This window comes from Rosa rugosa, chromosome 3 (assembly GCF_958449725.1).
Source record: "Rosa rugosa chromosome 3, drRosRugo1.1, whole genome shotgun sequence".
Lineage (NCBI taxonomy): Eukaryota > Viridiplantae > Streptophyta > Magnoliopsida > Rosales > Rosaceae > Rosa > Rosa rugosa.
In genome coordinates this window covers 5,264,019-5,386,338 of record NC_084822.1, presented here as the reverse complement: position 1 = coordinate 5,386,338, position 122,320 = coordinate 5,264,019, and the positions used below count along the sequence as shown (strand labels likewise).

Sequence of the window (122,320 nt, the reverse complement as noted above, 5' to 3'; positions counted from 1 at the left end):
TAAAGATGATCTATATATTAGGACCTAAAAACTGAATGGTTAAGATGTGAATATATGATCGAAAAGTGGCCAAAAACTGAAAATCCGTACCTATAAGGATGTCCTTAGCCAAGAAGGACTGTGTGTGTGTGTGTGTGTATATATCACTTTTTTTGTTTCTATATTAAACTTGCGTTTTTTCTTGGGTTGAAATAATTGTGTTAGTTTAGAGATTTTTGAGGTCTTGTGCGTGTCAGGTTGAGCCTTCTAGATTGACTTCAATACCTTCATTTTTGAAAAAAAATAATAATAAGTAATTTGCCATAACTATTGTAAGCTTCCTTGCATCCACTATCGAATGAACTAATAGATACATCAACAACATACTTCACAATCCAATGCCTAATGGGGGAGAGCTTCTAATGAGGACTTTCTTGTGAGACCCAGTATTTGATCACATTTCCGCAATTCAACTGTTAGATATTTAGATATTCATGTGTAGATCATTTATGCAATTTTTCAACCAAATTGAAAATCGTTAAAGCATTCATAATCTTGATTTATCATTTATGAACATGAACGATTCATGTTTGACAGATTTAGTTCGTCCATTGATTTGATCTTCTTCGGTACCTTAACAATTAACAATTTGGAAGAAAATTTCAGAAGTGATATACTCATGCATACATAAATATCTAATGGTTGATTTGTTGTAATGTAATGGAAAATGGTCTCCTAAACTTTTGTTTAGAAAGTTCTCATGAAGCTCTTATTTTAGTGGTCCTCATTACAAGACTACAAGATCAATAAAGTGGCCAGATAACCAGATAACTTGAAGTTTACATATTTTTATCAAATATTGCATAGAAACTATTATTTTTAAATTACAAATTGACATGAAGAAAAATTTAGAGAGGATAATAATGGATCCACCTATGGAACATGTCAAAAACTTCCTTGCGTTTGTACTCGTGCGGTGAGTGACCAGCTCCCTGCATAGGATTAACCAAATTATTGCAGGAGTCCAAATAGGTTTAGGATTACTTAGCCTAGTTGTAATAGGGTTAGCATATTCCTACTTGTACTCAAAGATATCGTACTTGTAATTCTCTATAAATAGAGGTCCCAATTATCAATGAAATATCTCAATTTTCTCCTGAATTCTCTCTCTCTAAAACCTGTTATCAGAAAGAGCCCTAACCTTGATTCAAAAGCCAAAAGCCAAAAACCCAAAACTTTATACTCTCTATACACTGCCTTTCCTCCTACACCGAGTCAAACTTGTCTTAGGCCTCTCATGCATCACTGCCGCAGCCGTGAACCACCACAGCGCTACCAGCAAGATATTCTTACCAACCAGGATGGCGAGTCTGCAGCAATCATGCACGAAGATCAAAAGCACCGTCGTAACCCAAGCAAACAACCTTCGAGAAATTTTCCAAGTAAGCTTTATTAAATGTTCCTACTTTCTTTAAATTTTTGCTTACTACTCTTCAGGGATTCTTATATCCCTTCTTCTACCTCCCACCTTTTTTATAACATGAGATTTTAAGTTGAACTGTGGGGGTTCGTGCTACTCCGAACATAGATTTGTTGAGAATTTAAACAATCGACCATTAAACATCATTGTTTCAGTCTAATCAAAAATCTTTGGAAATTAAATTCTTGGTAGCGGTTTGCGCTCAGAAATTTACATTAGTTTTGTGGAAGTATTAAATGCTCTGAAATATTAGCTCGAATCTGCCCCATTGGACACTACTTGAGTATATTGTTGAAAATAATCCTAGAAATCTATGAGTTTCGCTTAAAGAGCGTTTTGGGAATGTCCAAGACTCCCACCTCCTTGAATGGTGCGAGAAGTGGAATAATCTTCGGCAACTTTAAGTCCATGCTTGATTACAATTTGGAAGCTCTCCGCATCAAATCAATGATGCAATTATGTAATCAAATTATAACAAAAATGAACAACTTGAGAAAAATCTCTGTACCTTCCCTGTCTTTGCTATAATAATAACCAAGCAATATCAGATTAAAATCCAAAATGGACGGATGGCTAGATTTCATCATCAACTGATTTTAGTGATGTCCATTGCTGAAAAGCACAACAATTTTCTCGTGAAGAATCATAATTCTCGATCCGTTGAATCTAAGGCTATTATGGAGTCAAATTATAATGGCGCCCCTAAGAGAACTGTCGCGAGCGAAACCCTAATCCTAAAGGGGAATCGATCCAGACGATCTGGTCCATACGGTCGTTTAGGACAGGAAGGAAGCCGCCAGAATAACCAGCGGAACCACAGTCGAGGAAGCCACCATGGACAGAGAGGAGCTGCCAACAATGGTGTCGCCGCAGGCCCTAGAAGTCATGGCACGTGCGTGAATCCCACACCTCAATCAAAGAGGGAACACCAAATATTGAGTAATAATGAGATGTGTTTCCGATGTGAAACATTCAATCATTGGGCAAATGTATGTAGAGCACCAAATGCGGTAGCTAACGCATACAAGATCATGAAAAATGAAAGAGAATCCCATCATGTCGAACGTAGTGAATATATCAAGCTCAAGGTTGTAGACTTCAACTCTGCCAAAGTCGATGACATGAATGTTGTTGAATATGATGACTAGAACCTTGTTTACTTTCTAAGAAATTTTGTAATGGAATTTGCGTTACTATTAGTAACATTGGTCTAACTCTTTTCTAACTAGGCTTATCCAATTAAATGCGATGTCTAGGCAAGGTTTGAACGAGAGAAAGTGTTTTTAAGTGAGCCTAGCTCCACCAAAATCTCTTTGTACCTTACCTGGTCGCGACTGATTGGAGTTACCGAAAATATTGAGTGACGACCATTGTTTTCTAGTTTATTTGGATTAGATTATTTTTTAGACTTTCAATGTAATCGTTGGCATATATTAAGCTTTAAAGATGTTCGAGCCAACGGATATCATGCGGAAACGCATTGTGAAAATATGAATGAATTCCTTTGCATTACCTCTAATGATTGTGGACGTAATACAGTACAGCGTGTTCGCCACCACATTGGATGGCTGGTGCATTGGCCTTACCGTAATAGGGCCGAGACGAGAAGTATGACCCTTCAATTAGAACGCCCCATATCTTGTGACACGCGGAGCGTGGCATTTCCTTTTATAAAGTCCGTATAACTTTTAACCAAAAATTCATTCTTTATAAATCAACAAATACCATTCAAAGAGTGCATTGCCTCTTTGAGTGAAGAAGAGAAGGGCTTTGTATAGAAACCCCGGAGCCCTACTAGGCTCACCATTATTTCATTTCATTCCTTTTACGTACGGCCAAAGAACATATACATGGAGCTATGTCAACTTACGTACGTCTTGTTGACCAAATGATCAGGTATACCACGCCATTTATCATCCTCTATATAAAGAGAGGAGAGAGAAATAAAAATAAATTAAAGAAACTCATGTGCCTCTCTAGTGGAGTCTATGTTACCACTATTTGAGCTATTGAATCTAACAATGTCTTAAGAGATGACTTGTGAGATCAAGACACATATAAGCTTTGGCGCAATAGGTTAGGTTATCCTGGTCGTGATAATGATGATCCATATTCTTAAGGCTTCACACAGACATCCTTTCTTTTGAGCTACACAAAACAAGAATTAAAAGTTGATTCATGGAGACCCTCGAAACAGCCATTGCGCCTCAGGTTGTCGCCGCTGCCATGCTCTTGCGCCATCATCCATTTTTTATGCTAAAGGTAGCACCATAGTCTCCCACTATGCTTCTAATTAACACCAATAGTGGCGCCATGGCCTAACCGAAATCCTCATCAGTTGCCTCTAAGGCCGAACACTCTTTTTGCAAAGCATATTCTTAGGGAAATCATAATCGAGACCGTCTTACAGAAAAGATACAAAAGAGCTTATCCTCTTTTTACACATAATCCAATGGGATATCTATGGACCTCTTTAGATACTTTATGGTGTTAGTTGACACGCCAACATGCTGGTCACATGTCACACTCTTGTCCACACGTAATGTTGCTTATACTAAACTCCTAGCATCCGAATCATCCTATTAGGTCAATTTGTCTGGATAATGCTAAAGAGTTTATATCAAATACTTTCGGTGATTATTGCATGTCCATTAGGATTGATGTTGAACATCTGGTCTCCTATGTTCACACCCGGAATAGTCTTGCGGAAGCCACCACTAAAAGATTGCAAATGGTCGCTCGAATGTTGGTAATTCGCACCAACCTTCTAATTTTCGCTTGGGGCAATGCAATTTTGCCCGTAGTTGTACTTATTCCTCTATGACCCACAGGCACTCAACCCTTCTCTGCGTTACAGTTGGTCACTTGGTACTAGCTTGATGTCTCGCACTTACACATATTTGAGTGCGCGATACATGTGCCAAATGCACCGCCGCAACGTACCAAAATGGGTCATCAGTGACGAATGGGTATATATGTTGGATATGATTCTCCATCCATTATCTGCTATTTAGAATCCCTTGACAGGTAATCTCTTTATCCCTAGATTTGTGGATTGTCACTTTGATGAGACAGTCTTCCTGTCGTTAAGGGGAGATAAGAACGTCAACGTTCAACAGGAACGGTAGGAATTGTCTTGGTCTGTCCTCACATATTCTCATCTAATTAATCCCCAAACAGCACAGTTTGACATTGAAGTGCGGAGAATTATGGATCTTCAGAATGTAGCAGATGCATTGCCTGATGTATTTTCTGACATCCCTAGTGTGACGAGATCACAAATACCGACTGCAAATATGCCTACAAGGATAGACAACCCTACAATGACACTTAATGCCACCCAAGAAGAATTGGGCACGGCGTCGTCGCCATAGATGGTACCACGACAGCAATACAGGTTAAGGCCCCCGCCAGGAATCGTGGGTAGCTCGTGGGTTTGATGGATACTCGTTCTAGGAAAGAAGAAAACTTGGCACAATCTAATCCACTGATCATCGATGCTCAAAATCTGTCCCATGAGGATATTCTAGATTATGATTATGTCCAAGAGACATCGTTGGGGGAAGCTTCAGCATTAGAACTAATTCCTCAGAATAGAGAGATCTTTGTTAATTACACTAGTGTACATGAGTCGTGGGATCGACATGCCATCATTATTGATGATCTATTCGCATACTCTGTTGCGCGTGAAATTATTGATTCAGATGATATTGAACTCCGCTCTGTTGATTAATGTAAACGTAGAACAAATTGGCCTAAATAGAAAGATGCCATCCAGGCTGAATTAGATTCACTATCACTCTGTTGATGAATGTCAATGTAGAGAAAATTGGCCTAAATGGAAATCTGCAATCCAAGCTGAATTAGATTCACAAGCGAAAAGAGATTTTTGGGCCGGTGATACCGACACCCCCTAATGTAAAACCTATTGGACATAAACGGGTCTTCGTTGGTAAGAGTAATGAAAAAAACGAGATTGTGAGGTACAAAGCTCACCTCATGGCGCAAGTCTTCAATCAACGCCCTAGAATCGACTACGATATACTCTCCCCTAATGGACGTTATAACGTTCCGCACCTTTTTATCAGTTTGGTAATTTCTGAAAAATTGAACATGCAGATTATGGATGAAATCACAGCATATCTCTATAGGGATCTAGAAACATAGATAAATTTGAAGGTCCTTAATGGACTTCAATTGGCTGAATCAAGTATATCTCGACCACTGATTCACACGCAATGTACGTGTGTTTCTAGCCCTAATTACCTTGAAATTAGCGAATACTCAAGCATTATTTCGTAGTATTACTTTGTTTTCTTCATTTGTAGGAAATTATGGTCAAGAGAGGAAAAAGACGAAAGAAGTAGCGAATTTGAGCAAAATGTCAACTTCCGACTAAAGGACAAAAAGTCAAATGGTTGACCATCGGGTCAACCAAGTCAACTTGGCCCGATAGCATGAAGTCCAAGACCCAAGACCAAAGAAGCACACAAGTGAAGACCCAAGCCCATTTGTATTACTTCTTTGTATTTAAATTTCAAAGTCAAAATTGAAAGGAGTGAATTGGAAGCAAAAGAAGTGAAATTACCGAAAAGCTCCGATGGAATTGTGTGGAAACTCCAGCGAGAGCCCGATCAATCCATGGCTTTACGAGTGGTGGACCACACACCTCACACACATCACACATGTGGATGGAGATATTTATTTGTGTTCACACTAGACACACACTCACTTACACTTTTACCCTCCGGTTTTCTTTTTATTTTCCAAAATGTTTTCTAATCTTCTAATTCTATACATTTTTATTAGGTTGTTTTAGTCTTTTTATTTTACCATTTTTCTACTTGTTTTTGAGCCCTTGGATCTAGGGTACAAGTCTAATATTGACCCTTGAACCCTAGGGGGTATTTAAGAACCTTTGCACACACATTTCACAAGGTTAAGACCCATTTTTCTTCACCCTAGGCCTTTTGGCCGAATTTGGGACTTCTCTCCCTTCTCACCTCTTCCTCTCTTCTTCATCCCCCATTCTTCACATGTAAGCTTGCACAAGGAGGAGGCACACACATTTCCGGTATCTAGGCCACCATCTCTACACCATGGCTTCATAAGGGTAGCAAGAGAAGCCATGAAGTTATGGCAATAGCTAGTGACAAGCTTTGCCTTAAATTTCATGGATTTCTCCTCTCTTTCCCTCTTCTTTCTCTCTCTTATTTCTTGCTTATGGTATTGTTTGATGTGTATTGATATATACTTGTGTGTGACCTCTCATGGTTTTAGGGTTTTGAAACCCAAGTTTAGTTTTGTATGGTTTTGTTGAGGAATTAATAAAATTGATGTTTATTCATATGATTTGTGTACTCTTGCTTTAATTTCTTCACTCTAGATGTATGATTTAGGTTTTCCCCTCCTTAATCTATGTTTGGTGTGTTGGAATTGGAATATTAAATTGGGGAATTTATATTTCAATTTAGATTATGGCATGAGTGTGGTGTTTGCCCATTGCATATCTCTATTTTCCATTTGGATTTCTTAGATTGTGGTTCTCAAGTCACCCAATTTTGAGTATTATTACCCTTGATTGTCGGAATAGTATTCGGAATTGTTAGGTAGGGTAATTGTTATCACAAGTACTCTTTTCGACCTTATTATTTGTGGTGATAGTTGCTAGAGTGTGTTACAATCGATTGTCGAAACATAAAGCATTTAGTTTTGAGCACTTGTGGCCCTAACAAGGCATAAGGTTTGAGACTAGAATAGGGTAGCCAAAAACTAAGTATTCTTTCTTCTTCTTGTTTTTGCTTAGGGTTTGACTACTACTATTTTATGACAATCAATTTAGCTTTCTTTTCGACCTCTTAATGCTAAATGGAAATCCGACAAAACATTTGAAGCATCATTTGAATTAATCATCATCATTCCATGTGATTTTAGATTTGTGTGGAGAACCTTGAATTCCATGGTGACCCTTGATGCGATGCATCCCATCCTTCTATCTGTCTTATTTTTATGTCGTAGTTAGTTAGTTTATTTATCATTTATGAAAATCCAAAAACATTGTGACTTTCCCACTACCATTCATTTGTAAATCCATGTGGGCGTGAGCATTACAAGCACTTTTGTGTGTTTCACGGCCCTATCTAGGCCTTGCTTGGTGCAAGGCCGTCTATGTGACTTTGTGTGATGCAAAGTCATGCTTGAATGAGGCTCGGTGCCTTGTTTAGCATTTTTTCTATTTTTATTTGTGATTTTCAGTGACCTAGAACCAAAGGATTCTTAGCTAGCTCGTAATCCCCGAGGTAAAATAAACCGGGACGTAAATATTTCCCATCTTTGATGACCGTGTTAATTGTTACGCGATAGGCGAATGAAAAATGCATAAATCAACCACGGAGCACGTATTAAGTAAGGCTAAGATGCTCACTTTACGCACTAAAGCAATCCAGATGAATGTGGTATAACCGTCTAAGTGATTACTTGATTGAGAAGGGATATGTCAATAATGAATTAAGCCCATGTGTTTTCATTAAGAAAATAAGTTCCGGGTTTGCTATTGTTGCAGTATATATTGATGACAATAACCTAATTGGGATTCTAGATGAGTTAAAGGAAACCGCAGAGCACGTGAAATCTGAATTCGAGATTGAAGATCTGGCAAAAACACGGTTTTGTCTAGGTTTAGAACTTGCACTGTACTAATAGAATTCTGATTCATCAATTGGCTTACACACAAAGGATGTTTAGGTGCTTTAACGAAGATAAAGTCAAGCCTGTTAGCACTCTCATAGTCGTCCGAACCCCTAACCCTAAAAAGTATCCATTTCGTCCTAAGGATGATCATGAGGAAGACGGATTAGAGGCTAAAGTTCCCTATCTAAGTGCAATAGGCACATTAGTTTACTTAACACAATCCACAAAACCAGATATCTCATTTGTTGTAAACTTGTTAGCTATATAGCAACGCGCCAACGCTACGTCATTGGACTGGTGTAAAAAAGATCTTTTGATACCTAAAGAGTAATATAGATATGGGCTTATTCTATTCCTGCAAAGAGAAAACCAAGTCTGATATGATGGAATCAGATTCCACATATCTTAAAGCTGCCGGCTGGCATGCATTATCCCTCCATCAAAATTCTAATGATGTTTTGATGGGTTTTGCTGATGCCAGGTATCTCTCTGACCCATATTAAGGTCGTTCTCAAGCTGGTTATGGGTTTATCATGGGAAACACCGCAATACCTTGGAGGTCTACTAAACAGACCCTTGTCACTACTTCTTCGAATCATGCAAAGATTATAGCTCTTCATGAAGACATTCATGAATGTATATGGCTTAAGTCGATAATTATGCATGTTCGAGATACATGTGGCCTGAAATCTACCACAGATAAACCTGCTACGTGCATTTATGAGGAAAATGCCACTTGCATTGAACAAAAAGTAAGGTTTTATCAAGTGCCTAAGTTCTTCTACAACTAGCAACAACAAACGACACTCCTCAAGATAGAAGTGAATCAAGTCCGATCTGAGGATGATAAGGTAGACTTTAGTAAGTCATTGCCTAAATCCACATTCGAGAAACATGTAGGCAACATTGGCTACAAAAATTATCCGAACTCCCATGATTGTAGTAATCAGGGGAAGATGTTATGGCAGGCAGGGGGGGTTGGGGTGGTGGGGGGTGGGGAGATTTGATATTGACACTATGTTCTCAAAATATGAAGAGTGTGTTGTACTCTTTTTCCCCTTTGACCGAGGTTGTTTTTGTCTTAGTGGGATTTTGTTACTTGGTAAGATTTTTAATGAGGCAACATGAGGAGCACTATCGACGTCTACAATGTCATATTTGGACGGCACAAGAGGGGGCATTGCAAGAAATCAAGATATTGTGAGCCTAGTCCAAATAGCCTGGTTGTAATAGGATTAGACTATTCCTACTTGTACTCAAAAATATTGTACTTGTAATCCTCTATAAATAGAGACTCTTATTATCAATAAAAAGATCTCAATTTTCTCCCGAATTCTCTTTCTTTAAAACACAAATCAATATAAATAAGAAATCTGGAAGAAACGGAGAAATCAGAAGAAGCTAAAGATAACTGTTTTCTTGCCTTAATAGTTGCATATGTCAGGCGATATCCATCGTTTGTATACCTCCTTGTGTACCTAAAACAATATATATTGCAGCATTAGTACGAAGAATGCAATTACTTCAGGATAAGACACCGTTATAAGCTCTTGCTCTTACAATACAATTACATTGTACACCCGTCCATTTTACTGAAGACTCTCTCTGTATGATATACAAAAATTTTTGGTTGGAAATTTTGAATTTTAAATGCGACATATGAACTTAATGATGTGATTAAACTCACCCTGCGACTTGACCATCAACGAACCAAGGACGCCAATCCGTGTCGAGTGTGAGGTCTAGTGTGCTTATCCAGTACTCAATACCATTATGTGGAATATTCATGTCATGGTCACCACTGTGAGAACACAAAACTTTGTATCAGAAAACTTAACAATGATCTGCACCTAACATTCAAATTATTAACTATACGTGATTTCTTACCTGAAAACCAGTAATTGCAGGCCTGTTTCGGTAAGATTCTTGTGATAAGCGACAGCATCATAGGTGTCGTAAGTGTATGAGAGACTAAGGTTGCACCTAAAAAATATTTTAACAGTTCCCTGTTGAAATGAAGATATAACAACATTAAAAGCAAAATCTTAATCAAGGGCTTGACCTATCAGATAATTTTTGTTCAGTTTTGACGTATGAAAGTTTTTTATGAATGAGAATCAAGAGTAAATACAGCATATTAAGCCAGAGTTCTGAGATTAGAAAACAATTACCGGTCGAATATGAAGAGCCTCTTGGACTCCTTCATAATTTCCCCATACATCCGAAAGCAAATAAGGGAAATTCTGCCAAATAAATTGAGGAAATAATATCCAGATATAACCATTAATGTTGTATTCCTTTTTTGTGTCCAAACACATAAAACCTTGGAAAATTTTCATTTCTCAAGGTGGGGTTATTCCACATCCTAATTATAGAACAAATCTTCTGTAATATAGATGCGATTTACACCTCAATTCGACTAATGTGGTCTTCCTTCGGGTTAGGCCGTGACAAAGAGGTAAATTAACACACAGCGTGAGAGAAACTTACATGGCAATAAAAATCTTGTTTGTTTGTAATTGATGATGGTAGGCTTAATGAACTCCTGATGGGGTTTTGTCTGAGAGATCTTCTGGCCGCTTTTTCTTCCTTTTCTTTCGGGGACAAGAGAGTGCAATCGGGATCCAAAGGACTGCTTCCACTTATTTCAGCAATGCACTGCACATTATGTAAAAGGATCACACTACTAGTAGTAAACGAACCCCATTAAACAAATAAAATGTAAAAAGAGACAATGAGGATGACGAGGATGACGAAGGCAAGGATTTTGCAAACCTCGGTTATAGCACTGAGACTTTCTATGCATGCTGCAGTGGTTGTATCCGCATAATCCCCATTGCAACTGTTTTTGGCGGACTGAAAACACCAATGGTAATTATGTAAACATATAATGAACATGTTGTTCCTACCCTGCCTAGGAAACTTTTACTAGAAAGGAAAAATGTAATTAATTATTTGAGAAAAATTCAGCTACCCTCCCCAAACTATGTTGCCAAGGCCAATTTGATACCCGAACTCTCAAAAGTATCAATGTGATACCCAAACACATATTTTGACATCAACGTGATACTTCCGTCCAAAATTCGTGACGGTTCCGTTAAAAAAGTGACGTGTCAAGCACATAAAGACCAAAAACAAAGAAAAAGACCAATTTACCATTTTCTTTTGTTAATTCATTTTTTTTTTCTTTTTCTTTTTCCTTCTTCTTCATCTTCTCTCTTCCGCATCGACCCGACCTGACCTCTCTCTTCCGCTCTCCTTCTCTCTGCCATCACCGGGAAACCCAACTTCCGGTTACCACCTCACGTCACCACCACCATCCTTCGAACCAGCTCCCAATTTCGATCAAAACCCAAAGGCAGCTACCCCAACCGACGGTGGAAAATCGCCGTACACACCACCGCCGATGGCATCGAATCTGCATGCCTTCGTTCTCCAACCTCCAGTCCAAATCGAGCTAAACCACCTCCATAAATGGAATCAGCGCCTTACTACCCACCAATAGCCCATAACCTGGACCTCCGATTTCGACCGGAGCCACCCAGCACCGCCGTGAGAGCCACCGACTTACCTTTTTCTTTCGGTAAGCTATATTTCGTCCTCTCCCTTTGGATAATGCCATGAGTCATTGTGAATCGAAAAGCCTAATTCACTGCTCTCTGATTTGGAATATGAGGTTTGTGGAATCTGGAAAATTGAAGCTTTGGAGAAGAAATGAGCTACTGGGTCAGTTTCGACTGAAATCGAAATAAGGAATTCAGATGGTTAATGGATGTGGATTTCTGCGTTTTTGGAGTGTTGGAGGAGAGGAAGCTGCTGGGTTAATTTCAGTTGAAACTGGAAAAGGTGTTTACATGATTGTTGATGGTGAATTGCAGTAATTGGAATTAACTTCCAAATCTGGTAAAGAAGAATCCTTCCTCACCCAAAACCTCTCTCTCTAATCCTTCACCATGAGCAGGTCAGGTCAGCCCCCGGATCTGAAGAAGTACATGGACAAGAAGCTTCAAATCAAGCTAAATGCAAACCGAATGATTGTTGGAACCTTGCGTGGATTTGACCAGTTCATGAATCTGGTGGTTGATAACACTGTAGAAGTGAATGGTGATGAAAAGACTGGCATAGGCATGGTGGTGATCAGAGGAAACAGTGTGGTTACTGTTGAAGCACTTGAACCTGTGGCCAAAATGCAGTAGTTTTTGTTTTAAAAAAAATTTATCTGGATGTAGGATGCAAAGGGAAACTCTGTAACTTTGTTATGATGGTGAGGTGAATTCTATATCACCCTTGCCACCAAGCAGATTGTGATGAATGTAATTCTGTCGTTCTATATGGAATAGCAGTTAATTGAGTGTAAGATACAAAATGTGGTAATGCTACTGCTTTGACTTTGAAAAAAAAAAAAAAAAGTTTGGATACTTGGTAACTTGGATCTGTTACTTGGTGAAGTTGTTAAAAATCAGTAGAATGTTGTTTGTAGTCTCGTGAATGGGAAAGTGTTAAAATGGTGATAAAAAAAAAAAAAAAAAGTTGAAGATGAAAAGCATATCTTTTTTTTTAAAATATATATATATAACAAAATTGGTGTAAAAGTACGACTTTGCCCTTAAAATCTAGTCACATGTACGACACGTGATCATTTTTAACGGAACCATCACAAGTTTTGGACGGAAGTATCACGTTGATGTCAAAATATGTGTTTGGGTATCACATTGATACTATTGAGAGTTCGGGTATCAAATTGGCCTTGGCAACATAGTTTGGGGAGGGTAGCTGAATTTTTCTCTAATTATTTTGATCACTTCCTACCTCGTACATTGAATCTGATATTAGAGCCATCCTATGGGCAAAAGGTACTTTGGAATTTGCTTCAATACCAGTACTTGTATGCGGACAGCTAAGTACCATTCCCTAGGATCATATAAAAGATTGAACTATTAATTACTCGATATATTATCAAAATTCTGTAAATATCAAACAATCAGATATGTGATGTTATCCAATTTTCAATATAAAAAGCGTTAACCAAGCGGACGGGCAATTGAAATGCGATCATTCTCATACTTTGAGGTATATGGTTGGCTCGACTCCGGCTTCATTGCCTGCAAATCAATCAATAACAAGAAAAACGAGTCCACAGGTGCTACTTCGAGGCGTTATCATAATTGGAAAAAAGATTAACAAAGGAGTAGGTTGTGATTACTGTTGATTATATCTTGAGCAAGGATGGGAAGATTTATTCCAGCATATGAATCACTACCAATGTAGACTGGGTTTGTATCAAAATCCGGGTGTTCATCTATCCACTGCATCACAGTTTAACCAAAATAAAACAACAGTTAATGTAAAAACACGGTCAATCTGTAATCATTATATCAAAGTTAGACAAGTACACCTACACTTCTCAAAAAGTCATTGTACTGGCTTGCTGCTTGTGTATCTGTTGTGGTCCAAGCTCCGCTGTCGTTGGCGTATGAGAAACCAGTACCAACAGGTGCATCCAAAAATATTATACTGGCAGTCTGCATCAATAGGAAAATAAAAGTACAGATGATGTTAAATCTATTTTGATGTGTCAGTTTCATGTAAGAATGATCGATCGAGAGCTTAAATTGGTGAAATCTTGTTTAAATCGATGGTGCGGGCAAAAACTACCGATATCAAATTGTTGCATACCTTTGTCCATGTTTCTGGTTCATACATTAATGTTGGTAAGCCCCCGGTGTAATCTGAAATGTTGAACTTCAACGGGCCTAGAAATGAAAAAGCACAAGATGGTAAGAATCATAGGCGTAAACTTAAGACATAAGCACAATGACAAAACAAGAAACATTAATTAGTAGAAGAAATGAATACCTACCAATTTGGTAGAAGAATCCGTTTAAACCCGAACATCCAGGGCCTCCATTGAGGTAAAGCAAAACAGGGTCAGCTCCAGGGTTCCCTTCAGACTCGACAAAGTAGTAGTAGAACTCGATTCCATCCACACTAATGTACCTGAATACAACATTGTTTGTCGATCATCTACATGTACATGTCTCAGTAATGATAAAAATGTGAATTAATGTTACTTCGAAATACTGATGTAGCAATATACACTTACCCGGTTTCAAGGTTGAAGGGCAAATCACCGGAGTAGCCAGGCAGAGATTTTACAGGCCAATGAACTGAGAGTACAGTGCCGGAGAGAAGCAGTATAAGCAAGAAATGCAAGCATAGTGAGCTTGCTTTGGAACCCATTTCTTAGAAATTGTGTTAATGGGAGTCATTGGAAGCAAAGCTTCAAATATATTTTAGGGGGGATGGCAACAATAAAGAATTGAAAGGGCAGTAGCTAGCTACTGAATTATTGTTTCAGTAGCACATGTGGGAGTTGGTGCCGGTGTAGAAAGTTGGGAGTAGGTTAACCATTTTTTTTTTTTTTTTTGAAATGGGGGCTGGTGCGGCTGCCCTCAAGCCATGATTAATGAAACTGCAGAATACAAGGGGGGACATAAGGCCTGAACCCCAAATTACAATCAACATCAAGAGAACATCCTGAAATAATACCAAGAGTCTCTACAAAATCTATGTATTCTAACATACACCAATTAACAAAGAGTGCACGATTGGCTACTCTAAATATAACCATTTTTAGTAATGGTGAAAGTTGTTTTTTTTTTTTTTTTTTTGAGGGGGAGGACGTCAATAGGAACCACACACACACCCATGCAGTGTATCCCAGCTTTGCCAGACTAATCACTACACCGCAGACGCACGAACCCTCGTGTTAACGAGCAAAGGTCACTCAAATCTGCTGGCCACGAGATGGAGCTGGGAATCAAACGCTAGACCTGAGGGTTCCAGACTAGGCCGCTCGACCAGCACACCACACCATGTGGTTATGATGAAAGTTAGATGAACTAGATAATGTGAGAGAGACAGTTGAAGAGATTTGCCTATCAAAACAAAGCCATAAAAAATGAAGGTAAGAAAAACGTGATTGATTTGCCTAGTCAGGCTAAAATCTGATAATTTCCCTTTGTTGAAAAGTTTTTTGTTTTATATTTTAGTTTTCTTTCTAATGAATTATATTTTAGTTAATTAGAAAAGTGAAAAATCAAATTGGATTCACAAAAATGAAAAAAAAATATTGAAATCGTAATTTGAGCCCATAAAATCTGATAAGTAGAGTAATATTAGATCCTTTAATAAATAATGGGAGAATATGGTAAGTAAGAGTTAACAATGGATCTAATAATTAATTATTCACTTCTTCTTCTTCTTTTTTTTCTTTTTTTTTTTTACAAAAGTTCTATGGGAGCCTCTATTCATACCTCCAAAATTGGTATGTGGGGAGGTCCAATTAATAGACCTCCAACTTACTTTTATAAATAATCAATATGCTATCTACACCTCCCTAATCTTCCCAAAATGCCCATTGTCCAATAAAATTAAATTTTTTTTAGGAGGTTATATTCATACCTCCAAAATCGGTAGTTGAACTTCCAGTGGTGGAAATTTGAGCAAAAGCCACATCACTTGTGCGTGCCTTTGACCCCAATAGCAACTAATTACCCACGAATAAACGTGCCTATCTGCAAAAGCAACGCTGCAGCCACTTATGTTTGAGTCAGTGCACTGTAGGCCGGTTGCTATGGCAGAAAAAAGTCACGTATGTTTAGTTTGTGACTTGGTGGGCCCATGTAATTGAAATTGCTACCAACATATTCAATTAATATATTATAATATATGTACAAGCCACCTTTGTTTCATTGTGCGTGTCTTCATCCATAAAAATTATATAAAAAAATTATTTGTTGAAACAACCACTGAAAATACTAAAAATATCAAATTGATAAATAAAAATACTATAGTAGTCTCTTAATACTAAAACATGGGTACATGCCTTGTACTAATAAGAATTTATCCTTCTATACTAATTGGAATACATTGGTACATCTTTACTTGTCTAAATTAAGCCCCAGTTGAACTAAATGGCTTATGACTACAACTTCACGTTAAGGCTCCAACAACTCCAACTGCTACAAAATCTGTCTATAAACATAAAGTATGAAGATGATACACGAACAAAGCTGTTAGTCAAATATTAAATGACACTTACAATAAGAGATGTGAGCTTACCCAAATTCCAATTGCAAACATATAGGGGCTGGCACAAATTCAATACAAATCTTTCTACTTCTTGGTTAATTCTCTATATGGATCATTGACATGTTTTAGCATGAGAATATACAACAGTTCTATAACTTAATTGCAATCAATAAAGTTGTCTCAGAATGCTAGGTCATTCATGCTTCATGACCAAAGGTAACATCCAATAAACTTACTAAAACATGTAGGCAATATCATACAGTTGCAAGTTTACTCAGTCATCTGTTATCTTTTACATTGACATATATTATTATATTAGTAAGTTTCTGGGAAGCTTTTTGTACACTAATGTAGTTCATATTGTCCTACAGTATTACCCAGTGGAACTAATGAAAAAAGAAGCTCTTATTACTAAAACCAATCATGTGAAGTTCATAGCAAGAACAAGCATAGTACAAAACATCACACATGATAAGATAGAAAGTAATTTACTTGCTGCTGCAGTTCTTCAGAGCACTGTGGTACAGTAAGTACAATATCAATGTTGAGTACGCTTAAGAACTTGAAAATAATATGTCATATTTGATGCTTACAATAGCTTGGCTAGAATTTGGTTCATCAGGTTTTTCAGAGTCGTGAACATGGGTAAGCTCAAACATTGTGCAACGGTCTGGGTTTACACCTCCATTTTCTTTTTTCTACATACATATGAACCAAGAATCTAATTACCACAGATTAAGACATGCTAGTTACATTCTCTCACAGTAGATACTTATAATTTAATACGTTCTCTGTTGCTGCTAGAGTGACTGAGTTCATATATAGAGAAAACATAGACTCTTATATGTAACACTTTGCAGATTAATTCAATATGTATGGCTATTCAATAACATAACGACCTGCATATTTGTTCCTGACCTCTGCAAATGTCTTTGTGTCAGTTGTGTGCATCATCCTACGCTTTGCCCAACTCTGCTTGTTCACAATAGAACACCACTGCATCAAGGTTCAATATGTTACAGTAAGGTAAATTATAAACTACCCCATACTTTTGCAGATTTCATTAAACATAGATATATTCAGTCCTTGCTTCTAGTGCACAGTTATAGCAGTAAAGTTCATGTTTCAGGACGAATATCTCACAACCATATCAAAACATTATGCATCCCATAGACATACATGTTCCTTTTTATCTTCCCAATGGTTAACTAGTGCAACTCATTGCTTTTTGCTTACCCTCCCATCTTTGCATTTAAAACTCTCTTCAGTGCCAACATTTGGGGTATACCATACTTTCTGGAGTTTCGCCTTAAATGTCTTCCAACGATCATTCAACTTCCTCTCGACCATAAACCTTATCCTCCCACTCTTCTTTTGAGTTTCGGGGTCCGACCAATCAAGAGTTCTCTAATATTACACATATACAAAAAATGTTATTAAATTATGGAGCTACAAATGATTAAACTTTAAACTGATAAGAATGTCATGGTTAAAATTATAAACTAACACTTAAGTAGGTAAGTATGATTACCCTGATTGCATCCTATGCCTCATCTAGTTTCTTTACTTTACAAAAGTCACGCCAATCAAAGACATTGAGCTGAAACAACCTATGATCTGTGGCCTTCATGCCAAGGTATCGTTGCCATCTTACAACAATTGCTTCTAGCTCAGCACTGCCACTGCACAGCCGCCGCCTGCCTTGACATCAAGAGAAACAGATCCCAATAACTAAGAATAGCCCCCCCCCCCCCCCCCCCGAGGCAACGCACAAATCCAAGCCGATGTTCCCAGAGACAGAAGCCAAGGTGCACTCGATCGAATCTGAACCCAGATAGACTTGAGCAGCCCTGCCATCATCGAGTCCTCATCCGACATCGCCCAAAGCAAAAGGCCTCACTTCGCTTAACACCTATGAGATTGAAGGCGAGAAGTCTCGCACCTTCGCAGCCAAGCTGACCGCCATCAGAGGCTTCGATCCACCAAAAGGACGAACCCGATCCAAACCTAACATCATGGGACACCGTCGAAGCCAATCGCCGTCGTCGCCAAGTAGGGGAGAAGAAAGAGAAGCGTCGCCACCCTTCCAAATCCAAATTACCGAGCCACTACGCAGCCGGGAAACCTCTCTATCGAGAGTCAAGAAATTTGTAGCGCCGCCGATCAAGGCCAGTTGCGGCCTTAGGGTTCCTCTCTCGAGAGAAAGAGAGAGCATTTTTTATTTGATGCTAGTTGGATAACTATGCTACTTTTTTTTCTTATAATCCTATCCTCTCTAGTTCTGAGTCCTTAATTGTGTGGTCCAATCAAAATGAAGGTCAGTATAAGACCAAGACTCCATGAGGGGTAAATATACATTTTTTTTTTTTTTTTTGGAGTTTGAGGCAAATATACTTAAAGTAAGGAAAACATGGAGTTGGGTCTCTTCAATTTTAATGTAAAACAAATAAAAACAATACCTACTCATGAAGTTTAATATAAAAAGAAAACACCCACTCAATAAGAAAATAATAGAAAATGTAAAAAAATTATATTAAAATTGGGCCCAGTCACTGTTTTTAGTAGAGAAGACTTTCACAAATATAAAATAATACATAGCAACCCTCAATGGTTTGTACGTGGGAGATATAGACACCAACCAGTTCAAGAACAATGGATATGACCCCATTATCCACCATTCAATCATTTCATGGCAATAGTTGTGTGGCTGTTGCCACAATTGTTGTGGTGTTCCTTCAATTTTTGAACATTTCACAATCTTATTTTACCTTTGATAATATCTACCCTTTTAACCTCTGACTAACAGCACTCGAAGAGCTCCCTACATCATTGTATATCTGGGCAGTACATATACATATATGGATTCAGTCATGTGCATGTGGGAAGCAAAGGAAAAGTGATGATAACAAGATCATCTCTAATTTTTCAAACAGGAACAAAATACAATATAAACAACCTGTGTTTAAAATTTTAATCTACCCAATTTTCTAAGTTTTTAAGAAGTTCATAAACAAACTTCACCAGTTTCCAGTACCAGACCAAATTGTAGCTTTCTTTAACACGTAGCTAACCCCTTAACCATCATGCATTAGATTTCTATAACAGATCAGGAGAACTTAGAGTATTGCTTCTCACACAGATCCGGCTCCTCTAAAGTGAGGAGAGTGTGAATTTACTTCAATTTTATAAAATCTTGACGCTCCATATAATCTAAGGGTTCTAACAACTGACACATCACTCTACCACCAATTTTTGGAGTTTTAATCTAACTTGCAATAATTTGTCGTTAACTCTGGGTTAAAAAAAAAAAATCATGTCTTTCTCTAGTGCGTGCTGCATTTGCTCTTTCTTCCATGGAAGATTGTCTATAGTTGATACTCATGTAGTTTGTGTCTCGCCAATTCACCATGCCATTAATAACTTGAAACAAACAGAAGTGTTTCAACCAATAACTAATCAGAGTGGTGTAATACATGGGGATATTGTAAATTTGTTTGTGGATTTGGGTTTAGTCCTGTGAGTAATGTGTGTAAATTGGTTATGGTTTCGATTCCGAAAGTGTGGTGGAGGTGATCGTTTTGACTGTTGGCTCTGGGATTTGGAGAAGCATTGGCAGATCCGTATACCCTTGTTAATTGGATTCAATCATCTGGGATTTATCTTAATGAATTTAAATCGCAAATCGAAAAAATCACCAAAGGCTGCAAAGCAATCGAAGGGACTTATGAATTCAACTTTGTGGTGCAATTTGATTCAATCAAACATTAATAAAGAGTTAGTATTCTTCTTGATTAAGGAGAGAACTCAAAGTTATCAACACCTCAATCTTGTTTATCATTAGAATTCTATAATTGTGTATATTACTAAGATCGTGTTTATAAAGACCTCAATGATTTTCAGAGATTTATTCTTCAACTACGGATGAGTTTCTATGGAAGCACAAAGCCAAACGCAGCAGTGAACCAGTGATGCACAGGAGAAATATCACGTCAAATCCCTAGTTCTTTTTTTTTTTTTTTTTTTTTTTTTGGAGTTAACGGCGAGTTACTATTATTAATCTAAGATCTCAAAAATTTGTGATTGAGTGATGTGTCAAATGTTATGACTCTTAGATTATATGGAGCATCTAGATTTTATGAAATTGAAGTAAATTCACACCCTCCTCACTTTAGAGGAGCCGGATCCTCTCACACCTCCATTCCATTCCCATTTTCAAAATTTTGATCACACCCCTAGATTTCACCAAATGCTATAATTCCTTATTTATGTTGCCTTTAAGGTGTTAATCAATAAACATAAGGATGTTGTCACAAATAACATTCCATCTGGGAAGATGAACATGGTTCATACTTAAAAGAAAACAAGAATTATATAGAAATAGTGCAAGACGCTTTACTAATTTCAATAGTATAAATTGCATGGCCAACTGCCTTACTGACATTTCTTTTTCTTGGAATCAAGTATGAGAAATGGTACAACCTTCTAGACCCAATGCAAGTTTCATAAGCAGAGGTTAATGTGGCTATGATTTTCCCAAGATGACGAAAACTAAACCCAAAGGAAAAATGTGAACTTTCTGAATCCATTATTTGTCTTAGGGTATCCTAGTTCTTCCAATTCCAATGGCAATATTAACTCCCAATGATTTCAAAAAAAAAATTTCCACTTTTGTGTCTTTATTGGTAATCTTATATGACTTGACAAAATCAACTATCATTAAAAAAAAAAAAAAAAAAAGTCCAAATGCCCATTTTGGAGGTATAAATAGAAGCTCCCAAGTTCTATATGTAAGTTCTAAAATTTGAAGGCCCTAGGCATAGGCCCAGTGCCGATACTGTTGGCAGGAAGAAGGAAGAGGGCTAATTGCTTCCTTTTTTTCTCTCTTGAGTCTCGAAGAAGAGGCTATCAGCATGGGGAAGACACAAGTATAATGCAAAGGAAAAAATTTGTTACTGACAAGGCATGTCACTTCTCAAAACTCACGGTTTGTGATTTGGAAACCGGAAGGATAACAAAATCTTCCTTTTCACACTTGGCTGTTTGTTCGGTACGGGTGCCAAGACATTTTTACTAGAGTTTCTAAGCAGCAGTAACTCAATTTTGACGGGTTCTTTAAGAGTAAGTTATTGTGCATTGTACTATTGTGTGCCTCTCTTTATTTATTGAATAGATTGACACTCCCCTAGTTCAAAAAAAAAAAAAATCAATGTTATTTTAGACTTTTGTGATACCATCAAAAGTATCATTGCCGGATTAAAAAATTGTTATTTAAGACATTCTCAAAGTCAAAAGTTCTTTCTCTTCATGTTTTTTTTTGTCATATTCTTTGAGAAACAAACTTTACAGAGGATACATTGTCAAATTATAGCTGCTTGCCTGAAGAAAATCAAAGTTGGCAACATGACTTTCCTCTTTTTTTTTTTTTTTTTTTTTTGAATAAGGACCAGTGCGGCTACTCTCAAGCCTTGATTAATGAAACCGCAGAATACATGGGGGGGGGGGGGGGACATGGTGTCTGAACCCCAGATTACAATCAACATCGAGAGAACTTCCTGAGATAATAACAAGAGTCTCAACTAAAATGATATATTCTAACAAGCACCAACTAGCGAAGAGTGCTCTACTTGCTACTCCATTCGCTTTACAATTGTGGTGACATACCAGAAAGATAACTCTATTACGAAGAAACATCAATTCTACTAGCACAGCTTTCTCACTATGTTGCCACCGGAATGTAGATCCGGTAACACTTAGTTTCACCTTGCACTAAGAGGCAACGACCATTTGACCAAGCAAGGAACTCGCCGCCTACCTAGAGCAAACACGTTACTGCCACTAAGAGGTTGCGATCATTTGCCAATGCAAGAAACTCGCCACCTACTTAGAGCAGACAAGGCACACAGAGTGCACAGACCGGGACCAAGCCCGCTATATTCTACCAAAAAATGGTAGCTACTTATTAAAGGTAAAAACCATGAAAAACTAACCAACAAATAGAAACAAACATAGAACAAGGCAACAAGCAAGGCCCAAAAGGGTCCAGGCCCAAAGTCAAGTCCAAGGAGGGTTTCAGAAACCCACCAGCCTACTGCACCTTCTCAGGTCCAGCTTCACTATCCCCATCGCAGCAGCCCTGCCGGCTTGCCCAGTCCCGTCGCAGCAAAGAAGGACTACCTCCGTCGCTCCACTCCCTTCGCGCCGCGGGACCAGATCGCCCTCCCACCGTATGCCAGCCGCGATCGGGCCACTCCCTCGTCTCTGCAATTCGACCACTCCAAAGCAGCCAGCAGAGAGACTCAGCAGGAACTCGGTCTCGCACCCCTGCCTCCCATACCTCTGATCTGATCTGGTCGATCACGTCTGTCTCCGTAACCGACAACCACCAGAGCGATCTGCCGCCACAAGCTGCCTTCAAATCCCCACCCCTCTCCTTCAACCAACCTCGTCTTGAAACTTTGAACCAATATGGTCCCTAAGAGCATCTCCAACAGACTAGTTAAATTCAAATTTTAGCTATATATAACTATTTTTAAAGCAAAATTCAACTCCAACAGACTAGCTATTATTAAGTTAAATTTAGCTTTAGCTAAATTGGCTAGCTATATTTAGCTAGAGAATCATGCATAGCTAAAGCAAAAGTTATATTCCTCTCTCCTCTTTTGTCCACATGTCAGTTTATGATTGGATAAAATATAGTATATTATTTATAAATAGCTACTACTGCTGGAGCAACATTCTTAAATCAATAGCTATATTTCACAATTTTAGCTATATTTAACTGCAAAATAATTCCTACTGTTGGAGATGCTCTAAGAACCCCATCAGCTTCGCTCCACAAGTCTTAAGCCAACGATTCCCGTCCGACGACAGCGTCACCGGACGCGCCGCCGGACGGAGAGAATGAACTTTTCTAAAACCCTAGCTCTCACGCCTCTTGTCTTGGTAGTTTAATATGACTTTCCTCTATGTTCTCTCAGCTTTTAATTTTGATTTATTTGATATAAGATACCTTAGAGGGGATTGTATCTAATTTCTTGTTGTAGAAATTACATATAAAATAAATGAAAAAAAAAACTATATGATTTTATAGAATTGGTAGCTATTTTGACAATAACGTGTGGAACAAACTTAATGTTTTGTAACCAAAAATAGATTGGAACGCGCCTCACGCGCTAGGGTTGGTTTTCACAAAAATTGGATTTTGCTTGTCCGGCGGCCTCCCCGCATCAGCGACGGCGTTATGCCTTGCCGGTGTGTGGCAGGAGCAGCCGGACGGGCATCTGGATCGTCTGTTGTCTGGCTCTCTTGGGGTCATAGGTGCTATGGGCAGGTACCCTTTACCGGCATGCTTCGTCTCTCTCCTCTGAAGGAGGTGTGGGCTGTTCTGATGGCTGGATCGAGCGGGGCTTCTCTGAACTGGGGACCCAGGTTTGCAGTTTGGAGATGGGGTTGCGATTGGGTTGGGTTTGACATTCGATGTAGCGGTATTACATGGTGGAACCTCCGGGATCAGCAAGAAGATGGGGCAATACATCAGGGCAGATGGTGGTTGACGGTTTTGAGCCTATGGAGGCTATGTAGCGATGTTTTTGGAAGATGGCGATGGCTGGAGACCTTGTGGGTTCGAGATCTGAAACTGGGTGATGGGGTTGAATTGATGTATGGGGTCTTTGGATGGGTGATCATCGGTGGCTGGGTTGGCATCAAGTTGCTATGTCGAAGAGGGCGGTGGTCGTGTTTCGTTAACCCCCAATGCTCTTGCAGCGGGATGACGGTGGCCATCGGGCAGATGGAGGTGGCGGTCTTGGAGAGGATAGTTGGTCGTGGTAGGTATTATTGGTTTTCTTTTAGGGTCTTATTTTTTGGTTTAGTTCTTTGGCTTAGTCTAATAAGTCCCTACTCTATCGAGCTAGGGTTTTGGAGTCTTAGTATGGTGGTTGTATCGTGTCATTCCCAGGATTTCAATTTACCTTTTTTGTGGTCAAAGTAATGGGGAGAAGCTCTTGCACGTGGTCTGGCGGTTTTTGGTCATGGTGTTGAAGGGAGTATCTATCCTCTTGAGGTTGGCTGTGAGAATGTATTTTGTCTCCTGGGCTAGTATGGATGAAGTGCTGTTGATATGGCGTTATGTCCGGGGACTACATGTTTTATTCTCGGTGTTTTCTTGTTGTCAATGTGGTAGTGACTTGCTCTTGCACGTGGTCTGGTTGGATTGGGACACGGTGTTGATGAAGGGGAAGTGGCTGTGTGTAATGTTGGCTGCAGGGATTTATCGTGACTCTCGGAAGTTGTCTTATGTTGTAGCCCGAGTTGAGGGGCGATTGGTTTGGTTAGGGGTTGAGCCCTTTTGGTTCATGGATGTCATCGTGGATGACGGACCCGTAACTGAGGGTGTTCTTAGGGAGGAGAGTGGGGAACTTATGTCCACCACCGGTCATTCCCGTTTTATGTAATCGTATTATTCTGGAATAAAATGTTTCTTTCATTCTCAAAAAAAAAAAAAACTTAATGTTTTGTATTTCGAACATATTAATTGGTATTATGGAATTGTTTGGTCTGACACTAGCAGTAACGGGTCAAAAAAGACGAGTGTTTTGCTTCCGATATAAGACTACAATGTGCACAAATGAGGTGAACATGGCAAAATGCAGAAAGAATTTATTTCGTCACGACAGAAAATGTGTCATTGACCAGGCCCGGTCTTCGTCTTCTTCAGTTTTAATTTTACTATATGCTTTCATCGCATTGCTTTGGATTTTGGTCTTCGCTCTGTTGTACTATATAGTAGTATAAGCTTTCACCTTTCACATGTGCTATTTGAACTTGATATAGTCCACGCATGACGACTTTTCTTCTCTTGGCTTGCCATCCCAGTTTGACTGCAACTAGAAGAACCCAAATCCCCCACACCTTTATATACGATTTGACATCTGCTCTACTTCAACTCAAATTTCCCAAATCCATATTCAGTAGCATCTGCAAGAAAGAAACTTAAGCAGTAGCAAAACCATGAGGCAGAGCAATGCAACTAAGCAAAGCAAGTTGATGCGCTTTATATCTTCACCCATTAGGTCTCTAACCAAGGCCAAGAACTTCTACATGAAGAGTTTAGAAGATTGTGCTGCGAAGGTGGGTTATGGTGGCGGTGGCGCTGGTGTGGGTGGTTACACTGCTTCACAAGTACCACAGTTGCCCAGGAGCTTCAGCGGCAACTCCTCCAGTTCGAACGATGATGAGGATTTGAGGCAGCTTCTAAGGACGGCGTCGTCAAAGAAGAACAACGATGCAGAGAAACGGGACAACAAGGTAGCAGGTTCAGAGATGCACAGAAGAGGAAGACCAAATGTTAGTATTAGACAACCGACAATGAATAATGCGATGGGGATGAGGAGCTACAGTGTTGGATTGAAGATGGGAAGGATTGATGAGGAAAGGGCTTCGACTTTTGAGGAAGATGAAGTCGATGTGAAGGCGGATTTTTATACAAGAAACAGAAGTTACGGTGTTAACAAGAGAAATGCTGGGATTGTATAGCAAAGCAACATTTTGTTTTTAAATTTTTTGATTGCTTATTTGTTTCGTAAAGTCGAAATGTTGTTGCTCCTTGGATAACATGTTCTTAACTAATCTAGCACATGTTCGATCTATTCATTTATTTATTTCTTGACCAACTTAAGAGAATTGAAAATCTTGAAAATTTTCCTTGTCCAAATTAACGAGACTAGAATGCAAGGGTACTGGCACTAGGAAACATTGTTCTGACAAAAGACACCCAACATGCATCACAAAATCATGACTGTACCAAATCCACATTTCAGTAAGAAAATTCTGTCAGCTGCCGAATTCAGCGACGGGTCATGGGTCCAAGTGCATTATCTCCACAAGTGCTGAGGAGCGCCTAAACTGGCTCAACCTTACTAATAGTTCCGAAGAACTATAGTGAGATGCAGGCTTAACAAACACCTTCTCGAGCATCGGTGAATTTAAAAGCAGAAATTTGATGAAATCTAGTACAGCTTTGGTGCTAGTGATGCCACGTACTTCCACAATTTGCAGTTTTCCGAGTTGGAAATTCTGGTTGCCATCTAACCAAGAGTTCACCTCTCCCACAAGAGCCTGTCCCTCTTGACGAACCTACATATGGTCTGTAGTATCAGATCAATCTCGAACATTTAATAAGCTCTATATTTAAACTACAATTTTAACTAAACAGTTCGAAGAATATTAAATAAAGCTCCGTTAATTAGAATTGGTGAATTTAAAGTTGTTATTGAACAGAAAAATTTTGAATTGAATGCCTACTGACTCTGATATATAATTTTTGTAGAGCAGGGGCGCTTCTCAGAAGGTATAAAGTAGATAAAACCTCCTTCAGATCATTGAAATCTATGTTTATACGAAGCAACTTCAGATGCAGACATGGTTTAGGACGCTTTACCGGCAAGTCACCAACAGCTAAATACTGAAAGTAGAAAGTTGATGAAATCAATATGTATACTGAATGAATATGCTAAAGTTCGTAGCCAAGAAAATGATATGATAATTAAAAGTATGATACGATACCATCATGAAAAATTACCTTTAAAAAGTAACCAAGAATATTAGCAGTTTGAACATAAGCACACTGATCAAAAAGCTTGAGCAAATTGCTAGAAATGCCAGGTTTCTGTCTTCTTTGGTCACCATTAGCTGTTAAATAAATGGCAATACTTGTAAGCTTTAAGGTGTTCTGAAAACTAAGATCCTCAAAAGCACCTAGAAGGCAAAAGATTCGGAGATTTGGTGCATCAATCTTGAGCTTGGTGAAACCATGACAATCTATCATGGTCAAATATTTCAGCAGAGGACAACAAACAATTAGATTTTCAAACTCATCTTGGGTCTGGGTAACACTTTCAATTTCAAGTTTCTTCAAACTCTTGAAGCCCTTGAATGTGCGCGGAGGTTTTAGCAAACAATTACACAATTCCAAATGAACCAAATCTTGACAGGAAAACAAACATGAAGGCATCTTGTATTCAGGCTTTTTCCAAAACTTAAATATGAACTCTTTCATAGAATTTCTTGATAGATGAAGAATCCATCTATCAATATCTGCGGTGCCCTTAAGACCTTTATGAGAAAGCTTGACCTTGTTTATTGGACCAATGTGAAGGAAGAGCACATGATCAACCATTTTCACTAATTTGTCGAGCTTATAAAGTACTCCTGGGAAACCCAGTTCATCAAACACAAGATCTGGAACCATAGCCCATTTGTACCTCCACTCGCTCGATAATATACTTGTCCTCACTGCCTCCTTTATTGGCAAAATTGACAAAATCTTTTCCGTAACATCCCTTGGTAAGTTACTGAGTTTGTCAAGCTCAATATTCATTTTCAAACGGGACTTTGGTGAATCTCTTTGCATCTGAGGGATTCAAGTAAACAAAGAGAAAACTAATGAATCATAAATTATTGATCTTATTACAGACATTTAGACTTGAACCTTGTTGTAGAGTGGGCTGTGGGGCTAGTTAATTTAACAAAATAACTACAAATAGCAAGAAAACAGAGTCCAATTTTGTGCAACTGACAGACAAAAGCAGATTTTACATTCTTACTACTAAATGAGAACACAATCCACATGCACAGGCACAGGCACAGGCACGCCACAGCCACACAATGAGAAGATCAATGTTCACAAACACAGTTACCTTCACATACTTTATTATCAATCAACAAATGTATCAACTTACTTATATTTTTTTTTTTTCCATAACAAAAGAAAGTGACATTGGAACAAGTAGCATGACAATATGACATTAGAACATGCAAAAAGAAAACGAACCACTAACATGTACCTTATACCTAACAAAAACGTAGAGATAGAGTGAGCCGTATCCCTTTTTCCATGATCATTGTGAAAGAATCAAAGTCACAGTTCCAACTTAAATATATAGTTACATCGGTGTATACCAGTTTAAGAATCTCATCATCTGAAACACTTAAAAGCATATACAAGAGTCAAGCCCCAAGTGCTAAATATAACCAAAAAACAGCTCCAAGTTGTAGTCTTTTGTGTCTGTGATAGAAGCAGAAGGATAAGCTTTACCTTGTTTATCTCTGCTGCCACCAGAACGAAATCAAAAGCGAAACCAGACAGAATAGAGATTTAGTTTATATCTTTGTGAAGAAGTAATGCATGGCGTCTCTTCTTCTTCTGCTTTGGAATCCGGAATTTCTTTTCAAAACTTGTCTCAACAAAGTTTGCGTCGTTATGTTTTTATCCGAGATTAAAAAAAAAAGTTTTAGTTGGGTGCAGTCTGGTGTCCAGATCGAGTTGGATGTCCAATCCAGTTTTGAGGCCCAGTTTAGTTGTGGTGCCTAGAATGGTTTGTGTATCCTAAGCAATTCCAAATTGGATGTGGGCCTAAGTGGGAACAAAAGTGCCTGGAGCCTTGAAGTTGGCATTTGGACCTGGCTTTTTTTAGTACAGAAGAGCTATTGGGTTGTTGTTCCTTTATTTTTCAGTCTTCCCATTAGGGAAGGAGAATCAAGCTTAAGTTTGTATTTTGTCTATATACTATGCAAATATAAATAGGCTTGTTTTAATTAGTTCAAATATAAGTGGTATATCCCTATGTATCATAGTGGTTTTTTTACCATAACTTTTTTTATCTATTTACTTCCAAGGCAACAAAAAGATATGTGATGATTAAGGGTGGGCTCGGTGCGGTCGGCCCGGTTTGAAGCCCAAACCGCATCCGCACCGTATTTTGCGGTTTGGCTATTTTCGGAACCGCAACCGGTTTTTCAGTGGGCTGAGCCGCATTTTTCGGTTACACCGAAATGCGGTTCGGTGCGGTTCGGTAACCGATTTATATAGGAATCTGCAGTTGGAGTTGCTGTCCCTGTAGGAGTCGGAGTTGCACTAATCCCTTCCATAATCTGCATATACAAAGCAGAAGCCCCAAATTAAAAACATAAATTTGGAACATCTCAAACCCAGACCACCATTTGAAAGCCACAATGAAACATTGAAACTGATAAACCCAGAACAACAATGAAGCTCAGAAACCCCAAAACCTAAGTAAGAATATCGAAACCCGAGTTTTAATAAAAAGCCCCAAATCAGTTTTTGAAACTACGAAACCAATCTAAACAATCTTCAAGCAGAAATGACAAGAGAACAATCTAAACATCTAAACATTTGATTTTGATTGTGATAAGTTTTGTAGAAGAACAATCTAAACATCTTCAAGCAGAAATATCAAGAGAACAGTAAATCAATCTAAATTCTAAAGATTTAGAGAGCTTACCCTCGCAGGCTCTCGGCCGAGAGAGAAGCTGGGATCAGAGCAGATCTTTCAGAGGTCAAGAGAGATTGAGAGAGTTGGGAGAGGTCGAGAGAGATCGTGAGAGTTGGGAGAGCCGGAGAGGTCGAGAGAGTTTGGCAAATGAGGTCGTGCAACCAGGTTGTGAGAGACTGAGAGTATTAGCCTATTAGGGTTTCTACAGAGATCGGGTGCATGCAAGCTTACATAGGCTTGGTTTGTGACCAATCATAATTAGACAAGTATTAAAATTAATTCAAAAATAAATAAAATAAAAAATTCGGTTTGGGCGGTTTAACTCGGGCGGTTCAACACCTGGACTCGATTCCGAACCGTTAAGAACCGGTTCGGTTCGGTGAGACTCCAAAACGGCGCCGTTTTTGTTCGGTCCGGTTTCCAAGCCAGAAAATCCGGTGCGGACGGGTCGGTAACCGGATTTCCGGTGTGTTATGCCCACTCCTAGTAATGATCATCTTGACATGCATATTAATGAAATCCACATTTACTTTAATATATATATACACGGAGGCGTTCCAAAGAGGACGTCCGCACTTTCGCTAAAGTGCGGACGGCGCTGCTGCAGCTCGGCTCGGGAAGCGACAGAGCGGCGGGAGTTGCCGGAAGGACGCCAGGGGTCTGGCGGAGCCGTCTGCAGTCGGTGGAGTCGCCGGCGACGTCGTTGGAGGGCTGCCTAGAAAACCTGCAGTTGCAGGTCGGGTTGCTGCCCAGAACCTGCAACCCCGACCTCCTCCGACCTCGAACGCTGCCCAGAACAGTCCGAGATGCCTCCGGCCTCCTTCCTGCAAGTCGCGCGCCGCCGCAGCCGCCTGGAACGCCTCCGCTGCGTCGCCGTCCGCACTTTAGCGAAGTGCGGACGTCCGCTTCAAAACGGGCCTCTATATATATAAATATATATATATTTAGTATCTTTTTAAAAATCAATATATAGTTTCTTTTCTTTTTTTCCCAAGAATTTCCATTATTCTTTTGGGATGTTTGTATTGGTAATCTGTTAGCATATGAATTTTGTACCAAATAATTATGCTAAATTGTAACTAAATAACACCAAATTAATCAAAACACACAACAACAACAAAAAGCTCTTGAAAACGTAATTTAATTGAGGTACCCTCAACCTTATTCTCTCTACACGCCGCACGAGTGTCTAACCTTCAGAGCTTTCCAGTTCATTTGACAACACGTCTTTGGGATGTCGTCGTCGGACAGCATCTAGGCAGCGCACCTTGACGTCGAATAATTGTTTCTAGGAGGTGTAACTTGACAGGATCTTTGTGCTTGGCTGGAGCCTCCATGGACGTGGTATGATTTGCTACCTTCGTCTGGCTTAGTTGGGTCCGGGAGGACGACTGTGCTTGCAGGGTAGATAAAGGCGGAGTGGACAGCGGAATTTGGTGTTGGTGGCGATTGTCGGAGCAGTCAGATTGCTAGTTTGGGAGAAGGGGTCGGATTTGATGTCTCTTTTTATTTATTAAATGGATTGATACCCCTTTGTTAAAAAAAAAAAAAAAAAAAAAAACGAAATTATTTTAGACTTTTATGACACCATTGCCGAATTAAAAGATAGTTATCCAAGACATTCTCAAACTCAAAAGTTCTTTCTCTTTATGTTTTTTTATCATATTCTTCGAGAAGCAAACTTTACTGCGGATGCATTGTCAAATTATAGTCACTCCCTTGGAGACAATTAAAGTTGGCAACATGACATTCCTTTATGCTCTGTCAGCTTTTAATTTAAACTTGTTTGACACGAAATGCCTTAGAGGTCATGAGTTCGAGTCACCATAGGGGTAGAAGTGAAATCTTTTGATCCTCTTAAAAAAAAAAAAAAAAAAAAAAACCTATGTGATTTTATAGAAATATTTGTAGCTATTTTGACAATAATTGGGGGGGGGGGGGGGGGGGGGGGAGGGCACAAACTTAGTTTTTTGTAATTCGATCACATTAATTGGTGTTATAGAATTGTTTGGTCTAACGAGCAACTTCAACAGCTTCCCTATAATTTCTGAACAATTCTCAGGTTCACCCCTTGGGGTGAAGCAGCATTCACCATCTCTTATGATTAACGCATAATAATTTTTTAATTTTCTAATCCAACCATTCAAGTTGTATAATGTAATACAAAGATTAGTTTTGTAAAAAATCAATCAAATTGAAGACCTTTTAATTATTCATTTATATGAAATACATGGACGGTTCATCATAATAGCAGTAAGTATTGTTAGAACCGTCCATTTATTTGATTCAATTAGATAATTAAACGATTTCCGATTCAATTGATTTTTTACAGAGATGATCTTTAAATGCTAATTTAAGATATGGACCGTTGGATTATAAATTTATTAAGTAAAAGTGAGTTAATCGATAATAGGGGTGAATATGCTTGTTCACCCAGGGGTGAACCTAAGAATTGTTCATAATTTCTGTGTTATAGGGAAGCAAAAGTCAAAAGTTTAGCCTCTTTTTCTTCTCTAACTCCATCAGATTCCCTATTTTACAGCAACCTCTAAAATCTTCATAATTCTTCCTTAAAATTTTATAGATTGTTGTAAATTTAAGAAATTTAATTTTCTCTTTCCTCACTTTCCCTAAAATGGGGATTAGTTATAGGAAATTTGTTGGAGCACAAAAGACTCATTTTTCCTTTAAATAGAGAAAAATTAAAGTATAGGGAAACTGTTGGAGTTGCTCTAAAGGATTAAAAAAATGAGTGTTTCACTTACTACACAAGATTAACAACTCCGACAATTTTAATTTTTCTCTATTTTAGGGAAAAATGAACCTATTTTCCTTCAACAGGTTCCCTATAACTATCTTCATTTTAAGGATAGTGAGGAAAGAGAAAACCAAATTCCCTAAATTTACAACATGCAATAAAATTTTAAGGATGTTATAAGTAGAAGAGAAGATGGAGAGAGAATAGTTGGGAGGAAGTAGAAGTGTTCTCATTCAGTCTCATTAGCCTCCTTTATATAGAGGTAGGGTTTACATCAAAGTACATAACTAATGAGTATTTACGTGGACAGCCACACAGATAATAATATTTACAACACTCCCCCTTGGATGTCCACCAATGAATGATAATTTGGACGCGCTTATTGTTGCCTCGTTAAAAACCTTGCCAGATAACAAAAACTCAGTGGGACAAAAATAACCCTGATCGAATGACAAAAAGAGCACAACGCGCATATGTCCTAGGTAGCATGCTTCTGGATGCCCCCCTGATGAGAATCTTCCCCTGATTGTTGCAAGCCTCATTTATGTATACGATAAGCTACATGTACCATGTATAGTAGTTTGATGTGTCTATCACTGAAGTGAGACCATGTGTGCTTTGCATATAGGGGCTCATCACAAATTTTCATACCTGCAAAGTTTAAGCAATACCAACAAAGCTAGACGATTTTCAATAAGCCTTACCTCATATGATAAGGTTAGAAACAATCTCATATGCTCAAATTCATACACAAAGTAATAGCTAAACAATATAAAGAAATTGACACATTTAACTTTGTATAGTTTAAAACATTGAAAAATCATCATGGCATACCTAGCCATACACTGCACATCAATATCTTTGTGTATTGATATGTCTCATACAAGCTCTTCAAGAGCTCTAAGTAATTCATAACTTCGCGCAAGTTAAAATATGTTGCAACACAATAATCATAATTCGAATTTGATAGTAGTCTCGTCATAGTACTCATTAAGGCAATTTAGATCTCGTTGACTAGAACGAAATGAGTACATATGAGCTAGCTTTAGACTCTTTGATTCTATGAGTGAGCTTTAGGCTCTTTCAACCTTTCATGGACTTGCATTTGAATCATTCATGTATTTGAATCCCTTGAGGATTGATAAGCAATACGCTTATAATGACACTTTACTTTTGAGGTTTTGCTTTTAGCAATGTGTCTTTAAGATCTTCATAATATATGATGACAAAGTGCCATAAATCTCTCGTCAATATAACAGCTATATGTAACACTGTACTTATAGAAAATTGTCATTCGTATAGGGGAAAATATTCATAATCTCATGTATCTATAAATAGACATTGTGTCGTAGTGATTTATCTTCACTTTAGTAAATACCCTTTTGTAACTTGTAGGGTTAAAGGTCTAAGTATTTCATCACGTTTCAAATATTCAATTTCATTGGAATTGCCTCTTTCCAATTTGGCCAATAATATACTTTGTCGACATACATAATGAAACGTGGTATAGCATAAATACAGCCCTTAATGATTTTTGGTAGCTACCAAATGTAAATTATCATCGATGATCAACAATCATAGATCCCACACATTCTTATATGCATGCATTAGCTATAATAAGCTTATTGATATTGGGTACCCATGCCACTTCTGGGGCATACATTGTCACTTCTAGGACAATCATCTCTCATAGATGAATTATGTAGAGAATGTGGATCTCTTTACTTATAATCTCATGTAGAGCATTATAGGGCTTGTATAATCTTCCCTTTTTGGGAGCTTAAAACTTTAGACCTGGTGGATATAATCCACACAAATTCACGCCGTTATTCAAATGACAGTAGTCTTTCCCCCCCTAACGGTGGGAAGACTGTCTTATTTTGACCATGCTAAAAAAATACGTTCAAAAATCTATCACTTTCTTTGGAGTGAAGATGTTCATTGATTGGTGGCGAACCCAAACCAAGATTCAGGTCAAAACATGCTTTGTTCATTAGCATCAACCATATTGATTTATTATTGTATCACCAAGACATCATTTCCTAATGGCATACCTACACCCTTTGTATGTGTAGCCATATTAGGAGTTGTGATATTGTTTAATGACATTCTCTTCAGGAGAATCATGTCAATTGGATACACTTGCATCCCACAAATCAAATGGAGTTTACATTGTTTGTAGTAATATGGTTGGTCTCTGGGACTTTAACCCAGGCAGATGCCTTTGCATTTATCATATAATTTTGTCACTATCTTTTATCAAATCACTAGCTTAGATATTTCCCAAAATCAAAATGAGACGGTGGATAAATATCTCACACCAATTCATGTCGTTCTTCAGGAACAATCTTTCTCCCCCTCATGGCAGGAGGATTGTCTTATTAAAGTGACAACTCGCAAATATGCGATAAATAAACAATTTCCTTGTGTGTATGGTTAGCAGTCATCAAAACTTGTAAGTGATTCCACGCAACATGGTAGACAAAAGATGACGCAACTTCACATGCCAAAATAGTGTATTTGATTCAATGAACTTCTGGTTCATGACATTATATGCCTCAATTTACTATACAAATTTGACATGAGAGAGCAAATAGTATTCTCTAACCACATTGGAGGCACTTAGTGCGACAATACTTCAAATTAGGTAACATGATAGTAGTTCATTCGGAGCTACAGATCAAGATCTACAACTCTTGATATGAGTGTTACCTAGCTTGAGTAAACATTAATTGTGAAATGCTGACAATTGGAATGGACTTTATTCATTTTGAACTGCTGGTCAAAATGATAGACTCGAAATTTCAAGTTGAAGACTACAATCTATGATAGTAGAGTAACTTTATCATGTGGAGAACCTCAAGTTCTCTGTCACGTATAAATTTATAGTCATAAAGAGGAAGGACTTCAGGCCCTCATATAATCGGAGATCCAAGAAACTCGAGGTTTCAATTTTTTCAATTCATAACAACCGCTTAAGGAACATCAAGTTCCTAGATAATCGGAAGAAACATTTAGTTTCAATGGGAATTCAAGAGGTTAAAAATAAATCTGAGGAATAATACAATAGTGCTGTCAAGTTGCTTATTGTAAGCAAAAGACGTCAGGCATGTGAGATGAATCTCAATATTCTTATTAGTCAATGCAATTTAATTTGACTAGTGCTATTTTGAAAATGGCTTGATAAACATCCACCATATAGTGTGCCATAGGCGACACACACCCAATTTTTAATTTCCTCACATGTGTGGATGTTGGGACAATATTTACATTGACTCTTAACTTCTCTCTTGCCATGATCCACTTCTGGTGGCATTTCATGGTATAACCATGTCAATCGGCTTTCTTATTATACAATGAGATCCATGAGAGGGAGAGGTTATACATCTCTGGTAATATTGGAGGCACATGATGCAAAGAGACAGTAATATGTTCTCTTCTGGAGCCATCAATCAGATATGTAAGATCTGAGATGTTGTTATATTAGCCTCATAAGCATAAGCCTTAGTAATGTTTTCTGGACACCATGGATAAGATTGCATTGCCTGAGAGTCACTCAAAACATAAAGTTTGAAGATGACACAAATCAAATTTGCAAGAATTGAACAGTGGATCTCATAGGATATACACGAAGCTTCTGGTTCGTGTTATACAGGTAAAACATGACGTTCAATTATTGTATTGTTGTTTGATGTAGATTAATAACATCAAATGCATTTTGAACTTCTGGCCAAAATAATATACTCGAAATGTCAAGTTTAAACTTCATGACCATAACTTATGAGTGAAGGACTTTAGATGGTCATCTAGTTAGTATGATCATTGAGGAACTTCAAGTCCTCATGTAATTAAGGATCAAGGAACTACAGGTTCTGATCTCTTTTAATTACAAAAGTCACGATCACAAAATTTAGGGTATACTCATACTCATTCGTCATAAGCCAGCGGTTAAATATATGCTTACTTTTAAATTGGTGTCAATATAATTCCCTCAAAACTTTAGGTTTGAGGTTGACCGAGATTGAAACTCTTCGATAAATTGTCCACATATCCACTCGAAACTTAAGGCTCGAGTCTGCACAATTAGAACTTCAGGTTCTAAGGTGGAGTGAACTTATGGTATAACAATTAATGTAAGAAAAGGGTAAGAATGCTTTAGGCAAGCATAAAGAAGAATGTATCGATTAACATACGAAAATTCACTCGAAACTTCTGGTTCGAAATGGACATAAAGTTGAAATAAATCATGTGTAATCGAAGCTTCAGGTTCGAACTTTTTACTATTAGAACTGCTGGTTCTAAGATTTCGTATGTTGAACTTCAGGTTCAAACAAATTTGGTACTCGAAACTTCAGGCTCGAGGTAAATGAAGTGAAGTTTTGATTTCACTTTTTAACTAATTTTGTACTCGAAGCTTCGGGTTCGAGTTTTTACTGTTAGAACTTCGGGTTCTACTATATGGAATTTTGAACTTCTGGTTCAAAAATGTGATGCTCGAAATTCATATGTTCGAGATAGGACTGCTGGTCTGTATGAATAACAAACAATAAAAATAAGTACTATAATGAAGATACACAACAAAATAGAAAAATTGCAGGGAAGAAAACTAAATAAATAAATTAACACTGGAAACTTCCGGTTCCATGGATGAAGAAAACACACAGAACTTCTGGTCTGGTTAACTTCATATGATACTCTTTTTTCTTACAAATTCACAAGAACAAAAGTATATCTTGTGGTGAACCTCAAATTCTCTTTATATAGAGATGTAGTCACAAGCTTCTGGCTTTGATTAAATTTCCAACTTCGAACTGCAGACTCTAAAGGTCGTTTGAGTTTCAAATCCACATAGTGAAAAAAATGAGGAGGAAACCCAATTGGTCATGCCAAAACGTAACGAAGAAGTAGAGGGATTGCATGCCCTCATATAACTAGGGATCAAGGAACATGTGATGGACCCACAAAATGTTGAAACGTGCAAACCAATATTGTGTTGTGCACACCAATATAAATCGATCTAAGTGGTATGTGCAACAGTGTAATAGAAAAATATTCTATGTCCAGAACAAAATCGGGATATTAAATCCATATTGCAGAACGGCTCTAGAACCGTGCAGGTCACAGTAGGTATAGCAAAACCAGCAACGGCGACGAGTAAGGAGAAAAAAAAATACTAAGAAAAGGGAAAAACCTACGGGGCTCGCCGATTTGAAGAGTTGAACGAGCTCAATAATGCCGGAAATGAATTACTGGGAATACTGGCCAAAGACATTGAATCCTAGTCTTATAGCAAAAGGTGTGATTTGGGCCTCATCGATTCTACATCGGATACTGAAAAAAAATATTATAAACACTTTTGAATCGAGAATTGTGTATATCATAGTGGGTTTTGAATAATGAAATCGGAAGACGAAATAAAACTCGTAGATCATAGATATGGTAAAAAACAACAATATTGCTGCACCATAAATTTTTAGATCATCATAGAGTTTGAGAAAAAAAAATAGAATAGAGCGTGCTGATAACGTGTTATAAGAGAGAGAGAATAGTTGGGAGGAAGTAGAAGTGTTCTCATTCAGTCTCATTAGCCTCCTTTATATAGAGGTAGGGTTTACATCAAAGTACATAACTAATGAGTATTTACGTGGACAGCCACACAGATAATAATATTTACAACAAAGGAAGAATTATGGAGATTTTAAAGATTGCTGTAAAATAGGGAATCTGTTGGAGTTGGAGAAGAAAAATATGCTAAAATTTTGACTTTGACTTCCCTATAATACAGAAATTTATAGAGAAGCTGTTAGAGTTACTCTACTGTGCTCAAATGTGGTGGACTATGCAAAATGCAGAAAGGATTTATTTCGTCACGACAGAAAATGTGTCATTGACCAGGCCCGTTCTCTGTCTTCTTTCATCACATTGCTTTGGATTTTGGTCTTCACCCTGTTGCAATATATTATAGTAGTATACATGTGCTATTTCAAGTTCTCCCCGCATGACGACTTTTCTTCTTTTGGCTTTGCCATCCCAGTTTGACTGCAACCAGAAGAACCCAAATTCCCCACACCTTTATATACCATTTGACATCTGCTCTAATTCAACTCAAATTTCCCAAATCCACACAGCAAATACAGTAGCATCTGCAGGAAAGAAACTTAAGCAGTATAGCAAAACATGAGGCAGAGCAAGGCAACTAGGCAAAGCAAGTTGATGCGCTTTATTTCTTCACCCATTAGGACTCTAACCAAGGCCAAGAACTTCTACATGAGGAGTTTAGAAGATTGTGCTGCCAAGGTGGGTTACGGCGGCGGCGGCGGCGTGGGTGGTTACACTGCTTCACAAGTTCCACAGTTGCCAAGGAGCCTCAGCGTCAACTCCTCCAGTTCGAACGATGATGAGGATTTGAGGCAGCTTCTAAGAACGGCATCGTCAAAGAAGAACAACGATGCAGAGAAAGGGGGCAATAAGGCAGCAGGTTCAGATATGAACCGAAGAGGAAGACCAAATGTTAGTATTAAACAACCGACAATGAATAATGGGATGGGGATGAGGAGTTATAGTGTTGGATTGAAGATGGGAAGGATTGATGAGGAAAGGGCTTCGACTTTTGAGGAAGATGAAGTCGAAATGAAGGCGGATTTTTATACAAGAAGCAGAAGTTATGCTGTTAACAAGAGATTTGCTGGATTTGTATAGCAAAGCAACAATTTGTTTTAAATTTTTTGATTGCTTATTTGTTTCGTAAAGTCGAAATATTGTTGCACCTTGGATAACAAGTTCTTAACCATCTAGCATAACATGTTCGAACTGTTCATTTATTTATTTCTTAACCAACAAAAGAGAATTGGAAATCTTGAATACTTTTCCCTGTCTAAACAAGACTAATTCCAAGGGTACTGTTGGAAACATTGTTCAAGGAACCATTCTAAACATTGTTGAGACAAACCACACCAACATGCATCACATAATCATGACTGTACCACACCAACATTTCAGTAAGAAAATTCTGTCAGCTGCCGAAATTCAGTGATGGGTCATGGGTCCAAGTAGATTATCTCCGCAAGGGCTGAGGAACGCTTAAACTGGATCATCTTTTTTAATAGTTCCAGAGACCTATAGTAAGATGCAGGCTTGCAAAACACCTTCTCAAGCATTGGTGAATTTAAAAGCAGAAATTTGATGAAATCTAGTCCAGCTTTGGTGCTACTGATGCCATGTACTTCCACAATTTGCAGTTTTCTGAGTTGGAAATTCTGGTTGTCATCTAACCAAGAGTTCACCTCTCCCACAAGAGCCTGTCCCTCTTGACGAACCTACATATGGTCTGTAGCATCAGATCAATCTCGAACATTTAATAAGCTCTATATTTAAACTACAATTTAACTAAACGGTTCAAAGAATATTAAATAAAGCTCCGTTAATTAGAATTGCTGAATTTAAAGTTGTTATTGAGCAGAAAATTTTTGAATTGAATGCCTACTGACCGTGATATATAGTTTTAGTAGAAAAGGGGCGCTTCTCAGAAGGTATAAAGTAGATAAAACCTCCTTCAGATCATTGAAATCTATGTTTATACGAAGCAACTTCAGATGCAGACATGGTTTAGGACGCTTTACCGGTAAGTCACCAACAGCTAAATACTGAAGTAGAAAGTTGACGAAATCAGCATGTATGCTGAATGAATATGCTAAAGTTCGTAGCCAAGAAAATGATATGATAATTAAAAGTATGATACGACACCATCATGAAAAATTACCTTTAAAAAGTAATTTTGAATATCAAGACCTTGAACATGAGCACATTGAGCCAAAAGCTTGAGCAAATTGCTAGAACTGCCAGGAACCGGTCCTTGGTCGCCATTAGCTTCCAAAGAAATGCAAATAATTGTAAGCTTTAAGGTGTGCTGAAGATTAAGATCCTCAAAAGCACAATTAAGGCCTAAGATTCGGAGATTTGGTGCATCAATCTTGAGCTTGGTGAAACCACGACAATCTATCATGGTCAAATATTTCAGCAGAGGACAACAAACAATTAGATTTTCAAACTCATCTTGGGTCAGGGTAACACTTTCAATTTGAAGTTTCTTCAAACTCTTGAAGCCCTTGAATGTGCGCGGAGGTTTTAGCAAACAATTACTCAAATCCAAATGAACCAAATCTTGACAGGAAAACAAACATGAAGGCATCTTGTATTCAGGCTTTTTCCAAAACTCAAATGTGAACTCTTTCATAGAATTTCTTGATAGATGAAGAATCCATCTATCGATATCTGCGGTGCCATTAAGACCTTTATGAGAAAGCTTGACCTTGTTTATTGGACCAATGTGAAGGAAGAGCACATGATCAACCATTTTCACTAATTTGTCATGCTTATAAAGTACTCCTGGGAAACCCAGTTCATCAAACACAAGATCTGGAAGCATAGCCCATTTGTACCTCCACTTGCTTGATAATATACTTGTCCTCACTGCCTCTTTCATTGGCAAAAATGACAAAATCTTTTCCGTAACATCACTTGGTAAGTCACTGAGATTGTCAAACTCAATATCCATTGTCAAGCGGTACGTTGGTGGTTCTCTTTACATCTGAGGGATTCAAGTAAAGAAAGAGGAAACTAATTAATCATACATTTTTGATCATACTAATTAATATATATTGAATTACAATGGTCAGTAAGTGGTATGAAGATCTTTAGATTTAGACCTTGTGGTTTAGTCTGTAGAGTGGCTAGTTATTTAACAAAAACTGACAGACAAATGCTATTGCTACACAAAAGAAGCAGATTTTACATTCTTACTAGTAAAATGAGAACACAATCCACATGCGCAGCCATAGCCACAGCCACACAATGAGAACATCAATGTTCATAAACCCAGTTACCTTCACATACTTTATTATCAAGCAACAAATGTCTCATCTTCCATTTTGTCTTTTTCATAACAAAAATAGTGAAATTGGAACAACTACTGAACTAGCATGACACTGGAACACAAAAGGAAAGAACAACTTACATGTACCTTATAACCCCACCTTTTGATAGAAACGTAGAGATAGAGTGAGCCATATAAGTACCCTTTTCCAAGATCATTGTGAATGCATCAAAATCACAGTTCCAACTTAAAATTAAAGCTATATGTAGGTGTATACCAATTCAAGAATCTCATCATCTCATATATTTTTCGAAAGGTCATCTCATACATTTAAAAGCACTAAAACCCAAGATCCAAGTAATAACTAAAACCCAAAAGCAGCTCCAAGTTTTAGTCTTCTGGGTCCGTGCTAGAAGTAGAAACAAAGGAATAAGCTTTACCTTGCTTATCTCTGCTGCCACCGGAACGAAAAGCAAAACCAGACAGAATAGTGAAGTCGGATTTAGTTTATGTCTCTGTTAAGGAAGTGAAAGCGCAAACCTTTCTCTTGAAGATACTGATTTGGTGTCCAAAACCAGGAGGAGGAATGAGAACCGATGAGTGTTTATTGCTGCCCTTTTCTCTCTCTTGAGCAAACAAATTCAGATTATAAATATCGGCATGGGGAAGCCACAGGTTATAATGCAAAGGAAGAAATTTATTTCTGAAATGACAAGCCGTCTCTTCTTCTTCTGCTGCTGCTTTGGAATCCGGGAGGATACCAAAATCTTTTTTCAAACTGTCGTTTCCTTTTTGTGTCACCAAACCGTGGGTTGATACGAGTAGAAGTCTATCGGCCGCCACACCCCCCCCCCCCCCCCCCCGGGCGAATGAACAAAAGTCTGGCCCAGCCCGAGTTATGGCTCTAATCGGCCTGGTTTATTGCTTATATGGTATGACTCGGCCTTGAGAGCTCAACGCCCAGACGTGGCTCGTAGCTGGCTCAATATATATCCATTAAAGCCTGTCCATCCCGGTCTTATAAGCCCAATCCAAAGACTCATTCTAATACTAATATTAATTATTTATTTATATAGTTATTGGTTGAAAATGTTGATCAATTGCACCATATTTTTTCATAATTCTATATTGTCTATCATTAACCACAAAATAGTAGCTTTTTATACTCTTTTCAAATATATATGAGTGTAATGGGTCAGGTCTTGCTCACCTAAATAATCTGGGCCTGAAAAAACTCGTAAGGACCTAACTTCATAGGCGGGCCTGAGCTTTGATTTTTAAGACAAACTCATGCCATGTCCGGCCCAAAAATATGAACAAGGCCTGCCTTGCCCAACCCAACCCCAACTCATTAATTTTGGGCAGGACATGCCTGTCCTTGCATAATGATGACCCCTAGATATGAGTTTGCATCGTTATTTTTTGTATTTAACTTCTTCTTCCTTTTTTACCCAATGAGCTAAATTTTGTTTTTGATATGAAAAATGGGCTAAAGTTTTTTTGTTATTTTTCCCTATGCACAGAAGGAGAGAGAAATGTGTTGGCTGCTTTAGTCCTTTACCAAATGAAAAACTGCTACATGACTGAGTTTGGCTAACACACACAATCACACTAGAGTCTAGAGGTGACCAACGGGCCGGCCCGACCTATTTTAAGCGGGTCTATTCATGCTTTATGTCGTGCTCGGGCTGGCCCGTTTATTAACGTGTCATGCCGGCCCATTTACTTGAACATTAAGCCTGACTCGACCCATGGCCCAAGCCCATATCATGCCAAGCCAACAAACTGGTCGTGCTTAGGCCGTCCCAAAATTAGCACAATTTAAAAATTTTAATTTGAGTATTTCTTTTTTTATTTGTATTTGAAAGTTGATTTTATTCAAATAAAATAATTAAGACTGTAACACTTTTCCTAATCTTAATTATCTAAGAGTATCTTTAGCAGACTCTCTATTTTTGCTCCTTAGCTATTTTGGAGAGCATGTTTAGCTTTTTATATATTTTAGCTGCTGCACCAGACTCCTAAGTGGCTCTCTATTATAATTTTTAGCTATCTCGCTCCTAAATATAGAGAGCGAGATGAGGCTCTCTATAATTTAAAACATTCCTATTGAGTTATTTTATATCACATATAAATATATTTAAACTATTTAATCTTCATTTAAAAAATAATATAAATTCAAAACTAGCTAGAATAAAGAGCACTGATGCAGACGTATTTCTAAAATGGCTAGCCAAAGTGACTTTTTAGCTACTTTAGCTAAAATTTAACTCAAAAATAGCTAGCATTGCTAAAGATGCTCTAAGAATCCAAGATTAGTTTCCCAACGGTTTTTTATATGGGAAGTTCTATTCATACCTCCTAAAATGGTATTTGGACCTCCAACAATTTTTGAAAGTTTTTAAACCCAACTTTGCCCTTCTAAAAAATGAACAAAATGAAAGATAAAAAAAATGAACAAAATTAAAGATAAAAAAAAATAAATAAAATTTGCACCTTCTCTTCTCCCTCCTTCCCCCTCCCTCCTTCTCTTACAGCCATACATGAGGATTATTGGGCAACTTTGATTAAGGTAGAATGTTAAAGATTGCAAAATGGAATAAAGGTAAAAAAAATATAGAGAAGAAGAATCGAGAAAATAATGATCGAAAAGCAATTTCTATCCTATTTTTTTTTTATTTCTTTCTAGTTTGGCTTAATTGCTTCACTTCATGGAGTTGATGCTAATTGTTATCTTGGTCTCTTTTTATGGTTTTTTTTTTTTTTTTTGCTAGAGTAGACTTTGTTGCTAGCCTGATTTGGGTTTAGGAAAATTGATTTTGATTATAGTCCTCCTGTGGTATTGTAAATTGCACGATTTATTAAGAAATAGAAGGAGATTCATAAGAGTATCCAAGCGATAAGGGAAGGAGTACGTGGATGGTGATGATCGTGAGAGAAAGGAAGGAATAAAATGGTATTAAGTCATGGGGTTTTAAGTGATGAAAAAAAAATATATATATTACAAGTAGCAGATTTGTATTGGAAAAAATTGAGTGGATACCAAAAAAGGCCAAGGTTAGAAGTTTTGTGCAAATTTTAGAAGGGGAGGTCCAAATACCAATTTAGGAGGTATGAATAAAAGCTCCCTTTTTATATTCCACTATAATAAAGAAAGAAAGAAAGAAAGAAAAAACTCAAAAGTGTTTTGTATTTTATTTTTATAAAGTGAAGATTTAGCATCATATTTTAACTCAATTCTATAGTTGTATTATTGTGAGATTAATATTCTTTAATAAATATATAATTGTTCAAGTAAATCCAGAATATGTGTCTGACCCAAACTCTAGGTTACTTGACCTAGTTGTAATGGGATTTTGAATTAGAGATATTCTCAGAGATATTCATAGATATCCGATTAATTGTACGATTTTCTTTCCTTCTACAACTCTGATTCTATGTCTTGTAATCCTCTATATAAAGAGGCCCCTATTATCAATGAAAGTACGACTCAATTCTCTCTCAATTCAGTTTTCATTAAACACGTTATCAGCACGAAACCCTAACCCTGAAACCCTAAAATCGTAGCCTTCAAACCCTAGCAACCACCGCCACATATATTAAAGCTCTCAATCCCAGGAGTCCAGAACCAGCGGCGCTACCCCCAGAACCGACCGGAAAAATACCGAACCGACCTCTAGAAGAAGCAAAAGCTCCCCTACCCGGTTTGCACCATTCTAGTCCACCTCCGACCTTCATATTTCGTCACAGGCAAAACCTCTCTTCCAGAATCCCGGAACAGGAAAAACTTTTCCGGGAACCGGACAACAGAACCGCTGGAATTCTTGAACCGCCAGCCTCCCATTGATCCCTGCACCTGCACGAGCCCAGCGCCAGAAACGACGCGGCCCAGAGAAAAGAAATAGAAGGCGGGCCTAAAAGAGACGCACGGCCCAGAGAAGAAAGAAAGAAGGAAAAGAAGAAAAGAAAAAAAAGGCAGACCAAGGCCCGCGGCCCACATGCTAGAAAGGAGAAAAAAAAAAAAAAGGTAGGCCTGGGCCAAACCAAAAGAAAGAAAAAAAAGAAGAAGAAGAAGAAAAAGAGGCAAGGTCAGCCCATCAGCCAAGCTTTTCCGGTCAACCACCTCCGGCAACGATTTCATGCGACCAAATTCCGACGATTTTTTTTACACTTTTTTCGAGGTATGTTTTAAGGGTTCCTTTAGTTCCCCCTATTGAAGTATTTTTTTTTATTGTTTTTCTCTTCTTTTCTCGGGGACTTGCAAACTCCTTTCTTCTACACCCTTTTCTTCTTCATAGGGGAGACCAAAAGCCAAATTGTGGGGGTTCGTGCTCACTCCAAGCCTGGAGCTTGTTGAGATCTCCAAACTTAGAGTTTGTAGAGAATTTATGATCGACCACTTACGTCATTGTTTCGATCTAATCCAATACATCTTGGAATTGAATTTCTTGGAAGTGATTATGCTCAGAAATTTCTAATTTCTTAGGAGCGATTACGCTCAGAAATTTTATATGTTTTCGTCGTAGCTTTTTCCGCTTCGAAACTAACCCTTTTTGTTGTTCTCCTTCACGATGAGTAATCTGAACAAATTGGACTTTGCTCCATTGGGAACAACTGGGTCTGAATATCACAGGTGGGTTCGTGATGTCCGCCAGCATCTCAAGGTCGATGGAATCCTGAATACGATTCTCGAGCCTAGCCAGGACGTGCTAACCGTTGAGCAAGCTCAAGCTTTGGAAGCAAATAGAGCAGCCTTAGAGGCAAATAAGACAAAAGTCATCATCCTAATTAATGACTCGTTATATGGATGATTCGCTCCAGTACTAGTGTATGAATAAAGAAGACCCCAGAAGGTTGTGGATCTCACTAGAAGAAAGATTTGGCAACGTCCGTGACTCCCTACTTCCTGACCTAGAAGTGAGATGGCATAGCCTCCGCTTTTGTGATTTAAAGTTAGTTCTTGACTACAACTCGGAAGCACTTCGCATTAAATCCTTAATAGAATTCTGTGGCAAAGAGATCACAGATGCGATGTTGATTGAGAAGACTCTCTCTACCTTTCCGTCTCTGCATTGATGGTTGCTAAGAACTATCGAATCGATGTTACTGCATAACGGATCACAAGGTTTCATGAGCTCATTGGAGTTATGAATGTCGCTGAAAAGCATGACAACATCCTTGTGAAGAACTATAATTCGAGATCCGTGGAAACAGAGCATATTCCGGAATCCAATTATAGTCGTGCCCTTAAGAGATGGTGACTTGATACACATTTACGCAAGCGTACATATCATTGTCAAGATAGGGAAATATTATGCCCAAAGTTTATCGTACCACGGGGATTAGTGGCTAACCTACAATCCTTGGGTAGTCGGAACTAAAGTCACAAGCAAATAAAGAAAAGTAAAATAAATAAAAAGGCTAATCTAAGGCACCAAGCCTTAGCAATGCTCGGCTTTGGTTTTCACCAAAGCCTAATCAAAACTAAAAGCCTAGTGATGACTATTTACAATGAGGTAGTAATTGTCATTAAACATTGTGATTTAATTTTCTAAAAAGACTAAGTCAAAAACTAAATTAACAACAACAATTAAAAACAAAGAAAATAAAAATAAAAGAGAGATAGGTTTGGGTACTAGGGATCACTCTCTAGCAATTTCAATGCAACGAACACATTTCAAGCAAACAAACATATTTTCATGAGAACCAAATCCCGTACTTAATGCCGGTCAAGGCCACTAAGCCGAATTTCCTTAAGGGTATTCACATTTTCGGTTAGGACAAATATGAACTCTCTAATTCATGAGTTAGTACCTTAGTAGGGCTACCAAAACATGAACTAAAGGCCTAGAGCTCTAGAAATTAGGGATTTAAGCATGCAATAGTTACAACCTAAAATTTAACGATTGCTTAGTTCTCTACCTAATGCCGGTTAAGGCCACTAAGTCAATTTCTTTTATTTGGTATCCATTCTTCCGGTTAAGGCAAGAATGAACTCTCTAACCCTAATTATTATGCCTTGTTAGGGCCACAACGTCTAGGATTAAAGGCGAAGGGCACAAGAAAATAGAAACTTAGGCAATCATTCATTCTCGATTAAGTAACTACTTGACACACCACACTAATTACATGAAGCTAGTGAACAAAAGAACCACCAATTGTATCACACATCACAAATCTCAACACATAACAAATAGAGTGGTCAATTCCCTAAATTCATGCATCAAGAATCAATTAACATAGTAATTAGAGTGCACCCATATGAAAATACATTATTTATCACTTGAAAAATATGTTCATTACATCAAAATTGAGCTAGAGTTAGAAACCCTAGCTCCCAAAAGTAACTACTCACAACCCATATTCATGAACATCAAAATTACAAAATTCAAATAGCAAAGAGTAGAGAAGTGTAGGAGAAAACAATGATAGTCACAAATAGCTAGGAAGCTAGCATGACTAGCCTTGAATTACAACTCCCACAAAATACCCAAATCTTGAATCTTGTAGAGATTGAGCCCCTTGATGGATCCTTGATGCTTTGTGTGAGTAGGGGAAAGGAGGGAGAGTGAGAGCAGCCTAAGGCTGCCCCCTGTTTTGGTGCGGCGCTGTAGAAGGGTGTAGATGATAATTAGGTCGTGGTCTCCATATATGTATATATAGGGTGTTGTTCGTGTAGAAAGGAATGGATCAGGTCAATGGCTGAAGTGTAGCCACGTGGTGAAGAGAAAAACAAAGAAGGATATCAGCAAGGTTTAATTAAGCAAAAGGTTTCACTACACCAAAAAATGAATCAGACGACAGTTTTTCACTGTCGTCTGATAAGGCACATTGCTGTTGTCTATCTCAATGCCGTCTGATGGGTGAATCAGACAATAGGAGGTAACTGTCGTCTGAGGAAATTTTGCACAACAGCAACGACTTACATGACTATTGTCTGAACACCAGAAAGAACAACAGCGATGAGTATCTTAACTCTTGTGCAAATCAATTTCAGACAACAGATGCTAGAAGAGAGAAACTTGTGAAGAACAATCAGAAAACATTGGCTTGTAAATAAACTGTTGTCTGAATGAATGTTGTACATCATCTGACTAGCTGTTTACTATTGATTGAATTCAAACAAGACGATAGAATAAGTGTGTAGCCATTGTATATCATTGTTTCATAATATAACATCTTCTAATAAACTGTTGTCTGAAATCAAGTCATACAATAATAGCTTTCCTATTCTCTGTGGTCTTCCTTAACTTCAGACAACAAATTATTTTAATTTTTTGTTGTGTTATATCTAGTTGAACAATTGATTAGGTTTGAAAACTATTGTAGATGGATGGTTCACACAACAGTTTTTTGTTTCTCTTTTTGTTATGTTCATTTGTTAGACAATGGTTTGTTGTTGGTATTGAATTGTCAGCTATAGAAGATAAAAACATACATTCTGCACAATAAAAACAACACATCCACTGATTCCAGAAACGCATCCATTAATTCCAAAAACTATTTCATCCCAACACAGGAATTAACATATCCATTGTTTAGATAGTTTCATATCTGCATTTAAGTGCTACAGACTAGTCTAACAAAAAGTGAAAGTACTTGTACAAAATTTGATTGAAGCTTGAGCATCGATCTCTGATCTTCCCAAGTTTTTAGGTAGTCTTGCATCATATACTAACCGAGTTGAGGACTTGAATGAAGTCTTACTAGCATCCTTGTATCTGCAGTAAGATGAAAAATACTAGGTCAGGTGATGTATACTAAAAAGCAAAGGAAATCCCAAGCCCATTATCTCATCTACCACCAGTCTAGCATGCACTAAGAATAAAAGAATGAAGAATAGGTAGCACAAGTACTCTGAGTCAACATTATAGACTAAAGTGATTAAATGATTTGGAGAAGCAAATGAGAAAAACTGAAATAAGAAGAAATTTTGAAAGTTACATGGAATCCCTAAACTAGGAATATAGGTATGAAAAGTCAAAAGAAGAATAAAACTAGATTTAGGTGTCTTCCTAAACTCTAGCCACGTCAAGCACAAGAACAAGCTAACATAAGACCTTCTTGCAGTCCACACAAGAAACTGAGATAGTTTAACACCCAGAAAAGTATTCAATGTTTTCAGAAAATTATGCTGCAGAAATCCTAATGCATAGAGCTAACTTCGTGATGACATAAATCCTTCGTACGAACTCCAAAAAGAGTAAGACTGATTTCATTTGAAGGATGGGAATGCCTACTTTTCAAGTACTGGTGCTTTCAAGAAAGATTGGACGTAGAAAACTACTGAAAGAAACCGAAAGAAAAAGACAGTACTAGTACTGCTGTGTACAGAAATTCCTGTAGCAGACCTGTAACTTTGAAAAATCATAAGTAATTCTAGAAATTTTTTTTGTAGGAGATTCCAATTCTGAAACGATCTTTAAGATGTCTACTGCAACTTGTAAGAAGATAATAATTTCAAGTTCCCAACCAAACTGTACAGTTTTCAGTAAAAGTGCAACTGGGTCAGAAACTCAGAAACACAAATTCACATTTGCAGAACCTCTTTTCTACCTTGAGTTTTTACCAATGAATCCTAAATAGAAGAGTTGGAACTTAACAAAAACAAACCAAAAGACTCAAAATCAATTGAAAGATATATATCACCAGTTAGACAAACATAGCAAGGACTTTGGAAAAGAAGGAACTTATGGATCTCTCTGCTCTTCTCTACCAAAGTGTTAAGCACATACTACATCCAATAAGATGTTGGAGGTTTTAAAGTCACGATAAATCGCAGGTCTTTCTGCCTCCTCATGAAGAAAAGCAAGACCTTTTGCCGCACCCAATGCAATTTTCATTCTAATAGACCATGGAAGAGGCAGGGACCCTGCTATAATAATAGATGTTATCAGAATACTGAAAGAAAATAGTTCTAAATAGGTGAAATGAACAAAAATTATATTTTCAAAAGAGCAATTACTTACTCCTAAATAGGTGGTTCTCCAAGCTCCCTCGAGGCATGAACTCATACACTAGCAGCCTTTGATCATCTTCAATGCAGTATCCAATAAGTTTTACCAAGTTTGGATGGACAAGGTCACCAAGGAAATTTACTTCAGCCTGTCACAAAGGAAGCCGAACAAAATTCCATGATTAAAAACAACATCGGAGAGAGAGCCAAAGGTTAAAAAGTGAATAATTTAAAAGTTAAGAGGAATATGTCCAAACCGGCCATTCTTTATGACCCTGAAGCCCATCATGATTAAGAGTTTTAACCACAACAGTAAGTCCTGTGCCAGGTTTGACTGGAGCAGTTCCATTTTCTTCTATCCACCCCTTGAACACACAACCAAAACCACCTTCACCAAGAAGACTTTCAGGTCTGAAATTTCTTGTTGCCAATTTAAGATCGTTAAAAGCAAATTTTCGCAACCTTGAAGCAACTTTAAGTTCCTCTTCAAATTTTGAAGTGGATGCATTACTTTCTGTGTTACTAGTGGTTGAGTTAGACACTGCAGTAGCCATCAGTTGGTCTCTGCTTGTATCATTTGTAGATTTGATTTCTGCAAAACCAAATGAAAAAGACAATGGCAATACATTAGACTACTGAAACAAAAGAATGGGTTTCTTATGAAAGTAAGGGGAAAAAAAATTGCAGAGTTGCAAACACATCACAATAAGCAAGTTTCAATCACAGATAGAATTTGTGTAAGAACTTGACTAGAAGAATACACATTGCACAGGAAGATAGACCAACTTGTGTAGTTGATAAGATTCTCAGGAACCCAACACAAAATATAATCTAAATGGAAAAGATTTAGCTATGATATAACTTGGTAAGTGCTAATATGGAGACCATCTAAACTAGTCACCATAACCGACAACCATCTAAATAGGCCATTTATTTTTTAAACCAGTTTATATCTACTCTTTCATGCCTAACTGGCAAATTGAATGAGCACTCTTCTAACCTGTGTCCTGTTGAAGATATTCCTATCCCAAAATCTATCCTCTAACAACAGCTATATCAACTAGACAATTTTCACTATTTTGCTCATTACGTACAATCTGGACTCAAGATATTGTTATCCAGCCATAGGAGATTAGGCCTAATATACATATATAGACTCACTCTCATTTGAGCATTAATTTACACAGCTAGCTAACTAAAAAACAATTATCACAAGTTCAATAACTATTCCGTGTTCCCAAACGGCATTCGTCAAAACAAATTCATACATCTGACTAATATCATTACAAAATTCGCCACATATCATAGAAATCCACAAGTTTAAACACTAAAATTTCGAGTCTGCTAAAACAAATTTAAACATACTAATCAACAGGCTCCACTTTTTACTTAAAAATGAGAGGCCAAAATTAGATAAGAGACCTGAAGCAGAGTCATGGCGTAAGTGATGTAGTTTCGCATCCTCCCTTGGCTCGTAATCCTAATCTCATTCTCATCAATTGGCGTCTTTGCTCTTGGCTTCTCCACTCTCTGGTACCAATCCATCTTTGTTTTCAAAACACCAAACAAAATCGAACCACATCAGAGCCATGCATCAAAATCAAACCGCACAAGCAGCTAAGTCGCAGACTCAGAGACACAAACACACAGGCCGTAGAAAATTTAAACAAAACGCAGGAAAAAGAGAGAGAGTGATTCAGAGAAATTTACAGAGGAAAAAGGAGGGAGTGAGAGAATCGGGAGGAGGAAGAAGAAGAAGAGGAGGAGGTTGGATCTGGGAGAAACATACCGTGTTTTAGGTTGAAAAGATGGCCGGAGATCGAAGAGGGTTAAGGAACAGCAACGGCATAGCTTTAGGGGTCGTGTGTGGTGGTTCGGCGATCTCGATCGAGGGCGGGGTGGCTGGGTTTTGTTCTCCATCGCCTAGGCTATCTTTTGGTGGTGGCAATGCCAAAAGTCAACGGCCGGAAGTCGAGCTTTCCGGCGTGACAGAGAGAAGGTGAGAGGAAGAAGGGGGGAGCCGGGGAGAGAGATAGAGAGAGGGGCGTGTGCGGCCGACAGAGGAAGAAGGAGCAAATGGGCTAGGGTTCTTTCCTTTAAATACTAGTCAATGTGAAATGTAAAATTTGGTGGAATGGAGGGAAATGAAAATTGAAAATTTGGCCAAGTGTTAACTAGCTAGCATATATACTGAACCCTAAAACTCAGACAACATCAATTCAGGTACATTGTCTGAAAGAGAGTGACACAACAGATAACTAACAAACTGTTGTGTGAATTAAAACAATCAGACAACATCTTTTTCAACCATTGTATTAATAGCAATTGCACAACAGAGAAGTAATAACTGTTGTGTGATTAAAAACAATTAGACGACATCTTTTTTCAACCATTGTGTTAATCAACCTTAAACAACCTCAATGTAATAACTGTTGTCTGAATTGATTGATTCAGACAACATCAAAAAAACAACCATTGTCTGATTTACAATTGCACAACAGTAATGTAACAACTGTCGTCTGATTTAAAAATTCAGACGACATAATTTTTTTTGCTGTTGTCTGATTATTTCAGACGACAGTTAAAATGTTTGCTGTCGTCTGATATGTGTTGTCTGATTCATTTTTTGGTGTAGTGTTTGCTTAATTAAATGGTCAACACGTGTGCAGCAACATTTCTTCTTTTATTTTCTTTTATTTATTTATTTATTTCTTTTCTCTTCCACCAACTGCCAACACACGGGCTTCACACTGATGACGTTGACCTTGGTCAACACATTGATCAACTGTTGATTTTTCCTATCATTTTGTCGGAAACTCCATTTTGCTCAATTTTTCGGTCATTTTCTTTCGATTTCCGTAACTCCGCTTATTTCCTACAAGTAAATAAAAAAATAGATTAATTACATTATAATTAACTTGAGGACTAACTAATTTCTAGTGTTTTAGATATAATTATACGCATAAAAATGCGTGTAATCAGAGGGCGCCAAGAGCGAAACCCTAATATTAGGGATACTTCTGGATGTTCTGGTCCATATAATCGCTCTACTTGGGAAGGTAACCGCCAAAATAGGCGAACACGGAATCGAAGAGGTCAACGTGGAAAGAGAGAGGGAGGCAGCACCTCTGGCCTTGTTGGTGGCGCCACCAACACTAAGAGCCATCTAAATGACGTTTTCAAAGTGCCTCAATCAATGGAGTCTAAGCAAAGAGATGTATGTTCTCGATGTGGAGTATCAGGTCATTGGGCACACGGTATTAATTCAAGGACATGAAATAGCCCAAGTTCCCCTTGCTAAATGGCACCTTGATTACTGTCACAGAAACTCTCTACGCTCCTAGTAGCACCTATGAATAGCCAACGGATTCTATGCGAAAACGCATGTAGAGAATGAAAATGAGTTCCTTTGCAATACCTTTAACGATTGCGAACAAAGACGCATCTTAGAGAAGTTTATGTGTCTCTCTAGTCGACTCTATGTCACTATTCGAGCTATTAAATCCAATAAAGCTATGAGAAAAGATCTCTTGGATTTAGACACATATTGGCTTTGTCACAAGAGGATAGGTCATCATAGTCATGATATGATGATCCGTCTACTAAAGACTTCACATGGACATCCTTTCTCTCGAGCGAAACGAAGCATGAATCAAAAGTTGATTCCTGGACTAAGTGTGACCGCCGCCGCTGCCTCAAGCGCCGCCCGCCGTCCACCACCAGCCTAGGGCTGGAACAGTCTCTATCCATGACGTCATGGATGGTGTCCATTATGGTGATGGCACCCTAGATGATGCTGCAACACCAACTTTATTTCAAATAGCGTTTCAGACGCTCAGGCCCAACCAAAATCCTCATTGGTTGCTTCTAAAGCCTCTCGCTCATTTTACAATGCGTGTTCCGTAGGGAAGTTTGGACTGAGACCGTCCTATGTAAAGGATATGAAAATACTCATTATGTTCTTACATAGACTCCATGGGGATTCTGTGGACTAGTTCAACCAACTTGCGAACGTTTAAATATCTCACGATGTTGGTTGACAAGCAAACACGCTGGTCACGTGTTGTGCCATTGTCCACTTGTAAATGTTGCTTATGCTATACTCCTAGCACATATCATATGACAACGGGCTCACTCCCCGGATCATCCTATTCAGTCAATTGGATTTGACAATGCAAGAGAGTTTACATCGAAGACTTTCGATGGTTATTGCATATCACTGGGACTTATGTTGGACATCATATTCTCATGTACACGCTCAAATGGTCTGGCGGAAACGACTACGATGGTAGCCCAAATATTGGTAATGCGCATCAATCTCCTTATATCCGCTTGGGGTGATGCAATATCTTATGCAGCTATGCTAATTCGCCTACGATCCACCACCACTCAATCTATCTATGAGTTACAGCTAGTAACTGGGTACGAGTACCTCATACTTACGCATATTTGAGTGAGTCATTTACGTGCCTCTTGCGCTGCCACGACGCACTACAATGGGTCCTTACAGACGACGAGGCAAGTATGTTGGATATGAGACTCCAACAATCGTCTGCCACTTCATGCCCTTGCTAGGCGATCTCTTCACGGCATGTCTTGCAAATGTCACTTTGATGAGACAGTCTTCCCATCGTTAGGGGGAGATAAGAACACGGATGTTCAGCAGGAATGAAAGAAATTGTCGTGGTTTGTCCCCACTATGTCTCATCTAGATCCCTGTTAAAGTGACGATATCACACATATCTGCTGCAAATATGCCTGCAAGGATGAACGTTCCTACGAGAGGACGTAAGCTCACCCTACATGGAGATAGCATAGCGCCAACGCCATAAAGAGTGACACTCTGGCGTTACAGGCCATGACCCCAGCTAGGATGCGTGGGAGGCCCGTGCATTCGAATGATACTTTAGCACAACCAATCCTTGGATCATCGACACTCAAAATTCGTCTCATAAGAATCTTCCGGATTATGGTTATCGTTGGGGGACGCCTCAATGTCAGAACCTATTCTTGAGAATATATAGCTTTATGAAAATTACACTAGTGTACATGAGACGTGGGATAGAAACTCCATCATAATTGATTATGTAGTCGCGCATTTCGTTGCGCATGAGTTTGTTGAGTCCGATGATATCGAACCATTCTCCGTTGATGAATGAATTCCAACGTAGAGAGATTTGGCCTAAATGGAAAGATGCGATCCAGGTTAAGTTGGATTCTCTAACGAAGAGGAAGGTTTTTGAGCCAGTGATGCCAACACCTCCTAACATAAAACCTGTTGACTAATGGGTCTTCGTTAAAAAGCGTTATGAGAAAAAGAGATAGTAATCTCGCCTTATGGCGCAAGGCTTCTCACAAAACGCCCTGGAATCGACTACGATGAGACATATTCTCTCGTAATGAATGTCATTGTACTCCACTATCCTGTCAGTTTGGTAGTTTCCGAATAACTGAACATGCAGCTTACAAATGTGGTTACTACGTATCTCTATGGGGATCTAGATACGAAGTGTACATGAAGGTTCATGGTGAACTTCATTTACCCAAGTCAAGTGGCTCTAGACCACGGAGCGAGTTTACAATAAGGTTGAAACGCTCACTAAAGTGACTACTTGATTGGGAAGGGATATGTCCGCGCGTTTCTATAACAAATTTCGGATTCTATCGCGGTTCATGTTGGACATGATCTTCATTGGAAGTCCTTAAAGAGTTAATGGAAACCGCTGAACACTTGAAATCCGAGTTTGAGATGAAGGATTTTGGGAGAACACGATCATGTCTCGGTTTGGAACTAGAGCATTGTGTTGATACATGCTTAGGCATTTTGACAAGGTCATGCCTTCAAGTAGGGCTGGGCTCGGATCGGGCCGGGCCCGAAAATTAGTGAAACCGAGACCGAACCCGAAACTGTCGGTTCGGGTTTTTTCTAAAATGAAAACCGACAGAAACCGAACCCATTCGGGCCGGTTCGGTTTTTCGGGCTTTTCGGGCCCAAAATGCCCAGTTCATCAGCTATTCAGCTTTGCCTGTTTTGCCTGTTTTGCCTGTTTTGCCACTCATTTTGGTACTTGGTAGACTGGAATGTATATGCTGTGAAATAAACTCATTAACATAACTGTAATCAATTTGCAATAATCAAGTTTAGCCACAGTTTACAACACAAACTCAAGAGTCAAGAAGACATTCAGATTCAGTTATAATCTGCATCAAATTAACACAAGAGATTGCAGAACCAACCAAATTTCAATGAAAAAAATTAATCTGCCACCAGTCGCCGACTCCAAAGTCCAAAGTCCAAACCCGTCGTGATCGACGACTCGACGAGGTCCACCGCGTCTTCAAGAGCTTCGACTCCAACGACGACTGCAAGATCTCAACCTCGGAACTCGGCAACGTCCTCAAGGCCCTCGGCTCCAACATCCTCGAGGACGAGCTCCAGCGCGTGATGGTCGACCTCGGTGGTCCACTGAGATCGTCGACGACGGCGAACTTCTGGAGGGAGATTTGAGGGAGAGTGGCGGATTTCATAGACGGAGAGTGGCGGAGCCGCGGAGGAGCGAAGACTTTGAGAGTTTGAGGCTTGAGGCTTTGGTTTCGAGAGAGAGAGAGAGGGACTGATGGAGGCTGAGAGAATGAGAGGCTGAGAAAATGAGAGGCTGAGATCGGGTTCGAGTTACCCTAATTCTTTTTTTAAAATATTTAATATATTAATATAACACCCAATAATAGATAGACAAGTGGCAACTCAGGGTATACACGGGTCGGGTTCGGGCTTTCGGTCTATTCATATTTGAAACCCGAGACCGAACCGAGATAATATTTTCGGGTCGGGCCCTAGACCGAACTGATATTTTCAAAATCAAAACAGAACGGATTTGGGCTTTTTGGGTCGGTTCGGGTCGGTTTTCGGGTCCGGACGCCCACCCCTACCTTCAAACACCCCCATGATTGTCTGTAGTCTTGATTCTGAAAAGGATCCTCTTCATCTAAAGGATGATGACGAAGACGTGCTAAAGACAAAAGTGCCATACTTAAGTACAATATGTGCATTATTGTACTTAGCTCAATGCACAAGACCGGACATCTCATATGCTGTGAACTTGTTAGCCAAATATAGCTTTGCGCCAACGCGATGCCATTGGATTGGTGTAAAAGATATCTTTCGGTATTTTAGATGTACGATTGATATGAGCTTGTTCTATCCCTATAGAGAGACGATGGAGTCGGACCCATCACACACCAGGAACGTCGCCAACATTGGCCTGCGTCCTCTATCCCCATCCCAAAACAACATGTGTTTTGGAAGGTTTTGCTGATGTTGGGTATCTCTCTGACCCACACAAAAGTCTTCCCAAACTGGTTAAGTGTTCACCATGGGTAAAGATCATGATATCTTGGAGGTCTACAGAACAGACCCTAGTCGCTATATCTTCGAACAATGCAGAGATTATTGCTCTTCACGATGTCATTCGTGAATGTATATGGATTGTATCCATAATTATCCATGTTCGAACAATTGTGGTTTGAAGTATACCATAGATGAGCCTACAAGCATTTAGGATAATGCTGCTTGTTTTGAACAAATGAAGCGAGGCTACATCAAAAGCGACAACATCAAGCATAATCAGCAACAACAGACTCTCCTCAAGATCAAAGTGAACTAGGTTTGATCTGAGGACAGTGTGGCAGACTTGCTCACTAAGTCATTGCCTAAATTCCACTTTCGAGAAACATGTTGGTAAAATCGTTTGTGGAAGTTATCTGAACTCCCATGACCGTTGTCATCAGGGGGAGATGCAGACATCAGGGGGAGATGTCTACATGTATGGTCTCAAAACGTGAAGGGTGTGTTGTGCTCTTTTTCCCCTTCGACAGAGGTTATTTTTGTCCCACTGGGTTTTTGTTACTCGGCAATGTTTTTAATGAGGCAACGAGAGGAGCACCACATTTGGGCGACACAAGGGGGAGTGTTCAAGTAAATCCAGAATATGTGTCTGGCCCAAACTTTAGGTTACTTGACCTAGTTGTAATAGGGTTTTGAATTAGAGATATTCTTGGAGATATTCATAGATATCCGATTAATTGTACGATTTTCTTTCCTTCTACAACTCTGATTCTATGTCTTGTAATCCTCTATATAAAGAGACCCCTATTATCAATGAAAGTATGACTCAATTCTCTCCCAATTCAGTTTTCCTTAAACAATAAGTAATATGTATGAAAAATACCTTTGTCAAAACAAGGATATAATATTTTATTTCACTACTTTGTCAACATTAATTGAATAACATGGGTGGAATTGTAATGCAATTTTGAAATCTTGAAAAAAGACTTCTAATGTTTAAATCTTATCATTGTAAATTTTTTATATTTTAAAAAATGAAAGGAAATTTTGTGTTTGTAACGAGCCATGCCAGGCCTATAATGGACTCGGACCGAGCCGGATCTATGGATCAATATACCTCAGCCCAGCCCATAATTTTGGGTAGTGCCGGACTGATTTTAAACGTGCTCGGCCCGTGTTAGCTCAGACTTAGCGGCCTGTTTGCCACCTTTAAGTAACACATACCTGCATTTGTTTATAGCACTACCTTAACCAAAATATCTATTTTCATTTGATGAAGGTTGCAAACTTGTAAAAGTGAGGATTCTCCTTGGCTCTTTGCGAGTCAAATTGGCTTCTCTAATCTTAAAAGCCAAATTTGGCAGTACAAATATGGTACAGCAGCTGCTGATAGCAACAAATCAAAATGTGAGTTTAGCCAAGTTAGACAAAGAAGGGTCAGCCTCTTCACCTTTCTTGAATTATTAGAATGATGTTTTGGTCACATTATATTGGATTGTAATCTACTCTATTGTATTTATTAATTTAGAATATATTTGAACCTTTCACATGTCCCATACTCCTTTTCAAATTTTGATATGGTTCGCACGTCTGAATCAGCAGCTGACTGCTTCTTCTACAGCTACTTCCAAATAACAACTCCAAATTCCAAGTTTATATACATACCCATTCAGATCGATAACTCTACCCCATCAGTTCACATTTCCTGAGTTTTCCTAAGAAACTAACTAAATAAGCAGTAGCAACAACATGAGGACTGCAAGCAAAGCAAAGAAGCAAAGCAAGTTGATGCGCTTTATTTCTACACCCATTAGGACCTTAACAAAGGCCAAGAACTTCTACATGAGGAACCTCGAAGATTGTGCAGGTAAGGTGGGTTATGGTGGTGCAGGTGTCAGTGGTTACACCGCTTCGAACGTTCACTTGCCTAGGAGCTTTAGTGTCAACTCTTCAAATTCAAATGGTGATAAGGATTTGAAGCAGCTACGCAGATTAACCGTTTCGACAAAAAAGAACAACGATGTGAAGAAAGATGGTAACAGAGAAGCTGGAGGTTCCGACACGCAGAGAAGGCCGATTGTTAGAGAACGTCCCATTGTCAAACAACGCACAATGAATAGTGGGATGGGCATGAGGAGTTATAGTGTTGGCTTGAAAATGGGAAGGATTGATGAAGAAATAGCTTCTACTTTTGAGGAAGATGATGAAGTCGATGTCAAGGCGGATCTGTATTCAAGAAGCAGAAGTTATGCTGTTAAAAATAGAAATGCTGGGTTTGTATAAATGTAAAAATGTATACGATAGGGAAGAAATGGTGTGGGATTTTGAACCTATTCGATCTCTCTACCAACTCCGTTGTTTATTTGTTACTAGCTCTTTATTCATTGAGAAACGATACATGCAATATTTGACAAAACTAATTGTCCCAACAAATGCAATTAGAAGGGTTTCATAATGTATATGGGATGAAAATGAAAAGCAAGATGTAAGAAAACCACATCCATTTCTTGTAGGCTTGTAGCAATTCTACTTATTTTAGCTGCCAAAATTCACGAGAATAAATGTGGCGGAATTGACCAGACTGCTCTGGCTTCCTTGTGCAGAAAATGCTTAGGGATTGTTTACCCTTAGGTGTTGTTTATTAACATGAAATGAGAGTGGGAGAAAGAGGAATCACGCTCATCCTTCTCCAATTTTATGTATAAAGGAGAATCAATATAGTATGAGGCTCACTACAAAATCATGAATGATTCCTTCAATTTCAATCTCTAGGATTTAATCAAAAAAAAAAAAAAAAAAAAATCTCTAGGAAGGAGTACATCGTGCACTCTTCTAAAAGAATAAAATCATCATATGGTATCCGAATTATCACGAAATGCATTTTTTGGTACCTACAAATTTTTAAAGAGTCTAATGGTACATGTACTATCATTCTGTTAGCTTCTATAGTACTTCTGTCTATTATTCCGTTAAAAATGCCTACGTGGCGGTCATGTGACACTCATGTGAGTAAAAATATAAGGGTAAAATAGTCTTTTCATTCATAATTAAAATTATAATATTTATTATATTGAATATCTATAATTAAAAAATACTTTGACACTATTTAAGGATATCTCTATTTGTGTTTGGCCCAAACTCTAGGTTACTTGACCTAGTGGTAATAGGATTTAATTAGAAGGATCTAGAATCCTAATCAATGTAGAATTACTTTCCTTGTATGATTGAGATTCTATGCATTGTAAACCTCTATATAAAGAGGCCCCTATTATCAATGAGAATACACAGCAAATTCCTATCAATTTCAGTTTCTCTACAACACGTTATCAGCACGAAGCCCTAACCCTGAAAACCCTAATTTCGTAACCTTCGAAATCCTGAAACCACCACCCTACATATCGAAGCCCCAGTCCCAAGGAGCCCAGAACCGGCGGCGGAACCACCGGAACCGGCCGGAATCAACCTGAACCGGCCGTCGGAAAAACTGAACCGGCCTCTGCCTCCTGTGCCTGGCCCCTGCAGTCCCTGCCGAGAAGCTGCGCGCATCTGCCGAGGAACTGCCGAGAGCCTGCGCGCATCTGCCGAGCATCTGCCGAGTATCTGCCGAGGAGCTGCCGAGAGCCTGCGCGCATCTGCCGATACCTGCCGAGACGAGTGCCTACCCCTGCCGACAGCCCCGCACGCACCTGCCGACATCTGCCGACAGCCCCGCACGCACCTGCCGACATCTGCCGACACCTGCCGAGCCCCTGCGCAGCCACTGCCGACAGGCCCTGCACATCCTCCGCACAGCCCCTGCACAGCCCCTGCAGCAGCCCTGCAGCAGCCCCGCACGCCTCCGTACAAGCCCTGCACCGCCCAGCCTAGCTCCGGCCACCACCTCCGGCCACCAGTTTCCGGCCACTTTTCCGGCGATCCCCGGCGACCTTTTTCCGGCCATCTTCAACGTCTTTTCCGGTCAAGTTTTCCGGCTATTTTTTAAGGTAAACTTTTCTAAAAGTTCCCGTTTTTTGAAGTTTTTCAATTTCTTCTTCTTTTTCTCGGGGACTTCCAACATCCCTTCTTCTACCCCCCTTTCTTCTTCATAGGGGAGACCAAAAGCCGAACTGTGGGGGTTCGTGCTCACTCCAAGCTTAGAGCTTGTAGAGTCCTCCAAACTTAGAGTTTGTTGAGAAGAAAACGATCGACCACTTACATCGTCGTTTCGATCTAATCCAAAAACCCCTCTTGGAATCGGATTTTCTTGGAAGCGACTACGCTCAGAAAATCCCTAATTTCTTGGAAGCGACTACGCTAAGAAATTTTATAGTTTTTCGTGGTAGCCTTTTTCGCTCCGAAACTAACCCTATTTTCTTGTTGTTTTTCAGGATGAGTAACCTGAACAAGTTGAGCTTCGCTCCACTAGAGACAATAGGCGCAGGATACCACAAGTGGGTCCGTGATGTGCGCCAGCATCTTAAGGCTGATGGGATCCTGAGTACGATCCAAGAGCCAAGTCAGGACGTGCGTACTCCTCAACAAGCTGCTGCTTTTGAAGCAAATAGAGCTACGAGAGAGGCGAATGAAGCCAAAGCCATCATTCTCATGACAAGGCACATGAATGACGCGCTCCAAAATGAGTACCTCAATGAGGAAGACCCAAGAAGACTATGGGTAGAACTCGAGCACCGTTTTGGCAACGTCCGTGATTCCCTGCTTCCAGACTTAGAAGTGAGATGGTCTAGCCTCCGCTTCTGTGATTTCAAGTCTGTACTTGACTACAATTCAGAAGCACTTCGTATCAAGTCTATGATGGAATTCTGTGGACAGAACATCACTGATACGATGTTGATCGAGAAAACTCTCTCCACCTTCCCCGTCTCTGCATTGATGATAGCCAAAAACTATCGGATTGATGTCAATGCCAGACGCATCACAAGATTTCATGAGCTAATTGGTGCCTTGAACGTAGCTGAAAAGCACGACAACATACTTGTGAAGAACTATAACTCCAGACCCGTGGGAACCAAGTCAATTCCGGAGTCTAATTATAGTCGCGCCTCTAAGGGAGGACGCAAGGAGCGAAACCCTAAGAGTAGGGATAATTCTGGACGTTCTGGTCCATATTCTCGCCCTAAAGAGGAAGGAAATCGCCAAGATAGGCGTGCACGGAACCGTGGAGGTAAACGTGTGAAGAGAGAGAGAGGCCAAGCCTCAGGTTATGGTGGTAACGCCACCAAAGGCAATAACCGCCAACAAAACGCTCCCAGAGCGCCTCGATCAAGGGAACCTGACCATAATGATGCTTGTCTCAGATGTGGATCAAGTGGACATTGGGCAAAGAAGTGTACTGCATCCCAGAACGTTGCAAACGCATACAAGTTGTATCGTGAAGCAAGGGAGGCAAATTACATGGAACAAGAAGATCAAGATGGAGATCTCGATCTAAGGGTGGAAGACTACAAGGATCAAGACCCAGAAACTGGCGATTTTGATTAAGTCTTTTTATTTCCAAGAGATGTAGGCAATTGCCATATTATTTTTATAGTAGATGCCAATGCTATTAGTCTTTCTTCAAAGTAGGCGTACTCAATGTGAGTGTGATGTCTAGGAAGGTTTTGAGATAAGTGGTACTTAAGTGAGCCTCGCTCCACCGACATCTCTCTACTCACCTGGTCACATTTACATTGGAATTACCGAAAGGAGTTAGACGACTACCATTGTTTTGCATTAACTAGTTTATTGGATTAGATTTTCTTTGGTTAAAGAAACGATGATTTAATTCCGTTTGGCTTATTAATAAAAGTTGAGTTCTTTTCTTTATGACTCCTTTTTTTAATTACGAGCTTTTCTTTTAGGAATGGATGAACTTCAATGTCTTGCGGATAGTGCGACTATGCACACCATTCTACGACATAGGCAATTATTCTTGGAGATGTTGCCTACATATTCATCTGTGACTACGATGGCTGGGCCATCAGGTTTAGTTCAAGGACATGGAATGGCCCAATTCCTTTTGCCTAATGGCACCTTGATTAAAGTCACTGAAGCTTTCTACGCTCCTAAGGCAAATCGAACCTTATTGAGCTTTAAAGATATTAGAGCCAACGGATTCCATGCGGAAACGCATAGTGAGAACGGAATAGAATTCCTTTGCATTACCTCTAATGATTGCGGAAGAAAGCGCATCTTAGAGAAGCTTATGTGTCAATCTAGTGGACTTTATGTCACTACAATTCGACCAATTGAATCCCACAATGTCATAAGAGAAGATCTCTTGGATTCAGACACATATTGGCTTTGGCATGACCGACTAGGACATCCTGGTCGTGATATGATGCTCCGTATACTAAAGACTTCACACGGACATCCATTCTTCAGAGTGAGAAGAAGCAAGAATCGAAAATTGATTCCAGGACTTAGCAAGACTGCAACAATTGCAGCATCTGGTGCTGCAGCCGTCTTGGGGCGCCATAGGGCCGCCCAAGTCCCATGTGATGACGCCATTAATGGCGCCAACCATGAGCATGACGCCATGGTTGTTCCTCCTAGTGGCCATGACGCCACACACACCAATTTCCATGGCTCTAACGCCATAATGGGAGATGTAGTCACACACTTTGCTTCTAATAGCGCTACAGACGCTCAGCCCCAACCAAAATCTTCATTGGTTGCTTCTAAGGCCCCTCGCTCTTTCTGCAAAGCCTGTTCATTCGGGAAATTAGGACCGAGACCGTCCTACGCAAAGGATCCCAAAATACTCATTCCGTTCTTACAGAGAATCCAAGGGGATATCTGTGGACCCATTCAACCACCATGCGGACCTTTTAAATACTTTATGGTTTTGGTTGATGCGTCGACACGCTGGTCACATGTCGCGCTACTGTCCACTCGAAATGCTGCTTATGCTAAACTCCTCGCCCAGATTATCCGTCTACGGGCTCACTACCCTGACCATCCTATTAAGTCAATTCGACTTGATAATGCTGGGGAGTTTACATCGAAAACATTTGATGACTATTGCATGTCACTGGGGATTGATGTAGAGCATCCAGTTCCCCATGTTCATACCCAAAATGGTCTCGCAGAAGCCGCTATCAAACGACTACAGATGATAGCACGGACATTGGTTATGCGCACCAATCTCCCTGTTTCTGCTTGGGGATATGCAATACTGCATGCAGCGACGCTAATTCGTCTACGACCCACTGCCACCCAATCTTACTCTGCGTTACAGCTAGTGACTGGGTACGAGCCCGATATCTCGCACTTACGCATTTTTGGGTGTGCCATTTATGTGCCTCTTACGCCGCCACAGAATACTAAGATGGGTCCACAACGACGAATGGGCATTTATGTTGGATATGAATCTCCAACGATCGTCCGCTACCTTGAACCCTTGACAGGCGATCTCTTTACCGCTAGATTTGCGGATTGTCACTTTGATGAGACAGTCTTCCCATCGTTAGGGGGAGATAAGAACACATCTGTTCAACAGGAACGACAGGAATTGTCGTGGTCTGTCCCCACTATGTCTCATCTCGATCCCCGTACCGCACAGTCCGAACTTGAAGTGCGAAGAATAATCGAGCTCCAGAACGTAGCAGACACTCTGCCTGATGCGTTTTCTGATGTTGCCAAAGTGACGAGATCACACATACCTGCTGCAAACGTGCCTGCAAGGATCGATGTCCCAAATACTGGACATCACGCCTCTCCTGTGACACCAGGAGATGGCGCCATTGCCCAACATGGCAATGATGTGGCATCTATGGCCGCAGGTCCCGCAAGAAAGCGCGGTAGACTGATTGGTTCGAAGGATACTCGCCCTAGAAAGAGAGCGAATGAGGCACAAACAAATCCTTTGATCATCGATACTCAAAATCCGTCCCATGAGAATGTTCCGGATTATGGTTATGTCCAAGAGACATCATTGGGGGACGCCTCAATGTCAGAACCTATCCCTGAGAACGTAGAGATCTCTGTTAATTACACTAGTGTACATGGGACGTGGGAAAGAAACTCTGTCATCATTGATGATGTATTCGCGTATTCAGTGGCGCGTGAGATTATTGAGACCGATGACATCGAACCACGCTCCGTTGATGAATGCCAACGTAGAGCTGATTGGCCAAAGTGGAAAGATGCGATCCAGGCAGAACTTGATTCTCTAGCGAAAAGAAAGGTATTCGGACCGGTTGTGCCAATACCGCCCAACACCAAACCAGTTGGTCACAAATGGGTATTCGTTAGAAAGCGTAATGAGAAAAACAAGATTGTAAGGTACAAAGCTCGCCTTGTGGCGCAAGGTTTCTCACAACGCCCTGGAATCGACTACGAGGAGACCTATTCTCCCGTAATGGACGTCATAACGTTCCGCTACCTTGTCAGTTTGGTAGTTTCCGAAAAACTGAACATGCAGCTTATGGATGTGGTTACTGCGTATCTATATGGGGATCTAGATACAGAGATATACATGAAGATTCCAGACGGAATTCAGTTACCCAAATCAAGTGGCTCTAAACCACGGAGCGCGTTTGCAATTAGATTGAAACGCTCACTATATGGATTGAAACAATCCGGACGGATGTGGTATAACCGTCTAAGTGACTACTTGATTGGAAAGGGATATGTCAACAATGAACTATGCCCATGTGTGTTCATAAAAAGGACAAGTTCCGGATTTGCAATAGTAGCGGTTTATGTCGATGACATGAACATAATTGGCACCCTTAAAGAGTTAAGGGAAACCGCTGAACACTTGAAATCCGAGTTTGAGATGAAAGATCTTGGGAAAACACGGTTTTGCCTCGGTTTAGAACTTGAGCACCGTAGAGATGGTATCCTGATTCATCAATCAGCTTATACCCAAAAGATGCTTAGGCGTTTCAACACTGATAAGATTAAGCCTTCAAGCACCCCAATGGTCGTCCGTAGTCTTGATCCAAAGAAGGATCAATTTCGTCCAAAAGATGACGATGAAGAAGTGCTAGAGGCAGAGGTGCCCTACCTAAGTGCAATAGGCGCATTATTGTACTTAGCTCAATGCACAAGACCAGATATCTCATTCGCTGTGAACTTGCTAGCTAGATATAGCTCTGCGCCTACACGACGCCATTGGACTGGTGTTAAAGATATCTTTCGATACCTAAGTGGTACGATCGATATGGGCTTGTTCTATCCCTACAGAGAAAAGATGGATTCGGACCCATCAAGTGTCAGGGACGCCACACATAGTGGACTGCGTCCCCTATCCCCATCCCAAAACGATATAAGTGTTTTGGAAGGTTTTGCTGATGCTGGGTACCTCTCTGACCCACACAAAGGTCGCTCCCAAACTGGTTATGTTTTCACCATGGGAAAGACCGCGATATCTTGGAGGTCTACAAAACAGACCTTAGTCGCTACTTCTTCGAATCATGCAGAGATTATTGCTCTTCACGAAGCAGTTCGTGAATGTATATGGCTTCGATCCATAGTTACGCATATTCGAAGCAACTGTGGTTTGAAGTCTACCACAGATGAGCCAACAAGCATTTATGAAGATAATGCTGCTTGCATTGAACAAATGAAGCAAGGCTACATCAAAGGCGACAACACCAAGCATATATCGCCCAAATTCTTCTACAATCAGCAACAACAGAAACTCCTCAAGATCAAAGTGAACCAGGTTCGATCTGAGGACAATGAGGCAGACTTGTTTACTAAGTCATTGCCTAAATCCACGTTCGAGAAACATGTGGCAAGAATTGGCTTGCGGAAATTATCTGAACTCCTATGATCGTAGTCATCAGGGGGAGGCGCAGACATCAGGGGGAGATGTCTACATGTTCACCTCGAAACGTGAAGGGTGTGTTGTGCTCTTTTTCCCCTTCGACCGAGGTTATTTTTGTCCCACTGGGTTTTTGTTACTCGGCAAGGTTTTTAATGAGGCAACGAGAGAAGCACCGCGTTTGGACAACACAAGGGGGAGTGTTTAAGGATATCTCTATTTGTGTTTGGCCCAAACTCTAGGTTACTTGACCTAGTGGTAATAGGATTTAATTAGAAGGATCTAGAATCCTAATCAATGTAGAATTATTTTCCTTGTATGATTGAGATTCTATGCATTGTAAACCTCTATATAAAGAGGCCCCTATTATCAATGAGAATACACAGCAAATTCCTATCAATTTCAGTTTCTCTACAACAGACACATAAAAAAATTAAAATATACCTAATATGTTCTTCACTATTCTCGAGATACTTGGGGCAGTTAATTTAAGTACTTTTGTTTGTGTTTAGTTATTTTTTATAAAAATTTAATATATATTAATATGGGTCAACTAATGAGATAAGTTTTTTCTCAAACAATTAATAGGATTAACCAATGGAGTTAGTAGGTAAATCTAGATATTCACTAAATTCAATTCTAGCTTTTTTTTTAACCTAGTTTAATTTATTTTAATTTAGTTTTATAAAAAAAAATTGTAAAAAAAATAAAATATAGTTTTTTTACGATTTTATCCCTACTTTAACGGAATAATTGACGAGTACTAAAAGGGCTAATGGAAGGATAGTACAAATACCACTGGACTCTCTAAAAATTTGTAAATACCAAAAAGTGCATTTCGTGATAATTCAGGTACTAAATAAAGGTTTTACCCAAGAATAGAATGAATGAATCAAACTTGTGTATGTACTTCGAACAAATATTTACTAAATCATTGGAAAAATGATTTCCTTCCAAAAGTCGTCCGATCCAACCTTAGAAAACCAACGTCCATTTTTTCCAATAATCTTCCGCTCATATCTTCTCCAAGTTTTAGCTAGCTCTTCTCGTAAATTAGTTCCATAATCAATGTAAATCATTCACTTTAAAGGTATCGTTGAATTGTTAAAAGTGTGATAGAGTTACAGGAAAAAAAAAAAAAAACTAAATTAGAGATCATTTCATCATCTAAAATTTATCAAGTAGAATTTTCGTTGAACTATCCATTTATTTAATATAGTTCATCCAAACTAGCTGCGACTTGGTTAATTTTGTACAGAGATTGTACGGGACATATATGAAAGTCGGTCAACCCAAACCACTTATTGACCATTTTTTAACTAAAAGTTAAAAAGTAAATTGAGAAAAATTTGTTAGTAACTTAGAGTTGTGCGAAGTTTTTCCCCAAAGGATCTGCCGCCCGACCTTTTCCTTATTTCCAGATCGACGGGTCAGCACCCAGTTTTGGAAGGGTCACCTTCACTACCACGTACGTCTAGTTGCATGTATGATTATTCTACGATATGTTTTCGTCACATTAATTTGGATTACGGTCCACTCTAATGGTGTATATTATTTACAACTTTGAACCGTTCACATGTCCTACTCTCTTATTTGAATTCTGATATAGTCCACACGTCCTTGTAATCAATTATATATTTTCCTCTGTCTCGGCTTGCCGTCTCAATTAGACTGCTTCAAACCTACTTCCAAGAAACAAGTCCAAAACCCAAATCCCCCTATACCTTTATATACCTCTTCACATCGCCAACTCTGCTTCATCCATCTCAAACTATCCCAGTTCCATAATCGAAAAATCTCCCACATCCATATTGAGCAGAAGCAAAACCATGAGGACTAGTGCTAGCAAAGCAAAGAAGCAGCAGAATTTGTTGATGCGCTTTATTTCTTTACCCTTTCGGACTTTAGCCAAGGCCAGGAACTTCTACATGAGGGGTTTGGAAGATTGCGCCGGTAAGGTGGGTGGCGGCGGCGGTGTTGGCGGTTACGCTGCTTCGCAGGTTCACTTGCCGAGGAGCTTTAGTGTCAACTCTTCGGGTTCAAACGACGACGAGGATGTGAGGCAGCTTATCAGAACTGCGTCGTCAAAGAAGAACAATGCAGGGAAAGAGAATAAGGACGACAATATTAGGACAGCAGCTAGTTCAGATGTGAATAGAAGTAGTGTTAGACCAATTGTTGGTGTTAGACAAGCTACGAATGGTACGAACAATGGGAGAGGGGTGAGGAGCTATAGTGTTGGGTTGAAGATGGGGAGGATTGATGAGGAAAGGGCTTCTACTTTTGAGGAAGATGAAGTCGATGTCAAGGCAGATGTGTATACAAGAAGCAGAAGCTATGCTGTTAATAAGAGAAATGCTGGGTTTGCATAGGAATTACTGAAGGTTAAATGTCGATCTGGATTTGATTAATTGGATGTAACAATTCTCTCTTATCCACTCCGTTTGTTTATTTGTTAAATCATTTTTCTGGGCCAATCCAACTTTGTAATTTGAGACTGCATGCATTAGTGTATATAACTTTCTTTCATTTGTCGTTGAATTAGTCTGAAGTTCTTTTTGAATTGATTTGCCAACATAAATTGACGAGCCGATCCTATTATGTTGTGTTTGGATTCAAGAGCATTTGTCTGTGGGCTGTAATATGTTAGTTATTGGTTTAACTAATACGGAGAATGAATGAGTTTAAAATATAATGAATGGAGTGTGAATAAATAATAATGAATGGAGTGTGAATAAAATATAAAAAATTAAAACTTCTAAAAATACTTGAGTAAAAATCAAATAAGTACGTAAACATAACTCACTAATATTACTTGTCTAAACCAATTTGGAAACATTGGCTCAAACTATGTCTTATTTACACTAATCGTATTGTTATGGCATGATAGGTACGTGATAAGCCATGATCGCCGTTTTGGTTGCAAAATGCAATGTGATGGCGACAACAAGGAGTTTGGCTCATTGCATCTTCTGTGTGTCAAATTATTGTGTCATCAAATTAATTTTAATGAGGCGGCGGTTCGAATTCAGGTTTATGTCAAGACGGGGCTCATTCATTTTTCTTCAAACACAGATATCATCTTCATTCTACGTACTGTCTCTAAAAAGCTAAAGTTTTCTTTTGAGAAGCTCCTTGAGATTTGATAAGGGCAACTCCAACCCTTAGTCAAAAGCCAAAATGGCTAGGGTAGTTTAATTTCATCATCTCCAACCCAAAATAAAGTGGAGTCAAAATGACTTCTTAGTCAAAACTTGAGTCATTTTGACAAAGAAATGAAGGACGAAAGCCATATTGGCTTGGTGGGACACGTGGTATGCCCTAGATAGTAGCTACACAATGGAGGGCCGAGATTCACTCTGTATTGATTCAATTCAAAATGGAGGGCCCAAATTAATTGGTATAGAAAACAAAAGAGTAAATATGTAATTACTTAATTTCTAATCTTACTGCAAAAAAAAAAAAAAACGATGAATTAAATTCAACGGCTAATAATAAAATAACAGATTTTTAAACGAAAGCAACATTTTTTTCGAAAAATTTCTGAAAAATTAGAAAATTATTTTATTATGGCGATATATTATATATGATATATAATTTCATATTGTAATTAAATGATTGTCTAAAATGATTAAAATTCTGAAATGACTATGACTTTTGATTAAAGTGGGTTGGAGATGCAAAATCTGAATTAATAGTAATAACACTAGAGGTGTCAAATTATGAAATGGCTATGACTTTTGACTAAGGGACTTGGAGATGCCCGAAACTTGTGGAATTTAATTGAATGAGAGACTATTACTTAGTTGACACACAACTCCCGTTCCATCAGAGACTTAGACTATTACCACAATTGATTTTTCCTCGATTGGTTTTTCGGTGATGTGAGCTTTTGTTTACCGATTATAAGTGGATATGAAGTTAGACAAGATCAGCAACCAACTAAAAGTAATGTTTATAGAAACAATATTAGCACCTACCACCTAAAGTATTTAAAATTTAGTGAACCCTTCCAGATTAGCAACAAATTTTATTTGAAAATACAAAAAATAATAAAATGAAAACGCATGAAGTAATAGTCATATTCATTCATTATACCGAAAAAAAAAAAAAAAAAAAGTCATATTCATTTTGTTTTATCTTTGGTTTGTGTTGTCTCTTCTCCATTTTGTTTTGTTTTGTTTTCTCTTTTCCATTTTGGTTAGTTTCACAGTTTAGAAGGCTTGGTTTCTCTTTTGGGCTTTGCCCATCCTCTGTCCCGGTCTATGGGGTTTGGTAGTTTGTTGCGTTCGGCTTATAAATACGAGTTATCATATACAGCCTCAAATTCTCACTCGGCAAAAACACTATGAGGCTATGAGCTGTTCGCAAAACTGATCAAAGTTCCAAGCCTAGTAATTCTCTGTTGCTTTGTCTCTCTCGCATGCAACCCAAATTGGGTTTCCAATACTTACTTTTGGTTTGGGTCATTGTGAGAAAAAGCTTTTGACGCACCCCGGCACTCGCAGTGGTCTCGGCAAAGGGAACTTCTCCGGCGTAATATCTCCACATTTCTGGACAAAATTGAAGTGATATGGTAAGTACTTGGATTTAGATTTGTGTAATTTGCATTTGACTTAATCCATTCAAGTAGTGAATAATGTGCGAAGTTTCGTGTGCTTTATGAGTTGTGTTGTTCTTACCGTGGATTTAGGGAATTAGGGAATCCTCTCTGCCTTTATTTCACTGGAAGTTAGTTACTTTTTCGAATTTTGTAGCTCAAGATTCTATCTTCTGCCAGTTGGCAGCGGAAAATAGGGAGTTTGCATCTGGTAAATAGGAAATGCTAGAAATTTTTCTATTATCAGATCAGTGATTTAGTATTCTTTAAAATGCTTCAACATGTCAGGAGCAATTGTCCTGTTGGAAAGTGGAGATGGAGTTGGACAGAATCAGCAACTTACCAAGTGATGTTATAGTTAAAATTCTGTCATGTTTGACTCTTAAGGAGGCAGTGAGGACAAGTGTTCTTTCAAGCAGGTGGAGGAACAGATGGGCTATGCTTTCAGGACTTATATTTGATGAGAAGTGTTTCTCGACTGAAAACTGTGCAACCTTCGTGAACATTGTTTATCATGTACTCTTAAGTCACATTGTCCCCATAGAGAAGTTTGTGCTTTCTCACCCACATGTTATACCTACAATAGATATTGATCGATGGGTTCTTCATCTATCAAGAAACTCTATTAAATTTTTCGAACTTCGTATTCCTGATGGGCCTCAATACAAGATGCCATTATGTTTTTTTTCTTATCAAGATATGATTGAGCTGAAGTTATCTCAGTGCTTGCTGAAACCTCCAGCCACAATTAAAGGCTTCAGAACTTTGAAGAGGGTTAGATTTCAGCGTGTTGCCTTGGCCCAAGATGTGTTGGAAAATCTGATTCTTTGCTGTCCTCTGCTGGAGAGTTTGGAAGTGATAGACTGTGATGGCTTTACCCATCTCAAGATTGATGCACCAAATCTTCGATTCCTTTCTTTCTCTGGTCGCTTGGAAGAAGTTAGTCTTCAGAATACCTTAAATCTTGCTGTTGTTCACTTTAATTTGTGGGGCATTTATCACAGACAAGATCATGTCAGTTCTTCCAATTTGGCAAAATTTTTCGTTGACCTGCCTTATATTCAGAGGCTTACAATTGATGGTTTTGCTGTACAGGTAACTCTGTGCTTTCCTATTCCATTAATAGTAATTTATATAGCTATAAGAATTGTACCATATTCATTGAGTGTTCTATTTAATTTCTGCATCTTCTGCTCCAGTATTTATCTGTTGGTGACTTGCCTGGAAGGCTCCCCAAACCATGTCTAGAACTAAATTTTCTCTCTCTCCTCGTATACTTTAATGATCTTGCGGAAATTTTAACTACTCTATATCTTCTGAGAAGCTCCCCTGTTCTGGAAGTACTACATGTTACGGTGAGGTTTACTCTGTTGATGTCTGCAGTATTTGGTTATGTTAGTTTGAAATTTCAAATCAATTCTACTATAAGAATTGGTTGTTTCGTGTCACATGGCCGATATTCTGAAGCTATTAACCTTATCCAGGTCCACCATGAAGAACAGGTCATTGCTGTTGATGAAGAGGCAAACTCTTGGTTGGATAACCTAGATGACGACATGAATTGCTCGTTCCCCAAACTGCGACTTGTTCAATTAACCGACTTTTCTGGTTGCAAAGCTGAACTAGATTTCATCAAATTTTTGCTTCTAAATTCACCCGTGCTTGAGACGATGACTATTAGGGCTTTTTCTACCGATGGTACTTCAGAAGTTTTAAAGAAGTTGCTCCAGTTAAGGCGTACCTCAAGTGCAGAGATTATATACTTGGATCCCTGATTGATCAATGAATCTCGGCAGCAACCACTAACAGGACTTGGTTGAAGATGATGTGTTTTTGTACAGTCATTAATCTCTGTTTGTCTGAAGTCTGAACAATGTAGCAAATCCGGTAGAATGTTATTCCAACTTTCCTACTTTCTGAACAAAATGGCTCCGGTCGGTAGTCTGGCTTGACTTGAAAATCGGTCGAGGAATGAATCTCAGGGTTTTGGTTTGAGCTCAGTATATTTTCAGTTGGTGACATTAGTTTTGTGGATACAGTTTCTATTTAAAAAAGCGGTAAACTGGACTTTTGTCGGAATTTTCCTCTTTTGCTAGCCCAAATGGGATTGGACTTTGCCGTTTTGGACAATATGTACACTATTAAACCTTGATGTGGAGTACTTTATCTTTATGATGGTTCATGGTTGCAAAATTTTGATCCTTTTCAACTATTTAACTTTCAAATTATAGCAATTACCAACTGCACGTCTCGTGCGTAAACCAATAAAACAAAACCATATGAGGTGGTATGCGTGTTCCAGTACAACTTTATTAGTCAATGTGCCCTTATTTTGATGGTAATCGGTCACTTTGCTTTTTATTTTATTTTTATTTTGCCCCTTGTATGAACTAGACTCTGCTATAGTCCTCGCGACGATGGACACATGGTATTCGCGTTATTCTTATTGTTAATCGGTAAAATTAATTTTCAAACATTAACTCTACCCCGGTTGGTTCTCCACTGATGTGAGACTCTTTTTACCGATTAAGAGTCGATATGAAGTTGGACAAAATTAGTGACCTACTAAATTTTAAAACTGTTGAATTACTTAGGTAATGATTCTCTTGATAGCCCCACAAGGATGAGTCATTATGTGTAATTTCTTTGATCAATGTAATGAGTTGACACTTCTCTAAAAAAAAATTTTAAAAAAAAATTAATGTTCATATAAACAATATTATCACTTGTCATTTAAAAGTATTTAAAATTTAGTGAAGTTTTACAGAATACAACAAGGATCTGCTAGGGTTTAGGGTTTAGGGTTTACTCATAAGCCGGTTGAAACCCTAAGAAAGATGGGGTCGGTTACGACTCCTATATGCAATTGGTCTTTCTTAGGTGGAGAAACGCCTAGGGCTGAGAAGACCAAGTCATATGCTTCTGTGCTTTCGCGTCCTTCCATCCCCCTGGCAAGTCTTCCTCCACCGGTGGTTTTGGATGGTAAAACTACAGTGACAATTTCAGAAGATGGTTATCAATCTGGTTTGGCACGATGCAGGCATATGCTTCTGGGTCGCCTGCATTTGGGTCCTAAGGATAAACCCTATTCTCCTGCTGATTTGCATAAGAAGTTAGGTCTTCTTTGGGGTGACATTGGGTACTGGAAAATTATTCCGTTGGGCAAAGGGTTTTACTCTTTCAGTTTTGCTTCTGATGATTGTGTTTCCAGGATTTGGGCAATGGGATCAATTTCTTTGAAGTCGGGTATGCTTCGACTCATGCGCTGGGTTCCAAACTTTTCCCCTGCCAATCAGCGCAACACTAATGCGCATGTGTGGGTGAGATTTTGGGATTTGGGTCTTGAGTTTTGGGAACCCACTACCCTCTTTGAGATTGCTCATGGAATTGGTGTTCCAATCAAGATTGATGAGAATACTCTGCAGCAACGGTTTGGGCACTATGCTAGGGTTTTGGTGGATATTGATCTCTCCTCCGATCCTCCACTAGATTTGGTTATCAGGCGTGCTTGTGGTGAATCCTTGGTGCTCACGGTGGAATATGAGCGTCTTCCTGATGTTTGTTCTCACTGCAGTAATGTAGGGCACAGGGTGGCATCTTGCAAGCTTGTGCATAACTCAGCCCTTGACCTTCATGTGGAGGAGGTTGTTCAAGGCAGGGGTCGGTCCCGTAAGCGATCCAATAAAAGAAAGCGTCCAAAGCAAGTCTATGTCCAGAAGAAGGTTGTGGAGGGGCCTAGACCTAATGCAGGGAAGGCAGTGATGGTTGATGATACACCTCCGGCAAGGGAGGACGCGAGAGAAGGACCTTCTTTTGTGCGTAAGTCGCCATCTCCGCCTCGGGTTACTTCCCCGGCAAGGGTGCCCGAAACACAACTTCCTGCCATTGTTGAACAAGTGGTAGCTTGTGTTCCTATTAAAAATAATTTTCATACACTCTCTACTGACAGTGAAGATGAGTTTAGAGAGGGAGACGAGTTGGTGATTGAGAGGGATGGTGATGGGATTGGTGATGCACAGGTTGGTGATGGAATTAATCTTGCACACGTGGTTGATAGTGTTACTAGGGGAGTGCATGAGATTGAGAAGAATGATGTTTTTAATGCAAATGGTATGCATGTGGGTGAGACTTTGGAAGACAATTCTCCTACGCAACGTGTTGCAGGTGACCAAGTAGCAGCGGCATCAAACTCTCACAATAATTGGTTTGAAGAGTCTGAGAGAGAAGCAGAGAATGAGTTCACTGAAGTTGTGTCTCGAAGCCAGCAGCGGAGGTTGCGAAATGCAACCTTGGCTCAGAATCGGGAGGCATATATTCGGCGTTCCAAGGGTGGTTCTGAATGAAGATTCTATATTGGAATTTGAGGGGTATAGCTAATGACCCCACTCAAAATGCTTTGAGGAAGTTTATTACAGTTCATAGTCCGGAGGTTTTATGCATATCTGAACCCTTTGTCGCTTTGGATAGTATTCCTGCTTCATTTTGGAGCTCTTTCAACATGGTTAAAGTAGGTACTAATGACCGAGGCAACTTATTGCCCAACCTTTGGGTTTTCTGCAAGGTCTCACTTTTTCAATCCGTTCATATCTTATCTGCTACGGATCAGCAAATATCTTTTATGATTTTATTGGACTCCACTCCCAGCGTTCTTACAGCAGTTTATGCGAAAACTACAGTAGTGGAACGTCGCCGTTTATGGTTGGACATTGCAGATGTTAAAAGCCGTTTTGTATCAGGTCCATGGTTAGTGTTCGGGGATTTTAATGCAGTTTTGGGTGCACACGAAAAGAAGGGTGGAGCTCCTATATGTCGTACATCATGTGAGGAGTTTCAGGCCATGTCTGACACTTGTGAATTGGTTCATGTTGATACCAAGGGTGCACAATTTACTTGGGCTAGAAGAAGAGGCGTTCGTGGTAATGTGGAGTTGCGGTTGGATAGATGTCTTGCTAACTTAAGTTGGTTGGACTCCTGGGACTCATTTGTTGTCTCCACGTTGCCCCGGTTCAGCTCTGATCATAACCCATTGCTCATGACATTTTCAAAGTCCTTTGGAGATCGTCAAAGTCTTTTCCGGTTTCATAAGATGTGGCTCGAACATAGGGATTTTCATAGTTTTGTTAAGAACTGTTGGGAATCTACTAATACTTATGGTTGCCCTTTGACGGTTCTTCAGCACAAATTGCGGGTCTTGAGGAAATCTCTTCGATCTTGGAATTGGGAAGTGTTTGGTGATGTTAATAGAAAAATTGATGCTAATCTTGCTGAGCTTGAAGCATTACAATTATCCATTGCTACTTCAGGAGGTTCAGATGATGATTTTACTAAGGAAATTGAGTTGCAGGCAAATTTGGCTGAATCCATGAGGGTGCATGAGTCATTTCTGCGTGAGAAGTCAAGATTGCGTTGGTTATCTGAAGGAGACCGTAATTCTTCTTTTTTCCATGCAATGTGTAAGATTCGGAAAGCTAAATCATCAATTCATTGTCTCAGGGAGGGTGATCAGGTATTCGATGATCCTATTTCTATTCAAAATCATGTAGTGGCATATTATATGCATCTTTTTGCTGATCATCATGGTTGTGAGGATACTGGTCTTGTTTCAAGGGTTATTCCTTCACTGGTTACAGAGGCAGATAACGCTAACCTTACTATTATTCCTTCTTCGGAGGAGATATTCACTGCAGTGAAGGCTATGGATCCGGACAGTGCTCCAGGTCCAGATGGATTTAATGGCCATTTTTTTGTCTCTTGTTGGGACATTGTCGGTAAGGATGTTTCGGCGGCAGTTCAACATTTTTTCAGATTTGGTATATTGCCAGCTTCATTTAATTCTAGCCTCATCACTCTCATTCCGAAAGTCGAGCATGCAGATTCTATTAAGAATTTTCGGCCTATAGCACTTGCCAATTTTGCATTCAAGGTTATACCGAAAATCCTCTCTATCAGGTTAGCCTCCATTGCTTCTAGAATTATCTCACCACAGCAACATGGGTTTGTACCTGGGCGGCAGATTTCAGATTGTATTTTAGCTACTTCTGAGTGTTTCAATCTCCTTGATAATAAATGTTATGGAGGGAATGTGGCTATTAAGGCAGACATCACGAAAGCTTTCGACACTATTTCTTGGGATTTTCTCCTCCGTGTTCTTCAAGCTTTTGGTTTTGACCCGGTGTTCATCAATTGGATTCGTATTCTCCTCCATTCTGTAAAGCTCTCATTATTAGTGAATGGCAGATCAGTCGGTTATTTTTCTTGTGGTAGGGGTGTGCGCCAAGGTGATCCACTATCTCCCTTACTTTTTTGTTTGGCTGAAGAGGTGTTAAGTAGGGGTATCACTACTCTTGTCAATACAGGGCAGCTGCACTCTATGTCTTCCCCTCATGGTATCCGCGCTCCATCTCATGTCTTATTTGCAGATGATGTGATTGTTTTTTGCCGGGGTGATAAGCGTAATTTGAAGGTAATGATGAATCTTTTTGAGGAATATGGGCTTAATTCGGGGCAAGTTCTTAATCGTGCTAAATCAAATGTTTTTATTAGCAAGCACATTCACCGAAGACAGCACTCTATTGTTTCGACTCTGGGCATTCCGTTAGGATCAGCTCCTTTTACTTATTTGGGTGTGCCTATATTTCGTGGTAAGCCTCACACATCTCATTTTCAAGTAATCGTTGACAAGATTCGCCTTCGGTTTTCTAGTTGGATGGGTTCTCTTCTTTCAATGGCCGGGCGTTTACAATTAATCAAGTCTGTGATTTATAGTATGCTGACTTACAGCTTTCAAGTGTATGAATGGCCAGTTACTTTACTTAGACGGTTGGAAGTTTGGTGCCGAAATTTCTTATGGTCAGGTTCCATTGATTCACGTGGAGTTCCCTTAATTGCTTGGAAGAATTGTTGTTATCCGGTGGAAGAAGGTGGTTTGGGTCTCAAGCAATTGGTGGTTCTAAATCGTTCTTTGCTTCTCAAAAAAGCATGGGATATTTTTACTTCTACCTCTGACGGTTGTACTCTTCTTCGTGCTCGTTTTTGGCGTGATGGGAGGTTGCGGAGCTCCTATGCTATCTCTTCGATTTGGCCTGGGGTGAGGCGTTTTTGGCCAAGAATAATTGAGAATAGTAGGTGGTTAATTGGGGATGGTTCAAAGATTCATTTTTGGAGAGATAATTTTGTTGGCAGACCATTAGTTGATTTAATTGGATTGCATGAGGGAAACGTTAATCATCTTAATGGTACTGTTGGTGAGTATATTGAAGATGGAGCTTGGAATTTTCCACATTTGCTTCAACTACACATCCCGGGTTTATGTGATTTTTTGCAGCAACAAATCCCTATATCAAGGGAAGCTCATGCAGTAGATACTTTAGTTTGGATGCCTTCTTCATCAGGTACGCTTAGTGCTAAAGAAGCTTTTAATTTCTTAAGGCCTAAACTTGCTTCAATTGAGTGGTGTAAATTAATTTGGTGCAAGTATGTTGCTCCACGTATGTCTCTTTTGGTCTGGAAAGTATTGCGAGGCCGGGTCCTTTGTGATGATTTTTTGCAAAAACGTGGAGTCTCTCTTGGTTCAATTTGCTTGCTTTGTAAGAAGCATGGTGAGTCATTAGAGCACATATTTCTTAGTTGTCCTTTTGCTGCGTCAATATGGACTTACATGATGGAAAGATTTGAATTGGGTGGTCTCCCTGGCACATTATTGGAGCTTTTGTTTAAAGGCCATAGAGTTGGTCGCAGCCCTTAACTAAAGGAGTTATGGATAGCTTGTTTTTGCTCATCTCTGTGGTTCATTTGGCGAACAAGGAATAGGTGCAGGTTTGACGGTATTGTGCCCAATGCTATGCATGCTTGTAGGATGATCTCAGGTTATGTAAATACTTCTGGCCGTATAGCCACTGGTTGCATGTTCAACTCTATCCAGGATCTTTTTGTAGTTAAGAGATTTGGGGTTCCTTGTAAACCTCGTCGTGCACCCCGTATCATAGAGGTAAATTGGTTTCCTCCTTTAATTGGTTGGGTTAAAATTAATACAAATGGGGCATGGAAAATGAACTCACCGAGTGCGGGTTATGGTGGAGTTTTTCGAGACTATAAGGGTGAGGTTCTTGGTGCTTTCTCCTCCAATTTAGATATCCCAAGCTCAGTTGCAGCTGAAGTAATGGCGGTAATCAAAGCTATTGAGTTGGCTTGGGTTCGTGATTGGAAGCATGTTTGGTTAGAAGTTGATTCATCTCTTGTTCTCACATTCCTTCGCTCTCCTCATATGGTGCCTTGGCAGCTTCGAGTGGAGTGGGGTAATTGTCTTCATTGGATTTCTCAAATGCATTTTCGTTCTTCACACATTTATAGAGAGGGTAATCAAGTTGCTGATGCTTTAGCTAATTTTGGTGATTCTTTATCTGATATGATTTGGTGGGATTCGATTCCACAATTTGCAAATTCTTTTTGTGCTCGAGACCGTTTAGGTCTTCCTAATTTTCGTTTTAGCTAGTTTGTAGTTCTTTAGTTGTTCTTGAAGAGGCATGTCTCTTCAATCTTTCGAGGGGTAAGGTTGTTGTCTTCCCCTTCCCCGTCTTGATGTACTGATTTTTCTTTTTCTTTCAATAAATTTTCCTCGTTCTGTCGAGGTTTGCCGGAAAAAAAAAAAAACAGAATACAACAAATTTTATTTCAAAATACAAAGAAAGGAGAGTTAATGTTTGAAGAAGAAGAGTAAAGTAATAAAATGAAATCGCATGAAAGTAATATAGTCATATTCATTTTGTTTTACCTTTTGTTTGTTTCGTCTCTTTTCCATTTTGATTTGTTTCCTCTTTTCCATTTGTGAAAAGTTCCAGTTTAGAAGGCTTGGTTTCTCTTTTGGGCTTTGCCCATCCTGTGTCCTGGTCTGTGGGCCTTGGTGTGCCTGTTTGGGTTGTTAATTGAAGTTGTCAGATACCGACCCAAATTCACCATCGACAAAGACTGTTGCAAACTTGCAACTAACTTCCCTAATCAGCCCAATTACCCGCTCAGCCCAATGCCCAAGCTTCACTCCTCATCTCTGCAAGGACCACCAGCTAGAATGAAGACGAACTGTATCTGTCCTTGTAAATGAATTACTCCGACTTTAAACATGTGAACCCATTCCTTCCTCGTAAAGGAATCCCTCCTACTTTAGGAATCACTTCTAGTCTCCTACTTTTAAGTATGTGTAAAAAACCCATTCCTTTACTTCCTTGTGAGGTAATCACTCCTACTTTTTTGGTGTAAAGGAATGACTCCTACTTTAAATATGTGAAACAAACCCATTCCTGGGCATGAGATTGTTTTAATTATTTTGCAATTCCCCTTTCTTTAACAAACTCTCCCACCAACGACACTATAAGCTGTTCGCAAAACCTAATAATTCTCTGTTGCTTTGTCTCTCTCGCATGCAACCCAAATTCATAGTTTTAGTTTGGGTCACTGCGAGGAAAAGCTTTTGGAGCAGTGGTCTTGGCAACGGGAACTTCTCCGGCTTAGTGTCTCCACATTTCTGGACAAAATTGAAGTGATATGGTAAGTTTTCAAGTATGTGCGTAGCTTTGTGTGCTTTTATGAATTGTGTTGTTCTTCCGGTGGATATATAGGGAATTAGGGATTCCTCTCTGCCTTTATTTCACTGGAAGTTAGTTACTTTTTCGAATTTTGTAGCTCAAGATTCTATCTTCTGCCAGTTGGCAGCGGAAAATAGGGAGTTTGCATCTGGTAAATAGGAAATGCTAGAAATTTTTCTATTATCAGATCAGTGATTTAGTATTCTTTAAAATGCTTCAACATGTCAGGAGCAATTGTCCTGTTGGAAAGTGGAGATGGAGTTGGACAGAATCAGCAACTTACCAAGTGATGTTATAGTTAAAATTCTGTCATGTTTGACTCTTAAGGAGGCAGTGAGGACAAGTGTTCTTTCAAGCAGGTGGAGGAACAGATGGGCTATGCTTTCAGGACTTATATTTGATGAGAAGTGTTTCTCGACTGAAAACTGTGCAACCTTCGTGAACATTGTTTATCATGTACTCTTAAGTCACATTGTCCCCATAGAGAAGTTTGTGCTTTCTCACCCACATGTTATACCTACAATAGATATTGATCGATGGGTTCTTCATCTATCAAGAAACTCTATTAAATTTTTCGAACTTCGTATTCCTGATGGGCCTCAATACAAGATGCCATTATGTTTTTTTTCTTATCAAGATATGATTGAGCTGAAGTTATCTCAGTGCTTGCTGAAACCTCCAGCCACAATTAAAGGCTTCAGAACTTTGAAGAGGGTTAGATTTCAGCGTGTTGCCTTGGCCCAAGATGTGTTGGAAAATCTGATTCTTTGCTGTCCTCTGCTGGAGAGTTTGGAAGTGATAGACTGTGATGGCTTTACCCATCTCAAGATTGATGCACCAAATCTTCGATTCCTTTCTTTCTCTGGTCGCTTGGAAGAAGTTAGTCTTCAGAATACCTTAAATCTTGCTGTTGTTCACTTTAATTTGTGGGGCATTTATCACAGACAAGATCATGTCAGTTCTTCCAATTTGGCAAAATTTTTCGTTGACCTGCCTTATATTCAGAGGCTTACAATTGATGGTTTTGCTGTACAGGTAACTCTGTGCTTTCCTATTCCATTAATAGTAATTTATATAGCTATAAGAATTGTACCATATTCATTGAGTGTTCTATTTAATTTCTGCATCTTCTGCTCCAGTATTTATCTGTTGGTGACTTGCCTGGAAGGCTCCCCAAACCATGTCTACATCTAAATTTTCTTTCTCTCCTCCTAAGCTTTAATGTTCTTGCGGACATTTTAACTACTATATATCTTCTGAGAAGCTCCCCTGCTCTGAAAGCAGGGGCGGATCTACACTATAAGTGGGGCGGGCTCAAGCCCGTCCGAGAATTTTGAGCCCAAAAAAAAAATTAGATGTATACATCTTTTTTTAGTTAGGTATTGTCCAGCACTCCAGCCCAAGCCCGTCCAGTTCACTCGACTAGTCGACTTCGAGTCTTCGACTACGCTCCAGCCTCCAGTTCGTCTAAGTGAGATCTCTCCTCGGCTCCTCGCCTCCTCCTGTCCTCCAGTCCTCCTCCTCCTCCAGCTCTGGGCTCTGGCTTTCTCGGCTAGTCGGCTTCTCCAGTCCAGCCTCCAGTTCGTCACTTCGTCTAATCGTCTCTCAGACTCTCACTTTCTCCTAGTCCTCGGCTGAGTCGGCTCCTCCTGTGCTCCAGTCCTCCTCCTCCTCTAAACTTCTACAGCTCTGGGCTCTGGCATCAAGTCCATCAACATCAATTTGGGGCAATGATTCAATGTAAGATTTTGTTTAATTGAATCAATCTAATTTGGGTCAATTTATAGGGTTTAAGGATTGATGTGAAATTCATGTTCATAGGTTGTATTGGATTGAAGATTTCGTGGATTGAAGAATGAAGAATGAAGGTTGCGGACTTGCGGTCAAATTCTCTTGGTTTGGAAATCTGGTATGCAGCGTTGAGCGTTCTCTCCTTCAGTCCTTCTCCTTGTTTTGCAAATCTGCAATTTATCGTTTTATTGTTTAATTGATGTGGGTTAAATGTGATGTGGGTAAGTGGGTTTAAATGTTTAATTGATGTGGGTTAGTGGGTAAGTGGGTTTGAAACTTTGAAAAATGTTTGATTAATTGTTCCAACTGCTGCAAGGTTAACATTGACAAAGTCTTGCAGCTCTGTCTCTGGAAGATTTGGTGCAGGAGAATATCATGAAGGAATTTAGCAACTGGATCATAGGTTTTAAGTGAATGGCAAAATCTTGAGTCTACTGCAATACTGAGGTGTTTTTTTCTATAATATATATATATATATATAATTTTTTTTTTTGTTTAAGAAATCGAAGCCCGTCCAAGGTTTCAATCCTGGATCCGCCCCTGTCTGAAAGTACTACATGTTACGGTGAGGTTTACTCTGCTGATGCGTGCAGTATTTTGTTATGTTAATTTGAAACTTCAAATCACTTCTACTATAAGAATTTGTTGTTTCGGTAATTGTTTTGTCACATATCCAATATTCTGAAGCTTTTAACCCTCTTCAGGTCCTCCTCCTCCGCTTTCGTCCGGTCGGCCTCAACCGTCTTCATTCTGTTGATGAAGAAGCAGAGTCTTGGTGGGATAACCTAGATGACGACATAAATTGCTCATTCCCCAAACTGCAATTTGTTCAAATAACCAAATTTTCTGGTTGCAAAGTTGAACTAGATTTCATCAAATTTTTGCTTGTAAATTCACCCGTGCTTGAGACAATGACTATTAGGGCTTTATCCGCCAATGGTTCTTCAGAAGTTTTAAAGAAGTTGCTCCAGTTAAGGCGGACCTCAAGTGCAGAGATTATATACTTGGATCCCTGATTCATCAATGAGTCTCGACAGCAACCACTAACAAGACTTGGTTGAAGATAATGTGTTTGTGTGCAGTCTTTAATCTCTGTTTGTCTGAAGTCTGAACAATGTAGCATATGGGTAGAATGTTATTCCAACTTTCCTACTCTCTGAACAAAATGGCTCCAGTCCAGCATCGGAGGTAGTCTGGCTTGACCTGAAAATGGGTCCACAAATGAATCTCACGGTTTTGGTTTGTTGTCGGAGTTTTTTCTCTTTTACTGGCACAATTGAGATTGGACTTTGCCGTTTGGTATGTATTAAACCTTGATGTGAACCGAAGTACTATCAGTACTTCTTTTATCTATTTTATGACGGTTCATGGTTGCAGAATTAAACCAAATTAATGCACGTCTCGTGCTTAAACCAATATTTTTCAATTTTATTGTGGGATAGATATTGGAGTTGAAGGGGAAATGATGTTAGTTCAGTGCATAAGAATTGTGCGCACATCAGACCCAAGGACATGATGTATTGGGAATCAAATGTTCCTAGCTGGCTGGCTCAGGCAGTCGGCCAGTCACTTGTTCTGAATTGTCTTGGTGGCGGCTAGTCGTGGTCGGAGATCGTGCCTTGGGTCCTGGTGCGCGTCCATTGGAGGTCGGCGGCGGCGGATATCCGTCCTTCTCTGCCACAGGAATTCGTGAGTGCAGCCGGCATATTCGGACACCAGAGACTTTGTTTTGGGGCCTAGATCGATCGGCGAGGGGTTGGACTGGTGTTCTGCATGGGGCGGCTACACCGTTGGGCTGGGGTTGATTCGGGTCCAACCCGGATCTGGTCCTAGTTTTCGGTTTAGGGTTGGAGTCTGGGCTGGATCTGGTGTTGGGCCTGGGGCCCTATTGGGCTTCTTTTGTTGTTGCTTTTTGTATTTGGGCTTGGTGCCCTTTTGGAGTTCTTTCGCTTTCATTTGGTTTTACTTTTTGTTACTTAGGCAAGGTCGATGACGGAAGGTTACCCGTTGCTCGACGCATTTCTGTGTGTGGAGGTATGGTGCACCATATCGTTGGTACTATTTTTAGATTTTTTAAAGGGGATCGGTGATGGAAGGTTACCCACTACTTGACGCAGATCTTTGCGTGGAAGGATGATGCACCATATCGTTGGTACCTTTTTACATTGCCTGGGTATTGTCCAGTGCTTCCTCAAATGTTTAATTGCATCCTTTTGCGTTGTTCTTCATACGTTTTTTGTATTTCTCAATTCGATGTAGTTTTTACATCTATCGATTGTAATATTTTTATTTGATAAAAACTTCTCAGTTTGCTTGAAAAAAAAAAAAAAAGAAGAAGAAGAAAGAAAAGCCATATGGTGTAAATTTACAGAATGTGAAACCTGTGGACTATATTTCTCAGTTCATGGAACATAAAACTTTATATAACCAACATATAGAAACCAAAAGTAAAATTATCCATCTATATATTGCCTCTGTTGCTTCACCCATTTCTATATTATTGGGTTGTAGAGAGGTGGTGTGCGTGGTTCGGTACAACTTTATTAGTTAATAAGGTCTTGTATTGTGATGGTAATCGGTCATTTTGAATTATTTTAATTTTTCTCTTGACCTTTGTATGAACTTGACTGCGCTATTGCTGTCGGGATGATGGATATATGGTACTTGCAGACTACACAGTAATCACTCTATTATTCTTATTGTTAATTTTTGTTTTAAGGTTTTGTGGCCAAACTAATTTTTAGTCATTACTTTTTAAAATTTGTTAAACATCAGTTGCAATGTGCAATTCACTAAAGATTGCAGCCCAATACCATTTGGTATGGCTGTATCAATCTTCTTCATAAATGGGAGGTCATGAATTTGATTCACGAAATACTAGTTGTTAAAGAAGAAATACTGGTTGTTATAAAGAAAAAAAGAAAAGTAGCTTAAGACCGCAAGTCTGCAAAGGGTTAAATGGTTAATGAAGGGGAAACAGAGATGTTTTGTAACAGTTGGGCGGGAACGAATTCCCAACCGTCGTGTATTGTGATGCATAGCCATTGATGAGTCGTGCTTATTTCATTTCTCCTCGGGCTAACTAAATTTCTAATTCCTAAAATATAACCTTCACCAAACTTCAAAGCCTCCTCGACTTCTCTCCATCTGTAACTCTCTTGCCTAGAAACCCTAACTGGTTCTTCTCGTTACATCAACATCCGGTATGAGGTGAATAGGTGATGAGCTTCTTGGTTTCTTAGCTTGGTGGTTGAGCAGTGATCATAGGGCTTAACATCTCCATATTTCTGGATAAAATGTCAGAGGTAACTGTCTAACTGATGGGTTTCCTTGGTTTTGATTTCGTGCAATTTGCATTATTTTCATACAGTTCGATCGATAATTTTTTATTTAACTAAGCATGTGGAAGTTCTCCATGCCTGTTGTGTTTTTCTCGTTGTCATGGAGTCACAGAGATCATAGTTCTCAACATTCCTTTCGAGACAGAAGTTTTATCAGCTTATGTACTTTGATTTAAGACCTATCTTGGCTTAATCCAATGTGATAAAAGAATCAGAGTCTCAGCCACTGTCTCTTTGGTAGAACCTATGCATTAGAGGATTACTGTAAAGCCTAAAACCAAATCCTTCGATATATATGGACTAGTTATGAAAAGAGAATGGAAAGCTACTTCTTTTCTAGGTGATAGACTATATTAATTAGGCATTGATGTTCTGAATGTAAAGATATGATCTTTGTTGCTTAATTACATTCTCAAATAGACAATGGCATAGTTAAAATGGTCTGGACACTACTGGTCAACATATTTGATCAATGATATTTTCTTTTCTAATTAATTGAAAGTTTCAGGAGCAAAGGAAACCACCTAATTAAGCCTCCTTCAAAAGTAGAGGCGGAGTTGGACAAAATTAGCAACTTACCAAGTGATGTTATAGATATTATTTTGGAACATCTGTCGATCAAGGAGGCAGTGAGGACAAGTATTTTATCAAGGAAGTGGAGGTACAAATCGGCCATGCTTCAAAATCTTAAGTTTGATGAGCAGTGTGTTTCAACTCAAAATCCTCTGATCACCTTTGCAAACATTGTTGATCAAGTACTCTTACTGCACATTGGCCCCATACGCAAGTTCAAGCTTTCTCATCGAGATCTTCTAGCCACTGCTGATATTGATAGATGGGTTCTTCATATATCAAGAAGCTCTGTCAAACAGTTGATACTTGAACTCGGGAATGGTCAGCGCTACAACTTGCCTTCATGTTTGTTTTCTTGTGAAGACATAATCTGTTTGCGCTTGCATAATTGTATTCTAAAACTTCCATCAACTTTCATTGGCTTCAAGAGTTTGAAGCGTCTTAACATTGACCCAAAATGTGTTTGAAGATGTCATAGTTCATTGTCCTATGCTTAAGGGATTGATTTTGAAGATCTCAACATCGATGCATTAACTCTCAAGTTCCTTGTCATTGAGGGTGATTTTGAGGATGTTAATCTTCGGAATACTTTGAGTCTTGAATATGTTTACATTTGCTTTGGAATTCAATGTCAAGCAAAAGCGGGTTGTTGGCAGTTCAAGCAATTTGCTTAAGTTTGTCGTTCACCTATGTCACATTCGATGTCTTGAAATTACGAGTTACTCCTTAAAGGTATAGGGTGTTTCATACTTTCATCTGTTTTCATTTTTTTTTTTTTTTGGTAACATGTTTCATACTTTCATCTGATGATCATATGAAAGATGATGGGAATCATATGCTAATGAGTTTGCTTTCTTACTTTCGCCACTTTGCTGCAGTATTTGGGTGTTGGTGCCTTGCCTGGAAAGCTGCCAGAACCATTAATATATCTGAAAATTCTTTCTATGAGTGTAAGCTTCACTGATCTAGAGGAGATTACAACTGCTCTATGCCTCATAAGTAGCTCTCCAGCTCTACAGGAGCTAGAGATTTTTGTGAGTCTATAACTTTCTTGATGATATTGTATTCTTGAAATATAAAATCTCTACTATATATCTCTACTTTCAGAAAAGTTGTAGTTCTGAGAGATATATTATAAAATGTTTAAGATAATGATGTCATTGACCTTATTTTAGGTCCACCGTGACGATGGGGATGTTGTGGGTGAAGTGAATTCTTGGTTAGAAAATTTAGACGACAACTCGAATTATCAGTTCACCCAACTTCGAGGTATAGAAATAACTTGCATCTCTGGTGCCAAAGTTGAACTAGATTTGATGAAATTTCTGCTGTTAAGTTCACCTGTGCTTGAGCGGATGACTCTTCAGCCCGCTTCTGGAGATGGTTCTTTGAAAATGTTAAAAAAGGTGGTCCAGTTTAGGCGTGCCTCAATGCAAGCTGAGATAATCTTCTTGGACCCATGATTGATCAAGAATTACCCAAACATAGTAACAAATGATGTTTATCATCTGCAGCTTATAGACTTGGTTGCATTTTGATGAGTACATTAAGTGCAACTCTTTATGGTGCATGTGCGTTTGGATTTCTGATGCTGTCTCATATTGGTTGTACTATCTGGAATTGTCATTGTTGAGACTCGTTTTCATTAGCTAGCAAAATGTCTGGTTTTCCTATGAATCAGATAATGAGAAGCATAGAGATACTAGAACTCAAGTATGATGCTAAGAGGATAATATACTCTTACCGCTAAAGATCTCTGTCTTGGTTATGGCACTGGTAGTACTGTAGTAGCATAGGGTAGCATAGCCCTAGACTAAGGAAGAAATCAGTTTTCTGTTAATTTCCATTTATTTTCAAGTATAAGTCTTACTCGATCTTTATCAACTCTATGGTTTATGGTGATTATGCTAGAGAGATATATGTTGTTTCCAACCGTATCAGTGGAAATACTGTTGTACACTCTCTTCCAACGTTTTTGTAGTTTTAAGACCTGTTTTGGTTACTCAAGGGGGCTGCAGTGGCTGATTAATTAGTTGTAATCATATAATGATTTCATATTACATTACTCTAGTAGGGAATTAAGTTTATTGAAGAATAGTGCAGCAAAGAATGATAACAATTAATGTAGGAAATTTAATAGAGTTTTCTGGACTGAGTGTGGACCGCTGGAAGTAAATAAGGAACCTACATCCATACAATTGAATCCTTTGTCTATTACCATGCAAATTCCAATGCACACTAGTTTCTATTTAGTTTCTGCTAAAATTAATGAATCCTTTTGCTTTTCACCCCAGGTTCCTCGTTCAGTATAAATATATGGCTTATTCACAATTCTTTAAATCACTGTCCCCAAAATTAAAGATGCGTCAAACTTTGTAATCCAATCAATCTCCTAAACTAGGGCTATGGTCAGAAGAACTAGGGTGGCCAAGTGGCCAATGTTTCTTTGTTCACTAATTAGATAAAAGATTGTTGACAATACTTCTCAGCTCGTTATTTACATTGATCGGTTGATTTCCATTCGAGTCTCGTTTCTTTTTTAGTCATGAGTTTGTAACTTTGAATCACGTTGATTATGCATGTAATTAAAAACGACAAAATTTTAAATAATTACAGCGCATCTATATGAACATAATTAGGCATCTTAGTTTCAAATTAGGAAACAAGCAAATTACGGCACATCTAATTGTAGTAAGAGATCTATATATTATATGAGGGAAGAATTAAACAAAATTATGGTGCATATATCAGCATTATGATTTTGCGGCGCCAAGGAAAAGATATCGACAAAACATTGTTCAACGCATTCACTACAACAAAGAAAAAAAGAGAAGTCCCTACATTTGTCGTATAGGGCTAGTCGGGTTGTACGCCTGTGTGTGCACTGAAAGTGCCTTGTGTGCTCTAGATAGACGGTGAGTTCCTTAATTCGTCAAATGGTAGCAATTGCCTAGTGACAAGGTGAAGTCAAGTGTCGTCGGGTTTATCCTCCGACCGCAACATAATAGAGAAGTTGCGCTTGTGGTAATTATGCTATATATGTTGTAATTGGTTTACAAATCGAGTTATCTTTCGGTTATGTCACCGCTATGTCAAAGCAAATAGAGTAGCTAGTAGAACACTCTTACGTAGTTGGTGCCTGGTTGAATACATTTATTTGAGTAATCTCCTGTTATCATTTTAAGATGATTTAGATACTTATTTTAATCAGAGGTTTAGGCTCAATGTCCCCCTCTTGTATTCAACAATTTCATTAATCAATGCTTGAGGTCTGCTCTACCAATCATTTATTAAAAAAAAAAAAAAAACAGAAAAATCTTCCGTGTCTAAACCAATTTGCAAACATTGGCTCAAACTTTTTTTTTTATTTACACTAAGAGTTTTTCTATTGGAACCTCCAAATTTACTTACTTGACCTCTATGCTTTTTACACCTCTTATCAAATTTTCAAATACTAAATTTACTCACTAAACCTCACTAAACTTCCTCAAATAACCTCACTCATATAATTTGCAAACAAATTATTATCTTTAAAATAAAAAATTTAGTCATTTCAATGATTTAATCACTCTATAAATCTTAACTAAATATACATTTCTTAATCAAAATTGAGTTTCAAAAATTAATGTCTAATCAATAAGAAAATGCAATGAACTATTATGTTTTTTTTTTAATTTTTTTTCTATTTTAGCTGTGCAAAAAAAAAAAAATGAAGAAATCATTTGTTTTTATTCTAAAAAAAAAAAATCATTCGTTTTTTAATGTTTTTTTTTTTTGTATTTTTTGTACCACATGATTAATTATTTAAATATTTTTAGTTTTTTTTTTGCAAATTTAATGGATTGACTTAGATTTAGGTCATAAATCATAAGAGGATTTATTTTGTTTTCCCTCACCAATATGCATTCAACATATATATCATATATTTTTATGTCACATGATCTTAATCATATTTTTAATTCTTATTAAATATATATGAATGCTTTAATGAGTATGTAGTGAAATTGGAAAATGAAAATAGATAAGGAAAATAATAAGGAATACAATCTAATATTATTGAATTGGAAAGTCTACATAAAATAAATATAATATTTTTTTGGTATAATTATTGTCCTTAATAGTCATTTTATAGTAGGTTATATATGTCATTTAATAATTCATAATAGAGTGAGGTCAAGTGAGCAAATTTAGAGGTCCCAATAGAAATTCTCTTACACTAATTGCATTTTTATGGCATGATAGGGGATAAGCCATGATCGCCATCTTGGTAGCAATATGCAATGTGGACTGGCCCAAACTTGCTTCAGTCAAAGCTTTGAGAGGCTTCTTGGGCCCGGCAGGATAGTGTCCGTAATTTTAGGCTCATTGCCAAGCCTCCAACCCCCATTTGGACACCCACTTCAGCTTCGCCGCGTTCTCTCAACTCGAGCACGCCGTCACGACAGCGGCAGTTCTAGCTCTACCCGACTACTCCGAGCCCTTTACGGTGTGTTACCAAGTTGTCTGTTGCTTTGTCTCTCTCGCATGCAACCCAACTTGGGTTCTTTTCCTTAGTATTTGCATTCTTAGTTTTTAGTTTGGGTCGCAGTGGTCTTGGCAAAGGGAACGTCTCCGGCTTAATATCAGCACATTTGTGGACAAAATCGAAGTGATACGGTAAGTTTTGGGATTTAGATTTGTGTAATTTTCATTTGACTCATTCCATTCAAGTAATGAAGTATCTACGAAGTTTTCTGTGCTTTATGAATTGTGTTATTCTTACGGTGTGGATATAGGGAACTAGGGAATCCTCTTTGCCTTTATTTCACTTGAAATTTGTTACTTTTTCGAATTTATAGCTCAAGAATGTATCTTCTGCTAGTTGGTAGCGGAAAATTAGAAAGTTTGCGTCTGGTACATTTTTGTATTAGTTGTCAGAGTTTAGAGTTTAGGGTACTTTGGTTGCTTTCTATCTCATCCCGACACACTATCAATGATGTTATCAACACCACACGACATAGTATCAGATCAATGATTTAGTATTCTTTAAAATGCTTCAAACATATTGTCAGGAGCAAACAGAACCACCCAAGTCCCGTTTGAAAGTGGAGATGGAGTTGGACAGAATCAGCAACTTACCAAGTGATGTTATAGATAAAATTCTGTCATGTTTGACTCTTAAGGAGGCAGTGAGGACAAGTGTATTTTCGAGCAGGTGGAGGGACAAATGGGCTATGCTTTCGGGTCTTGTATTTAATCGGGAGTGTGTCTCGACTCAGAACCGTGAACTTTTTGTGAACATTGTTGATCATGTACTCTTAAGTCACATTGTCCCCATACACAAGTTCGTGCTTTCTCGCACACATCTTATACCTTTTAGAGATATTGATCGATGGGTTCTTCATCTATCAAGAAACTCTATTAAAGTTTTCAAACTTCATATTCCTTATTGGCCTGCAAAATACAAGATGCCATTATGTTTCTTTTCTTATCAAGATATGATTGAGCTGAAGTTATCTGACTGCGTGCTGAAACCTCCAACCACATTCAAAGGCTTCAGAACTTTGAAGAGGGTTAATTTTAGGAGTGTTACCTTGGCCCAAGATGTGTTGGAAAATCTGATTCTTTGCTGTTCTCTGCTAGAGAGTTTGAAAATGAGAAACTGTGATGGCTTTACCCATCTCAAGATTGATGCACCAAATCTTCGATTCCTTTCTTTCGCTGGTGGATTGGAACATGTTAGTCTTCAGAATACCATAAATCTTGCTGTTCTTCACTTTAATTCGTGGGGCATTTGTCACAGACAAGATCGTGTCTGTTCTTCCAATTTGGCAGAATTTTTCGTTGACCTCCCTCATATTCAGAGGCTCACAATTGATGGTGAGGCTGTACAGGTAACTCTGTGCTATCCTGTTCGATTAGTAGTCATTTATATAGCTATAAGAATTGTACCATATTCATTGAGTCTTCTATTTAATTTCTGCATCTTCTGCTCCAGTATTTGGCTGTCGGTGGCTTGCCTGGAAAGCTCCCCAAACCATGTCTAGATCTAAATTTTCTTTCTCTCCTTGTTGTCAATTTTAATTTAGTACTCGCAAGTGCACGCATCAATTGTAGAATAGAGGTGCAACTGTGCAAGCATGAGGTCATTCCCTCAAGGACTGATTGAGACAATTTTGTTATGACAAATGTGCTATACTTAAGTGAAACAAACTTATTTTTATGATGATTGAGTTGTAAACAGAAAATTAAAGAAAGAAAAACTAAAATTACAGACAAGAATGAGTAATGAGATTCTTTAGAGTTTAAAAACAGATTATGAAGATGCTAAAGCATTGAATCCACCACCTAGTACTCTTATCCGATTCTCTAGTTGATAACAATTGAATTCCCTAGATATCATGCTAAAGATTTCCGTACATAAGCCTTATTGATCCCAGATATATGCCAAAGTTCTTCTAACCTATGAATTCCAACTTATTGATCCTGTATAGAACTCAAGTAGCCAAACTATAATTTACTCCACTTAATGATCAGGTTCAAGCAAACATGTTCAACTCCATTAAGCACAAAAGAACTAGGAAATCATAACAAGAATATCGACTATGATCAAGCACTTGTATTCTTAATTCACAACTCTTTAATCACAAGATTGAATTATCTTTTGGCACCCTAGAAAACATCTACTCATTGATCAAGCATCATGTTCTCCAACCAAATAACTCATAAACAAAACCTAGGTCTTATTGATCTCGAGTAGGGCTGGGCGTTTTGAACCGGAAACCCGAAAATCCGGCCCGGACTGGCCCGGACCGCCGGGTTCGGGCCGGGCTTTGAAAAAAAAAAACATGAAAATTTGAGGCCCGGACCGTTTATGAATAAAACGGGCCGGTCCCGGGCCTGATATCTCAGCAGCGTAAAAGCCCGAATAACAGCCCGCATAACCCATAGTGCCATATGTCCCTCTGTGATAGGCTAGTTATTTAAGTATACTGTGAAATTGACCACAGGTGATCACCGAACCCTACTTACCTAGACTTTTTTTTTTATCTGATCCTACTTACCTAGACGACTCGTTTTGGAAAACCCTTATTCGCCACTCGTTTAGCACGACCTCAGCTCTCTGCCTCTCTGTTCTTCGAACCCTAAAACCCCAAATTTCAGATTTCCAATCCCAGCCTATTACGCCCAATCAAGCTTCAATCAGTTCGTGTATAACTTTCATCAGCCTGTTAAATCCATTGCTTGTTCGAAATGGCCACTTCTGGGAATGAGATCGTGCCGGCGAATCCATCCACTGAGGGCAGTGGGGCGACTGAGGGCGGTGCGGCGACTGAGGGCGGTGCGGCGACTAATGGCGGATCGGCTACTGGTGGAGGAGCCGCTACTGATGGCGGTGAGGCGACTTCAAGCCAGGCGACTTCTCTTTCTTCTGCTTCTTCCTTTCCCTCTTCTGCAACTCATGGCCTCATAATCATATGATTAATTGAAACCATTTCTCATAGATTCAATGGCTTCTGGATTGGATTAGTGAAAGATTGAAGTTTTTGTATATATAGTTCTAGGTGGATGATTTCAAAAGCAGCCGGAAGTTGGTGAGGTGTGCTGAAGTCGGCATCTTGGCCGGTGAGTTGCTAAACCAAGGTTCTATATTCGGAGGCCCTCATCGGGTTTGAATGTTTGATATATGAACCACCTTAATCGGCCTCTTCTTCGATTTGGAGCTTCTAGTCCTTGCTTCCTCTCTCTAGCTACCGAAAAGCCCAGAAAGCCCGAAGGACCGGCCGTTTTGTTAACAGTCCGGGCTTTCCCGGTCCCTGAAAATGGAAAACGTGTTTTGAGCCCGACCCGAAAATTTCGGGCTCGGTCCCGGTTCCTGTAAAACCCATGCCGGGCTGGGACCGTGCCCAGGCCTAATCTCGAGCAAAGATTTTGAATAAAAGTTCTATTGAAACGGTGATTAAGAGTTTAACATAGAAATCCAGAAATTCAATAGCAAACCAACTAAATAAACAGAATAGTCATATTAGGGGCTTCATCTCAGCCCTAGCCTAGAAGTTTAGCAATCCATAACTATGAAAAACATGACTAGAATCAAAGAAAACATGAAACAAACAATGGAAGAATTGAGGAACTCGGAACCAGCGTTGGTGAGAGCTTCTCTTCTCCTTGTTCTCTGCAGAATATGTTGCCTCCTCTGTGTCTAGACGTTCTAGTTTTTCTGCCTTGTATGTCCCTCCCGATTCCTACTTGACTTGGGCTTCTTAGGTCTTCTAGTCCAACTTGGAATAGCTTTCTTCTCTCCAAAGAAACGCAGGATTACTAAGGTCAATGTAAGAAATTACTCCAAATATGTCAAACACATTCAGCCTTATTCCATTCAAGTGCTAAGAACAACGGACTTGGGCCTCACAAGTCAGATTCCGAAAATCTTTCAGAATCTGCCTTCCCGAACTAGGTTCACTTAAATCATCATAACTTGCTCCACAATAATGCGAATCCACTTCCGTAAAATTCCTCAGAAAGCTAACATCCGTATCTTTCCAATGGTTTATGGCTCGCCTGCTAATTCCTTGTGAGAAGGTACAGTTTAATCCGTGAAGTTGACGCACAACAGAGACAATTCTGGACACTCAGGATAGCAAGCGCCCTTTCAATCCTGCGTTTAACTTTAAGCTCCAAATCTTTCTTTTCTCCAATTTATCCTACAAAACACAAACACAAAGTAAATGACTCAAAAATGATAAGAACTAAGCTTAGAATCCTACATTTAAGGGTATAAAAATGTATGAAATTATGAACCTATCACTCCTCTTATACTTTAATGATCTTGCTGAAATCTTAACTACTCTATATCTTCTGAGAAGCTCCCCTGCTCTGGAAGAACTAGATGTTACGGTAAGGTTTACTCTGTTGATGCATGCGGTATTTGGTTATGTTAATTTGAAACTTCAAATCAATTCTACTGTAAGAATTTGTTGTTTTGAGAGCTGTTTGATCAAATGTCCGATATTCTGAAGCTATTAACCTTCTTCAGGTCCGCCATAAAGAACAGGAGATTGCTGTTGATGAAGAAGCAAACTCTTGGTTGGATAACCTAGATGATGACATAAATTGCTCGTTCCCCAAACTGCGACTTGTTGAAATAACCCACTTTTCTGGTTGCAAAGCTGAACTAGATTTCATCAGACTTTTGCTTCTAAATTCACCCGTGCTTGAGACGATGACTATTAGGGGTCTTTCTGAACATGGTTCTTCAGAAGTTTTAAAGAAGTTGCTCCAGTTAAGGCGTACCTCAAGTGCGGAGATTATATACTTGGATCCCTTGGCGCTCAGAAAATCAGATTAACAGGACTTGCTTGAAAATAATGTGTTTTTGTACAGTCTGTACAGTCTTCAATCTCTGTTTGTATGAAGTCTGAACAATGTAGGATAAGATTTCCAACTTTCCTACTCTCTGAACAAAATGGTTACGATCCAGGTCCAGCATCGAAAGTAGTCTAGCTCGACTTGGAAATCGGTCCACGAATGAATCTCATGGTTTTGGTCTGTGCTCAGCTCAGTATATTTTAAGTTTGTATCCACCATTGTATTTATAAAAGCGGTAAACTGGACTTTTGTCGGAGTATTCCTCTTTTGGTAGCCCAATTGGGATTGGACTTTGCCGTTTCGGTACTGTATTAAACCTTGATGTGAACCAAAGTACTATCAGCACTTCTTATATACTTTATGATGATTTATGGATGCAATATTTTGATCATTTTCAACTATTTAAAGCAAATGCACGTCTAGTGCTTAAATCAATATTTTTCAACTTTATTGTGGGATAGATGTTGAAGGGGAAATGATGTTAGTTTAGTGCATAAGAATTGTGCACATATCAGACCAAAGGACAAATTGTGTTGGGAATCAAAATATCAAATGTTCCTAGCTAGCTGGCTCAGGCAGTCAGCAGTCGCATGTTATGTAGTCCAATAGTTTTTGCTATTAATCATATTGCAAAAAAAAAAAAAAAAAAAATTAGTGAAGGACAAAACCATATGAGATGGTGTAGGGGCCATCATTTGGCTCTAAACCCGCCCGACCCGTAGGGCTGAAGCCTGACTTGGCCCTTGCATTAGGGCGGGCCGGCCCGACCCTTTCTCAAATAGGGTAGGGTATGGGCCATGCAAATGAAGCCCGGCCCGTTTGAGCCCGTTAGGGCCAAGCTTGGCCCGGCCCTTTAAAGCCCGCCCAATTACGCCATAATAATTTTTTATTTTTTCTATTTTTTTAAATATGTTTATCTTTTTTCTATAACATACAACTTATCTCTTTCTTTGTAATTGATTACCTACGCTTTATTTTCTTTAATTTTTGTTTTAATTGTTTTTATTTTTTTTGAGTGGAAGACGTCAATAGAACCAACACACACACCCATGCAGTGTATCCCAGCATAGCCAGACTAATCACTGCACCGCAGACGCACGAACCATTGGGTGTTTTAACTAACCCAGGTCCCTCAAATCACTGCACCGCAGACGCACGAACCATTGGTTGTTAAACAACAATTTATTTTGGGAGATTGCGAGACATAGTTAATTGAATATAACAACCTTAACTAATATTTATAAATGTTATAAGTTAATTCCAATATATATGTATGTGTATGTGTGTGTGTATTAAATATGATCAACAAAATTAATGAGTCTTGTATTAACTATATTATCATTGAGCCACATTTTGAGAAGAAAAAAAAAAGTATTTTTTTGTTAAACAAAATAAGGCATTTTTGGACCCATTTCGGCCTTATTTGGCCCTATTCAGAGGGCCGGCCCAACCTGGCCCTTTCAGCCCTAGTGGCTCGGGCTTTTCGGGCGGGTAAGGGTTAGCATATTTAAGCACCGGCCCTACCCTACCCAGCCTTAAATTTTGTTGACTTTGACTAGGCCCTGCCCGACCCGACCCTAAGCCCTAAAATTTAGGGTAGGGCCGGCCCTAGCCCGGCCCATGATGACCCCTAAGGTGGTGTGCATGTTCCAGTACAACTTTATTAGTCGATGTGGCCTTATTTTGATGCACTTTGATTCATTTTCAATTTTTTTTTCCCTGTATGAATTTGAATCCGCTATAGTCGTTGCGGTGATAGATACATGGTACTCGTGGACTACACAGTAATCACTTTATTATTCTTATTGTTAATCAGTAAAATTAATTTTCAAACAATAAGTCTACCCCAGTCCTATAAAAAAAAAATCTTTATTCTGGTTGGTTCTCCGCTGATGTGAGACTCTCTTTATCGATTAAGAGTGGTGTTAATGCTCAAAGTCCGGCGGTAGCCGAACCTTCGTTTAACGCGGGTCCGGTGGGCGGACCGCTACTCTGAGAACCTGATGATCTTCGCTAGCTGTCAAATGAAAGACAGGGCGTCAGAGGGAGACCGCGTTGGGCGGTCTTCACTTCTCCGATGCCTAAGTCAGTCAATGCATATAGACAGAATAACAATAAATGAGTAGTAAATGCGTAATTAATGAAGAGAGAGGAGAGGACCTTTTATAGGTGAGGAGAGGGTTGATCTTCTCCTTGTTTTCGATGTGGGACTGATGTGCTTCAATTCCCAGCGTTTGGAGCTTCTGACGCTATCTTGGCATGGCGCGTGGCGACGCGTTGGCGATGATCTGGGGGCGATCCGAGGCTCAGGCGGTAGCCCGCCTGGCTGTGTACCCGTAGGTTACTCCTTTGGTGGGAGTTGGTACCTCTGGCGGTACTATGAGCGTGGCTCATTGTAGCTAATTATGCTTGCAAATGTACATGCATGTACAAGTGGATATGAAGTTGGACAAAATTAGCAACCTACTAAACTTAATGTTCATAAAAACAATATTATCACTTTTTTTTAATTTTTTATTTTTTTTTATTCTTTTTTTATGGTAGGGTGCGCCAAGCTTTGCTGTAGTGCAACGCAAAGATGACACGTGTGAGTTCCAGTAGCAAGCTACTGTAGTGAACCCACCCCTTAAAAAAATTAATTTAGTGAAGCAATATCATCACTTGCCACTTAAAAGTATTCAAAATTTTGTGAAGCCTTACAAATTAACAACAAAATTGATTTCAAAATACAAAAAAAGAAGAGTTAATGTTTGCAAAAGAACAGTAAAATAATAAAATGAAAACCCAGGAAAGTAATATAGTCATATTAATTTTGTTTTACCTTTGGTTTTTTTCGTCTCTTTTCCATTTTGGTTTGTTTTCTCTTTTCCATTTGTGAAATGTTTCACAGTTTAGAAGGCTTTGGTTTCTCTTTTGGGCTTTGCCCATGCTGTGTCCTGGTCTGTGGCCTTCGGTGTGCTTGTTTTAATTCAAGTTGTCAGATGCTGACCCAAATTCACGGTCGGCAAAGACTGTTGCTTCCCTAATCGGTCCAATTACCTGCTCAGCCCAATCATACCAGCCCAATGCTCAAGCTGTTTGGCTCCAGTTTTTCTTGAGCTGGTCAACAGTCTCTTTTCTTGCGCGGGCGTGCCAGTACCGTTCGGGTGCGGTCGTCGGGGGTGTCCCTTGACCTAACTTCTTTCAAGCGATTGTGGACGAGGAGAGCACCAACCTCGTCGTGAGAGTCTTTGTGCCTCGTGGCGAGGACTTTTGCTGAGCTTCTTCAAAATCACAATCGATACTTGATGTTGTAGATCGAGCAGAGCGAGAACCACTGGGAAGTGAGGAGAACTTGCTAAAGCGTGACTTTAGCTTGACTGGAAGGTTTGGTGGCACTGACAGTCGGCTCCTGAGAAGACTAGGACTGGAGTGTGACTACCGGTAAGAAAAGGAGAGGGGTTTCTCTAGAGAGGCTTGGATAATCTTAGAGATTGTTGTTGATGAATTGTGTCTTGTTTCATTGTAACCTCTATTTATAGGCTACCATGCCAAAGTGGTTGGCCTTAAACAAATGATAGTGGAGCACTAAATGAGATAGTGGAGCACTAATTGGAGATAGAAAATGATGAGTTTTGGAGTGATTTTGAGTCACTTTCGGCTCCTTTATTCCTTCAACTATATCTCCATCAAGAATTCATAATGGGCCTTCGACTTCTTCATGTGAAATGATCCACCATGAGTGTAGATCATTCTGTCCAAATTTCAAAGCTTAATTCCATGTGGTTGGGCTGGAAATGCTGCTGGACTCCTTACAGGTCAAGTTTTCCAGTTTTGCTTCTGCAGAAAATTAGACTGATTGTTTGAAGGCTTTCCACTCGAAACTAGCTCTGGTACTCTTCATAAGAAATGATCCTTGGGATGTCTAGAATTAATCTGAAACGTTTTAGCTCATTTGGATTTCGGTTGGTTAGTCTGCCACCCCTCCTTCCTTGTTTAGCTCGGTTTCTCCTAGCCGAAGTAGGAAAATGTGCTAAAGTTGACTTTTCATTTCCATGTTTCCATCATTTCCTTTTCTTGCAGCTCGCATAATCTTCCATAGTAGGCTTTATTTAGCTTCTAAACAATATATTTCGAACTTGTCGACAATATATAGCTTGAGCCACTGATATTGGCTCAATTTCTCCAAGACAAAATGCTCATTTTGGGTCCAAACATTGCCCCCCAGACCTAGAAGTCAAAGGTCTTCGTCTTGACTGAAGAGGTCTTGAATCAGCACTGCTCTTATAATGTCGTTGCTCCAAAGCCAGTTCTATTGGCTTGACTGATATTACTTGACTGTTTCCATATAGGCCTCTAAATAGGCCATAAAGCTTGAATATATGCCACAATCTGAATTGCCTTTGTCATGAACTGACGCTTTCTTTGCCAACTTTATTGCTCCCGATGGATCTGATGTCTGGTATGCAGTGAATTGGCGAAACTTGGGCAGGTTGTAGGAGATCAGAACTTTAGTGTGCCCCCCATGCGAAGGAGACTGGTTTTGATCGTGAATGAGGATCCTTCTCTTCCTTGGTGGTAGCTTCGCCATGTGTATAGCAACAAGTATCTGCCTTGTTCGCTGGCTCTCTGTTGATTTTCTCAAATGTAGGTGTCGGAGCCGCTTCGCTGGCTAGATCAAGGCCTTCAGTACTTGGCGAAATAAGATGCAGAATAGCAAACTGTTTGCTGTCATTTAATCCTTCGCGAGTCTTATGCCGAAGAGGATGATTGGATCATGGCTATCGATATCATGACGTGTGACCAAGTGAAACCACCATATTTGCTGCAACTTTAGCATCTAAAACTGCATCGGTTTTAATCATGTTTTATTAAAAAAAAAAAAATTAGGCCACTATGCTGGCCCAGCGGTGGTAGGGAAATGTGTAATGTCATCTCTTCACTGTCGCCTCAGATGCGATTCTCAAGATGGAATAATGATTCATTAATTATCAACTAGAGCCACTCACTGGCCCAGCTAATAAATTATTCTCCAAAAATATCTGAGCTATAAATCAAGGTGTAATGGAGACGTGTTCCTTGCGACCCAGAAATGGCATCCAAGAAACCATTCGTTATCGATCAGGCAGATGAAATCACTGAAAAAGCTGCATTCACCTGGCAGACTAACATGGGTGTTCGATGTAGAAGTCAGACCGGAGAGGAGAGAAGTCGACTGATGGGCTTTGGTGGAGATGATAGTCAAGCGAGTCTGGGTCCCACACCTCGCGATCGTTTGCCAGATGATGCTATGGCCTATTATGGGCTTCCCATCCGCCGTCCCATAGCGGCTCTTCGGCAGGTGCCTGGTGATTTTAGTAGTTGGGGACCAAGGAGGAAAGTGGGCTTATGGCCTACTATCGCTCCCGAGGAAAATATTTGGTATCAGGAGGTCCGAGCGAGAGATTTGGCCCAATGGGATGCGGTGGGAATCACCCAAACCATCGATCTATGCTTCTGTCTTCCTCATAATACTAGCCCTGCACCACTAGCCGCCACTCTTTGCTTCTGGAACACCTCCAGCAATACATTTGATTTCCGGTTTGGGTAGATGAGCATAACTCTGCTGGATGTTCTTACCATCACCGGGTTGCCCATTGACTTTGACTCTTATGTGCATGGTCAGTTTGATGGCATTCAATTTCCTTTGAGAATGGATATGGCTGGTCGGGGGCATCGCAGCAAATCCTACTCATTCTGGCGCAACTGTTACTGCACCCAGCGTGACCATTCAGGAGGTATCGCATTCCTGGAATTCTGGCTTTGCAAATTTATCTTTTGCACTTCTTCCAACAAACCTACTGGGCCCTGGAATTCTCTGGCCACTGCTCTCTATAATGGTATTTGCGTTGGCCTTGGGCAACCTATATTGGGTGCGTTATAACGCTCCCTTTATAGAGCTGTAATGCTCCCCTTCGATACAGACATTAGTGGCCCTTTCTGGATCGTTGCCTTTTGGCTGCAGATTTATTTCCCTCACTTCTGTCGCGATGATATTCTAAAGGAACCTCCAGTCGATTCCCTTTTGGGGAACTGGCTTTGCCGCAACGTAAGGTATCGAGCTCCACCCTACTCCGAGTGTTTTATTTACTTGTACTTGCTGGAAGAGATGCTGGACCCAAAAATAGTCCTTTCTAGGCGATTCCCTCCTCCCCTTGATGATGGCTTTCTGCCCAGTGGACGGGATCATAGTGAAAGAGCCCTCCTGGCCTTTCGTCGCGCCATTTCCTGCTTGGATATTCGTCTTGCCACCGACCGCGTAAGTTAAGAGCTCTATGCCCCTAACCACTTTGCTCGCCAATTTGGGTTGGCCCAGTTAGTACCCTAGCCTCTGGTTGATTCTGCCAATTACTACACCTCTTGGCAGAGATTAGCCCCGCCTGGATCTGCCCCCTTTCAGGATCAGTTTACTTTGATAGTGATTCCCCCTTGGGTCAGAGCACTGTACCCCCTCAACGATCTCGACAATGATTATGCTGATTGGTGGAAAGAAGTGTCCGTGAACTGTTGGGACCTGCCACATGACGAACTCTTCGTCCTGATCTTTCGTGGCATAAGTAGTCCTAGTCCGGAGGACCACGAGATTCTTGAGCGCTTCTCCAACCCTGCATCACAATCCCCGCTACCTATTCTACCTTCTCGCTCATCGTGTCCAGGGATACAAATCCACAAGCCTAGGGCAACAGTAAGTTTTTGTCTTTCTTCACCATTCCTTTTCCTTGTCTTGATTTTCCCGCTCTTATTCCTGAGTGTGTTTTGCAGCAAACTACCCGGAGCAGGACAGCCTCAGTTCAGCTGGGAAACAAAAGGTAATAGTAGAGGAGACTCCTGAGGAAGAGTCTTCTCATGATGAAGATCCCGTTGAGGTAATTTGGTTAAGAATGATCCCAAACTTGTATATTTGGTGCTTCCCCCCTTTTTGAGTTATGATTCTTCTCTAGTACAGGCCACTGCGGTCTTCGCTTGCAAACGCGATCGAGCTCAATTCGTCGAAGAGAGTTTTGAAGATGATGAACCTCTGGGAATGCAATTGGTAAATTCCGGCCCCGTCTTATCCTAATTAAATTTTAGAATCTGGGCAGGATCTTCACTATGTATCTTTGGACAGGTCTGTCAAAGGACCACTTATCCCTCTCGCCTGAGCGAGGCTGGATCCTCAGCCACTGCAGAAGAGCCAATTCTCTCGCTAGTTCAAGCATCAACTAACCCGTGGCACCTCTTCCATCTCCCACACCTACAGAGCATCTGCAAGGTCCTACCATTCTAATAACGATCTCCGATGACGACTCCTCGGAGCATGAAAGCGTGGAAAGCCACTCTGAGGCTTCTGCCCCTTATGAGGAACTGATGACGACAGAGATTCTCACGGCACTAGAGGTCCAAGAAGTGAATGAGGCGAGGCCTCTTCTTCTTGGTGACCACGTACCAGATATTGACCCGACAGCTCGAGAGGTAAGCCACTGTTGGCCAATGCTTTCCATTTCCCTTTAGATCCAACCCTGCTCTCTGACATTTCTGAACCTGACCAGGATTCTGTTTGTACCGAGGAGGTGGTCCTTGATGCCGAAGCTCTGGCCGGCGGGACGTACATCCCAGGTTTGGGGGATGAGGCGAGCGTTGAGGCCGAAGGTTCTGCTTTCGGAGCTGCTTGTTTCCAACACTCTACTGATGAACCTCGCATTGAATTTCCAGAGTCTCCCGCGGCTGAGATGTCGGACCAAGCTCAGGGGGTCGTTGAGGGAAATTATGCTGAAGATGAAAGAATTGAGGAACCAATCAACCCTCTAGCATTGGTGACTTATGATCGTGCTGTGAATCTTTCGCCTCCTCCTCCCACTAGGCTTGAAAAGCTAGCTCGAATCCTTGAGGAAACTTCTCCTACCGCCGCTGAACTAGCGAGGACAGAGTTTTGAAACCTTTTGGGACAGCGGCGGCTAGGGCCTGAAAAACTCCCTAGGATCTGGGAAGCCATTGTGTTCCTTCGCAGAGAGCATGCGATCAATCCAACTCAGCTCGACACTATAGAGAAGCTGTTGAAAGACCTTAACGTGGCCCGTGCTCGCCAATCTGCCATGGAGGCTCGAGCTCGTGCTGCCCGCGTGGTACGGAATAACCTCGCTAGTAAGATGGAGACTCTTCGCGGCACCTTGAATGATCGGGCCACTCGCATGGGGGAGATAAGGCTCCAGAAGTTAGACTTAGAAGCCCAGATCCGACATCTCCAAGCTCGTTTGGCCCATGTGAACAACGAGCTCAGCGCGGAGGAATCCCAACTGGACGCTCCCTTGGCTGCCTCCAAAGAATTGACTCGCCGCTTGGTCCAAGCTGAAGAACGAGCCTTGTTGATTGAAAACGGGGCCCTTGCTGCAGGCCTCCAGGTTGAGGTGCTTTGTGTAAAGCTTGATTTTGCGGGCGGAACACTTTAGGCCTCTTATGACTTATAGTAGTGATTTCCTTAGGCCCAATTGTAGTACAAAATATACATATATATTCTTCTTGTAGTACCAACGACATCTTTATTTCTTAACTAATATTTATCTTTTGGATCCACTTGCTGGCCCCAACTCAAAACTCTTGGTTTTATCTTCTTAATAAGTCTTTAACTTCGCATTAACTAATTGTTGAAAAGTCCACCGTGAGAAGATAATATTGAAAATGGAACAGTTACCTCCTCGAAAACCGTTCGGTTCCCCCACGCGCCAATAATCCCTTCTTTTCCGAGATTTAGGGCAACTTGAATCACGCTTTACTGACACTTAGTTTGACTCTTCTCTTCGACCGTCCATCCAAGGGTGGATATTTGCATGCCTATATCTTCCTCCACATTATAAACCCAAATCTCCAATCCCAAAACCATTTCATCAACTCCAATATTTCTAACAGCAATCTTTCTTAATTACTCATCATCACCACTCTTCAATTCTCGCATTCTCTCAATCCATCACCAATGGAACCACAAAACCGGCAACCAACAGAGGATGGAGGAAGTAACAAAGGAGCCGGGAGTAGTGCTGTTAATGTCTAAAAGTTCGGCGGTAGCTGAACCTTTGTTAACGCTGATCCGGTGGGCGGATCGATACTTGTGATATACTCAAAGTTTCCGCTACCTTGCAAGTAAAATACAAAAGGCGTCAGAGGGAGACCGCGTCGGGCGGTCTTCAACTCTCCGATGCCTAAGTTAGTCAATGTATTTATGTTGACAAAGTAACAGTAGGTAAGTATTGAATGCGTAATTAATGAAAAGAGAAGAGAGAACCTTTTATAGGTAAGGAGGAGGCTGACCTCCTCCTTGTTTTCGATGTGGGACTGATGTGCTTCAGTTGCCAGCTCTGGGATCTACTGATGCCATTTTGGCGCGGCGCGTGGCGGCACGTCGGCGGTGACCTGGGGGTGTTCCGACGCTGAGGTTGTAGCCCGCCTGGCGGTGTATCTGTATGTCACTCCTTTGGTTGGAATTAGTACCTTTGGCGGTACAATGAGCGTGGCTCATTATAGCTAATTATGCTTGCAAATGTACATGTATGTACAAGTGCTAACATGCTTCGCAGGAAGAGCAGTACCAGGTGGATTCCCACTACAGATCAGATAAGAATCCTCAAGGAGCTTTTCTACAACAAGGGAGTTAGGTCCCCAACTACAGAGCAGATTCAGAGGATCTGTCTCTAGCTAAAATGGTACGGCAAGATCGAGGGCAAGAACGTCTTTTATTGGTTCGCGAACCAAAGGGCTCGGGAGAAGCAGAAGAAGAGGTCCACTTCGGATGTTCATGTGCCCATGCAAAGATCAGGGCTTGTTGGTAATGATAATGTTACCAATTGGAAACCTGAGGATCAGTATATTAACTTCGGATCTTCTGCACCTACTTCTGCTTCTTCCGCTGGTGTGATGATTGCTTTTAACGGGCAGATGGGGGACTATGGCGGTTATAGATCTATGAACATGGAGAAGAGTTCTAGGGATTGTTCAATCTCAGCTGGAGGGGGAACTAGTTCTACTTTCTTTGACATGAATGGAGAACAAACTTTCATGGAACAACGAGGAGAAGATCACCAGGAGTTTGAAACCCTTCCACTGTTTCCCGTGCATGGTGAGGACATCTTTGGCAACATGAAGACTACTTCTGATGGAGGTGGCGGTCACGGTGGTGGCTCTCACACTTCCCTTAAGCTCAGCCTTAACTCCTACGGTTCGACGCTATTTTCCTACGAAGGTGTTTTCTCTGCGAAAGAAGAGACAAAGCTGGAAAAATTTTCCGGAGCCGCTGACTCGGCTTAGTATAGTGTAGTGTTGCCCCCCTAGTGTTGCTAGGCGTAGCGAAGAAACGATTATGGGCCTCAAAAACAGGCCTTCATGAATGGGCTTCGCGAGTGTAGGAACACTAGAATTGCCCCCTAAGAGTTGTATTTATAACTTCTTTTTTTTTTTTTAAGAAAGATTACTAAAGAAAACTAGGAAACTATAAACAAAAATCTGCAGCTACTGGAAGTGAAGAAGGACTATGCATACCAAAGCAAGTTTAGCTAACCTGCATAAGGCCACGGAGGAGGCCATTTATGCTTCACTCCAAGCTTTGATGTATCAAAATTTATAGCACGGAAATCCCTCTTGCGAGATCTTGTAGGAAAAGAACAAAGATACTTCTTGTCAAAAACTTGGAAGAGATTTGGTTCGTAGGAGGAGTAATATTGCCCCCCAAGTATCTTTGTTGGTTGACGAAGCATGATCTTCAATTGAAATTTAGGAGATGATGTTGTCCCAAGATCGGCTTTGTCACCAACGACCATGTCATAGAACATGACCTCTCTAGAATAAGCCTTGAATTGGCTTTTGTATTTGACCACTTGTTGGTTTGAAGTCTCCATCTCAAGAGCTTCAAAGAACTTGAATTCCTGCATGTGATCTTTGGAACCAATAATCAAATTGTAATTATCATCATATTCATCATAAATTGGCTCCGCATCGAGATCACACTTAGAATCACCAAAAAGTGGTGAATCGATCTCTTCTTCGAAAGTAGGCATATCAAATATTTGTTTGCCTCCATTTTCTTTCCAGGCATCATATTGAGACGCCTCTATGGACTGTATAGTATCATCATAGACAAATTCCTTTTTCAAGAAATTTGGAGTTGAATAATTGTAAATAAGAGTTAACTTGTATTGATGATACTCAAACTTGCAGTCGCGAAGGACAAATTGGCCACTAGAATAATTATTCTGGCCATTTTTGCAAGGTGGGTTGCAGATGTGTTTCCCCCATATGTCAAAGCCACCGCTTGGCCTTGAACCACTGATGAAGAATTTAAAGTTGAATTGATTAATAAAGCCACAGATTGGCTTCTCTAGACCACAACTTAATTGATAATTAAGTTGGCCATGACTGTGACCACCTTCAACATGACGTCCAGTAGCATGGCCAAGGCTAGATTGATGATAGTAAGGTGGGCCATGCCTTAATTGATCCTCTGCATGGCCATGCCTTAATTGATAATTGAGTGGGTCATGTTCTTGACCCTTTGCATGGTCATGACATCCAGTAGCAGAGTCACAATTAAATTGATCATGAACTGGGTCTGCATCTTGCCCCCCATGCATCTGACCAGTATCCACGTTAATGGCTGGTTCAGTGGAGAATTTAAATATTTGTTCAGAGACAATTGTATTGTCAGAAGAACAATTTTGTTGATGATCTTCTCCATGTACAACCTCTATGTAAGGCTGTGATTCGCCAGTGAGCAAACTAGTTTCTTCTTCTGCAACGGGTTCATCGAGATGAAGGTTTTTGTCTTTAGATTGATCGCCTCCTATAGGCAATTCAATCTCAGCAACACCACCTTCGCTTGCAGCTTCTTGACTCTCCAAGAAGTTTTCTTGCTTTGTGTTGATGGCGTCAAACTCGCCGTGCTGCAAATCCACTTGAGTAGGCAATCTGGACCATTCTTTGCTCAAATTTACTAATTCCGCGAATGATTTGTCCCTCCTTTTCAAGAATATATCATTGTTAATCTTCATGATGGCCACCAAATCCTCTATGCTTGCATCTTCTGGGACGGGGAGATACTCGAACTCGTCGTCCACCAGGGTGTCGCCAGGGTGGGGCACATCGATGGAAGCAGAAGTGTCGACGGCCTCAGCAGGCTTGACAATAGAGCTTTCTTCTTCAAACAGAACACGACAAGCAACACTCTCATGAGGCCTGTAACTAGAGGTCTTGCTCTTTGGGAAGTTTAGAAATTTGCACTTCTTCTTGAGAAAGACATGCATGACTTCAGGAATTTCTTTTGGTGAAGATTTTCCCCTGGCATCCCAATGATGGTGAATACAAAAAGACTCTGGTGAACCTTTTGATAAGGGTTTGCGCTTGACTTCCCAATGGCTTTTGGAAGTCTGAATTGAATAAGTAGTTTAATTCAATAAGACACTGTGAATCAAGGTTTAGACTTGCGGCCCAAGTATAGTCGCCTAGACACAAACTTTCTTTCAAAACCTTTGGGCAACCTTACTGAAATGACCAGGTGGGGGAGGGCGAACAAAAGAGGTAGAATCCATTTTGGCATGAACTACTCCCACATAGTGGTTTAGGCCCATTTGTACGCATTTCTGGATTCAATAACCTGTTATGAACGTTGTCCCCTTTCTAGACACCATTTCACATAGACTATACTTACTAAGATGAGAAAGATCATAAGTGTGAAGACAGTTCAACAAGTGTTAATAAAAACCGCCCTTGACCTTAAGGGACCTGAACTAGGCACCAATAAGGAGTTTAGGTCAATATTAACAAAAGAGACTTCACCTATTCCGTTATGATTCACAAACTCTTACCAACCTCAACTTCTTAATAGTGGAGTGATATACAGCTCGCAGTAGGTCCCACCGGGTGTGCCAAAATGTTTGGCTCCAGTTTTTCTTGAGCTGGTCAACAGTCTCTTTTCTTGCGCGGGCGTGCCAGCACCGTTCGGGTGCGGTCATCGGGGGTGTCCCTTGACCTGACTTCTTTCAAGCAATTGTGGACGAGGAGAGCACTAACCTCGTCGTGAGATTCTTTGTGTCTCGTGGCGAGGACTTTTGCTGAGCTTCTTCAAAATCACAATCGATACTCGATGTTGTAGATCGAGCAGAGCGAGAACCACTTGGAAGTGAGGAGAACTTGCTAAAGCGTGACTTTAGCTTGACTGGAAGGTTTGGTGGCACTGACAGTCGGCTCCTGAGAAGACTAGGACTGGAGTGTGACTACCGGTAAGAGAAGGAGAGGGGTTGCTCTAGAGAGGCTTGCATAATCTTAGAGATTGTTGTTGATGAATTGTGTCTTGTTTCATTGTAACCTCTATTTATAGGCTACCATGCCAAAGTGGTTGGCCTTAAACAAATGATAGTGGAGCACTAATTGGAGATAGAAAATGATGTGTTTTGGAGTGATTTTGAGTCACTTTCGGCTCCTTTATTCTTTCAATTATATCTCCATCAATAATTCAGAATGGGCCTTCGACTTCTTCATATGAAATGATCCACCATGAGTGTAGATCATTCTGTCCAAATTTCAGAGCTTAATTCCATGTGGTTGGGCCGGAAACGCTACTGGACTCCTTACAGGTCCAGTTTTCCAGTTTTGCTTCTGCAGAAAATTGGACTGATTGTTTGAAGGCTTTCCACTCGAAACTAGCTCTGGAACTCTTCATAAGAAATGATCCTTGTGATGTCTAGAATTAATCTGGAATGTTTTAGCTCATTTTGGATTTCGTTTGGTTAGTCTGCCGCCCCTCCTTCCTTGTTTAGCTCGGTTTCTTCTAGCCGAAGTAGGAAAATGTGCTAAAGTTGACTTTTCATTTCCATGCTTCCATCATTTCCTTTTCTTGCAGCTCGCATAATCTTCCATAGTAGGCTTTATTTAGCCTCTAAATAATATATTTCGAATTTGTCGACAATATATAGCTTGAGCCACTGACATTGACTCAATTTCTCCAAGACACGCCTTGTGAGGCCAAAATGCTCATTTTGGGTCCAAACACAAGCTTCACTTCTTATCGCGCTGCAAGGACCACCAGCTGAATGAAGACAAACTGTATCTGTCCTTGTAAAGGAGTCACTCCTTTAAATATGTGACACAAACCCATTCCTTCCTTGTTAAGGAAACCCTCCTACTTTAGGAATCACTCCTACTTTAAATATGTGTAACCTTGTAAAGGAATCACTCCTACTTTTTTGGTGTAAAGGAATGACTCCTACTTTAATTATGTGAAACAAACCCATTCCTGGGCATGAGTTTGTTTTAAAGGAAATGATGGAAAAGGTCACATTAGAGAGTGAAATGATAAAAATGTCACCTAGTTTCCCACTTGATAAAAAGGTCCATAATGAATTGTTAATAATATTAATTTAGTCCTTATGAATAATGAGGTGATGTTAAAAAAAGTCAGTTTTTAATTTTTCTGATTCCCATTCTACCCTTAAAGCCTAATACACGTTTATAACTTTAATACACTAAACCCCAACCTCTATACCTCCGATGTCGTCCAAAACCTACGCCTCTAATGTCCTCCAAGTCTCCTTCCAAATCGAACAGCTGCCGATCACCGCAGCTCTCTCCAAGTTCTTCTTCTACGTCCTCTCTCAGAGCCTCGTCGTCGAGTTGATGTCGCGGACTTCGAGGTTCCGAAACGGCGTAGTTTCGATTACGGAAGCAGTGCGGTTTGGGTTTCGAAGGTAATTTGCTGTATCAGAGTAGAGATTTGGCTTATCGAATTAGAAATTGGGCGATTGTTCATAGCGACTTTGATTTTGGAATTGAGTTTTGGATGAAACGATTATAGGATTGTTTAAGTTATTTTCGTTAATTCTGGATTTGATCCAGAACCAGAATTATCAAACTCGTGATTTCGATCAAGAACTATCATGATTTCTCAAGTATAAATTGTAGGTTTATCTATCCACGGTTTTTATTTGTGTTTAATTTTGATGGTGAATTTGATAGAAGTTTAGGAATTATGAACCATGTTAGTTTTTCTTTTCTTTAATTGATGTGCTTTCATAGAAATTGTTGTTATTCTTTTGATGGATATAAATTCTGTTGAAATTAGACGATAGATATAGTATTCCTTGATTATTTTGATTTAGTTGCTACTGGACGTTGGAAAAGAATTGGTCTGAGATACAATCAAAACAATATTGGAATGTAGAAAGTAGGGAGAATTGAATTTGAGGAAAGATGCAATAGGTATTGTAATCCTTTGTTTTTCATTTTTGTTTTTCATGTTTCTTATCGACTCTGCATTCAGTTCTGCAAAAAAAACAAGGTAGTTCTACTCATCTTTGATATCAAATTAGTGCATTCGGTATTCTTTAATAAAGGCTTTAAGTTTCTTCTGTTTCTTAGCTATATGTATAAAGCATCTTATACTATAATGAAAGTAGTTGGCTAATATTTATAATGGAAGCAAGTATATATTAATCAAATGGTTCTGGAGAAGAGTGTTCAGGATTGTCAATTTGGAAAAGAAACCAGTCTTTATGTATTTGATATGAATAATTCATCTTTGTCTTCAGAATTCAATGAAGCTGGAAGACTGGAGTGAAGCTCTAACATATTGCAGATTGACCATTGCTGTGTATCACAGTAAGTTTTTTTTTGTTTTTTTTTTTATATAGAATATTAAAATTCTTATAGTGAGGCTGAAAATGAAAAATATGTCCAATGTCTAGTTTAGTGTACGCCAAAGTTCTGTCTTCTTCAAGTTGATGCCTTCATGGTATAAGTGATATTGCATTTAGTTTTTTTTTTTTTTGGTTAATATATTGCATTTTAGTTTAAAGGTCAAATTAGTGATGTTGGTTCTTGTTGCTTCAATTGGCATCCGAAGAAACGAAACAGAAATAAATCAGTTTTGCTAAAAGAAATGTATATTTCGAATTGACCAGTGGAGATTTATGCGCTGCTTGCATATACAGTTGCATTGCTAGATAAGGGGTTGATTAATGAAACTTGCAACGGCTGGACTTGTGTTGTTAAATTCTTTGCAACAGTAGTTGTGCACTTGCCTTTGATGGAAGGTTTAGTTGATGGAAGTATGTTACGTGAAATTGTAAAATTTGGAAATGTCGTCTCTCATTGTAATATCTCTTTGGTAAGCCTCATTGTGGAATAGTAAAGGTTGGGCATGCCCAGCTGTGTTTACTATATTATGCTTCAATTCGGGGAAACAACAGTTTCCTTGTATTTGAAGGTTTAGTTGTTCAACACTAGCCTCGAGTTATTGAATGAATGCCTATGCACATTCATCCTGCTATATGCATTTTTTCAATTAGGTCAGTTCATTATATTGGAGTGGAAAGCTCCATTTATCAATTACGAGCCTATGAATTGTGTTGTGCAGACACAAATGTGCTGCAAAGAACATGGCCTATTGTGGAATCAGCCTTAGAAGAGTATGGCCTTCATGCACTCTGGATCTGGTAAATGTCATGTGAATACTATTCTGCAAATTTCAGTATATTAATTGTTAATCATTGTTAAATTTTCCCTCAATTGAGATGCACATTTTGCACTGAGCTTTTTGGATTAGTTTTCTGCAGGAGTACCTTGTCCGATATTTTGAGCTAGCTACAGTCGTGCTAGTTTGTTACTTAGCTGTAGTACCCCATATATGTATTAGCTTTAATTTCAAGTAGCTTCTGTAGTCTTGTCACTTATTAGTGTGATGGTTCAGACTCCTAGCTACATTTTCTTGACAAGTTTATCTCTACTCTTTACTGAAGGAAATTGTCCCATTACTTGGTTTTTGAGAAAACTCATCATTTCTTATTCCACCATGTAGTACACATGTATTGCTAAAATTTGCTTTGGTGAATTCAAGTGTTATATGCTATGGTCTTTGTTTGTGTTTGTGGTTAAAATTGATGATTTCCGTGGCTTTGGATAGTGATGAGACAATTGTTCATGTTTAGAGAAACCAAGACGTCCTTATGAGAAGGAACATGTGGATGTTGAGCTAAAGCTTGTTAGAGAATATGGGTTTCGGTGCAAGAGGGAGTTGTGGAGGGTCTAGTATATGCTTTGACCCGCATCCTTAATGCTGCTATGGAACTTCTTACCCTGGACAAGAAAAACTCTCGCCGTATCTTCAGACCCAGTTGTGGTTATATTTTATTTTGTTCAATGTGCTTATGGGAGGTTGTTCTAATTGGAAAAAGTGTTGTGGTTGTACTTTGACTAAAATCACTTGAAATCTTCCTGGAATCACAATAAAATCTTCTTACTAATGTTTTGAGCATACAGTTTTGTCTTACGCTAGAATTCATTGTCCAAAAAATACTTGTGAAGTTCAATTTCAAATGTGCAACACATGTCACTGATCAAGTCACTGACCATGTCACTGTCAATCCCTGACCAAGTAACTGTTAACTTCAAGTCACCAGCAAAGTCACGGATCACGTCACTATCAATCCCTCACCACATCACTGTTAACCTCAAGTCACTAGAAAAGTCACTGACTACGTTACTATTAACCTCAAGTCACTGGCCATGTCACAATCATGAACATGTCATTGTCGATGACTTGAGATAAACGATAACTTGGCCAGTAACATAGCCTGTGACATGGTCAGCAACTTTGTCAGGAATTGACATGTACTGACCATGTCACTAACCAAGTAACTGTCAGTAGCCAAGTCACTGTTAATCACATGTCACTAACTAAGTAACTGACCATGTCACTGTCAGTAGCCAAGTCACAAGTTAATCACATGTCACTAACTAAGTAACTGACCATGTCACTAACCAAGTAACTGTCAGTAGCCAAGTCATTGTTAATCACATGTCACTAACTAAGTAACTGACCATGTCACTAACCAAGTAACTGTCAGTAGCCAAGTCACTGTTAATCACATGTCACTAACTAAGTAACTGACCATGTCACTAACCAAGTAACTGTCAGTAGCCAAGTCACAAGTTAATCACATGTCACTAACTAAGTAACTGACCATGTCACTAACCAAGTAACTGTCAGTAGCCAAGTCACTGTTAATCACATGTCACTAACTAAGTAACTGACCATGTCACTAACCAAGTAACTGTCAGTAGCCAAGTCACTGTTAATCACTGTTTAATTTAATGTCAACTGCTCAGACCACAGATTTTATGAACTACTCGCAGTTCAAATCATGAAATAGGAAGGTTTTCTTTGCTTATATGTGAGAACATAATGTTTGCAGTATTACAACCAACACTCATCAATTATATCATACAGATTGCACAAAAAACTATATCATACAAATTGGTCCAAAAGAGCTCATTAATAATCATCATATATATGTTTAGGGGTCACTGTAAATCTACATATTCAAGTTTGTAGGCAAAACCATATTAGCTCAAAGCAATTCAGATGTTGCAGGAGATGTGTATTTATGAATTGCCGCAGTGATCCTCTCCTCGTCTCTAGTTGGGAATGCTTCCAAGAGAACACCATCTTTATAGAAATGGAAGAGGGGGACCGTCTGGAGAACAGAACCTTGAAAAATTAACATTGCATCAAAACCCTATCCTTCTTATCATGATTCATAACCATGGAGAAAACATAACGAAATGAGAAAGAAAAACTAAAAAGAGAAAAAGGTCTTGAGTATTTTCGGAACTCTGATGACCACCACCCAATTGACAGAAATTTGTCTACAACAATTCTTAGAATCAAACCCAATATGCTTCAACCGCACCAATACAGTGCTTGAAAAACACACCCAGTAGATAACTCCAAATGTTTCATCGAAGATTAGCCACAGAGCAAACAACCATTAACTAAACTATATATATGATAAACCCTGCAGACTAAAGATTAAGTGCTTCCGTCTATAATCAAACTAGCTAAACCCCAGTTTAATTTATCTTAATTTCATTGGAATATGACAATTCTGATTCAAGACAACTACAAAACCCACAACTCCTAAAATTCTGCTAGCATTCCATATACGAATAGTCTGGTCATCACTGGCACTCATCAACTACAAAACCCACAACTCCTAAAATTTTCTGCTACTTCTACATAAACTTAACAAAAGAAACTGCATAGCTATAACAAGTACAACAAAAACTCACGAGCAAGCAGCACTAGATTGTTTCAATTATTCATGAACTTTAAAACTAAGACCATAATTCTTACTAAGTTAGATTATTATACCAAATATCAGCAATCACAAAAAGCAAGACATATCAAGTTACCCAAAAACTTATCAAAGAAGAAGATAACAAATCGATTTACCTCGAGAGGCTTCAATCTCGGTCTCAAAATCAGTAAGGGAGAAATACGAATACACATATGGATAATCAAGACAGAATGAGATTAGTGAGAATGCAGAAAATCTTTTGAAAAGAAAAGGTACATAAAAACAAAACTAATAAAGAATAGCCTATATATTGATAATCTAATTTCAACGAAATTGGGCATGCAAGGAACTACCACTAAATCCAATGTTTCATTAATCCTATAACCATTGAACAAGCACCAACAAGATAATGGGTGCCAGGAAGACCACTCCCCAAATCTCTGTTCTTTTTTGTTCAAGTTTTGCATCATTATCGTTGGCCTCAAAATCAATTTTAACAAATCAATGGCATCTAAGGATTCTATACACTAAAATACAATCTAAAGCTTCATCATTATACATATTACTCACTAACAGTAAAACCTATGTACAATGCAAAAGTCAACAAGATAGCAAATTCTAATCATACCCAGTGATATTGAATATAGCAATGCGAAGCAGGTTCCACGTCCAACATTCACATCAAACACTATAGTATTCAGACTCCAAATTCACAAAACTATTGCCAATTGCTTCATCTCAGCCATACAAAACTAAACACCTACCAATCAATCATGATAATCTAGGGTTTCTTCAACCAAAATTCAATTGAATTGGCAATCGTTCAACTACGAACAACAATTAAGATTTCTATGACCACGATATGAGCGAGATCGTTACTTACTAGAAGAAGCGAGTCCTCTAACCGGCACGGGTCTGCTTCTGAACCGGCATGATCTTCATGATTCTCTCAGGGCCAGCAGCGACACCTACCGCCGTGACCACGGTCCCCTCCACGTCAACGGCCTCAGAATCCGCGGTAGAAGCCTCCATGCTCAACAATAACGCCTCCTCCTCTTTCAGTCATGAAGTCGAGGAAGACGCCGGCTTGGATCGAACAGACGACGTCGTTTACCCAGCGGAGTGGAGTTGTTGCCTCTCGAAACTTCCAGCTTCACCATTGTTCGCCGTCGCCGCTGCCGTTGTCGTCGATGAAGGTCTCAAGGACGAAGAAGCCATCGATTTGAGAGAGAAATTTTGGTAAGGGTCGAGAGATTCGAATAAGGGTTAGACGAGCTTGGGTAACAGGAGGTGGGGAGAGAGAGAGAGAAAAGAAATGCCAGTGGCAGTTTTTGTAATTATTGTTATTTTTAGTGTTAGATTGGTAAAGGGTGACCTTAATTATCATGGAGACATTTGTGTTATCTGGATTATCATAAGACACTTCATAATGACCTCTTTTATCATTTGCCCTTTGTTTTAATTATATTGCAATTCCCCTTTCTTTAACAAACTCTTCCAACAAAGACACTATATAAGCTGTTCGCAAAACCTAATAATTCTCTGTTGCCTTGTCTCTTTCGCATGCAATCCAAATTGGATCTGCGATTCTTAGTTTTAGTTTGGGTCACTGTGAGGAAAAGCTTTTGGCGCAGTGGTCTTGGCATTTCTGGACAAAATTGAAGTGATATGGTAAGTTTTGAAGTATGTGCGTAGCTTTGTGTGCTTTATGAATTGTGTTGTTCTTCCGGTGGATATAGGGAATTAGGGATTCCTCTCTGCCTTTATTTCACTGGAATCTAGTTACTTTTTCGAATTTGTAGCTCAAGATTGTATCTTCTGCTAGTTGGTAGCTGAAAATTAGAAAGTTTGCATCTGGTAAATTTCTGTATTAGTTGTCAGGGTTTAGGGCCTATCTTATCCCGACAAACTTGAGCATACAAGGTTTATAATCTCAGATATCAATGATGTTATCAACACCACATGACATATTATCAGATCAATGATTCAGTATTCTTTAAAATGGTTCAACATATTGTCAGGAGCAAACAGAACCACCCAAGTCCCGTTTGAAAGTGGAGATGGAGATGGAGATGGACAGAATCAGCAACTTACCAAGTAATGTTATAAATAAAATTCTGTCATGTTTGACTCTTAAGGAGGCAGTGAGGACAAGTGTTTTTTCGAGCAGGTGGAGGAACAAATGGGCTATGCTTTCAGGTCTTATATTTGATGAGTAGTGTTTCTCGACTGAAAACTGTGCAACCTTCGTGAACATTGTTTATCATGTACTCTTAAGTCACATTGTCCCCATAGAGAAGTTTGTGCTTTCTCACGCACATGTTATGCCTACAATAGATATTGATCGGTGGGTTCTTCATCTATCAAGAAACTCTATTAAAGTTTTCGAACTTCGTATTCCTGATGGGCCACAATACAAGATGCCATTATGTTTTTTTTTCTTATCAAGATATGATTGAGCTGAAGTATCTCAGTGCTTGCTGAAACCTCCAGCCACATTTAAAGGCTTCAGAACTTTGAAGAGAGTTAGATTTGAGCGTGTTACCTTGGCCCAAGATGTGTTGGAAAATCTGATTCTTTGCTGTCCTCTGCTGGAGATTTTGGCAATTATAAACTGTAGTGGCTTTGCCCATCTCAAGATTGGTGCACCAAATCTTCGATTCCTTTTTTTCTATGGTGGCTTGGGAGATTTTAGTCTACAGAATACCTTAAATCTTGCTATTGTTCACTTTAATTTGTGGGTCATTTATCAGGGACAAGATCGTGTCAGTTCCTATTTGTCAAAATTTTTCGTTGACCTGCGTCATATTCAGAGGCTCACAATTGATGGTGTGGCTTTAAAGGTAACTCTCTGCTTTCCTATTCGATTAATAGTCATTTATATAGCTATAAGAATTGTACCATATTCATTGAGTCTTCTATTTAACTTCTGCGTCTTCTGCTCCAGTATTTGAATATTGGTGACTTGCCTGGAAGGCTCCCCAAGGCCCAAACCATGTCTACATCTAAATTTTCTTTCTCTCCTCGTAGACTTTAATGTTCTTGCGGAAATTTTAACTACTATATATCTTCTGAGAAGCTCCCCTGCTCTGAAAGTACTACATGTTACGGTGAGGTTTACTTTGTTGATGCATGCAGTATTTTGTTATGTTAATTTGAAGGGAAAATTTTAAGAACAGTGCATGAAGTTTGGCCCACTATTAATTTTCGTACACGAAGTCACAAATTATGAACTTTGGTACACGAACATTTGTTCCCGACCAAAGACTTGTACACAATGTTAAAAAAAACGCTAGGCGCTAGTCGGGCGGTGAGCCAAGGACTAGCGCCTAGGAGCCTAGGCGGGGACTAGGCGGTTTTTATTTTTCTAATTTTTAAATTATTTTTATGAAATATAATTATATAAATTCTAATAATCAATTGGAAATAGTAAAAATAATCAATAGAGAAAAAATTGTTTAAGAATTTAACATTCATTCCTATTATTAGCAAAAAAAAAATCTCAATTTTATGTGGGTTTGCTAGCTATATCAATTGATTCATTGAATGACTTCTATAGTTCAATTTGAACAAATGACACGTCTACCTAATCCTCTGCAACACCAAGTACTTTGGGTCTACAAACTGACAAAGTTTCAAATTCTAAACATAAGAAATAACAAGAAATGGATGAAAGAAGACAAAACCCACAAAAGAAGCACAAAAAGTAATATAGGAAAAGGTAAACAGATATGAATCTAAACCCCACAAACCCAGAAACATACAGATAGAGTAAACCCAGAAAAGCAAGAATCTAAATCTATGGAAAGAAAAAGGTAGAGCCTATTAACCGAAGAGGCTAAACCCAGAACCAAGTGCTCGTTCCAATGGTAAACCAGTCTTTCTTTCTCCTCTTCTTTCGCCCCACTACACTCCCACACCCAACCCTCACTCGCACCAGAACCAAGTCCCCGTTGGACCATCTTTCTCGCCGATGCCTGCGCAAGCAAATCTAACCCTTTTGAAAACTTATCCGGGTTGGAGTCCGATTTTTCGGAAAAGCCAAACTCCGAGTTGGGCTTCGAGATCTGATTGCATCAGAAGCTAATTAACGATCCAATGGAGAAATCCAAAAGAAAACCTTACAAAAAGAGGAAGAAGCAGAAATATGGAAGTGATTCAGAAGACGAGGAGGAGAAGCAATGGGTGGAGGAGAGGTTGGTGGAGCTGAAACCGGAGGTGGTGGAGGGTTGAGTCAATCCGCCCAGCGCTCCGCGCCTAGCGCCCAGCCCGCCTAATGCCGCCTAATACCGCCTAAGCGCCCGCCTAGAAGCCGAACGCCCAGAAGGATCGACTAGCCTCTAATCGGAACGGTGAGACCACGCCCAGCGCCTAGGCGCCGCCTAGGCGGCCGCCTAGACCGATTTTTAGAACCCTGCTTGTACACGACGTCATTGACACCGTGAGAACCTCTGCCACCTGGCATAGTTTCAGGGGTAAATTGGTCTCTACACTATCTTACTCTAGCCACCCATCTCTCTATTTCTCTGGCCACCCATCTCTCTCTCTCACCTCCTAGTTGCACAATGGCCGGAGAGAAGTCCCTGCAGCTTGGCAAGGTCACCTGCAACCATGCATGGAGCTCTGCAACAACCTCCTCTCCTACCACTACCACACCACCATTGTCATTCCCTCCACTCCATCCTCCGCCATCCCCTCCTTTTTTTCCCTAAACCCACTCGCCCCATAGCGCCTCTTCCGGTCCTCCCTGACCCGAACCCGACTTGCTCCGCCACCAAGCCGTCCAAGAGCTCAACCGCCACCTCACCAACTGCCTAGCCACTGCTCCTCGGCCTCTCTGCGCTGTAATCGACTTCAAGATCGTAATCCACCTCGCAGCTCATCATCCAAAACCCCAATTCCAATTCCAATTGAATCTTTCTTCTTCATCATCAAACCAGTCATTTACACACAGAAACCAGTCCAAACCAAGCATGATGGATTTCGAAGATGAACAATACCTTAAGCAAAGGCTAGACGAATTGCAGAGAGACATCTCCAAGAAGCAAAAGTTTGAGCCCACCGTCGCCGCCATCATCTCTCTCCTCGTCGTTGCAGAGAGACAAATTGAAGACCCGCTACACCTTCCTCGGGTTCAAGGCCGCCGGGTTGGCCCTCTTCCGTCTCGCCTAACCCTAATTTCAAAGCTGTGAGAAAGAGAAAGTCACAGGGAGCTTTCTGGGTTTGGGTATTTGGCGAGAGGGAGAGGGGGGGGGGGGGGGGGGAGGGGAGAGAGAGAGGAGATACTTTTTTTTTTTTTTAACATCAAAAATAAGAGTTAGAGTGAGAAAGTACTAAATTACCCTTTGACAAATGAATAATGACATAGGATTTAACGACTTCACTAACGTCGTGTATGGATCGTGAGTCGGGGTTTACATTTGGTGTACCAAAGTTCATAATTTGTGACTTCGTGTACGAAAATTAATAGTGGGCCAAACTTCATGTACTGTTTCTAAAATTTTCCCTAATTTGAAACTTCAAATCACTTCTACTATAAGAATTTGTTGTTTCGGAAATTGTTTTATCACATGTCCGATTTTCTGAAGCTTTTAACCTTCTTCAGTTCTGCTTCGACGCTTTTGATGAGGAGGACATTGCTAATGAAGGAGCAGTGTCTTGGTTGGATAACCTAGATGACGACATAAATTGCTCATGATTCCCCAATCTGCGACTTGTTGAAATAACCTGCTTTATGGGTGGCAAAGCTGAACTAGATTTCATCAGATCTTTGCTTCTTAATTCACCCGTGCTTGAGATGATGACTATTACGAGTTTATATCCCAATTGTTCTTCAGGAGTTTTAAAGGAATTGATCCAGTTAAGGCGTACCTCAAGTGCGGAGATTATATACTTGGATCCCTGATTCATCAGTGAGTCTTGGCAGCAACCACTAACAGGACTTGGTTGAAGATAATGTGTTTTTGTGCAGTCTTTAATCTCTGTTTGTAGCATATGGGTAGAATGTCATTCCAACTTTCCTACTCTCTGAACAAAATGGCTCCCGTCCAGCATCGGAGGTAGTCTGGCTTGACCTGAAAATCAGTCGACAAATGAATCTCACGGTTTTGGTTTGTTGTCGGAGTTTTTTCTCTTTTGCTGGCACAATTGGGATTGGACTTTGCCGTTTGGTATGTAACTATGCATTAAACCTTGATGTGAACCAAAGTACTATCAGTACTTCTTTCATTTATTTTATGACGGTTCATGGTTGCAGAATTTTGATCCTTTTCAACTATCTAACGTTCAAATTAAACCAAATTAATGCACGTCTCGTGCTTATACCAATATTTTTCAATTTTATTGTGGGATAGATATTGAAGGGGAAATGATGTTAGTTCAGAGCATAAAAAATTGTGCACACATCAGACCAAAGGACATCAAATGTTCCTAGCTGGCTGGCTCAGGCAGTCGGCCAGTCAGTTGTTCTGAATCGGCTTGGTGGCTGCTAGTCGTGGTCGGAGGTCGTGCCTTGGGTCCTGGAGGGCGTCCATGGGAGGTCGGCGGCGGCGGATTCCCGTCCTTCTCTGCCACAGGAATTCGTGAGTGCAGCCGGCATAGTCGGACTCAAATTATGTACTGAAATCGCAAATTATAATTCTGAAAATCCTAAAATAAATTCATGCTTCAAGGTTATTGGAAACTAAACATCAAAATATATACTTTAATCTCACAAGAAATCGCAACATTCAATGAAACAAAAAACATAGAATGCTATAGAATC

The 122,320-nt window shown here is 39.6% G+C and overlaps 13 protein-coding genes, 2 long non-coding RNA genes and 1 other non-coding gene across 25 annotated transcripts; 11 read left to right on the top strand and 5 right to left on the bottom strand.

The window, feature by feature from the left end:
* Positions 1-687: 687 nt before the first annotated feature.
* Positions 688-14,481, bottom strand: LOC133740880 (serine carboxypeptidase-like 18). The gene is made up of 14 exons (XM_062168820.1): positions 14,253-14,481; positions 14,010-14,146; positions 13,826-13,902; positions 13,549-13,671; positions 13,353-13,455; positions 13,214-13,251; positions 12,959-13,060; positions 10,925-11,005; positions 10,640-10,807; positions 10,321-10,392; positions 10,037-10,155; positions 9,837-9,950; positions 9,573-9,627; positions 688-971 (listed from the first exon to the last, which is right to left on the bottom strand). The coding sequence occupies exons 1-14, from the start codon at positions 14,387-14,389 to the stop codon at positions 888-890; spliced, it is 1,410 nt and encodes a 469-aa protein (XP_062024804.1). The 5' UTR covers positions 14,390-14,481; the 3' UTR covers positions 688-887.
* Positions 12,049-12,347, top strand: LOC133739985 (probable small nuclear ribonucleoprotein G). Its single transcript, XM_062167812.1, has one exon. The coding sequence runs from the start codon at positions 12,103-12,105 to the stop codon at positions 12,343-12,345; it is 243 nt and encodes an 80-aa protein (XP_062023796.1). The 5' UTR covers positions 12,049-12,102; the 3' UTR covers positions 12,346-12,347.
* A 10,771-nt stretch (positions 14,482-25,252) lies between the features above and the next one.
* Positions 25,253-25,777, top strand: LOC133737080 (uncharacterized). The gene has a single exon (XM_062164707.1). The coding sequence runs from the start codon at positions 25,253-25,255 to the stop codon at positions 25,775-25,777; it is 525 nt and encodes a 174-aa protein (XP_062020691.1).
* A 321-nt stretch (positions 25,778-26,098) lies between these two features.
* Positions 26,099-27,903, bottom strand: LOC133740409 (F-box/FBD/LRR-repeat protein At1g13570-like). The gene is made up of 3 exons (XM_062168357.1): positions 26,823-27,903; positions 26,550-26,705; positions 26,099-26,377 (listed from the first exon to the last, which is right to left on the bottom strand). The coding sequence occupies exons 1-3, from the start codon at positions 27,651-27,653 to the stop codon at positions 26,099-26,101; spliced, it is 1,266 nt and encodes a 421-aa protein (XP_062024341.1). The 5' UTR covers positions 27,654-27,903.
* Positions 27,904-38,470: 10,567 nt separating this feature from the next.
* LOC133737079 (uncharacterized) lies at positions 38,471-38,992 on the top strand. Its single transcript, XM_062164705.1, has one exon. The coding sequence runs from the start codon at positions 38,471-38,473 to the stop codon at positions 38,990-38,992; it is 522 nt and encodes a 173-aa protein (XP_062020689.1).
* A 103-nt stretch (positions 38,993-39,095) lies between these two features.
* Positions 39,096-41,973, bottom strand: LOC133741493 (F-box/FBD/LRR-repeat protein At1g13570-like). Of its 4 annotated transcripts, none has more exons than XM_062169390.1 (4): positions 41,606-41,973; positions 40,053-40,880; positions 39,781-39,936; positions 39,096-39,620 (listed from the first exon to the last, which is right to left on the bottom strand). In XM_062169390.1, the coding sequence occupies exons 2-4, from the start codon at positions 40,845-40,847 to the stop codon at positions 39,573-39,575; spliced, it is 999 nt and encodes a 332-aa protein (XP_062025374.1). In that variant the 5' UTR covers positions 40,848-40,880; positions 41,606-41,973; the 3' UTR covers positions 39,096-39,572. The 4 variants fall into 4 exon arrangements, with proteins under 4 accessions (XP_062025374.1, XP_062025371.1, XP_062025372.1 ...); XM_062169387.1 differs by having other exon boundaries at positions 39,096-39,609; positions 41,606-41,972; XM_062169388.1 differs by having other exon boundaries at positions 39,096-39,609; positions 41,706-41,972.
* Positions 41,974-48,632: 6,659 nt separating this feature from the next.
* LOC133741151 (serine/threonine-protein kinase PBL34-like) lies at positions 48,633-52,202 on the bottom strand. 3 transcript variants are annotated; one of them, XR_009861652.1, is made up of 6 exons: positions 51,911-52,201; positions 51,544-51,666; positions 50,379-50,713; positions 50,135-50,270; positions 49,815-50,040; positions 48,633-48,886 (listed from the first exon to the last, which is right to left on the bottom strand). XR_009861652.1 is itself a non-coding variant. In XM_062169099.1 (6 exons), exons 3-6 carry the CDS (start codon positions 50,673-50,675, stop codon positions 48,872-48,874), a joined length of 588 nt encoding a protein of 195 aa, XP_062025083.1. In that variant the 5' UTR covers positions 50,676-50,713; positions 51,544-51,666; positions 51,911-52,202; the 3' UTR covers positions 48,633-48,871. The 3 variants fall into 3 exon arrangements, 2 of the variants coding, with proteins under 2 accessions (XP_062025083.1, XP_062025084.1); XM_062169099.1 differs by having other exon boundaries at positions 49,901-50,040; positions 51,911-52,202; XM_062169100.1 differs by having other exon boundaries at positions 49,901-50,037; positions 51,911-52,200.
* Positions 52,203-59,160: 6,958 nt separating this feature from the next.
* LOC133736360 (uncharacterized) lies at positions 59,161-59,882 on the top strand. The gene has a single exon (XM_062163817.1). It carries the CDS (start codon positions 59,216-59,218, stop codon positions 59,747-59,749), a length of 534 nt encoding a protein of 177 aa, XP_062019801.1. The 5' UTR covers positions 59,161-59,215; the 3' UTR covers positions 59,750-59,882.
* A 9,164-nt stretch (positions 59,883-69,046) lies between these two features.
* Positions 69,047-69,589, top strand: LOC133737078 (uncharacterized). Its single transcript, XM_062164704.1, has one exon. It carries the CDS (start codon positions 69,047-69,049, stop codon positions 69,587-69,589), a length of 543 nt encoding a protein of 180 aa, XP_062020688.1.
* Positions 69,590-71,484: 1,895 nt separating this feature from the next.
* LOC133737077 (F-box/FBD/LRR-repeat protein At1g13570-like) lies at positions 71,485-93,248 on the top strand. The gene is made up of 3 exons (XM_062164703.1): positions 71,485-71,793; positions 92,152-92,973; positions 93,078-93,248. The coding sequence occupies exons 1-3, from the start codon at positions 71,791-71,793 to the stop codon at positions 93,246-93,248; spliced, it is 996 nt and encodes a 331-aa protein (XP_062020687.1). The 5' UTR covers positions 71,485-71,790.
* Positions 81,051-84,585, top strand: LOC133740686 (F-box/FBD/LRR-repeat protein At1g13570-like). Of its 5 annotated transcripts, XM_062168635.1 has the most exons (7): positions 81,051-81,357; positions 81,624-82,430; positions 82,535-83,135; positions 83,217-83,304; positions 83,527-83,589; positions 83,687-83,751; positions 83,891-84,584. In XM_062168635.1, exons 1-3 carry the CDS (start codon positions 81,355-81,357, stop codon positions 82,730-82,732), a joined length of 1,008 nt encoding a protein of 335 aa, XP_062024619.1. In that variant the 5' UTR covers positions 81,051-81,354; the 3' UTR covers positions 82,733-83,135; positions 83,217-83,304; positions 83,527-83,589; positions 83,687-83,751; positions 83,891-84,584. The 5 variants fall into 5 exon arrangements, with proteins under 5 accessions (XP_062024619.1, XP_062024617.1, XP_062024620.1 ...); XM_062168633.1 differs by having other exon boundaries at positions 83,503-83,751; positions 83,891-84,585; XM_062168636.1 differs by lacking the exon at positions 83,527-83,589.
* LOC133735996 (uncharacterized) lies at positions 87,758-88,964 on the top strand. Its single transcript, XM_062163431.1, has 2 exons — positions 87,758-88,134; positions 88,276-88,964. The coding sequence occupies exons 1-2, from the start codon at positions 88,045-88,047 to the stop codon at positions 88,561-88,563; spliced, it is 378 nt and encodes a 125-aa protein (XP_062019415.1). The 5' UTR covers positions 87,758-88,044; the 3' UTR covers positions 88,564-88,964.
* Positions 93,249-95,863: 2,615 nt separating the features above from the next.
* Positions 95,864-96,428, top strand: LOC133737075 (F-box/FBD/LRR-repeat protein At1g13570-like). Its single transcript, XM_062164702.1, has 2 exons — positions 95,864-95,977; positions 96,117-96,428. The coding sequence occupies exons 1-2, from the start codon at positions 95,864-95,866 to the stop codon at positions 96,426-96,428; spliced, it is 426 nt and encodes a 141-aa protein (XP_062020686.1).
* A 2,560-nt stretch (positions 96,429-98,988) lies between these two features.
* On the bottom strand, positions 98,989-99,189 carry LOC133741605 (U2 spliceosomal RNA). The gene has a single exon (XR_009862047.1). It is a non-coding gene; the product is annotated as a U2 spliceosomal RNA (small nuclear RNA).
* An 11,565-nt stretch (positions 99,190-110,754) lies between these two features.
* Positions 110,755-113,722, top strand: LOC133741297 (uncharacterized). The gene is made up of 4 exons (XR_009861792.1): positions 110,755-111,168; positions 112,009-112,078; positions 112,836-112,914; positions 113,407-113,722. It is a non-coding gene; the product is annotated as an uncharacterized LOC133741297 (long non-coding RNA).
* Positions 113,723-117,071: 3,349 nt separating this feature from the next.
* LOC133736032 (uncharacterized) lies at positions 117,072-118,663 on the top strand. The gene is made up of 3 exons (XR_009859386.1): positions 117,072-117,228; positions 117,579-118,400; positions 118,505-118,663. It is a non-coding gene; the product is annotated as an uncharacterized LOC133736032 (long non-coding RNA).
* The last annotated feature ends 3,657 nt before the right edge of the window (positions 118,664-122,320 follow it).

Bases quoted from the DNA above. Each gene is read 5' to 3' on its own strand.
- LOC133739985 (XM_062167812.1), top strand. From the start codon at position 12,103: ATGAGCAGGTCAGGTCAGCCCCCGGATCTGAAGAAGTACATGGACAAG.
- LOC133740880 (XM_062168820.1), bottom strand. From the start codon at position 14,389: ATGGGTTCCAAAGCAAGCTCACTATGCTTGCATTTCTTGCTTATACTG. The intron at 14,147-14,252 runs GTAAGTGTATAT...TGTTGTATTCAG, and splicing joins CCCTTCAACCTTGAAACCGG to GTACATTAGTGTGGATGGAA. The intron at 13,061-13,213 runs GTATGAGAATGA...ATATGATCCTAG, and splicing joins AGCCAACCATATACCTCAAA to GGAATGGTACTTAGCTGTCC.
- LOC133737080 (XM_062164707.1), top strand. From the start codon at position 25,253: ATGAGGCAGAGCAATGCAACTAAGCAAAGCAAGTTGATGCGCTTTATA.
- LOC133740409 (XM_062168357.1), bottom strand. From the start codon at position 27,653: ATGCAAAGAGATTCACCAAAGTCCCGTTTGAAAATGAATATTGAGCTT. The intron at 26,706-26,822 runs GTAATTTTTCAT...TTCTACTTTCAG, and splicing joins TTCTTGGTTACTTTTTAAAG to TATTTAGCTGTTGGTGACTT. The intron at 26,378-26,549 runs GTCAGTAGGCAT...GACCATATGTAG, and splicing joins TACAAAAATTATATATCAGA to GTTCGTCAAGAGGGACAGGC.
- LOC133737079 (XM_062164705.1), top strand. From the start codon at position 38,471: ATGAGGCAGAGCAAGGCAACTAGGCAAAGCAAGTTGATGCGCTTTATT.
- LOC133741493 (XM_062169387.1), bottom strand. From the start codon at position 40,847: ATGGATATTGAGTTTGACAATCTCAGTGACTTACCAAGTGATGTTACG. The intron at 39,937-40,052 runs GTAATTTTTCAT...TTTCTACTTCAG, and splicing joins TTCAAAATTACTTTTTAAAG to TATTTAGCTGTTGGTGACTT. The intron at 39,610-39,780 runs GTCAGTAGGCAT...GACCATATGTAG, and splicing joins TACTAAAACTATATATCACG to GTTCGTCAAGAGGGACAGGC.
- LOC133741151 (XM_062169099.1), bottom strand. From the start codon at position 50,675: ATGGCTACTGCAGTGTCTAACTCAACCACTAGTAACACAGAAAGTAAT. The intron at 50,271-50,378 runs GTTTGGACATAT...CCTTTGTGACAG, and splicing joins AGGGTCATAAAGAATGGCCG to GCTGAAGTAAATTTCCTTGG. The intron at 50,041-50,134 runs GTAAGTAATTGC...CTATTATTATAG, and splicing joins GGAGAACCACCTATTTAGGA to CAGGGTCCCTGCCTCTTCCA.
- LOC133736360 (XM_062163817.1), top strand. From the start codon at position 59,216: ATGAGGACTGCAAGCAAAGCAAAGAAGCAAAGCAAGTTGATGCGCTTT.
- LOC133737078 (XM_062164704.1), top strand. From the start codon at position 69,047: ATGAGGACTAGTGCTAGCAAAGCAAAGAAGCAGCAGAATTTGTTGATG.
- LOC133737077 (XM_062164703.1), top strand. The intron at 92,974-93,077 runs GTAACTCTGTGC...CTTCTGCTCCAG, and splicing joins TTGATGGTGAGGCTGTACAG to TATTTGGCTGTCGGTGGCTT.
- LOC133740686 (XM_062168633.1), top strand. The intron at 82,431-82,534 runs GTAACTCTGTGC...CTTCTGCTCCAG, and splicing joins TTGATGGTTTTGCTGTACAG to TATTTATCTGTTGGTGACTT.
- LOC133735996 (XM_062163431.1), top strand. From the start codon at position 88,045: ATGAGTGTAAGCTTCACTGATCTAGAGGAGATTACAACTGCTCTATGC. The intron at 88,135-88,275 runs GTGAGTCTATAA...ACCTTATTTTAG, and splicing joins TACAGGAGCTAGAGATTTTT to GTCCACCGTGACGATGGGGA.
- LOC133737075 (XM_062164702.1), top strand. From the start codon at position 95,864: ATGTATGAAATTATGAACCTATCACTCCTCTTATACTTTAATGATCTT. The intron at 95,978-96,116 runs GTAAGGTTTACT...AACCTTCTTCAG, and splicing joins TGGAAGAACTAGATGTTACG to GTCCGCCATAAAGAACAGGA.